The 144,179-nt window shown below is 44.8% G+C and overlaps 1 protein-coding gene across 1 annotated transcript; it reads left to right on the top strand.

Annotated features, from left to right (window-relative positions):
* Positions 1-28,103: 28,103 nt before the first annotated feature.
* Positions 28,104-96,143, top strand: LOC122921098 (C-factor-like). Its single transcript, XM_044271034.1, has 6 exons — positions 28,104-28,253; positions 33,822-33,873; positions 63,810-63,997; positions 90,476-90,637; positions 94,336-94,446; positions 96,030-96,143. Exons 1-6 carry the CDS (start codon positions 28,116-28,118, stop codon positions 96,141-96,143), a joined length of 765 nt encoding a protein of 254 aa, XP_044126969.1. The 5' UTR covers positions 28,104-28,115.
* Positions 96,144-144,179: the final 48,036 nt, after the last annotated feature.

Genomic DNA, 144,179 nt, shown 5'->3' on the forward strand with positions numbered 1-144,179 from the left:
ACTGTATGCGGCTCCCAAGGAGTCATGGCCATAAAGATGGTCGTGACACCTAGGCTGTAGAGGGAGCTAGGGAACACCCTAGTATATATAGTCAGGTCCAGTTCAGGGAGAGTCAGTGAGTGGGAGTGTGTAGTTAGAAGCCAGTGTGCACTTTAGCTAGAGAGTAGCTGAAGATCAGCTTCTAACATGCAGCTAGATAGCACAGGTTCCTAGCTTGCATCCAGGGGAAGAAGTTGCCTCCTGAAGATATCTAGCACCTTGAAAAGTACAGAGCAGAGCCACTTTTATCCAGCCAAGTAGAAAGCTGAAGGGCAGAAGGATATTTACAGCAACAGGATTTATACCAGAGGAAGGTTTCCCTACCCAAGGATAAAGCCAGCTACTGTATAGGGCATACGGGCCTTGGAGAAAGCCAGATAGGATCTGAAGAAAGTACAGCCTGATCTGTGAGTGTTATTCGCTCTGAGTATCTTGCAAGGACTTTGCCTGCCATTTATGTGAAGCCTGCCTGTTACCAAAATATTGCATATGGAACTAACTGAAGCCTGTATATAGTTGAACTGTTCAGTAAAAAAGAAGTCTGGTTCACTACAACTGTGTATACCTCAATTATTCCTACAATAAAACGGTGTGCCACCGTTACCGGCACTGGCGTCACGAACTATAAGGGATCTTGCCACCGGCGCACTAAACCTACAACACCCAGGGCACTTCACCTACCACCAGGCCTGGTCCCTATACCCAGAGAGTCCCCTAGAGGATCTATGTGCCAGCCTCTCCATCACTGCTGTACGCCTGCCCAGGGTATATTAAAAAAACTGTGAGTACCAATAGCAACCCTCGGTCTGCTAACTGTCCCCTGTGACCTCATAATCGCTCATCCTGCAGGACTGGCGTATTGCAAACTGTAGTTACAAAAGAATGGGGAGACACCAGCGGAGGAATTAACATGGTTATTAATTGCAAATTCTGCCAAAGGAAGGCATTTTAATGTTGATCACCAGAGACATATGACCTGAGAAATTATTCCACAGACTGATTAAGTTGCTCCGTCTGCCCATTACTCTCAGGATAATAGGCAGACGAGAAGGACAACGAGATTTGACACCTCTGACAGAAGGCTCTCCAAAATCTCAACACAAACTGGACACCCCTATCAGACACAATGTTCTCGGGCACACTGTGCAAGCGTACAATTTGTTCCAAAAACAGAGGCCAGGGTCTTAGCATTCGGAAGTTTAGCAAGGGGAACAAAATGTACAATCTTACTGAATCTGTACAGAGGCCAGTAATGAATGCCATACTGTAGCATGCATCACCCATAGACTATTGTAGTCTTAGTTAAACAGATACTTGGTTTACAGTGCACTGCAGGTTGGAATAACTCAGTGTAATACACTATTCCATACTGTTTTTTCAATGCACTGATCTAAACATACCAGATGGAGTTCAAAAGGGAACCTATGACCTAAGTCCACTGTATTCTTTTACAGTGGGATATGTTACAGTCTTTTGTCAGAGGTACACGTTAGGGGTCCTCCTGGCATAAAATTATGATTGAAGGCTTAAAGTGTGATATGAAAATGACCTAAATCGTGTTACATGGCCAGCCTGTGCTCGCCACTGCCCTACCATTTTTAGAGAGTATGGGCGCCACGCCACTCACTTTGTGTCTCTTCATTGAACTTCACCGCCTTCTACACTACAGCAAGGGTTAATATCATCCTTGGCTCTGTGTGCTGTTACTATGCTCTTTCCAATTTGCTAATTAGCTACTGCTATGTATGCTGTAGTGTTTCTCACTCTCATTGCCTGAGTATTAAAGTTTCTAGCTTGCTAGTTCTTTTCTAAGGTGAACCCAGCCCGTTTTCTGAATTTTTAACCTTTGCTGTATAACGCGAGCTATGCCTGTCTACCGTTGTTATCATCTGCTGCCAGCTCTGACCTTGGACCTCTTCCGTTTATACGCATGACCTCTGCTTGCCCTGACCTGAATTTTGCATGATCCTTCGTTGCTCTGACTCCCGAGGGTCAGCTGTCAACCACACCAGGACCCCAGATGAAGGTTTGCCGAAACGCGTGTCACGGTTGACGCCATCCCGGGGGAGACACATTATGGGTAACTGATTTTGTCCTTTGTATAGACTTCTGCTACTTTTTGCACTTACATTTTACTTAGGTTTTTACTTTTTGGACTATGATAAATTGCCACTGTGTCTTCCTGCAGTTGATGTCGCCATTTCCCTGCACTTATTTTTAAACATTGTATTCAGACGCAATTCGTAAATAAAGAATATTATTGATTTCATTTGGTCTGGCAGATTTCTTTAGGTGCTTGTATTGTTCTTTTGCCAGGACAGGAAATGTATAAATGTCCGGACCTAAGTGTGGGTGATTTTGTGTGGCTGTCCACATTAAATATTAAGTTGAAGGTTACTTCTTGGAAGTTGGGTCCAAGGTTTATTTGTTCATTAGATCACTGCCATTATTAATCCTGTTTCTTTTCGTCTTGAACTTCCTCAGGCTCTGAAAATTCATGTGTTTCACAAATCTTTATTGAAGAGATATGTTGGACCTTTGGAGTCGTCCGCCTTGCCGCCTGCTCCTGTCATGGTGGATGGTAGTTTGGAATTCCAGAACACCAAACCAAAATGACGATAGAAAATAGCATATGTATCATGTGTGGAACCATGCCAACAACTAAACCCAAAAAGTAGAACCACAGATGTAGTATAGAAAATTGTCTTTATTACACATATTTGTTGCACAAAAATCATACAATACAATATAAAATTTGCGGGTGAGGGATACAGAGCAAGAATCACCCCTCTCGCCCACACAGGTATAATGGGTCTATTGTACATGTATAGATGATGCATACATATCAATAAATGGCACATAATAAAGTGCTTCTACAGCAATATAGTGTAATCATCTATAGCCGGTACAACAAAAGAGAATCCAGAACTCATTTCACATAGTCAGAACATACCCAGGTTCCCCCCTAAGTATGGTCCAAATGCCATGGCTCCAACTCAGGGAAACCTCGGTAAGTGTGACTAGCAGCAGTTAGAGTGAAATGAACAATCACTGAACGACACAGACGTACAGTATACTGACCCTAGTATCCATGGGGAGGGAGGAAGGGGATGACTCCATGACGTACGTTTCACCTTAGCTTTGTCCAAGGGAATGAGAACATCGCCAAGATTATTGACTCTCGAGTTCTCCTTAGATCTCTTTAGTATCTTCCACAAAATAAAATATCAGAATGTCTCTATTACGCTGTTATGGTACTTATCGGCGCTGCAGATCCACCGTGTGATGTGGGTGAAGTTCCCTTAAATATCCAAAGTTAAAATAGAGGTGTTCGCGCTGCCAACAATTGTCAAGTCCAATCAGGAATCGGTTCTCTAGGTCAAAAGGTTCCTCACAACGCAACCACACAATCAGAATCCAGACATAGAGCGCACTTTCAAACGCCCAAATCCTGGAAAGAAGTTAGATGCACAATAGTGAAGTTCCACAAGGGATCGATTCCAAAACGTGTTTATTATACTTACAAGATGGACAATAGAAACTGCATATAAAAAGGAGCTTTTCTCATGCATCCACCCAACCTAGGTTTCACCATTCAGCTTCATCAGGGGCGATAATACTACCCCTCTCAGGTGTGGTATTTAAAGGCAAGGTGTCACATTATGCACCTCGCCCTCTTAATCTGCATGTATCGCTGTTCAAAACTAAAACATTTTCATAAAACTGTCCCTATACATAAAACCATACTTAAAAAAAAAACATATGTATATACAACATGAAACAACTTATACTGACCTTCTCCCTTATGTGCACTTTCACGCTGCGATGGTCCTACTAAATGTACCTCTTTTTCATTCATAAAATTCTCACATGACCCCAATTCCGGTCACCTGATTGACTTTCTCCAATGGCAAACTACAACTGCTTCATTCATTCATAGACTCAACTCTTTAAGTGGTATAAACAATCACATGGTGGAACTCGACCAATAGCTTTCTACAACAATTAAAACAGGTAATACTGTTACAGCTTATACAACTTTTGTTCTTCAATCAACCAGACAGGGTTTCAGATCAAAATCTATGTTGAGCCCATTCGATTTCAGTGTATCCATTTTCTATATCCACCCCACTTCTCTGCGATTGATATTCAGCGTCGGGTCTCCACCCCTCCAATTCTCCTTAACCCTTTCCAAACCACTGAACTTCAAACCAGAAGGGTTTTTGCCATGTGTTAGTTTGAAGTGGAGGGATACACTATGATCTTCCCGGCCCTTCTTAATGTTGCCAATGTGCTCCTGTATTCTGGTTTACGCAAAGTTTTCCCCACATACCTGCATAACTAGTAAAAGGGGGTCAATAGCTATTTTTCCCATGATAGTTAAACAAGTAATGTTTGGTGTGAAATACTGGACAAGAGCAGCGGTGCCCTTAATGGGGTAGGTTCAATCTCCTTGGTACAAAGTAAAAATTAAATGCGGGGACCGCGCTGTATCTTTAGCAGTTCATGAAAGTAGTTGGGATAAAGAACCATAAACGTGGAAAACTGAGTTCATATTCTGCTGTCGGAGGTGGCAATCACAAGTCCGTACTTCACATACAATGAGCCTGCTATCACAAGTCTATACTTCGCATGCAGTGAACCTGTTATCCATCTCCAGCCTGTAGTCAGATCTCGCCTTGAGCCGCCGACCGCCCACTCCAAACCGGGTCAAGATTGCCTTCACAAAAGGACAGAGAGATGGTGCAGTACCCTCAACAGTCAGAGGTAATAAAGTTTTATTTTACTCACATATTCCACAGTTTTCACATGCGTATAAGATTGCCCGACCCGGGTTTGGCAGTTAGCTTCGTCAGGGGCTGCGGTGCAAACGCCGCTATAGTCCACGGGTATATAACAACCCTTTACCCCGGAACAAGAACGGACTTCTGTTGTCCGGCGGTATATTAAACAATCGCATGCTAAAAATTGCTAAAAACATATACAGACTTACAATATCAGAAAAGCTCCATTACCTTACGCTAACACACATATCAATATTTCAGAATATCATTAAGAATTATATTAGATATAAAAATTAATAAGTATAATAAATATATATAAAAACATCCATAAAAATTACATATATAATAAAACGGTATATATTCAAGAAGATCAGACCATACAGACCGATTTTATGTCCCATTCGATATTATGTCCATGTGGCTGCAATGTATTCATTTCATAGATCCATTGAGCCTCCTTTTTATTAATCTGTGTGGCGGGATTACCTCCTCGCCAGTGGCGTTTCACAAGTTCCACGCCACAAAATTTGAGACCGACAGGGTCCTTTTGATGGAATTTCTTGTAATGTGCTGAGACGCTGTGGGTCTCCAGCCCCTTTTTAATATTCCTGATGTGTTCAGCAACTCGGACCTTCAACTTCCTCAGTGTTCTACCAATATACTGGAGTCCACACGGGCACTCCAGTATGTAAATGACCCCCATAGACTCGCATGAAATATTCCCTCTAACTTTTTTTGAGGTAGATTTGGAGGTGGACACAATTTCTTCCATTTTACTTTTTTTCTTATCCTCCCTCGAACGGTTTTTGCAGCATGGGCAGAAACCGCACCAGGTGAAGACATTGCGGGATTTGGGTGTGTTTATGTCTTCTTTCACATAACTATGCACGATGCGGTTTCTGACAGTAGGGGCTCTTTTAAATATAAAGTATTTTTTTGGGGGGGGGGATAAGATCTATAACTGGATCATTTTTTAAAACATTCCAATTCTGATAGATAATTCTCTAATTTGGGGACAATTGATAGAATAGGTAGTGGAAAACGCAAATTTAAATTTTTCCTTATTTTGTATTTTCTGTTCACCAGAATCCTTCTCTTTTGTACTCAAGTTTTCCAACTTTATTTCCTCCCTTTGATTGTATAATACTTCCTTTTTGTAGCCCTTTTCCACAAATCGGTTCACTATAATGCCACTCTGTTTTTCATAGTCCTCAATACTGGTACAATTTATTTTAATACTTTGTAACTGTCCCTCTGGCACGTTACAGATCCAAGGTTCGTGATGACAACTACTTCTTTTAATATAACCATTTTGGTCAGTCGGTTTAAAATAGGTTACAGTTTTAATTTTTCCTTCTTCTACCCTAATCTCGAGATCTAAAAAAAGGATGGTGCTTTTACTCACATCCTGGGTGAAATGGATGTTCCACATATTAGAATTGATCTGAGAGATAAATTCCATTAATCCTATCTCAGTACCATACCAGATTCCAATGCTGTCATCGATATACCTTCTCCAAAGTTGGAGACTACCGCCCTCCGTGTCTTTTTTTATGACGGGATAAATGTTTAAATGCTCCCAGTAAGCCATAAATAAATTGGCGAAACTGGGTGCGAATTTCGCACCCATCGCCACACCTGACACTTGTAAAAAATACCAGTCATCATACCAGAAGTAGTTATGTCCAAGACAATACTGTATACAGTCCAGAATAAACATTTTTTGTTCATCATCACGCATTTGGTCATCTCTATCCATATAAAATTTAATCGCCTCCATACCTATATTATTTGGTATGATTGTGTCTAATGAGGTGACATCTAAAGTCATCAAAAAGGCATTCTCAGGGATATTACTAACCTCTTTTAAAACACCCAGAATGTGACCTGTGTCCCTTAAATAAGAGGGTGTAGTGATTACATATCTTTGTAGGAAAATATCAATATATTCTGATACACGGCTGGTGATCGAATCAATCCCTGAGACTATAGGTCTCCCAGGGGGGTGCTCCGCATTCTTGTGTACCTTAGGTAAATAATAAATAGTGGGAGTCTTCGGATGTATATTGTTTAAGTATTGATACTCTTTTTGATTCAACACTTTTTGCGTCAGCCCTCTATCCAAGAGAGTTTTGAGTTCTTTTTTATATTCAATTATCGGGTCATTTTTTAATTTTTTGTATGTGGTCATGTCACTAAGGATTCTCTGCATTTCCGTGTTATAATCAACCTTGTTCAGAACAACTGCCCCTCCCCCTTATCAGCCGGTTTAATTATTATTTTTTTGTTTTGTTCAAGATTTTTCAGAACCTCTTTCTCTTTTTTAGTTAAATTGTGCTTTTTCGAACCCCCTATATCCAAATGATCTAATCCTTTCAATACCCCACGTTTGAAAGCTTCTATACACTCATTCTCTTTGTTATCTGGAAAAAAGGTGGATTTATTTCTCAAGTTAGTATATATGCTCGTGTCTTGCGTATTAGGGATTTTTAAGGGATTTTTTGTCAAATATTTACAGATATTTAACTTCCTGATGAATCGATGTACATCTAGGTAAGTTTCAAATTTATTCCCTCTGTGCGTAGGTGCAAACTTGAGGCCCTTATTAAGGACCGATAATTCTTCAGATGTTAGGGCATGAGTGCTCAGATTATAGATACCTATGGGATCCCTCTGCCTTTCTTCGCTTCTGGACTTATTGTGTCTCTTTCCTCCCCTCTTAAACCGGCTGATAAGGGGGAGGGGTAGTTGTTCTGAACAAGGTTGATTATAACACATAAACACACCCAAATCCCGCAATGTCTTCACCTGGTGCGGTTTCTGCCCATGCTGCAGAAACCGTTCGAGGGAGGATAAGAAAGAAAGTAAAATGGAAGAAATTGTGTCCACCTCCAAATCTACCTAAAAAAAAAGTTAGAGGGAATATTTCATGCGAGTCTATGGGGGTCATTTACATCCTGGAGTGCCTGTGTGGACTCCAGTATATTGGTAGAACACTGAGGAAGCTGAAGGTTTGAGTTGCTGAACACATCAGGAACATTAAAAAGGGGCTGGAGACCCACAGCGTCTTGGCACATTACAAGAAATTCCATCAAAAGGACCCTGTCGGTCTCAAATTTTGTGGCGTGGAACTTGTGAAACGCCACTGGCGAGGAGGTAATCCCGCCACACAGATTAATAAAAAGGAGGCTCAATGGATCTATGAAATGAATACATTGCAGCCACATGGACATAATATCGAATGGGACATAAAATCGGTCTGTATGGTCTGATCTTCTTGAATATATACCGTTTTATTATATATGTAATTTTTATGGATGTTTTTATATATATTTATTATACTTATTAATTTTTATATCTAATATAATTCTTAATGATATTCTGAAATATTGATATGTGTGTTAGCGTAAGGTATTGGAGCTTTTCTGATATTGTAAGTCTGTATATGTTTTTAGCAATTTTTAGCATGCGATTGTTTAATATACCGCCGGACAACAGAAGTCCGTTCTTGTTCCGGGGTAAAGGGTTGTTATATACCCGTGGATTATAGCGGCTTTTGCACCGCAGCCCCTGACGAAGCTAACTGCGAAACCCGGGTCGGGCAATCTTATACGCATGTGAAAACTGTGGAATATGTGAGTAAAATAAAACTTTATTACCTCTGACTGTTGAGGGTACTGCACCATCTCTCTGTCCTTTTGTGAAGGCAATCTTGACCCGGTTTGGAGTGGGCGGTCGGCGGCTCAAGGCGAGATCTGACTACAAGCTGGAGGTGGATAACAGGTTCACTGCATGCGAAGTATAGACTTGTGATAGCAGGCTCATTGTATGTGAAGTACGGACTTGTGATTGCCACCTCCGACAGCAGAATATGAACTCAGTTCTCCACGTTTATGGTTCTTTATCCCAACTACTTTCATGAACTGCTAAAGATACAGCGCAGTCCCCGCATTTAATTTTTATTTTTTCCCATGAGGCCATGTAGAGATTGGCGAAGCAGAGAAGTGGGGTGGAAATATAAAATGGATACACTGAAACCGAATGGGCTCAACATAGATTTTGATCTGAAACCCTGTCTGGTTGATTGAAGAGCAAAAGTTGTATAAGCTGTAACAGTATTACCTGTTTTTATTGTTGTAGAAAGCTATTGGTCCAGTTCTGCCATGTGATTATTGTTTATACCACGTGAAGAGTTGAGTCTATGAATGAATGAAGCAGTTGTAGTTTGCCAGTGGAGACAATCGATCAGGTGACCGGAATTGGGGTCATGTCAGAATTTTATGAATGAAAAAGAGGTACATTTAGTAGGACCATCGCAGTGTGAAAGCGCATATAAGGGGGAAGGTCAGTATAAGTTGTTTCATGTTGTATATACATATGTGTATGGTTTTATGTATAGGCACAGTTTTATGCAAATGTTTTAATTTTGAACAGCGATACATGCAGATTAAGAGGGCGAGGTGCATAATGTGACACCTTGCCTTTAAATACCACACCTGAGAGGGGTAGTATTATCGCCCCTGATGAAGCTGAATGGTGAAACTTAGGTCGGGTGGATGCATGAGAAAAGCTCCTTTTTATATGCAGTTTCTATTGTCCATCTTGTAAGTTTAATAAACATGTTTTGGAATCGATCCCTTGTGGAACTTCACTATTGTGCACCTAACTTCTTTCCAGGATTTGGGCGTTTGAAAGTGCGCTCTACGTCTGGATTCTGATTGTGTGCTTGCATTGTGAGGAACCTTTTGACCTAGAGAACCGATTCCTGATTGGACTTGACAATTGTTAGCAGCGCGAGCACCTCTATTTAGCTCCTTAGTATCTTGTTCACTAAAGGGGTTATGGACCAGAGAGGATGTGGGTACTGGTATCTGACTTGAATGCTAGTTGTTTGGTGAAAGCCTTTCATAGGTCTCATCCAGATAAGATTATTACAAATAGGTTACACAGAACATAGACATACACATAAACAGTAATTAAATGTACTATGTTAAATAGACCCGGAAAGAGTAAGTAAAAGGCCACTCAGTGTACATGAATACACCAACCAACAAGAATAAACTGAGATTTATCTCATCAAAATTAAATCCTTTATTAAATAAATGATACATAGACGAGACACGAGACTACATCTGAGGAGGCATATTAACATAAGTAAGACATGGGGAGGGAGGGTGGAGTATGCAATATAATAGAGGGGGTAGAAAAAAGGAGTATAGTACCTCACTGATTTCTGTATGTATTCCTGCAACCACAGGTATTCAGTAAGGGGGCAAAAAAAAAAAAAACAACTTGAAAATGCTGAAGTGCAAGTGCTAAATGGCAAAACACCATATCAATAAGTGGTTGCAGATTTACACCGCAACATGTGGGCGTGTAATGGTTCCAAAATATGGGACCATATAACAGCCAGCAAATAAGTTAAAGTGCATAGAAAGTCACCATATCAATGGTCAAATACCACAATTATAGCTGTGGTGACAGCTTAACCTCCATATACATACAAAACTGGCTCAGGTGCACAGTAAACATCCACCTGTGGATAACCCAAGTGGGTGTAGCTGAGCGCCTAGAGCCAATATACACATCCCTCAAAGTCCACAACAATATAGCATATCTACATACCCATGATATGGAGATATACACCTCAGGAGAGCCACGTAACCCCAATATGCTATATTGTTGTGGACTTTGAGGGATGTGTTTATTGGCTCTAGGCGCTCAGCTACACCCACTCGGGTTATCCACAGGTGGATGTTTACTGTGCACCTGAGACAGTTTTGTATGTTTATGTTAGGGGTCTGGTTTCTTACAGATTTTTATTGCTGCAATCTCCAGCCTGGACGGACATGGAAGAGGTGATGACCCCCTACAGGAATGTAAAGGGAAAGGTTGCCTACTCCTAACAATAATTTCTATATCTGGATCCCTCTATCACCACACCAGTCTTAATAAATGACCCCTTTGTCTCTATATAGACATTGTATTGAAGCTGGGAACACATGGACCTTGCATTTTCTACAGTTCTGTTGTATACATCTGGTGACAGCAGACAAGGCTACAGCACTAGTCCTTACACATGAAGTAGGACCACATTTAAACTGCATGTATGCATACACAATATATTTACAGTCATGTATATGAAAATGTCCAGTAAAAAATCAAACTACTGAAGAGTCCCTCAGACAGTTAATCATAATATCTAAACAGGTTATGAAACATAATAACACAAAGGATATGTCCTAAATCCATAAGCCTCCACTGTAGAGCATAAGCGCATGCTGCTAATGTCGCCTAGCTTGGGAATGGATATGATGTTGCAATAGCCTCCATATTGGCAGAAATGACTTTCCCCTGCACTGGGGATTGGTAAACACCACTAAAGCCACCTTCTGCCTGGAGCTACTGTCAATAGGTACTGACTTGGAAGTTATTTAGATGCTGGGTAGCACAGTTCTTACGCCATAGGCAGCTATTTCACTTTTGTGCTCCAATTTTTGTACAGGATGCCCAATGTTTTTGACACTTGTTAAACCTGTATTGAACGTGTTACCTGACTTAAAGGGCTTCTGTCACCCCACTAAACCTTTTTTTTTTTTTTTTGCTTATAATCCCTATACTGCGATTTATGGCTACATAATCTAATTAATCATTTTGGTCCAGTAGATTATTTTAAAAACATGCTTTTAAAATATGCTAATTACCTTGCTACCAGCAAGTAGGGCGGCTACTTGCTGGTAGCAGCCACATCCTCCGATCCTAAAGACGCCCCCTCCACATTGTGATTGACAGGGCCAGGGAACGGAATCGTTCTCTGCTGGCCCTGCCTTTTTGCATAAAAAATTTGGTGCCTGCGCCGCGGCCGTACCTGTCTTCAATCGGCGCAGGCGCACTGAGAGGTGGCCGCTCGCTCGGCCGCTCCATCCTCAATGCGCCTGCGCCGGGTGTAGATGTGACGTCATCGGCGCTGGCGCATTGAGGATGGAGCGGCCGCCTCTCAGTGCGCCTGCGCCGATTGAAGACTGGTACGGCCGCGGCGCAGGCGCCAGATTTTGAATGCAAACAGGCAGGGCCAGCAGAGAACGATTCCGTTCCCTGGCCCTGTCAATCACAATGCGGAGGGGGGCGTCTTTAGGTTCGGAGGATGCGGCTGCTACCAGCAAGTAGCCGCCCTACTTGCTGGTAGCAAGGTAATTAGCATATTAAAAAAAAATGTTTTAAACAAAATCTACTGAACCAAAATGATTAATTAGATTATGTAGCCATAAATCGCAGTGTAGGGAATATAGGTAAGCAAAAAAAAAAAAAAAAAGGTTTAGTGGGGTGACAGAAGCCCTTTAACCCTCCTATTCTTAATATGTACATACCACTGGCAGGTTGTGAGCTTATTATCAGGTGTGGCTATTTTAGATCTCCAGGCTCCACATGATTACTCACTCAGTATTTATTTACCTAAAGAAAATAATACTATCTATGTTTTAACTGTTAACATGTATATTGCAAATCAAGAAATGATACACAAACCTGAAAAAACTGTGGTCGTTTACCAAGGCTTTAGATCACGTTTTTGGCATAAAAAAAAGTTTAATAATTTAGTGCAAAGAGCATTTTGCACAAAGATTTAGTTTCCTTTTTTTATGTTTTCCACCACTTTAAAATAAGTCGGAAAAGCTTAGCAGAAGTGGCACCAGGGGAGTGGCATCAAGGCAGACAGAGTTACTATAATTTATATAATTTACTAGAAAACTGGTGTAAATTATAAGTGAAATCTACAGTATTCCAGCTCCTAGTTGGAGTAGATTTCAGTTTCTGGCACACAGACAGCAGAAGATAAACGTATCTCTTAAAAAATTTAAAAAATTCCTATAGTGTTTTTTTTTAATACTAAGAAATGGATGAGAAACACCAGTCTTTAGTAAATTACCACAATACATTATTTTCAATGAACAAGATTTGTACAAGATAATTTTTTTACTCATAACATTTGGTAGAGAAACAAACACTGAAATTATTTGAAGATAGTTAGTTACACACTGTAGTTACATAGGCTGAAAAAAGACAGAAATCCATCAAATTCAGGTAGCATATCAAAAGTATTTACATGAATTTCCAAACTTATTATTAGGAATCGTATTAAACTGTGTTTCTCAGGTCTGATTCACATCATGTTTCAGCCTCCTGACATGGAGGATTTTCTGATGTATATTTCTCTGATGGAAGACTCCCATGTATGATACTGGATAAGGTTACAGTGGCATCATCCATAGGCTGTCACAAAACCTACTGTATACTGTGCATTATACATGCTGGCTGGAGTTTGTCAAGAAATTCGATTTGTTCTGAGTCAGGCATACCCAGGCCACTTTGCCTTAGGGTACAGCCACATGGAGCGTCCGAGCTGCGGGCGGGTTGTGGCCAATTTGACCATAGCTGCCTTTCATTTAAAAATGAAGACCGCACAGTATAGTTAGTCTTCGTGTTAAAGGCCGTGCGGTACCTTTAGACAGGGGCTGTTGCTGGTATGGGATTTGGTTGGCTAGGTGGGGGGACAATATGCATATTATTGCTGTTCTGGCCTGAAATCTCCTGCAGGTTATTTGACAGTAAAAAAAAAAAAAGAATATTAACCACTTCAGCCCCGCTAGGTGAAACCCCCTTCATGACCAGAGCACTTTTTACACTTCGGCACTACACTACTTTCACCGTTTATCGCTCGGTCATGCAACTTACCACCCAAATTAATTTTGCCTCCTTTTCTTCTCACTAATAGAGCTTTCATTTGGTGGTATTTCATTGCTGCTGGCATTTTTACTTTTTTTGTTATTAATCAAAATATAACGATTTTTTAGCAAAAAAATGACATTTTTCACTTTCAGCTGTAAAATTTTGCAAAAAAAACGACATCCATATATAAATTTTTCGCCAAATTTATTGTTCTACATGTCTTTGATAAAAAAAAAATGTTTGGGCAAAAAAAAAATGGTTTGGGTAAAAGTTATAGCATTTACAAACTATGGTACAAAAATGTGAATTTCCGCTTTTTGAAACAGCTCGGACTTTCTGAGCACCTGTCATGTTTCCTGAGGTTCTACAATGCCCAAACAGTAGAAAAACCCCACAAATGACCCCATTTCGGAAAGTAGACACCCTAAGGTATTCGCTGATGGGCATAGTGAGTTCATAGAACTTTTTATTTTTTGTCACAAGTTAGCGGAAAATGATGATGATTTTATTTTTTTTATTTTTTCTTACAAAGTCTCATATTCCACTAACTTGCGACAAAAAAATAAAAAATTCTAGGAACTCACCATGCCCCTCACAGAATACCTTGGGGTGTCTTCTTTCCAAAATGGGGTCACTTGTGGCGTAGTTATACTGCCCTGGCAATTTAGGGGCCCAAATGTGTGAGAAGAACTTTGCAATCAAAATGTGTAAAAAATGACCGGTGAAATCCAAAAGGTGCACTTTGGAATATGTGCCCCTTTGCCCACCTTGGCAGCAAAAAAGTGTCACACATCTGGTATCGCCGTACTCAGGAGAAGTTGGGGAATGTGTTTTGGGGTGTCATTTTACATATACCCATGCTGGGTGAGAAAAATATCTTGGTCAAATGCCAACTTTGTATAAAAAAATGGGAAAAGTTGTCTTTTGCCAAGATATTTCTCTCATCCAGCATGGGTATATGTAAAATGACCCCCCAAAACACATTCCCCAACTTCTCCTGAGTACGGCGATACCAGATGTGTGACACTTTTTTGCTGCCAAGGTGGGCAAAGGGGCACATATTCCAAAGTGCACCTTTCGGATTTTGCAGGCCATTTTTTACACATTTTGATTGCAAGGTACTTCTCACACATTTGGGCCCCTAAATTGCCAGGGCAGTATAACTACGCCACAAGTGACCCCATTTTGGAAAGAAGACACCCCAAGGTATTCAGTGAGGGGCATGGCGAGTTCCTAGAATTTTTTATTTTTTGTCACAAGTTAGCGGAAAATGATGATTTTTTTTTTTTCTCTTTTTTCCTTACAAAGTCTCATATTCCACTAACTTGCGACAAAAAATAAAAAATTCTAGGAACTCGCCATGCCCCTCACGGAATACCTTGGGGTGTCTTCTTTCCAAAATGGGGTCACTTGTGGCGTAGTTACTGCCCTGGCAATTTAGGGGCCCATATGTGTGAGAAGAACTTTGCAATCAAAATGTGTAAAAAATGCCCTGCAAAATCCGAAAGGTGCACTTTGGAATATGTGCCCCTTTGCCCACCTTGACATCAAAAAAGTGTCACACATCTGGTATCGCCGTACTCAGGAGAAGTTGGGGAATGTGATTTGGGGTGTCATTTTACATATACCCATGCTGGGTGAGAGAAATATCTTGGCAAAAGACAACTTTTCCCATTTTTTTATACAAAGTTGGCATTTGACCAAGATATTTTTCTCACCCAGCATGGGTATATGTAAAATGACACCCCAAAACACATTGCCCAACTTCTCCTGAGTACGGCGATACCAGATGTGTCACACTTTTTTGCTGCCAAGGTGGGCAAAGGGGCACATATTCCAAAGTGCACCTTTCGGATTTTGCAGGGCATTTTTTACACATTTTGATTGCAAAGTACTTCTCACACATTTGGGCCCCTAAATTGCCAGGGCAGTATAACTACGCCACAAGTGACCCCATTTTGGAAAGAAGACACCCCAAGGTATTCCGTGAGGGGCATGGCGAGTTCCTAGAATTTTTTATTTTTTGTCGCAAGTTAGTGGAATATGAGACTTTGTAAGGAAAAAAGAAAAAAAAAGAAAAATCATCATTTTCCGCTAAATTGTGACAAAAAATAAAAAATTCTAGGAACTCGCCGTGCCCCTCACGGAATACCTTGGGGTGTCTTCTTTCCAAAATGGGGTCACTTGTGGCGTAGTTATACTGCCCTGGCAATTTAGGGGCCCAAATGTGTAAGAAGTACCTTGCAATCAAAATGTGTAAAAAATGGCCTGCAAAATCCGAAAGGTGCACTTTGGAATATGTGCCCCTTTGCCCACCTTGGCTGCAAAAAAGTGTCACACATGTGGTATCGCCGTACTCAGGAGAAGTTGGGCAATGTGTTTTGGGGGGTCATTTTACATATACCCATGATGGGTGAGAGAAATATCTTGGCAAAAGACAACTTTTCCCATTTTTTTATACAAAGTTGGCATTTGACCAAGATATTTTTCTCACCCAGCATGGGTATATGTAAAATGACACCCCAAAACACATTGCCCAACTTCTCCTGAGTACGGCGATACCACATGTGTGACACTTTTTTGCAGCCTAGATGCGCAAAGGGGCCCAAATTCCTTTTAGGAGGGCATTTTTAGACATTTGGATCCCAGACTTCTTCTCACACTTTCGGGCCCCTAAAAAGCCAGGGCAGTATAAATACCCCACATGTGACCCCACTTTGGAAAGAAGACACCCCAAGGTATTCAATGAGGGGCCTGGCGAGTTCCTAGAAAAAAAATTTTTTTGCATAAGTTAGCGGATATTGATTTTTTTTTTGTTTTTTTCTCACAAAGTCTCACTTTCCGCTAACTTAGGACAAAAATTTCAATCTTTCATGGACTCAATATGCCCCTCAGCGAATACCTTGGGGTGTCTTCTTTCCGAAATGGGGTCACATGTGGGGTATTTATACTGCCCTGGCTTTTTAGGGGCCCTAAAGCGTGAGAAGAAGTCTGGAATATAAATGTCTAAAAATGTTTACGCATTTGGATTCCGTGAGGGGTATGGTGAGTTCATGTGAGATTTTATTTTTTGACACAAGTTAGTGGAATATGAGACTTTGTAAGAAAAAACAAAAACAAAAACAAACAAAAAATTTCCACTAACTTGTGCCAAAAAAAATGTCTGAATGGAGCCTTACCAGGGGGGGGGGGGGGGGTGATCAATGACAGGGGGGTGATCAATGACAGGGGGGTGATCACCCATATAGACTCCCTGATCACCCCCCTGTCATTGATCACCCCCCCTGTAAGGCTCCATTCAGACATCCGCATGATTTTTTACGGATCCATGGATACATGGATCGGATCCACAGAACGCATGCGGACGTCTGAATGGAGCCTTACAGGGGGGTTATCAATGACAGGGGGTGATCAGGGTAATCAGGGTGATCACCCCCCTGTCACTGATCACCCCCCCTGTAAGGCTCCATTCAGACATCCGCATGATTTTTTACGGATCCATGGATACGTGGATCGGATCCACAGAACGCATGCGGACGTCTGAATGGAGCCTTACAGGGGGGTTATCAATGACAGGGGGTGATCAGGGTAATCAGGGTGATCACCCCCCTGTCACTGATCACCCCCCCTGTAAGGCTCCATTCAGACATCCGCATGATTTTTTACGGATCCATGGATACATGGATCGGATCCACAGAACGCATGCGGACGTCTGAATGGAGCCTTACAGGGGGGTTATCAATGACAGGGGGTGATCAGGGTAATCAGGGTGATCACCCCCCTGTCACTGATCACCCCCCCTGTAAGGCTCCATTCAGACATCCGCATGATTTTTTACGGATCCATGGATACATGGATCGGATCCACAGAACGCATGCGGACGTCTGAATGGAGCCTTACAGGGGGGTTATCAATGACAGGGGGTGATCAGGGTAATCAGGGTGATCACCCCCCTGTCACTGATCACCCCCCCTGTAAGGCTCCATTCAGACATCCGCATGATTTTTTACGGATCCATGGATACATGGATCGGATCCACAGAACGCATGCGGACGTCTGAATGGAGCCTTACAGGGGGGTTATCAATGACAGGGGGTGATCAGGGTAATCAGGGTGATCACCCCCCTGTCACTGATCACCCCCCCTGTAAGGCTCCATTCAGACATCCGCATGATTTTTTACGGATCCATGGATACATGGATCGGATCCACAGAACGCATGCGGACGTCTGAATGGAGCCTTACAGGGGGGTTATCAATGACAGGGGATGATCAGGGTGATCACCCCCCTGTCACTGATCACCCCCCCTGTAAGGCTCCATTCAGACATCCGCATGATTTTTTACGGATCCATGGATACATGGATCGGATCCACAGAACGCATGCGGACGTCTGAATGGAGCCTTACAGGGGGGTTATCAATAACAGGGGGTGATCAGGGTAATCAGGGTGATCACCCCCCTGTCACTGATCACCCCCCCTGTAAGGCTCCATTCAGACGTCCGCATGATTTTTACGGATCCATGGATACATGGATCGGATCCGTAAAAATCATGCGGACGTCTGAATGGAGCCTTACAGGGGGGTTATCAATGACAGGGGGTGATCAGGGTAATCAGGGTGATCACCCCCCTGTCACTGATCACCCCCCCTGTAAGGCTCCATTCAGACGTCCGCATGATTTTTACGGATCCATGGATACATGGATCGGATCCGTAAAAATCATGCGGACGTCTGAATGGAGCCTTACAGGGGGGTGATCAATGACAGGGGGGTGATCAATGACAGGGGGTGATCAGGGAGTGTATATGGGTGATCACCCGCCTGTCATTGATCACCCCCCTGTAAGGCTCCATTTAGACGTCCGTATGCTTTTTGCGGATCCGATCCATGTATCCGTGGATCCGTAAAAATCATACGGACGTCTGAACGGAGCCTGACAGGGGGGTGATCAATGACAGGGCGGTGATCAATGACAGGGGGGTGATCAGGGAGTTTATATGGGGTGATCATGGGTGATCAGGGGTTTATAAGGGGTTAATAAGTGACGGGGGGGTGGGGGGGGTGTAGTGTAGTGTAGTGTGGTGTTTGGTGGGACTGTACTGTCCTACCTGAGTCCTCTGGTGGTCGATCCTAACAAAAGGGACCACCAGAGGACCAGGTAGGAGGTATATTAGACGCTGTTATGAAAACAGCGTCTAATATACCTGTTAGGGGTTAAAAAATTCGGATCTCCAGCCTGCCAGCGAGCGATCGCCGCTGGCAGGCTGGAGATCCACTCGCTTACCTTCCGTTCCTGTGAGCGCGCGCGCACGTTCACAGGAAATCTCGCGTCTCGCGAGAAGACGCGTATATGCGTCCAGGAGGAATAAAGCAACCACCTCCCGGACGCATATACGCGTACAGCGGTCGGGAGGTGGTTAAACAGCTCTAGCATATACCTACTAGTCTTGATTGCGAATATTCTAATTGCGGATTTTTATCGCGAATATCGGCACTTCGAGATTTCACAAAGATGTAGAATATAGTGCTATATATTCATAATCGTGAATATTCTTGATATTTTTTTCATAGGTAACCTCCCTTCTTGCTTGTGGGCCAATGAGAAGGCTGCAATATCTTTGTCAGAGCTTTGTCAGCATCCCTAGCAACCAATACCCCTTTACTTTATAAGAAACTCCCCAGCAGCCATTACAACCATGTTTTTTTGCAGTTCTGAGAGAGAGAGAGAGAGAGAGAGAGAGAGAGCAGTGGTGTCGCCTACATCACACTTTGCCCCCCCCCCATGTGCTCCCCCAACTAAAATGCCTGCATGCCTGCATTCATTTTGGTGTGCATTTTGCAGGGCCAGACTGGCGGATGCAGGGGGGGAGCTACGGGGCAATTGCCCCCCTGCTCAGAAGTGGGGGGCGGCGGCTGCAGGGCACAGGGAGATGAGCGTTTCCATTGCGCTCATCTCTATAGTCATCTGGGGGGCTCTTACTGGCACATTGGGGGGCTCTTGTTACTGGCACATTGGGGGGCTCTTGTTACTGGCACATGATGGGGGGCACTTATTACTGGCACATTATGGGGGCTCTTATTATTGGCACATGATGGGGGCTCTTATTACTGGCATGTGATGGGGGCTCTTAATACTGGCACGTGATGGGGGCTCTTCTTACTGGCACATGATGGGGGGCTCTTATTACTGGCTTGTGATGGGGGCTCTTATTGCTGGCAAGTGATGGGGGGCTCTACTTACTGGCACGTGATGGGGGCTCTTATTACTGGCACATAATTGGGGGCTCTTATTACTGGCACGTGATGGGGGCTCTTTTTACTGGCACATGATGGGGGCTCTTATTACTGGCACATGATGGGGGGCCTTTTGTTACTGGCACATGATGGGGGGCTCTTGTTACTGGCAGATGATGCGGTGCTCTTATTACTGGCACATTGGTGGGCTCTTGTTACTGGCACATGATGGGGGCTCTAATTACTTGCGCGTGATGGGGGCTCTTCTTACTGGCACATGATGGGGGGCACTTATTACTGGAAAATTATGGGGGCTCTTATTATTGGCACATGATGGGGGGAGCTCTTATTACTGGCACGTGATGGGGGCTCTTATTACTGGCTCGTGATGGGGGCTCTTTTTACTGGCAAGTGATGGGGGGCCTTTTGTTACTGGCACATGATGGGGGGCTCTTGTTACTGACAGATGATGCAGTGCTCTTGTTACTGGCACATTGGGGGGCTCTTGTTACTGGCACATGATGGGGGGCTATAACTACTGGCACGTGATGGGGGCTCTTCTTACTGGCACATGATGGGGGGCTCTTATTACTGGCATATTATGGGGGGCTATTATTATTGGCAAATGATGGGGGGCTTTTATTACTGGCACATGATGGGGGCTCTTAATACTGGCACGTGATGGGGGCTCTTATTACTGGCACATGATGGGGGGCTCTTATTACTGGCACATGATGGGGGGCTCTTATTACTGGCTCGTGATGGGGGGCTCTTATTACTGGCAAGTGATGGGGGCTCTACTTACTGGCACGTGATGGGGGCCTCTTATTACTGGCACATGATTGGGGGCTCTTATTACTGGCACGTGATGGGGGCTCTTTATACTGGCACATGATGGGGGCTCTTCTTACTGGCACATGATGGGGGCCTTTTGTTACTGGCACATGATGGAGGGGCTCTTCTTACTGGCAGATGATGCATTGCTCTTGTTACTGGCACATTGGGGGGCTCTTATTACTGGCACATGATGGGGGGCTCTTGTTACTGGCACATGATGGGGGGCTCTTATTACTGGCACGTGTTGGGGGCTCTTGTTACCAGCACATGATTGGGGGCACTTCTTACTGGCACATTGTTGGGGGCACTTCTTACTGGCACATTATTGGTGGGCACTATAGGGGCATCTACTGAGGCCACAAATAAGGGGTATTTTATATGGGGGGCTCTATACAGTAGCATTTTTGGTTAGGGTAAAAAAAACCTCTCATATACTGTACATATGGAATTAGACAAGCATAAGTGACTGTCACATTTAGGCCAGAAATAAGGCTTTTTGGTTACTGGGGTGAAAAAAGCCTCTCATATACTGCACATCTGAGATTACACGTGCATAAGTAACTGTCACATTTAGGACAGAAATACAGCTTTTTGGTTAGGGTGAAAAAACCCTCTAATATACTGTACATCTGGGATTAGAGAAGCATAAGTGACTGTCACATTTAGGACAGAAATACAGCTTTTTGGTTAGGGTGAAAAAACCCTCTGATATACTGCACATCTGGGATCAGACAAGCATAAGTGACTGTCATATTTTGGCCAGAAATACGGCTTTTTGGCATACTGGGGTGAAAAAAGCCTCTCATATACTGCACATCTGGGATAAGACGTGCATAAGTGACCGCTGTCATATAGAGTAAAAAAAAAATTACATTTGAGTGCAATACCCTACATCAGGGTTTTTATTGGCGGTTAATTATTTTTAACAGACTTAACCACTTTTTACTTTGCTTTGTAAGTGCTAACTATGAGGAAAACATCTAATAAGGGACGCGGTCATGGTCATGGTGGTGGTGTTGGTGGAGCCTCTGGTGCAGGGAGAGGACATGGCCGTTCTGCCACAGCTACACGTCCTACTGCACCTCAGGTCCCAGTAGTCGCCAGAATCTACAGCGATATTTGGTCGGGCCTAATGCCATTCTAAGGATGGTAAGGCCTGAGCAAGTACAGGCTCTAGTCAATTGGGTGGCCGACAGTGGATCCAGCACATTCACATTATCTCCCACCCAGTCTTCTGCAAAAAGCGCACAGGTGGTGCCTGAAACTCATGCCCATCAGTCTGTCACATCACCCCCGTGCATAGCCTCGAGTCTGAAGGACCCTGTCTGAGCCTCAAGTCATGCAGCAGTCTCTTATGCTGTTTGAAGACTCGGCTGGCAGGGTTTCCCAAGGTCATCCACCTAGCCCTTCCCCAGAGGTGGAAGACATAGAATGCACTGACGCACAACCACTTATGTTTCCTGATGAGGCCATGGGAATACCACTTCAGCACGTCTCTGAGGATGACGAAACACAGGTGCCAACTGCTGCGTCTTTCTGCAGTGTGCAGACCGAAAAGGAGGTCAGGGAGGAAGACTGGGTGGAAGACGATGCAAGGGACGATGAGGTCCTAGACCCCACATGGAATGAAGGTCGTGCCACTGACTTTTAGAGTTCGGAGGAAGAGGCAGTGGTGAGACCGAGCCAACAGAGTAGCAAAAGCGGGAGCAGGGTGCAAAAGCAAAGCAGCCGTCGCCAAAACAGTTCGCCTGCTACTGGCCACCGTCACCAGGGACCGAGCACACCAAAGGCATCTTCAAGGAGTTCCCTGGCATGGCACTTCTTCATACAATGTGCTGACGACAAGACCCGAGTGGTTTGCACGCTGTGCCATCAGAGCCTGAAGCGAGGCATTAACGTTCTAAACCTTAGCACAACTTGCATGACCAGGCATCTACATGTGAGACACGGGCTGCAGTGGAGTAAGCACCTTCAAAACCAAGAAAGGGCTCAGACCCCTCCTGCTCCCTCTTCTGCTGCTGCCTCGGCCTCTTCCTCCGCCTCTGGAGGAACGTTGGCACCTGCCGCCCAGCAAACAGAGGATGTGCCACCAACAACACCACCTCCATCACCAAGCATCTCCACCATGTCACACAGAAGCGTTCAGCTCTCCTTCTCACAAAGCGTAAATTCCCACCTAGCCACTCTCGATCCCTGGCCCTGAATGCCAGCATTTCTAAACTGCTGGCCTTTGAAATGCTGTCATTCAGGCTGGTGGAGACGGACAGCTTCAACAGGTCATGTTGCTTGCTGTCCCACAGTATGTAGTTCCCAGCTGCCACTACTTCTCCAGGAGAGCCATGCACAACCAAGTATTGGATAAAATCAAGTGTGCACTGCGCAACGCCATCTGTGGCAAGGTCCACCTAACCACAGATACGTGGACCAGTAAGCACGGCCAGGGACGCTATATCTCCCTAACTGCACACTGGGTAAATGTAGTGGTGGCTGGGCCCCAGGCGGAGAGCTGTTTGGTGCACTTCCTTCCGCCGCCAAGGATCGCAGGGCATCATTCTTTGCCTCCTGTTGCCTCCTCTTCCTACTCAGCTTTCTCCTCCTTTTCTGCCACCTCCTCATCCGGTCAGCGACAGACCTTCACCACCAACTTCAGCACAGCCAGGGGTAAACGTCAGCAGGCCGCTCTGAAACTAATGTGTTTGGGGGACAGGCCCCACACCGCGCAGGAGTTGCGGCGGGGTATAGAACAACAGACCAACGAGTGGTTGCTGCCAGTGAGCCTCAAGCCCGGCCTGGTGGTGTGCGATAATGGGTGAAATCTCATTGCAGCTCTGGGACTAGCCGGTTTGACGCACATCCCTTGCCTAGCGCATGTGCTGAATTTGGTGGTGCAGAAATTCATTCAGAACTACCCCGACATGTCTGAGCTGCTGCATAAAGTGCGGGCCATCTGTGCGCGCTTCCAGCGTTCTCATCCTGCTGCCGCTCTGCTGTCTGGTCTACAGCGTAACTTAGGCCTTCCCACTCAACGGCTCATATGCGACGTGCCCACCAGGTGGAACTCGACCTTGCACATGCTGGAGAGACTGCGCGAGCAGCAGCAGGCCATAGTGGAGTTTCAGCTGCAGCACGCACGGGTGAGTCGCACTGCGGAACAGCACCACTTCACCACCAATGACTGTGCCTCCATGCGATACCTGTGTGCCCTGTTGTGCTGTTACGAGTACTCCACCAACATGGCCAGTTGCGATGACGCCGTTATCTGCGTTACAATACCACTTCTATGTCTCCTTGAGAAAACACTTAGGGCGATGATGGAAGAGGATGTGGCCGAGGACGAGGAGGAGGAAGAGGGGTCATTTTTAGCACTTTCAGGCCAGTCTTTTAGAAGTGGCTCAGAAAGAGGATTTTTGCAACAGCAGAGGCCAGGTACAAATTTGGCCAGCCAGGGCCCACTACTGGAGGAGGATGGGAATGAAGCATGTTCACAGCGGGGTGGCATCCAACGCAGCTCGGGCCCATCACTGGTGTGTGGCTGGGGGGATTCGGAGGACGCAGACGATACGCCTCCTACAGAGGACAGCTTGTCCTTACCTCTGGGCAGCCTGGCACACATGAGCGACTACATGCTGCAGTGCCTGCGCAACGACTGCAGAGTTGCCCACATTTTAATGTGTGCTGACTACTGGGTGGCCACCCTCTGGATCCCCGTTACAAAGACAATGTGCCGTCCTTAATTCCCTCACTGGAGTGTGATCGGAAGATGCGCTACTACAGGCGCACGCTGGTAGACCCGCTCCTGAGAACATTCCCGACTGACGCCGGGGGACAAGTGGAAGCACAAGGCGGAGGCAGGGGAGGAGGAAGAGGTCGCCAACGCAGCTGTGTCAGCGCCAGAACCTCAGAAGGCAGGGTTAGCATGGTCGACATGTGGAAAAGCTTTGTCACCTCGCCGCAACAACCGGCCCCAACTGCTGATATGGAGCGTGTTAGCAGGAGGCAGCATTTGAACAACATGGTGGAAAAGTACCTGTGCACATGCCTACACGTACTGACTGATGGTTCTGCCCCATTCAACTTCTGGGTCTCCAAATTGTCCACATGGCCAGAGCTTGCCCTTGCCTTGGAGGTGCTGGCCTGCCCTGCAGCCAGTGTACTCTCTGAACGTGTATTTAGCACGGCAGGAGGCGTCATTACGGACAGACGCAGCCGCCTGTCTACAGCCAACATGGACAAGCTCACGTTCATTAAAATGAACCAGGCTTGGATCCCACAAGACTCGTCTGTACCTTGTGCAGAATAGACATGTATACCACCATCAAACATACATTCGCGTACTCAAGTCAAGTGAAATGATTCTTTGTTTTCTTTTTTTTTTGTTGTCCCAATATTTTGGGGGCTACCTACCCCAATAAAAAAAAATAAAAAAAACATTGTTGGCTACTTCCTTCTCCTCCATTGCTGCCTCCACCTACAAAACCACATTCACTGCCTCCTCAACCTCCAACTCCATATCCACCTCCTTCTCTGAGTTGCAGGTTAATAATTTGTAATTTTTTGTTATTTTATGTTATTTTAAGTTATTTCCCTATCCACATTTGTTTGCAGAGCAGTTGCCATGCTCTTAAGCACATTTTACTGCCTTTTACATCCCTCTAGCCTTTTCAAGGACTATTTTAGAGCCATTTTAATAAAAAAAAAGTGCCAATTTTAGTGCCCTAAATTGAAAAATTCTTATTTTCAATTGTCGGGATGACATTTTACCATTTTTGGCGTATACAAACCCCTGCTATACCTGGGTGACAGGGCCTAAATCTCTAAAAATCCTCTGTTGTATTGCTGGGTGACATGAACCCCCTTTTGCCGTGAATGAACCCCTGCTGTGCCTGGGTGACATGGGCCTAAATCTCTCAAAATCCTCTGTTCTATTGCTGGGTGACATGAACCCCCCTTTTGCCGTGAATGAACCCCTGCTCTGCATTGCTGACAGGGAACTAAATTTTGTGAAAACATCTGTTACTGATCGGAAGATGCGCGACTACAAGCGCACGCTGATGATAGCATTCCCACCTGACAGCGGGGGCACAGTGGAAGCACAAGGCGAAGGCAGAGGAGGAGGAAGAGGCGCCAACGCAGCTGGGGCACCACCAGCACCTGAGAAGGCAGGGTTAGCATGGCCCAAAGGTGGAAAAGCTTTGTCAGCCTTGGAGGTGCTGACCTGCCCTGTAGCCAGTGTATAGTGTGAACGTGTGTTTAGCACGGCAGAGAGCATTATCACAGGCCGCAGCCAATGTGGACAAGCTTACGTTTATTAAAATGAACCAGGCATGGATCTCACAGGACTTGTCCGTACCTTGTGCAGAATAGACAGTTATACCAGCCTCAACCATCCATTCTTGTACTCAAGTGCACTTATTCTTTGTTTTATTTTGTTATATGTCCCATTATTTTTGGGGATACCCCAATTTAAAAAATAATAATAACATAAATCAGTGTTGGCTACCTAATCCTCCTTCCCTGCTGCTTCCACCTACACCACCACGTCAACCTACACCGCCACATCCACCCATCCACCGCCTCCTCAACCTCCTACTCCTAGATCCAGATTGTCATTTTAAATTTTTCAGTATTTTATGTTATTTTAAGTCATTTCCCTATCCACATTTGTTTGCAGAACATTTGCCATGCTCTTAAGCACATTTTGATGCCTTTTGCAGCCCTCTAGCCCTTTCCAGGACTATTTTAGAGCCATTTTAGTGCCCAAAAGTTCGGGTCCCCATTGACTTCAATGGGGTTAGGGTTCGGGATCAAGTTTGGGTCCCGAACCCGAACTTTTTTTTCAAGTTCGGCCGAACCTGCCGAACCCAAACATCCAGGTGTCCGCTCAACTCTAATAATTAATATTCTCTGGTACTTAAAATGAATTCTAGCTACATTAATTAAGATACAACTAGACTTGTGACCAGAGGAGAGGCACAGAGATGTAACTTACTCACTTATAACTAGATGCTCCCCCTAGAGCAGTGATGGCGAACCTTTTACAGACTGAGTGCCCAAGCTGCAACCCAAAACCCACTTATTTATCATAAAGTGCCAACACAGAAATTTAACCTGAATACAACAGTCCATTATAGTATCTTCCATGTACTTTCATTTAGCTATAATAGCCTGCCTACATTCAATGCACTGCCTGTGCTGTTCATAGTGCGCTGATGAATGGCAAGAAAGGTCTAAGGTATATTTGTACGCCATAGACTTTTTCCAGGGTGTTGGTGCCCACAGAGAGGGCTCTGAGTGCCGCCTCTGGCACCTGTTCCAATAGGATCGCCACCACTGCCCTAGAGGCAAGCCACATTAAGCACTCTTGGTATGACTAAGGCTAGTTTCACACTGGCATTTTTGGCTCCTCTTGTGAGATCTGTTTCAGGGCTCAAAACGGATCAGTTCAGCCCCAATGCTTTCTGAATGGATACGGATCTGTTTAGAATTCATCAGTTTGGCTCCGTTCCGCTTTTGAGGTGGACACCAAAACGCTGCTTGCAGCATTTTGGTGTCCGCCTGACGATGTGGAGCCAAACGGATCCATCCTGACTTACAATGTAAGTCAATGGGGACAGATCCGTTTTCACTGACACAATATGGTGCAATTGAAAACGGATCCGTCCCCCATTGACTTCCAATGTAAGTCACGACGGATCTGTTTTGACTTAGACTTTATATTTTTTTAAGAATAATGCAAATGGTTTCGTTCTGAACGGATACAGCATTTGCATTATCGGTGCGGATCCATCTGTGCAGATACAAGACAGATCCGCACCAAACGCAGGTGTGAAAGTAGCCTAAACCTACGGTTTACGTTATATACATCTATAGTTAACAAATAAAATGTACCTGTTTGTAGGTGGTATGCACCTGGATCTAGACGGATCAATCTGCCTAATATAATATTTTCATTTTAGATGCAGGTCTTTTTTAATAGAGTTCCAAACCCCCTGCTTGATTCAGTCATTGAGTCTGCGTACAGACAACTGGCGCCCTATAGTGCAGACCGTACATCATTTAATTCTATGTGGACAAGTGACGGTCTACACAGTGGGCGATAATAATAAAGCTTTTTAGGGCAGGAGCACTTCTGCCTTGATGTGCAGATTCTGTCTTGAAGGGTTGTGACTACAATTCTCTAATTATTTTTAGGTCCACTCATATCTGTTTGTCCAAGTGTTTGATAGCACAGAAGTCCTGGAATTGTTGTCTCCAAATTCTAAGCTCTTTTTTTACAATGAGAAATATTGTTCTACAGCGCTTGTCAAGAACCTGGCGGCGTGACATTCTTTCTTCAATGTTTGTGAACATGCATTTTACTTGATTCTACAACCACTCCTAACAAAAAAAAGTAAATATTGCTGACTCACCGTGTGTCAGTACTCCTTACAGTATAAGTAGCTAAAGCACACCTTTTCAATCACTGTCTTCTCACAGAGTACAATAAAGAGTTAACATGGTTCCTGAGAGAATTCTCATTACAGGATGCAACAGAGGAATCGGATACGAACTTGTCCGGCAGCTCATAGAGCAACGATGCCCCCCGAAACAAATCTTTGCTACTGTTCGGGATCCCAGCTCTCCTCAGAATAAGGTAAACTTATATTTAAAAGTATAGGAACAAAAAATCCATGTAAACCAAAAAATGATAATCTAATGAATAATAATATAAAGAGGACCTTTCATCTGTTTTACTTATAGAAGCTAAATACCTGTACTTGCGGGGTACCTCCCTGGCTGTGACGCTCTCCGATGTGATTGGATCGCGGCACAGCCAGTGAGAAGACGACGGCCATTGAGAAACCCTGGCGTCTCCTTCTCCCTGTTCCGATGCTCAGTATTTACATACTGTGGATGGGTACCCTGCAAGTACAGGTATTTGGCTCCTATAAGTAAAACAGATGAAAGGTCCTCTTTGAAGAATGCCAATAAAATACATTACAATACATTTTTTTGGTATTCATTTAATAAAGATCGTTGTAATTTTTTTTATAACTTATTGGTTTTTGGATTTTGTTTCTTACATGAAGCCAGAATTGATTTATGTCTAGGTGATAGATTAATCTTAGGGTACATTCACATGACTGTGTGTAATCCTTTCCGTTTTGTAATCCGCAAATAATGGAACCGTGTGTCCGCATTTTGCGGACGAATGACTTCCGTTTGTGTTCCGTATATCTACAATTTTTTACGGTCCGCAATCAACGGAAGGGAAAAGAAGAGATAAACAGATCCACAAAAACAGATGAGCTATGGAAACCATTCCATATGTCATCTGCAATCTGCCGATCCATTGACTTGAATGGGGCTGTGGACTGATCTGTGCGGACAATAGTAATACAAGCTTCATATTTATGCGGACTAGAAATGCGGAAAGACAGATGCGGACAACATACTGAACGTTGTCCACACATTTGTTTCACCCATGGGAATGAATAGATCCGCATCTATTCCGCAAAATACAGAACGGATGCTGGTCGGACGCGGATAAAATTATACGGTCGTGTGAATGTACCCTTTAGGCTACTTTCACACTTGCGTTCGGGGTTCCGCTTGTGAGTTCCTATTGAAAGTGGCTCCTGATGAGTCAAGATCCAAGATGGTCCTCTTTCTTGGAAGATACCTCTTTGCATAGTTACTTCCGATAGAGCATTGCCAATAAGTGTAGGCTCTCACAAGCGGCCCCGAACGGATCCGTACAGCCCCAATGCATTCTGAGTGGATGCGGATCCGCTCAGAATGCATCAGTATGGCTCCGTTTCGCCTCCGCTCCGCTCAGCAGGTGGACACCCGAATGCTGCTTGCAGCGTTTTTGCGTCCGTCTGGCCGTGCGGAGCCAAACGGATCCGTCCAGACTTACAATGTAAGTCAATGGGGACGGATCCGTTTGACGTTGACACAATTTGGTGCAATTTCAAAAGGATCCGTCCCCCATTGACTTTCAATGTAAAGTCTGGACGGATCCGTCTGACTAACAATTAGACTTAGACTTTTTTCTGAAATATAATGCAGACGGATCCGTTCTGAACAGATACCATCGTTTGCATTATAGGAGCGGATCCGTCTGTGCAGACACCAGACGGATCCGCTCCGAACGCAAGTGTGAAAGTAGCCTAAGAGTATGGTTTAATTGGGTTTTCCACTCAGAATTGTGTAAATAAAAGAAGTAATAATCACTTTATTCTCTCCCGTTCTGATGCTTCCTAGCCCCTCTGCTGGTCTCTGTACTTCATAGTCCATCTTCACACTTAACCTCTTCAATACCCTGCCATTTTTCACCTTAAGGACCAGGCCATTTTTTGCAAATCTGACATGTGTCACTTTATGTGGTGATAACTTTAAAACGCTTTTAACTATCCAAGCCCTTCTGAGATGGTTTTCTGGTTACATATTGTACTTCATGAAAGTAGTAAAATTGAGTCAAAATATTTCATTTTTATTTATAAAAAATAATACCAAATTTACCAAAAATTTGGAAAAATTAACAATTTCCTAAATTTCTCTGCTTTTAAAACAGATAGTCATACCCCCTAAAATAGTTATTACTTTACATTCCAATATGTCTACTTCATGTTTGGATAATTTTGTATATTGCATTTTCTTTTTTTGGGACGTTAGAAGGCTTAAAGGTTTAGAAGCAAATCTTAAAATTTTTAAGATAATTTCCAAAACCCACTTTTTAAGGACCAGTTCCCGTCTGAAGTCACTTTGTGGGGCTTACATAATAGAAACCATCCATAAATGGCCCCATTTTAGAAACTACACCCCTCAAGGTATTCAAAACCGATTTTACAAACTTTGTTAACCCTTTAGATGTTCCACAAGAATTAAAGGAAAATGGAGATGAAATTTCAGAATTTCACTTTTTTGGCAGATTTTCCATTTTAATCAATTTTTCCAGTATCAAAGCAAGGGTTAACAACACACAAAACTCAATATTTATTACCCTGATTCTTTAGTTTACAGAAACACCCCATTTGTGATTATAAACTGATGTAAGGGCACATGGCAGGGTGCAGAAGAAAAGGAATGCCATATGTTTTTTGGAAGGCAGATTTCACTTGGATAATTTTATGTTGCCATGTGACATATGCACCCCTAGAGTGACCCCATTTTGGAAAGTATGTGATAAGGTGGCAGTTTTGTTGGTACTATTTTAGGGTACATATGATTTTTGGTTGCTCTATATTACACTTTTTGTGGCAAGGTAACAAAAAATAGCTGTTTTGGCACTGATTTTATTTTTTGTTATTTACAATGGTCATCTCACAGGTTAGATCATGTGGTATTTTTATAGAGCAGGTTGTTGTGGACGTGACAATACCAAATATGATTCATTTTTTTGGTTGTTTGTTTCAGTTTTACTTAATAAAGCATTTTTTTTTTAAATAATTTTTTTAGTGTCTCCGTATTCTGAAAGCCATAGTTTTTTTTTATTTTTTGTGTGACTGTCTTATGTAGGGGCTCATTTTTTGCAGGATGAGATGACATGGTATTGCATTTTTGTGATGTAAGTTGACAAAAAAGGCTTTTTTTACACCGTTTTTATTTTTTTAAGATGTTCATCTGAAGGGGTTAGTTCATGTGATATTTTTATACAGCAGGTTCTTACAGATGTGCCAACCACCTCCCCACTCTGTCACCAGGTCACTCTGTGGTCTCCTGATGCTGCTGCCACCTCCACACTATGTCACCTTGCCACTCTGTGGTTTCTTTTGTGGCTGCCACCTCCACACTATGTCACCTTGCCACTCTGTGGTCTCCTGATGCTGCTGCTACCTCCACATTATGTCACCTTGCCACTATGTGGCCTCCTCATGCTGCTGCTGCCACCTCCACACTCTGTCATTGTGCCACTCTGTGGCCTCCTCATGCTGCTGCTGCCACCTGAACACTTTGTCATTGTGCCACTCTGTGGTCTCTTGATGCTGCTGCTACCTCCACGCTATGGCACCTTGCCACTCTGTGGTTTCCTGATGCTGCTTCCACCTCCACACTATGTCATGGTGCCACTCAGTGGACTTCTCATGCTGTTCCCACCCTCTCCGCTTCATGACTGGGCCACTATTTTGCCTTTTTGGCCTGGTTGACATCATCATTTATTTGACCCTTCTTATGATCTGTCAGAAGGAAGGAAAAATGAGACACACAACGGAATCCGGTCTGTGTAGTAGCTGTAAGGCCTGTATGGTTCCATCAGAATTGGCTTATGATTTGGTAGCCAAAAGCAGGAGTGGGTACAAAACACAGAACACATGCAAGTATTCCATTCACGTGTCATCTCTGTTTTGGATCCACTCCAGTTTTCTTTGCCAGTAGCAATACTGATGGATTACTGACTAAATGCTGACTGAGTGAAGGTGGATGCTCAACAGACAGGATCTAGGGTTAAATCTGTCTCCCGGGTATCAGTAACTTTCGTATCCGGCCATAGTGCCGGGAAACCGGGGAAGTCTCTCCCAATTATGAGTTCATACTGAGTCCACCTGCAGGCCACCATTGATAGAGAGACGAGGGTGGTGGGACAGTCCTTTAAGTCTCCATGAATACACACTACGCCGACCTTTCGGCCAGTATACTCGGCGGGCCGTACCAGGGCAGCTCTTACCAGGGACACCAGGCTCCCTGAATCCAGCAGAGCCACCGCCAGTGTCCCCCACTTCCATCGGGCACAGGTGGCTATTGTCTACAGTCTCTGAGGTTCCTGTGGCACACAACTTCCTAGCATACAATGAGTGGCGGTAGACATAGTCCATGGGTTCACCCTGATGGGGACAGTCGGCTCTTATGTGTCCAGGCTCTTGACATCGCCAGCAGACCACCGGGGCTGGGTTTACAGGGGGTACGTCCCTGCCGATGGGTCTGGGGTGGAGATTTCCGGGGTTTGACTGGCCCCCTCCCAAAATAACCCCTTTGTAGATTTCTGGTGGCCTCGTAGCTCTCCACCAGATCGACCATCTCCAACTCATTTCCCAAAGACACCTGGCCAATCCAGTACTGGAGGGGGTACGGCAAAGCCCTCCAACACACATCTGCCAAGAGACCATCCAGCATAGCAGTGGGGGTCAGTACGTCAGGGTGCAGCCATTTTTGCAAACGGTGTAACAGGTCATAATACTGCGGCCTGGTGGGTTCAGCCGGGTTCAGCCAGGTTAAATTCCCACTGATGCACTCGATGGGCCCAGACCAACACATTCACACCCAGTCTCGCCAGGATCTCACCTCTCTCTTTACCCAGGCCCAAACTCCCAGGTCCCAAACAGAGACTGACAGAGCTTCACTGTCAGAGAGGAGTAAATTCCTACCACCTGACAGTGCTGCCTGTGTTTTATAGCACAAACCAAGAGCCGGCCTGGAACGTGGGGAGCGGACACCCACCCTGCCAGTAAGAGCAGGCTTTACAGCTATACTAAATAGCAAAACCATGTCAGCCAGCACTAGCTTCTGCTGACACCTGAAATTACCGGCTCTTACCTCACCGAGGCCAGGAATCTCGGTGACACCTACCTTCCGTCAACCCTTGCGCCTTCCTACAGCAGTCTAAGGCACACCTGTGCAATATACATGCTGTCTAATCAGCACCTTGATATGCTACACCAGTGAGGTGGGATTATCTCAGAAAAGGAGATGTGCTTAATAACACAGATTTAGACAGATTTGTGAACAATATTTGAGAGTAATGGGTCTTTTGTATATGTAGAAAATGTTTCAGATCTTTGAGTTCAGCTCATGCAAAATGGGAGCAAAACCGAAAGTCTTGCGTTTATATTTTTGTTCAGTGTAGATGAGGAAAATTATCCAGCAGCCAGTGGCGTACATAAAGATGTTGTGGCCCCATAGCAAGGATTAACCAGGCTCCTACACAGGACAGAGGGGTTTCTGCCTAAACCCCTTTCAATGACCCTTGGAACATTTTTTCCACTGCCTCATTTGCTAAAAGCAAACATTTGCTGAAGATAGAAAGGGGGAAACATAAAAAGATGTAGGACTTTCTTTTATAATTGCTTACTTTCCTATACATGCAGTCCATATGATAGCTTCGAAATGTCTCTTTAAAAAATCTATAGCTTAGGAAAACACATTACATTTGGCATAATTGATATTAGTAATATTATCCAGTGCATCCATATCCATGAATAACCAAATCTCTTTATTTTCACAGAAGCTGAATGATCTTGCTGCAAAATATCCAAAGGTGGCTCTGATAAAGTTAGGTAATTATTACAAAGAGGTTTGCATACATTTGTATAGTATTATTGTACTATCTATATTATACAAATCAATGTCTGTTTGTCTGCCTGTCCTCTATAGGCATCCAAACTCCTGAACTGTTGAACACAAAATTTGGCACACAGGTGCATCGGGTGTCTGGGAAGGTCTCAGCTCTCTAGAATGCACCATTTTTAGGTTTCCCCCAAAAAGTAGAAGCTTGCAGGTTCTTCACTTATATCCTAACTTACATATACATGGTCACATGACCCTTTTTAAGCCAATAGAAGCTTGCAGGTCCTTTAGTCTTGACATACACATAGTTTTACACCAGATTTCCCCTAAGAACTCAGCCATTTTTCTTCACTGTTATAGGTCACTGTTAAGGGGGCATAGTGGTGTGGAGGTCAATTTTAATAGGGCGGGGCACTGCGGAGGTCACTTTTAAGGTGATGAAGCTCTGTGAAAGTCAATGTTAAGGGCATACGGGGATGTGGCGGTAATTGCAAAGGGGACGTGGTGGTGTGGCAATCACAGTTAACATGCAGGGAACTGTAGAGGTCACTGTTAAGGGGCGAGGGTTCTGTGGAAGTCACTATTAAGGGGGTCGAGAGAGGTGGAGGTCATTGTTAAGGGGTGGGGATCTGTGGAGGTCACTTGTAAGGGACTGGGGTACTGTGGAGGTCATTGTTAAAGGGGCGTGGTGCTGTTTATGTCACTGTTAAGGGGGTGGGATGCTGTGGAGGTCGAAATTTTAGCTCATTACTCTGTACAAAGCAGCTTCAACTTTGTTATGTTGACGGGTTTCCTTCCATGAATTGCTCCCTTCAGATTCTTCTACAATATTTCTTTTGGATTAAGGTCAGGACTTTGACTTGGATATTCCGGAACTGTAACTTTATTCCTCTTTGACCATTCTTTGGTAGAACAACATGTGTGCTTATGGTCTTTTTCTGCATGTTCTTTTGACATTCAGCCCACAGAGCGATGTCCTGGCATTTTCCTTTAGAATTTTTTGGTATAATTCAGAATGTATTGTTCCATCAATGATGGCAAGCTTTCCTGGCCTAGATGCAGAAAAATTGGCCCAAATCATGATACTACCACTGCAACACGCCAGACCTGCAGGGTATGACGAAGTGAGGTCACGGTTATGGGCAATCGAGGGTACTCACTATATTTGAAGAACCCTGGGCAGGCGCGTGACAGTGAAGGAGAGGTAGACACGGTTCCTCTGGGGCAACCCTCTGTATATAGGGACCAGGCCTGATGGTGGATGAGGTGCCCTGGATGTTACAGGTATTTTGTGTGCCTGGGGCAAGGTCCCTGTGGTATTCGTGACGCCAGTGCCTTTGGACGGTGGCACGCCGGTTGGTGGTTGGAATGATGGAGGTACACAAGTATATAGTGAACCAAACGTAACGTTACTGAACAATCCAACTTTGTACAGCAGGTAGGAGTACAGTCTTTCAAAAACAGGTCCACAAGGAGGCTTATTCACAAATTGGCAGGTAATAGTCATGCAAGATACGCAGAGGGTAAACTTCACAAGCACTCAGCAGCAGGTTGTACCTTTCCTCAGAATCAATGTACAGTATCCTTTCTAGAACTCCTGCTCTGGCTTTATCTCCCAAGGCCCGGATGCCTAAAAGGGTGGCTTAAATCCTTGGTTACTTTCTTCCTCAGGTATTAGATACTTGCTACACTTTCTAATGTCCTCTGCCCATCAGGGTTACGTAGCTTACCCTGAATCGCCTTCTCCTGTAAGGTGGATAACTGTGGGTTTCTCCCAGGAGGTTGGGTCCTGCAACTGGGGTGTCTCTACTGAGCTAATCCTAGCCTCAGGAGCTTCAGGTGGACGAAGTGACTCCTCTAGTCCCCTGGAATGAACTAACACTTCCCTGTCTGGGCCTTCCTATATATAACTAGGGCTCACTATCTCCCTCTAACGTCTGGGAGGCTAAACTACACCCTGACAGGCCTGACACCCAGATAATACAGGGAAAACAAACGCATGACATTTAATGCAATGGAACACATTAAACTGTGCAGTGCCCACCTTTACCTAGTGGGACACTACACCACCAATGTGTTTCACAGATGGGATGGTATGAGCCTTGTCTGCTTTCTCCAAACATAAAGCTTCTCATTTGAACCAAGAAGTACTATTTTTGTCTTATCCATCCATAAAACATTGTTCCAATAGCTTTTTGGCTTGTCCAGGTGATGTTTGTCAAACTGCAGATATGCAGCAATGTTCTTCTTGAAGAGCAGTTGCTTTATCCTTGCAATATTGCATAGCCTTGTGGACTATTACACACCTGCACTTGGCATGATCCTTGTTAGTCTGCCACTGCGGAGGGTAATAATGGTCTTGAATATTCCCTATTTGTACACAATTGGTCGGTGGATTAGTGAGGCCAAACTCTTTTGAGATGGTTTTGTAACCTTGTCCAGCCAGATGAGCATCATTATTCACTTCCATGAATGTGAACATAAGACTTTGACAGATCCTTGATCATTAAATAAAACTGGTCACCCACTTATTGCTGGACAGTGAGTTTCAGGTTTTGGACCCACTCCCCACTCCGGACTTATAAATAATTACTGGTGCAAAATACTGACAAAATCCTCAAGCTTTGAAATGAATTATAACAGCCCCAGTGATATAAAGATACTTATGACATACGGGCCAGTACAGATAAAACACATGGGAGGAAAGCTCTAAAAAGTAATGCAAAGGAAAAGTAGAGTAGTTGCCTATAGCAACATGTTTACCTCTGCAAGCTGCATTGTATGGTAATTCCAGTATAGTAATGAGCACTCTACGGGGCCATTTGGCAGCAAGAATACACATGCTTAAGGTGGTATTCTGGTTTCTGCACATACAACTATTTATTAATTGTATTGTACTGTATTTATTATATAATGAAAGTCAAATCATTTTCCAATATACAGATTTAGCAAGAGCCAACATCAGTGTGTTAACTCATTAACCCGACAATATTAACAAGCCAGCACAATAAACTTACTTAAACACCTGCTACATTGTATATCTTTTTTTATTGTTTTCAAGATCACTGCTTGCTGTAGATAATTCAGTGGGCACCTTCATGGCCTAGAGGTTAAAAAAACTGTCCTGCTAATGTGATGGTCATAGAGATGCCTGATATTAGTTGAAAGAGCTTTGCTAACTGAAAAACGGTACCTGTAATGACATACTTACCCATTATGCTAGCTGCAAACATCCTCAAGCAAATAACTCCCCCAAGTGGTTAGTGCATGTAGTCAGAATAGAAAAAGAAACTTTGTTATTGTAGTTATACAACAAAACTTCATTTTGGTAGCCTAGCAAGTTCCAAGCTGCTGTACCTATCAATTACCGGTACGTGACGTAATCCCCTAAGGGAAGATATATGATAAAGCAGAGGGGAAAAAAGGAAATAATCAATGAAAGAAGAAAAAGGAGGATGATCTGGGGACCACAGGGGATGCTATCCCTGTAATACCCTAATCTGTCCTCAGCCCAGGGTCACCCCCTGATGGTGGAGGTTCCCTGTCCTCGTGCCTAATCCTAGAGCATCCCTGTTAAAAACCCTATAAACAAGGGATATAACATACAAGTTAGATGAACAAAGAGATGTTTCAAAGATATATAAATATATAGATTAAGTTCGGTACACCGCAGATAATCGGATACCAACACTTATGCAAGCAAAAAAAACCTGCATGCCATAGGGGTTAAATAGAAAACATGACCTCACGCTGCAATACAATTAGGGCTACTTTCGCACCGGCGTTTCGGTGTCTGCCTGTGGGGTCCGTATCGGGGCTCTCATGGGCGGCCCCGGGCGGATCGGTTTGGCCCCAATGCATTCTGGATGGATGCGGATCCGTTCGGAGTGCATCAGTCTGGCTCCGTTCCGCCTTCATTCCGCTCTGGAGGCGGACACCGGGGCGCTGCTTGCAGAGTTTTGGTGTCCGCCTGGCCGTGCGGAGTCGGGCAGATCTGTCCTCACTTGCAGTGTGGGTCAGTGGGGGCGGATCCGTTTGACGTTGACACAATATGGTGCAATTGCGGGCGGATCCGTCCCCTGTTGACTTTCAGTGTGGGGTCGGGACGGATCCGTCTGACTAACAATTGGACTCTTTACATAGAATGCGGACGGATCCGTTCTGAACGGATGCCATCGTTTGCATTTATAGGTGCAGATCCGTCTGTGCGGATGGCAGACGGATCTGCACCTAATGCAGGTGTGAAAGTGGCTGGATCTCCTCCCCTGGACCGCTAAATGGTTCCCATTCCAGGCTCCAGGTGCGGACACTTTGCTGATTAGAGGGGGTTGGACCTTGTGCTGCATAAAAAGGAATGGTTTTAATATGTGTGTTATGTCTTGATGAAGGGCTGGATTCTGTAGCCCGAAACATGTTACGACACCTTTTTCCTGTGATTTTGCTGGATTTTATACGATGAGCCAATAAAGAACTATTTTTTACTCCACAAGAAGCAGGATTCTCTCTTTCTATTGGATATTCTATTAGGCCCAGTTCTGGCCTTTTTTCCGTGCTTTGTGGATTAAAGTCAGAGGTGAGAGCTGCAGCCATTTCTATCATTGTTTTGGACATATTTGAACAGCGTGCACTCCTTCTGTATGTCTGAGTAAAACCGATTTTAGGCTCTGAATCCACCATTTCTTTTTGTCATCTATTTTGACTGAAGCATAATGTCCACAGCTTTGCGATCCATAGAACAATGTGAGGATCGCATTAGGAAAATGGACGATATTTTCAATACAATGAATACACCCAAACAGGGTGATATGGAGTTAAAAGTCAAGATGACAGCACTGGAAAAACTTTCAACTAAGGAATTACGCGTGTGGTGGGATTGTACATCCCTGAAACTATATCTGGACAAGAATATGGTACTGAGGGGACTACGGGTATTCCGATCCTTTTGCAGCGCAATGGTACAACGCTCTAATGATTGCTCTATGAAGCTGATGCAGCTCATTATTACACAGGAGGAAGTGTGTCTGAAGGAACTCCATGAGGAGATCAAAATTTCACAAGGTGACCTTAAACAATATGAGCAAGATGACAGTTTTCTCGATATGGACATTAAATTAAAAGAAAACCTGAATAAATTGGAGGACACCATCATTGATTACAAACAAAGCAAGTATAATAGAGATCTTCTGGACTATAGTACGGACACAGTTTTCACTTGGTCTAATAGTAAAAATGGTGTTCCACGCTCAATTTTTAAGAAAATGAACCGCAACAGCTCACGTGTTTCATTTAGCTCCACAGACATGGACTCGGCGGAGTCGTCTGCTACAGATGAAACGAATGGTTTAGATACAGGGACCCTGCATAACACGCATGATGATTCCACTCACAAGGAGCAGGCAAAAAACGCAGGCCGGGGAGAAAGCACCGTAAAAAATTGGCGATATCCTACTCGCCGGAAATAGCTCATGATGACATTCAGGTAATTAACCTATCCTCAGTGCCCATCTCCCCATTCAGGAGGGGGTACTGCGGAGGGGTGTTTCTTTCTCTCCGTCCTTCAGTTTTGACCTGTATCACACGACCATTGATATCAATCGTCTTGCTAGAAATCTCACTTAAAAAAAACATTTCGCATCCAGTAAAGACGCGATGAGTGTGAATACAGGCCAAACAGGTGAAACAATAATGAATGTAAACACAGGCCAAACAGGTGATACAATAATGAATGTGAACACAGGCTCAATAAATCAAACAATGTTGCAGACGGTCCCTCCCTTAAGTGACACATCTATGTATTATCCAGTGTTTGACTTTAAAGAATTTATCCGTGTCTCATCTCTTCAGGAATCTTGTCAGAGGGCAGAGAACTCACAATTACAAAATGTCTCTGAAACCTTCAGGGTATTAAACAAGGGTTTTTACCCAATACAGTCTCGTTCTGTGGCCCCTGACAAATTCCAGGAGTTAGTAGAGAAGGATCTGTGTACTCTAAAACAGAAAAACAGGTCCAAGCAAGAATTTAACAATCTTACCAGGGAGGAAATGAATGCTTTGCAGGCTTTACATGATCTGCAGGAGATTGTGATCCATAAGGCTGATAAGGGAGGAGCGGTGGTAATCCTAGACAGCAGTGTATATAAGGAACACGTTCTAAATATGCTGAATGAGAAGAACACCTATCTGCTGTTGGATTTCAATCCGCTCCTCCCTTATCAAGAGAAGCTTCACAACATTCTGTTGGAGGGTGAAAGATTGGGAATTTTATCCAAAAAAGAAGTGGAGTATATTTATGTGGAACATGCGACCACACCAATCTGTCACGCACTTCCAAAAGTGCACATCGTCCGATTGTGGCAGGCTTCAGGTCCTATTCTGAGAGACTATCGGAATGGACTGATTCCCTGCTACAGCCACTGATACCTTTGATGCCTGGCTATTTGAAGGATAGTCGCACAGTGCTTCAAAATTTTTATAACTTTAAGTGGAGTGAAGAATATATTTGGGTTGCGGCTGATATTGCCGCACTATATACTAACATTCCTCAGGATTCAGCCATTGTGGCTCTTAAATGGTTTCTGACGCACTATAGCGACTATACTGTGGAACTGCAGGATTTCTTGTGCAGATGTGTGGATTTTCTGATGAGACATAATTTCTTTATGTTCCATAGGAAATACTATCTCCAAATGTCGGGTGTTTCAATGGGGGCCAAACACTCGCCATCTAATGCAAACATATACATGGCGTGGTGGGAGCGACATTTTCTGTTTCTTGATGAAAACCCCTTTGCTGGCCCTATTAAATGGTATGGACGTTATATAGATGATATGCTGTGGGTTTGGCAGGGGGGGGGGGGAGAATAAGGTGACCCAGTGTATCAAGTATCTTAATAACTGTACAGATTCCATCAAACTTACTTATATTAGCGATTCGGACCTCTCTGAGGGATTGGTCACTACCTGTACCTTTAGAAAAAAGACATCTGGGAACACCATTCTTCTTGCCTCCTGCCACCCACCGCATGTCATAACTAACATACCAAAGGGGGAAATGATTAGACCTAGTCGTAACTGCTCTGCAGAGGGGTTGTTTGTAAAAGAAACTGAGATTATTACACAGAGACTCCTGAGCAGAGGCTATACACTCCAGAACATTAATAAAGGCGTTGAGTTTGTCAGATTGAAACATAGGGAATCTCTGATCTTTCCCCAGACCTTGAAAAAATCCTGTAGATGTCAAAAAGTCAAAAAAGTGAAGACCTTGCTGAGGAGGACTAAAAAACCTACCATTTTGTATTACTAACTACAGTAGAGAATATCCACACATATGCAGAATTATCCATAAACATCTCCATGTCCTCAATTCCTATGAGGAGTGGAGAGATGTGGTGTCTGCGGGTATCAGATGTATATCCAAGAAGGCACCTACAGTGGGAAAAAACCGCAGCCCCAGCCTACTGATACCATTCCTCGGGCATGTTCATGGCCAAAAACTACTGGCAGTTATAAATGTGGAAGTAAGAAATGCATATGCTGCCGATACATGTGTGTCACTAAGGAGGTTACATCTACAGTGAATAACAACAGATACACTCTAAAACAATATATCAACTGTAATACAGAGTTTGTTGTGTATGTTATTACATGCAGAATTAGTAAAGTTCAATATGTTGGATGCAGTGTAAATGAGCTGAAGATACGTATCAGAAAACATCTTAGTGATATTCCTCAGACGTATCGGCAGCGACTTTCCACTTCGCCACTGTTCACAGAGGTGACGCATCTGCGTTTTGTTGGATTTTATGCAATGAGCCAATAAAAAACAATTTTTTACTCCACAAGAAGCAGGATTCTCTCTTTCTATTGGATATTCTATTAGGCCCAGTTCTGGCCTTTTTTCCGTGCTTCGTGGATTAAAGTCAGAGGTGAGAGCTGCAGCCATTTCTATCATTGTTTTTAAATAAAATAGATGCATAGTTAGCTCCCCGTTCTGATGAAGGGAAACATCAATCTTGGCTGAATTAATTATGCCCTAAAAAGATCAAGGTTAAATGTCACATAAACTGTAGCAAAAATAGCGATACCAGGTGTGGAGAGATCAATTGAAGGTGCTTACTTACATACTGCCAAGAATATGATTAATTAATGTTCCAAGGGAGCAGTCAGGATTATTCCTACCTATTTGTAATTTATTATCCCCATTGATGTCCGGACGCCGCACACTTCAGGTGCCGTGAAACGCACCAGTGGAACGCATTACGTGTCCGCACGCCACCCCTGCTACTTCCGGTGCTATGGAACGCACCATGGAGCGCATAGGGTGACTATATGCGAACCGAAGTCACAGTGAAGCGCGATTGGTGCGCATAACAAAGTCCAATAATGCGGTGCCAGACATTAGGGAAGGGGGCGCCTATCAGATTAATAGGATTGACGCTGCATAATATGCACAGTGCCTTTTTAAAAGCCTGAATTCACAAAGGGATGTATAGATTAGAAATAGAGAATTTTTAGAGTCATGTATTGCTAATATAGATTGTAGTAGCAATCATGGATTCAAAGGGGGTATAATGTTTACATACTTTGGACTAAGATAAGGTGAATCAATAAATATCGCCTATTTAAACATGATGCTTTTCGCATCAATGAGACCAGTCACGGGTCAATCGTCACAGTGACTGAGGGTAAGTCTTTGCTGACCATGAGATTTACCAGGAGAGACGCAATTGTATGTCAGTTTTTCAATTAAATAAAACAAGTGACTGTGAGTCCTTCGTTTAGACCACCGGGTGACTGGGAACAGAAACGGTAGATCCACTCCGTCTCCTTATGGAGGATTTATCTATCCCAGTCACCTTTTCTCGGAGAGGAGGGAACAGTTTCAAGGGCCGCAAAGGAGATAGATTTTAAATCTCCATTGTGATGTTCATTAATGTGTTTGCCACAGGGGTGTCGTTTAATTTGACAATGTCATTATTGTGCTCACATACTCTTCTCCTGAGCTCTCTCTTGGTTTTGCTAATGTAATCCTTTGGGCAGCTACACTGGCAAATATAAACGACACCCATGGACCTGCAGTTAATAAAATCCCTGATGGTATAACATCTTTGAGTAACTGAACATACCACAATTTTCGTTTTCTTGATATAATTGCAGGCTTTACACAAACCACACCTGAACATCACCACTGGCTTTCTATCCAACCAAATACCCTCTTTTTTGGGACCCACGTAGTGGCTGTGAACCAAACGATCCCGTAGGCTTCTGCCCTTTTGATAGGTAATCTGAGGGTATTCATTAATGGCTCCTATGAGTTCAGGGTCCATGGTAAGGATAAGCCAGTAAGTACGGAGGGTGGATAAAACTTCCTTATTAGCGGTGTCGAATGTGGATATAAGACAAATTAATTTGTTGCCTTTTCAGTCTTTTAATTTGGGGACAAGAACATTTTCCCTATTACTTGACTCCGCATGTTGGAAGGCATCCCTCAAAAGACACTGTGGGTAGCCCCTCTGTGTCAATCTGTCCGTAGGTACTGACCCCTGGGAATTCCTCTCTTGACTGCTGGTGGGTGATGACTACTCCAATGCAGTATATTGTAGGTTTCCGAAAGACTGACGTGACTAACATGTCGTCAACCTTAACCACTTCCACATCCAGAAAGGTGATTCGTTCTGACTGAATTTCAGAGGTGAAGCTCAAACCAATTTCATTATGGTTGAGTGTATTGATGACCCTACTGAAACTATCTCCATCACCATCCCATATCAGGAAAATATCATCAATATAACGGATATAGAATGTGATGTTATCATTCCACCAGCATTGTTGATCGGGGAAGACATATTTATCTTCCCACCAGCCCAGGAGGATATTAGCATACGTAGGGGCACAAGGGCTCCCCATTGCTGTCCCCCTGAGCTGGTGGTAGTATGATCCATTATAAAGAAAAAAAATTGTGAGTTAGAGTGAATTCAAGTAAACGTAAGATAAAGTTATTGTGGATATGGAATTGTGTACCTCTGGAGTTAAGGAAATAAGATGTTGCTGACAACCCTTTTTCATGGGGAATCGAGGTGTAGAGAGATTCGACGTCTATACTTGCAAAAAGGTTAGATGAATCAATGGTTATGGTGTTAATCTTGCGAAGAAAGTCTATCGTACCTCTTGCAAACGATGGTAAAGACCAGACAAAGTCTCTCAGGACTTCGTCCAGATAGATTTCACAATGGTGTGTTAACGAGTCAACCCCAGACACAATGGGGCGACCCTTTAGGGGATGTAACCCCTTTTGTACCTTGGGTAGGCAGTAAAAGGTGGCAACATGTGGATATTTGGGGAGTAAAAACTCCAACTCAGACTTGCTGATGACTCCCTGTTCAAAACCCCAGGTAAGGATTGTTTTTAATTCGGCTAAAAAGGAGATAGAATGGTCCGTGGGTATGATACTATAACTTTTCTTGTCATGTAACAAGTCACGGCACATTTTTTGGTATTTGTTATGATCCAGTACAACCAGGTTTCCACCCTTGTCAGAGGGTTTTATTATATGGTTATTTTTCTCTAGATTCTGGAGTGCTGATAATTCAACATCACTCAGATTTAGAGAAACATGTTGATTTATTCTTAAACGTTCAAGATCTGATTCAACTAAACGTATAAAGATGTCAATATGCTCCGAGTTAAGGGGTGGGGGTAATCTCGTACTCACTGGATGTAACTCAGTAAACGGTCCTTTACCTGGTGTTCTTGCTCCTTCCTCCCATAAATCCATGAGGTAACGAAGGTCAGGGAAATCTTCAGTTTCAATCCCTAAATCAATACATGTTTTCTTATTTGTGTTTTGAAAAAACTTGTGCTATTTTAATCTTCTACAAAACAAGTTACGGTAAGGTCCATAATCCAAATTTTGTGGTAGGTACAAAAGACAAGCCTCTTTTTAATAAACTGATCTCAGAATTGGTCAAAATATGATTGAATAGGTTGATAATCTGCAAACTATCTGTCAAATGTGATTGTCAGTGTTCTTTGTCCGATCCCTCAATTGATAAGAGACCGGCTTGTTGGCTAAAAAAGAAGTAGAAGGGGCAGTAGTCGGTGAGGGTGATGGTGGTGCAGACATGGGTGCAGAAACATAAGTTGGTGCCCCTGTACATGAGGCATAGGAAGAGGAGGGTGCATATGATGTTCCTCTTGTATCCCCCCTTCCTCTCTGTCTGCCCCAGTTTTGCCATCTCTGGCCTGATCGTCGCCTTCTGTTCCCTCCTCTCCGAGAAAAGGTGACTGGGATAGAAAAATCCTCCAAAAGGAGATGGAGTGGATCTACCGTTTCTGTTCCCAGTCACCCGGTGGTTTAAACGAAGGACTCACATTTACTTGTTTTATTTAATTGAAAAACTGACATACAATTGTGTCTCTCCTGGTAAATCTCATGGTCAGCAAAGACTTACCCTCAGTCTCATTGATGCAAAAAGCATCATGTTTAAATAGGCGATATTTATTGATTCACCTTATCTTAGTCCAAAGTATGTAAACATTATACCCCCTTTGAATCCATGATTAGTACTACAATCTATATTAGCAATACATGACTCAAAAAATTCTCTATTTCTAATCTATACATCCCTTTGTGAATTCAGGCTTTTAAAAAGGCACTGTGCATATTATATTAGATTAATAGTGGCTCTCCCAAATTATTCCCTTGGGATGGTGCTCTTGTCGGAAGTGGTTCACCAGCCCACTGGTAGGTATGTAAATGATAAAAGTAAGCAAAGTCGACAGGCACTCTATATCTGGTTTAAGAGGATGTTTATTGATTAATGTTGTACAAGATTTTTATTATTAAAAATATTGATATTTATTTTGAAAAAATATTGAAAGAAATGTTGAAAAGAATATAAAAAATATATATTTTGGAAATAATATAATATAAAAATATAAAAATGTTGGGATTCCTTATTTGTAATGATAGGGGAAGGGTAGTGTGATCTGGGTACCACGGTGTGACCTGAAAAATATCCCGATGGGGGAGGGGTTAGTGTGGACACCTAGGTGGAGGAGGACTCAATGGTGGAACAAAGGTTCGATTAAGTGTAGAACAAAAAATATTAAAATATTATAAATTCATACAAAGTTTGTAGTAAAAAATAATTGATTTGCAAATTGGTCTAGTGCAACGTGAAGAAATCTTCGGTATGAGAATATTTGATATGAAAGTAATGTAAAAGGATCCGATGATATTCAAAAATGTCTCCAAGATATATCCAAAAGTTAAGAATAAAATGCAGGTATATGTAATATATATATATATTGGGTTTTAATGGATAAAAAATAGATAAAAAATAGGAAAAAATAGGAAAAAATGAGAGTACAATAAAAATAAGATGGCTGAGAAATAGTCTCTGCAGGTATATCCACATGCGATGATATGGGTGGAACTTGTCTTTAGTTCAAGCCAAGAGATGGAAATGTCATATGTGCTTACAGTTAGTTGCTGGTGGCGTCCCACACAGTAATTGTACTCACCCTTTGGTTTGAGTTAGGTACCTGTTCGTAGAGCTCTAGCTGGTGCGCATTATGTGTTTCACGTCTTCTTGCGGTGAATCGGCATCTGAATAGGCAGTAGTTGATGCGCTGATAGTTTATCCGTGCACGTGGTGTGTTGCGCGCCTTTTTTCACTGAGTCGGCGTCTCATGTGCTTAGTCACGTGGTTGTTTAGCTGTTCAGTGAATGACTTTTTCTTTCTATAAGTCGCAACTGCGACTTATAGAAAGAAAAAGTCATTCACTGAACAGCTAAACAACCACGTGACTAAGCACATGAGACGCCGACTCAGTGAAAAAAGGCGCGCAACACACCACGTGCACGGATAAACTATCAGCGCATCAACTACTGCCTATTCAGATGCCGATTCACCGCAAGAAGACGTGAAACACATAATGCGCACCAGCTAGAGCTCTACCGAACAGGTACCTAACTCAAACCAAAGGGTGAGTACAATTACTGTGTGGGACGCCACCAGCAACTAACTGTAAGCACATATGACATTTCCATCTCTTGGCTTGAACTAAAGACAAGTTCCACCCATATCATCGCATGTGGATATACCTGCAGAGACTATTTCTCAGCCATCTTATTTTTATTGTACTCTCATTTTTTCCTATTTTTTCCTATTTTTTATCTATTTTTTATCCATTAAAACCCAATATATATATATATTACATATACCTGCATTTTATTCTTAACTTTTGGATATATCTTGGAGACATTTTTGAATATCATCGGATCCTTTTACATTACTTTCATATCAAATATTCTCATACCGAAGATTTCTTCACGTTGCACTAGACCAATTTGCAAATCAATTATTTTTTACTACAAACTTTGTATGAATTTATAATATTTTAATATTTTTTGTTCTACACTTAATCGAACCTTTGTTCCACCATTGAGTCCTCCTCCACCTAGGTGTCCACACTAACCCCTCCCCCATCGGGATATTTTTCAGGTCACACCGTGGTACCCAGATCACACTACCCTTCCCCTATCATTACAAATAAGGAATCCCAACATTTTTATATTTTTATATTATATTATTTCCAAAATATATATTTTTTATATTCTTTTCAACATTTCTTTCAATATTTTTTCAAAATAAATATCAATATTTTTAATAATAAAAATCTTGTACAACATTAATCAATAAACATCCTCTTAAACCAGATATAGAGTGCCTGTCGACTTTGCTTACTGTGCATATTATGCAGCGTCAATCCTATTAATCTGATAGGCGCCCCCTTCCCTAATGTCTGGCACCGCATTATTGGACTTTGTTATGCGCACCAATCGCGCTTCACTGTGACTTCGGTTCACATATAGTCACCCTATGCGCTCCATGGTGCGTTCTATAGCACTAGAAGTAGCAGGGGTGGCGTGCGGACACGTGATGCGTTCCACTGGTGCGTTTCACGGCACCTGAAGTGACGCATGCAGCGTTCGGACATCAATGTGGACGCGGGAAAAACAAATAAAAAATAGGTAGGAATAATCCTGACAGCTCCCTTGGAACATTAATTAATCATATTCTTGGCAGTATGTAAGTAAGCACCTTCAATTGATCTCTCCACACCTTGGTATCGTTATTTCTGCTACAGTTTATGTGACATTTAACCTTGATCTTTTTAGGGCATAATTAATTCAGCCAAGATTGATGTTTCCCTTCATCAGAATGGGGAGCTAAGTATACATCTATTTTATTTATATTGTGTTATATTTTTAACAGGGATGCTCAGGGGCATAACTAGAAGTGACTGGGCCCCACAGCAAATTTTTGTATGGGGCCTCCTCCCCCCATGAAAACTACTGATCGTTAAACAAAAACAAGCCCTCACATAGACCGAAATATAGAAAAGTAATTTTTTTAAGTAATTAAACCAAATAAAAACGATACAAGTTTTGTATCGTACTGAGCCGCAGAATAAAGACATTATTTTTAGTGAACACCGTGATGTCAAAACCTCAAAAACCTTGGCGGAATTGTGTGTGTTTTTTGTTTTATTTTTTTTAACCCAAAATAATTTCTTTTTTTCCTGCTTTCTCATACAAGACATGGTAAATTAAGTGGCGACATTTAAAAAATTAATCTTGTCCCACACAAAATAAGCCCTCATATGACTATGTGAATGGAAAAATAAAAAGGTTATGGCTAATGTAAAAATGAAAACGGGCCCGGTCTTTAAGGGGTAAAAGGTATCAAACTACAATGTTTTATATTGCTTGCTCTTTTTGAGAGCATCAGGGTTTTTGCACATTTTACATACACAACTCTCCTACATGCGCATATACACACACACAGCTTTGGGTGGCACATTATATATCACTGTGTTGCACATTTTACATACACCGCTCTGGGTGCCACATTATATATCACTGTGTTGCACATTTTACATACACAGCTCTGCTACACACGCAGCTCTGAGTGGCACATTATTTATCACTGTGTTACACATTTTACATACACAGCTGTGCACATTATACATTCCTCTGTCGCATACAGCTCTGCTACATACACCACACCACACACTACTGTGCTGGATTCACACTATACGCCTATCCAGGGCCGGTAGCAAATCTACATTTTGGCGCCCCCCCCCAAATTTCACATTTCTGCCCCTCGTGATTCATGTCAATTTCTTGCCCCCCATCATTTCACATTTCTGCCCCTCATGATTCATGTCCATTTCTTGTTCCCCCATCATTTCACATTTCTGCCCCTCATGATTCATGTCCATTTCTTGTTCCCCCCAAATTTCACATTTCTGTCCCTCATGATTCATAGCCATTTCTTGCCCCCCCTCCCATCATTTCACATTTCTGCCCCTCATGACTCATGTCATTTCTTGCCCTCTCATGTGCCAATATCATAGTGCCATCCTTTCCCCCCTGCCCCCTAATGTGCCAGTATCAAGTGCCTCTCTCCTCCCCCCCTCCATGTGCCAGTATCATGGCGCCAATAGCCCCCCCTCCCCGTGGCAGTAAAGTAACCGTCCGGTATTTAAAAAAAACAAAACACTTTCATACTTTCCTCCATGTCCATGATGCGATGCAGCCTCTTCCTCTTCCTGTGTTCCCAGCAGACTCTAGTGTTGAAGATTTGGTGCCCGTGCTCTTATTTAGCCTGTCTTTCAGCAAAGTTTATGCTGGGATTCGAACCCATGACCTTCTGTATCAGAGGCAAAGCACTTACCCACACAGCTATGACAGCTGTATAGCCAGCTGCTTTAAAAAAATATAAATAAATATAAGACTTCTACTGTTGTGGAATCATATATCTATATATCTAGTATCAAATGTATACTTGCTTGTATTATATCTAACAGTTTGCTTAACAAACAAGATGGCCCCTGAAGTAGCAGCCAGCTCCCTTAATAATCCCTTACTAAACACTTTATGATATTGAAATTGCTGACATAGTGCTGACATTGCTAAAGTATGGAGTGATAATGTGATACCTTGTCATGGGACTTAGTAATGTGACAATTAGATCATCAAAATTAGCCGAGTCATAAAGTTCCTCTTTTTTGCTATAAAATATCATGTAATCTCAATAAACGCAGCATCTTGCATTGACTGACTTCTCTGTGACAGTCTGTGTGTGATCTCTCTTTCAAGGCGTACGTATGCCAATTATTTTATATCATTCGGAGCAATACATCAACAATACATCACTGACTATTGGAGTCAGATCCAGAACCATATCAGTTGGCGCCAAACGACGTGGGGCCTGAGGATTGGACCTCCTGCTGGCGTACCCCCAGAGACTGGACCCAGAGAGACAAGCCAACGGACACCGGGACCGCGGCCCGTAATAAGAGGTGAGAAAATATATTCATCTTACCTATTCTGTGTCCCTTGGCTTAGTCTATCCATATTTGTTCTAGGGAGGGGTGCACCGACAGTGAGGCATCCTCAGGGGCATGAAAGTAAGAACCCCATTGTATTGATAAGCTTGATGTATTGTGTTTTATTATTTTTTTGTGTATGGTTGGTTTCTCTGGTCTCTGGGAGAAAGGAGAGGCATAGACTGACAGAACAATAGAAGTCTCCTAAAGTGCCTACATTGAGGGGTAACCCTGGTGTGTAACCCCAAGAAATAGTAGAAGGGAAGGAGACGGCTTGCTGATAACCCAGTGGTGTGTTAATCTCAAGCTCAAGGTGTTTGTTTGTCAGTGTCTGTGCTAATCCAACTATCAGAGACAGAAAGTGTTGAAGGCTCCAGAAAGTGTTGAAGGCTCCAGAAAGTGTTGAAGGCTCCAGAACGTGTTGTTTTGAAAAGATGGGTAACCGAAATAGTGTCCCGAAGGGCTATTGTTCACCTGAACAGTACGTGGCGGACCGGAGAGGAAAAGGTTATGTCAAAGGATTAAGCAAGTTAGAAAAGAATTATGGTATTGCAAAAGGAGGTGTATTGTGTTCTGCTGTGTGGCAGACATTGTTGACTGAGAAAAGAGGCAAATTGAATGATGATAAGTTGATAGATACAGTCAGGATATGGCTGGACTGTAGCAAAGAATTTGAACAGACAAAAGGAGAAGCAATGTTTGATGAAAAATCAGGACTCCATTACTATCGGCCTGGCCCAGTCTTAGTACAGGAACAGCCACCGCCCTATAACAGTGGCGCAGCTGAAAGAAAAAGGGGAAGTTGGACTTGTACACATTGTGGTCAGCAGAACCCTGCCCCCCGTGATACGTGCTTAGCCTGTGGTGCTCCACGCCCACATAATCATGCTCTTTTAGCCCCCCAGCACGTCTCACCAGTCCCAGCAGTGACGCCATCTTGTCCTCAGCCAACGCCCAAGGCTGGACTTGTAATCTCCCCAAACCCTGCTCTTTCTGTCATGCCACAAGTCACTGCTATATACCCACTTGTAAATCCTGACGGCACCTACATGCTACCCAGTCAGCCCAGAGCTCCAGCTCATATAATGGTAGGAGGAAGTGGTGCTGTAGATCAGGAAGATGAGGATGGGGAGAAACAAAAGGAAGATGCAGGGGAAGACTCACAGCAGACAGTGGACTATGCACCTGGTACTGCAGCACAAACCCCGGGATATCGCAGCCCCCCACCGCACCTTGGACAATTTTCTGATATTACCCTAAGTAGTCAGCAGGGTGCAGCAAGAGCAATGAATGAGTCTTTTCAAAACCAAATTACAGAGCTGCAAAGAGAGATCCATAACATAGGACAAGGAAATCTTGAAGCCTTAAGGGAAATATACTTGAACACTCGCCCAGTCGGGCCACCTAGGTATGTGTCCTTTACCCCCCAGCAGTTGTTCACCATAGTGAACCTCATGCCTGACCCAGATACACACCCTATGCCCTTTTATAGAAAATTGGCACAAGTTTATCAAACCTACGGGTGTACTTGGTCAGACTTGCAAAGTATTGTACAAAATAAAACTGGTGAATTTTCTTCACTTATAATGGATCACATACGCCAACCAGAACTCCCTGGAGCAAATTATGACACTCGTGATTCAGAATCTGGCCGTGATTTCATTCAGCAATTATATAAGTGGGCGAAAGACAGACTAGCAGAGCAGTCCACGACCCTGCAAGACATGGTGCAGGATAAAGCAGAGTCAGTAGAAAAGTTTGTACAAAGAGTTAAACAAAACTATAAAGATATGGGATTCAGTCCAAATGAACCTGTGCACTTAAGACTCCTAGCACGGTCATTTGTAGATGGCCTTAGGCCAGATCTGAACAAAGCTCTTGTAACCTGTCGCCCAGAATGGAAATCATTAACATTGGAAATCTTAGAACAAGTTGCAAAAGGGCTGGAGAGTAGTACAAAGAAATCCCGCATATCAGTCATGGCAGTCATGACGGGAGAAGAAAGAGAGGAAAGACCCCCGCCCCGTGTCTGTTATGGGTGCGGCAAACCAGGGCACATTAAGAGAAACTGTCGCTCCAAACATCTGTGGCCAGCAGATCAGAGCCAAAGAGGAACTCCTCCTCCATGGCCAGCTCCATCCCACTAGGACGTTGGCAAACCAGTGTTGCTGGGAGGGGACACCCCGTGTATGGCAGTCTCTGCCCCTCCTGCAGGCCCCGCCCCTCGAATCACCCTCGATGTGGCAGGGAAGGAACTCTCATTCCTTGTAGACACTGGTGCAGCCCGCAGTGTGTTATGTGAGAACGCCATACTCCCTTCCTGGCTCACAGATATGCATTTACCCTGCTCTGGTTTAGAAGGGGTCACCCAGCACAACCCTGTTACTAAGCCTCTCTTGATTACTCCCTCTACTAAATCCCAAAGCCAATCTCCACAGTTACATCTGCCCACTGGAGTAATGTCACAATTTGTTGTAAGCCAGACATGTCCTTATAACCTATTAGGCTCAGATTTTCTTCAGAAAATACGTGCCAACATCCAGTTCAAGGAAAATGGTACAGTTGTTCTAGGTACGGCATTGAGTCCTGAAGAAACCTGCCTCCTAATGGCATTAAAATCCCAGTCACTTGAATCACATGAACAAGGGGATTCGCTGCAAAGCATTTTGCACCTCATCCCTAATACCCTTTGGACCAAAGGTCCCCAAGACATTGGGCGTCTCAAAGTCCCACCAGTCACTGTAACCTTGAAGAATCCTAACTTACTGCCTTATAAAGCACAATACCCTCTCTCCATTTCCCAGAGAGATGCTATCACCCTCCAGATACAGGCTCTTCTTGCAAATGGAGCTATTAAAATTACCACCTCACCATGTAACACTCCCTTATACCCAATTAAAAAGAAGAGTGTGAAGGGACAGCCTCCTGTATATCGCATGGTACAAGACCTCAGAGCAGTTAATGAGGCTACGGTCTTTGAAACCCCCATTGTACCAAATCCCCACACTTTGCTTGCTAGCATTCCTCCTGTGGCTGCTATCTTTACTGTCATTGATCTAGCAAATGCCTTTTTCTCTGTCCCATTACATGAAGACTCCCAATTTCTCTTTGCTTTTACACATGATGGAAAACAATACACCTGGACGGTGTTGCCTCAAGGAGCTCATAATAGTCCTTCCTGCTTTAGCAAAGCAATGGCATCCATCTTACAACCATGGCAAGCAGATCACCCAGAGGTGGAACTCTTACAATATGTGGATGATTTACTCCTCTGTGCTGACTCACACCCCGTCTGCCTGAACTCATCTGCCTCACTTCTTGCCTACCTGGCGGATGCTGGGTGCAGAGTCTCACGTTCTAAATTACAGTTGTGTCTTCCAAAAGTTGTTTTCCTAGGTCACTGCATCTCACAAGGCAGTAAGCATCTTACGGATGCCAGAAAGAAAGCAGTCTCAGACATCCCACTGCCAGATACCCCTCACCAACTGCAAACCTTTCTGGGACTCATTTCATACTGTAGACCATGGATCCCTAATGCATCCGTTCTAATGCAACCACTATTTGATTGCATACCCCGTATTGCTACTGTTCCTTTCCAAATGACTGCAGAAGCCATAAAAGCATTCCAATCTCTCAAACAAATCATTGTCACTGCCCCAGCTCTTGGCATCCCTAACTATCAGCTTCCCTTTCGCCTTTATGTCATGGAACGTCAGGGTCATGCCACTGGAGTTCTCACCCAGAGCCATGGGGGTCGTAGTAGACCTCTAGGCTACTTCTCAAAACGTCTAGACCCTGTAGCCAGAGCCACCCCTTCCTGTGTCAGGGCCGTTCATGCTGCTAGTTCTGACATCGTCCGCTACAGCTGACATCGTCCTGGGACACCCACTCACCATCATGGCTCCCCATGACATCTCAGCTATCCTGCAACAAACACAACCTAAACACCTCACTGCACAACGCCACCTCAGGCTCCAGTGTAGCCTGCTTCTGCCAGATAATGTCACCATCCAGAGATGCCACATCCTCAATCCTGCTGCACTCCTTCCTCTCCCAAGGGGGGAGTATACTGCAGATGGAGATTCTGCAGATTTTATTGATCTACGTGCTGAAGAAGACCTTCAGGAAGAAGAACTATGGGCCTCAACCGACTCTCTTTACAAAGAACAAGAACATGATTGCATTACAATGATGGAAGCTGAAGTAGGAACTCCACCATCAATACAGGATACTCCTTTGCAAAACCCACACTGGACACTCTTTGTAGACGGTTCAAGGTATGCCGATGACAAAGGGAAATTCCATACAGGCATGGCAGTTACTAGTGAGTATGAAGTACTGTGTGCAAGGCAATTGCGCCCAGACCAGTCAGCACAAGAGGCTGAACTCATAGCCCTTACTGAGGCCTGCCTCATAGCAAAAGACTCCACTGCTAACATCTACACAGACTCCAGATATGCTTTTGGAGTAGTTCATGATTTCGGAATAATATGGAAGGCCAGAGATTACATTACAGCAGCAGGAACCCCAATTAAACATGCTTTAGCAGTGGAGGCTTTGATGACTGCAGTACTCCTGCCCACCAAAGTAGCAGTAATCAAAGTAAAGGCACATACCCGTGCTGACACACCAGAAGCCAAAGGAAATGCATTGGCGGACCAAGCAGCCAAACAGGCAGCAATGGAAGAGGAAAGAGCACAGCCAGATAAAATCATGTTAGCACAACCGAATGTCAAGCAACAAGAAATATCATGGGATCTACTGAAACAGATGCAGAAGCAAGCCACCCGCTCAGAAAAGGAAACCTGGTTAAAGGAGTCAGCCCTGGAAGAAGAATCCGGACTTTGGACACAAGGGAAGAAAGTGTGCTTGCCTAGAGCACTCTATCCTGTAATAGCCTCTGTGGCCCATGGGCCCACTCATCAATCTAAGACAATAATGAAAGAGCTCATCGATAAAATATGGGTAGCCCCAGGAATCACTCCTGTACTAGTGAAATATGTCCAGTCATGTTTAATCTGTGCCCAATGCAATCCAGGTAGGACTGAGCCCACGCCCAAAAAATGTCTCCCAAAAGCCTTATACCCCTTCCAGAGGATCCAGATTGATCATATCCAGATGCCAATGTGCCAAGGGTTTCAATACGTGTTAGTAGTGGTAGACATGTTCTCTGGGTGGCCAGAAGCCTACCCCGTCAGGAATCAGACAGCAACAACTACTGCTAAAAAATTGATACAGGAAACTGTCTGTAGGTACGGGGTACCTGAGGTCATTGAGAGTGATCAGGGCCCAGCATTCACTGCTAACCTAACCCAAGAGGTCTGGAAGATGGTAGGGTCACACCTGGCATTCCACACCCCTTACAGACCCCAAAGTAGCGGCAAAGTCGAGAGACTGAATGGGGTATTAAAGTCAAAAATGCTGAAAATGACTAGGGAGACAGGGCTCAATTGGGTTCAGTGTTTACCAATAGCACTCTTTGCAGTCAGACACACTCCCAAACCTCCCCATAAGCTGACTCCACATGAGATATTGTTTGGATCGGGACCCCGGATGGGGCTGTACTTCCCTCAACAGTTGCAAATGCATTATGAATCTGTTGCAAAGTATGTGATAGCTTTGAGCAAACAGTTGTCTAACATCCATGTACAAGTCTTTTCTTCCATTCCAGATCCTGACTCCCTAGAAGGCAGCCACACTCTGAAACCAGGAGAGTGGGTAGTGGTCAAGAAACACGTCAGAAGTACCCTAGAACCACGCTTCGAGGGGCCTTACCAAGTACTACTGACCACTCCAACTTCTGTAAAGCTCGAAGGGAGATCCACCTGGATCCACGCCTCTCACTGCAAAAGGATAAGGAACCCGCCAGATTCAGAAATAACAAAATGATTTTCTTTTATCTGCTAGCACTGGTGACACTCACCAGTGCATACATTCCTCCCCCGGCAGAAATGGATGATGACGGGTGGGACAATAAGTTTGTCAAACATCATCAAGTGTTGTATAAAAGCTTCCCTAATAGTAGTAGCATGGGATGGGTCCCCATGGCTAATGATAAACAGAACAGGACCCTCAGCTCAGAATAGCAATATGCCCTGGAATGACTATATGTGGAGCAATGTATCCTGCTTCCCAAATTGGACCCACTGTTACTGCCTACAGGTACAAACCCATGGTATGGTTTTCAGTTCCCATAACAGATCAGGCTGTAATGATTCCAACCCAGACAGTCCAGTACAGTGCATTGGTATATATGCTGAAGCAAGTGGTGATCTGGCCTGCGCCCGGCGCAGTGTAAAGGACTTGACAATAGGGATGACTAGTGAAACCACAGAGGGTCAAGAAAAGGGTCAAAAACTGGCAGAAGGTATCAAACTAGCCCACTTAATCACTCGTTTGTTCAATAGTACAGTGGTTTCGGTCCCAAAAAATATATACCTAGTATGTGGACACAGGGCATATAAATGGCTCCCTTCGGATTTCAAAGGTTTATGTACAATTGCTAGGCTCACACCAGCCACTTTTACACTGCCTCATGGAAAATTAAATGTCAATGCTATCCCCAAACACACCTTATATAAAAGAGCCGCAGATAACATTCCTAGACCAAATGGAAAACCCCATCTTGTGGAAATGAGTGGTGCCAACAAGTTCTTTAGTACTCTATTAATCTATCCTATGCTTACACAAACATATGACAAGCTAGTAATGGCTACCGACTACTTGGATGATCAGATTTGGGAAATTATGAAACTGATGAATACATCTAATGTTGTCCAGAATCAGCTCATCATAGTCACTAATCAACACACTTTAGTATTAGACTACTTGACTGCAAAGGATGGAGGTATGTGTCAGGTAGTAGGTACTGCATGCTGCCATTATATCGATCCACAAGGTAATCTACAAGTAAAAGCTGGTTTGGAAAAGATGAGTGAGATACGTGATGAATGGCTAGAGTCTCACAGTGCAGATAAGTCAACATGGTGGTCTGACACTTTCTCATTCCTTAATCCCAGTAACTGGTTCAAGGGAATTAGTGGATGGACGATGGGAATAATTCAGGGAATATTACAGATAGCCCTAATATTGATGGTAATCTACATATTTATCAAATTTGTTGTTTCCTGCATTAACCGTATCACCAACAGAAAGAAGCCTGCTGAGGAAGCCATACTACTTCTCTATGAACAAATGGCTAGCACCGCAATAGATGTGGATGTCGTCCCTGCATTCCCGACACCCCCTACATTCCCGACACCCCCGCCTTCTCCAACTCCCGCGGATGAAGCTCCTCCACCCAGACCTGAAGATCCAAGAGATGATGAGAATTAGGGACAAATGAATCCCAGGGTATTACCAGAAGTCCGCTCAATCGGGAACTTATTCACAAGGGATAAGTTGTCGCCACTGTGGGTGAAGAGGATACGAATGGTATGCCAGGGGATTCGCTAGGTTTAGGGAAAGTCTACAATCAAGTCTACAATCAAGTCTACAAGGGGGGACTGTTGTGGAATCATATATCTATATATCTAGTATCAAATGTATACTTGCTTGTATTATATCTAACAGTTTGCTTAACAAACAAGATGGCCCCTGAAGTAGCAGCCAGCTCCCTTAATAATCCCTTACTAAACACTTTATGATATTGAAATTGCTGACATAGTGCTGACATTGCTAAAGTATGGAGTGATAATGTGATACCTTGTCATGGGACTTAGTAATGTGACAATTAGATCATCAAAATTAGCCGAGTCATAAAGTTCCTCTTTTTTGCTATAAAATATCATGTAATCTCAATAAACGCAGCATCTTGCATTGACTGACTTCTCTGTGACAGTCTGTGTGTGATCTCTCTTTCAAGGCGTACGTATGCCAATTATTTTATATCATTCGGAGCAATACATCAACAATACATCACTGACTATTGGAGTCAGATCCAGAACCATATCACTACTGTAGATAACTTTGATACCTAGTGTACAACCATACACATGACAGTTGCCCCAACACACCCAGCTCTGCTACATCCATACACAGTGTGCTGGGGCAGCTGTCATGTGTATGTACACTAGGTATCAAAGAAGTCTATATATATATATATATATATATATATATAATTTTTTTTAAAATATTTTTTTTAAGGTACTGGTAATGCAGCTCTCATAGCTGTGTGGGTAAATGCCTTGCCTCTGATGTGAAAAGTTGCAAGTTCAAATCCCAGGAGAATCTTTTCTGAAAGACATGCTAAATTATATTTAAATACACCAGGGTCTCGTAGCATGCTGCCGGGTGCCCGAAGCAGCCACTGGGGATGCTCTAGGATTAGGCAAGGGGACAGGGAACCTCCACCATCAGGGGGTGACCCTGGGCGGAGGACAGACTAAGGTATTGCAGGGATAGCATCCCCTGATCATCCTACTTTTTCTTCCTGCATACATGAACACTATAAAAATAATTACCATTAAATACAAAAATATAAACATAAAGTAAAATACATCTAAAAAAATACACTGAGGTCATTTTTTTCATTTACTCCTAGAGGGCCCATAGCTTGAGAGCGTATAATCCACCTTGCTTCCTTTTTTAATACAGCAAGGTGTCTCCCCCTTGTGGCAGATAGGGAACTACTTCTATTCCTGAAAAGTTTAATACCTTTGGATAACCTCCATGTTCAGACCTGAAATGCTCAATCCACCGTGGGCAACCCTTCCCTGTCGTAATAGAGTTTATACGCTCTCTAAATCTCTCACATAGGTTCCTAATCATCTTTCCTATGTAAAATCTACCACATTTGCAGCTTATTAATAAGACTACATATTTACTTTTACACGTTATCAAAGACTTTACCTTATAATGTATCCCCCCGAAACTCAAATAGTTTCTCTGGGGATTATATTTACAATAAGCACAATTACCGTACCTGTGGTTACCTAAAGGTATGCAATCTTTTAGCCACATACTGTATTTGGATTCTCCTCTACAAAACGACTCCTGACCCTTAGTGTATGACTCCTCCTAAACACTACTAATGGTTTCATGCTAGTCATCTCACCCAAGCTATCATCCCTTGACAATATTTCCCAATTATTATATATCTATTTTCCTATAATATCCACCATTGGGCTATATTTAAAACAGAACACATAGGGCCAGATTTATCATTAGCTCAGGTTAGAATAATGGAGTGAAAAAGTCCCAAAAAATGTCCCAAACGCTAAAACTGCGCACAAATTTGCGACTTTTTTTTGCTCTGCACTATGCTTGCCAGTTTTCTGAAAGTGGGCGTGTTTTCTTATGTAAATGAATCTCTAGACAGATTTACTATTGGGATTATTTAAAAAGTCGCGAAAAAGTCGCAATTTCCCTCCAGTGAGGACCATGCTTATCTTATGAGACTTTTCAATAGAACATGCAACTTTTTCATAAAAACGTGCGACTTTTTCATAAAAACTTGCAACTTTTTCGTAAAGCTGCTTACTGATGGATAAACTGCTACCGTCAAACCACATTTATTACAGTCTTAAAGGGCCGATCATAAATCTGACTTGGCTAAAACTGACTTTAGCCATATGTTAAAGTGGAGTGAGCTGTAATGATAAATCTGGCCCATAGCGTTTTTGCTCTCTTTTTTTAATTTTTTTCCCTGGTGCTCGCCCCTCCGGATTTAAAGGGAACCTGTCACCGGGATTTTGTGTATAGAGCTGAGGACATGGGTTGCTAGATGGCCGCTAGCACATGCGCAATACCCAGTCCCCATAGCTCTTTGTGCTTTTATTGTGTAAAAAAAAAACATTTGATACATATGCAAATTACCCTCAGATGAGTCCTGTCCCTGACTCATCTCACGTACAGGACTCATCTCAGGTTAATTTGCATATGTATCAAATTGGTTTTTTTACACAATAAAAGCACACAGAGCTATGGGGACTGGGTATTGCGGATGTTCTAGCGGCCAACTAGCAACCCATGTCCTCAGCTCTATACACAAAATCCCAGTGACAGGTTCCCTTTAAATCAATCCGTTGGCTCATTGAACACTTCTATCTGATATTCCCTAGCTAACAATTGCTTCTTTATATCTAGGGCCTGTGTTCCAAAACTCTCCGCTGTGCCATTAATCCTCTTTAATCTAACAAATTGTGCATATGGCACTGACCTTTTTACACTTTTAGGGTGATAGCTAGAATAATGTAAGAGTGAGTTAGTCGCCGTTGGCTTTCTAAAACCCTCTGTGACTAATTCCCCATCTTTTACAAATCAGTACATTGAGAACCTCCGTACTTATAGGTGAATTTCATGTTCATCCTATTATGATTATTCAAATACTCAACAAAACCTTGAAATTGTGATTCAGTACTTCACCATACAATAAATCCATCGTCAATAAATTCAAAATACAAACTAATATGATACACAAAAGGCTTTTCTATTGAATATATGTATCTAACTTCAAATCTAGCTAAATAGATGTTTGTGAAAGTGTAGGATACAGGTGTCCCCATCGCTGTTCCGTGCTTTTGCCTGTACCACTGGTTACCGAACCTAAAAGTATTGCTTTTCTAAATCAAACTCAATGCTTCTTCTATGAACCTCCTATATTTTTCACTCTTATATGTGACCCCTATTACTTCTATCACTGCCCTGATGCCCTCATCTTGTGGGATATAGGTATATAAACTTTCTATATCCAGGGACACAAGTTAATCGGCTTGAGCACCTCCCTGTTTCTACTGGTAATTCCTCTCCCTATACACCCAAGCATTCTTCTAGCATTTCCTGCTGCTCTATGACATTGTCTGCCTACCTTTAAGTCTTCTGAAATAATGGTAGTTCCCTATCTGCCACAAGAGGGAGACAGACACCTTGCCGTATTGAAAAAGGAAGCGAGGTGGATTATACGCTCTCAAGCTATGGGCCCTTTAGGTCTAAATGAGAAAAATGACCTCAGTGTATTTTTATAGATGTAATTTACTTTATGTTTATATTTTTGTAATAGTTTTTATAGTGTTCATGTATGCAGCTAGCCGATTCTTTGGCAATGACACTTAGTGCTTCTTACTGAACCGGCGAATATATAGGACGGGACATGGTGACGTCTTGATGTTAGTGGACTGAAACGCCGTCGCCACGAGCTGCAAACTTGCTTGGTACGCTTGTCCGCCCCTGTTTGATGCAAAAATGTATCTGCCTTGAATAAAAGAATAATTCACAACTTTGGTCAGTGCAGCCTCGTTTTCTCTCTTATATGCATTATACTTGAAATCTGTTTTAAGGCTTGAACACTACTAGAGTGAAAGGAGTAAGACCTGGTTATGGAGGCGTATACTTATGGAACATTGGGGAAAATTAGCAGCGCCACCCCATCTGTGATCTATTTTCAAGTAGTCCTCCTCATCATGCTGTTCACATTTTGACGTCATGAGACCAAGACAACACCTAACAACAGGACATTAGCAAGACCTCCTGGCACATTTAAGGGAAGGGAGAGTCACCCAAGTGTCACATCAGACTATTCAACACTATTTACATCAGCGTGGTCTTTGTGCTAGACTATTATTTTGGTGTACAATCCTGCTGTAATGAGTAATAGAACTTCGTGGTTACATAATCACATAGACAGTTTTCAAGCCCAGGAAGTAAACAATAAGCCCTTCAGTACTGAGCCACTTTTCACCTTAAATCCCAGGCCGATTTTTGCAAATCTAACATGTGTCACTTTATGTGGTAAAAATGACCCCATTTTGAAAACTAAGTGATAAGGTGGCAGTTTTGATACATATTATTTTTGGTTGCTCTATATTACACTTTTTGTGAGGCAAGGCAACAAAAAATAGCTGTTTTGGAACTGTTTTTATTTTTGTTATTTGCAATGTTCATTTTACAGGTTAGATCATGTGGTATTTTATAGAGCAGGCTTTTATGGATGCAACAATACCAAATATAATTAGGGTGCATATGACTTTTTGATCGCTTGGTATTACACTTTTTGTTATGTAAGGTGACAAAAAATGGCCTTTTTGACCCTTTTTTTTTTACGGTGTTCATCTGAGAAGTTAGGTCATGTGATATTTTAAACAGCAGGTTCTTACGGATGCAGCTATACCTAATATGTATACTTTTTTTTATTTAAGTTTTACACAATAATAGCATTTTTGAAACAAAAAAATTATGTTTTAGTCTCTCCATATTCTGAGAGCCATAGTTTTTTTTATTTTTTGGGTGATTGTATTAGGTAGGATCTTATTTTTGTGGGATGAGATGATGGTTTGATTGGTACAATTTTGGGGTGCGTATGACTTTTTGATCACTTGGTATTACACTTTTTGTAATGTAAGGTGACAAAAAATGGCTTTTTTTGCACTGTTTTCATTTTTATTTTTTTACGGTGTTCACCTGAGGGGTTAGTTCATGTGACAGTCTTATACAGCAGGCTCTTCCGGAGGCGACGATACTTAATAAGTATCCTTTTTTTTTATTTATTTAAGTTTTACACAATAACAGCATTTTTGAAACAAAAAAAAATCATGTTTTAGTGTCTCCATATTTTGAGAGCCATAGTTTTTTTTTTATTTTTTGGGCGATTGTCTTAGGTAAGATCTCATTTTTTATGGGATGAGGTGATGGTTAGATTGGTACTATTTTGGGGGCATACGCCTTTTTGATCGCTTGGTGTTGCACTTTTACTGATATAAGGTGACCCAATCAGAGCGCTGTACATGTATAGCGCTGTTATCCTATGGGTTTAGGGCTCAATCACACGACCGTATGAACGGTACAAATATACTTTAACTGCATAAACTGAAAAGCAAGGGCTTCTCCAGGAATGATTAAAAATGGCCTCCAGCAACCCATCCTAGAATGTGATGGGTTGCCTTCACTTGTAGAGCTGCTTAAATAGAAAGTAATGATGCAATCCTGTGTGCAATATGATGTCATAAATGAGCAGCCTGACAGGAATGGCGAGTAGGATTACATCTCTCCTCCTGATTCCTGTCAAGCTGCTCATCCATGATGACATTTCACACATGGGATTTCACCATTGTTTATTGTAGATCAGGGTTTCTTCTGTAGAGTAGATGGATGTGGAGCCGCCATACAAGAAATATGCCATTAGGCTTAAAAGTCTGATAGCAAAGCTCAGCAATCTAAAGTGAAGACAGGCACCAGCACCGAAGTACAACGTATGCGAGTACCATCTCCCTCAGCCCTCTAAGTAAGTGGAGGAAACCCATGTTTTTTGCGGATAGGATGCAGACCCATTCATTTCAATGGATCCGCTATCCGCATCCGTATGTCCGTTCCGTAGCCCCGCCCAAAAAATAGAACATGTCCTATTCTTGTCCATTTTAGGCATTGTTACAATGAATCCGCAAAAAAACACGGATGGCATACAGATGTCATCCGGACCGCAAAACACATACGGTCGTGTGCATGTAGCCTTAAGAAAAGGAACTAATAAATTAATGGTAGTAATATAATTGTAGACTTCTAATTATTGTCCCAATTTTGCTTTGTTTTTATAGAAACCACAGATGAGAAAAGCATCAAACAGGCTGTAAAGGAGGTGGAAAAACATCTAAATGGAGCTGGTCTTAACTTACTGATCAACAACGCAGGTGTCATGCCAGACAGCAATCTTGAGACTGCAGACGCAGCTGACTTCATGAATGTTTACAACATAAATGTAGTTGGTCCATTTCTGCTGGCAAAGGTAAGAAAATAATAGCTCGTTTTTGTGAGATATTACTTTTTACTGTTTTCTGTCCACAGTAGGCAGAGACATACAATAATTAGAATCCAAATAGATATCTTTAGTGTCTTCTGAGAAGGAGACAAAATCTTGCTCTCTGAATGCCAAAATGAGACATCCTATTAAGATGCTAGGTTCTTCCACGCAGGAAGATGGCCGTGGCAAATGGATGAGGTATGTATTTTTCTTTTTAACCCTGATTAACCCCCTGAAAAGTTGTTTCCGTTTTTTGCGAACCTATTAAAGTGATTTGTTCTGCTTAGGGGCCACAAAAAAAACAGAATGGACAAGGGAAAAAAATACGTTTGTGTGCATTATCCCTTAATGTCAGATGCCGCGATCAGTGATGAATGCGGTATCTGTGGGAGTTCAATGACAGGGGAAGCAAAATCGCCATTCCCCGTAATTGCACCCGCCACATACAATGGAATGTGTTTCGTGACTGGATTGAGGACAGCCACAGTGAACTACTACCAATCCCATCCGCTCCACCTCCCTCCATTCAGTCTTTTGCCAGTGTAGGGAGAGGTTGCTGTGTGGAGTAGGGACAGACTGTTAGGAACACCAAACGCTAGCTAATAGGGCCACAAAAGTCCTTTTAAGAAATTGTATAGGTGTGCTATCGATAGGTTTGTGTGATATACTTATAAGATACTTTCTAACATAGAAAGTATATTATATTGCATTTGTATTTTGCAGCAGTTGTGTGTGTTTCTGCTGCGAAACTGCAGCTATACAGAGGGGCAAACGCTCTTAGAACAAATAATTTCAACTAGTGTGATATACCAGTTGCCCCCCAAAAAAATTCATTATAGCAGGGGTGTGATATACTATATCAATAATATACTTTCTATATAGTGCATTTGGGTAGTGCAGCATTTGTTTGCGGTTTTGCTGCGTTACCGTAGCTACACAGAGTGACAAACGCTATTGGAACAAATAATTTCAACTGTTTGATATACCAGTTGCCCCCCAAAAAAACTGATTGAGGCAAAGGTGTTATATACCAATAATATACTTTCTATATAGGGCATTTGGGTAGTGCAGCATTTGTTTGCGGTTCTGCTGCGTTACCGCAGCTACACAGAGTGACAAACGCTATTGGAACAAATAATTTCTACTGGTGTGAGATACCAGTTGCCCCCCAAAAAACTGATTGAGGCAAGGGTGTGATACACCTTATTCCACAAATACTGCTCTTCTATAGGGACTTTTGTCACAGGGTCATTTTGAAAATGACAGGCAGAGGAAGAGGCAGGCTATTCCGCAGGGGTGGTAGGGGTCGGGCAGGTGCACCAGGTCGAAGCCTAAGTGGAAAGTTGCATGCGATTACATCAAAGGATGGACCAGAGTTGGTTGAGTGGCTCACTCAGCCTTCCACTTCTGCACCCTCCTCATCCTCTCTATCTGCACCCTCTTCAGTCTCTGCTGTGTGCACCCCCAAAGACACCACCATATCCCCTCCGCTCGAGTTAGAGGAATTATTTTCCCATCCATTCCAAGACCTTACCAATGCGCAGCCATTCTCGGATCAGGAAGAGGAGGTATCAACAGTTGCCCACCCAGCAGTCTGATGACAGTACCCAGATCAGCCCAAGGAGGGTGGTCCCCGCTGTTGCTGCCTACTCCGAGATCTCTAATGTCAGTGTTGGTGAAGGTGACGATGATGACGTGTCGATGGACGTCACGTGGGTGCCCACAAGAGAGGAAGAAGAGGGGAGTTCAGAGGGAGAGATGGAGCAGCAGATAGGGAGGAGAAGGAGCAGAAGCAGGCAGAACTTATAGTGCACAGGAGGCAAAAAGCAGACTGCTAATGTATCTGGAACGAGCCATCCACCATGCACGGTCACATCTTGCGCTCCCAAGACGCGGCACATGGCTCTGCAGTGTGGGCCTTTTTTTAACGTGTCCACTGCTGACAATAGTGTTGCCATCTGCAGCCTGTGCTGTGAACGCATAAGTCGTGGTAAGCCCAACACTCACCTAGGGATGACCGCCTTAAGAAGGCACCTGGCCATCCCATCACCGAGCACATTGGGAGCAACACCGTCAGAACCCACAAAGCCACACTCCCGGCTCTCCACGTCCTGCCTCTTCTCCTCCCATTTGTCCTCCACTCCATCTTCCACCGTGCCGTAGTCGTGTTCAGCTGGCAAAAGACAGACTTCCGTGGCCCAAATGTTCAAGCGTAAAAAGATGATGACGTCGGATAACATTCTTGCCCAATGACTGACTGCCGGCTTGTCGGAACTGTTATCCCGCCAACTACTGCCGTATAAACTGGTGGACTTAGAGGCCTTTAGAAATTTTTTGCCCATTGGCACACCGCAATGGAAAGTCCCCGGAAGGAATTATCCCATCCTAGAGCTATATAGCCACGTTCAGTGGAAAGTGAATGTATCTCTGGCACACAGTGTCCGTGCTAAGATACATCTGACCACAGACACGTGGTCTAGCAAACACGGGCAGGGAAGGTACATAAGTTTTACTGCCCACTGGCTGAACCTTCTGATGGCCATCAAGCATGCAACCTGTGGCACCTGTGTGGATTTGGTGTTACCGCCTTGGATTGCATGCAGACCTGCCTCTTCTTCTCCTCCTCCTACTCCATCCTCCATCTCCTCCTTGAATGACTCCTCCTTTTCCACTGCTACTGCCTCTTCCGCTGTTCCTCCCAAGCTCCCCAGAACCTATTCGATGTGCCAGGTGAGACATTGCCATGCTGTGCTGCAGATGTTGTGCCTGGAAGCCAAGAGCCACACTGTTCCTGCACTCCTTTCAGCTTTGCGGTCACAGGCTGATCATTGGCTAACCCCGATCAATTTGACAGTTGGTAAAGTGGTGTGTGACAATGGTGCCAATCTTCTGAGCACGCTGAAACAGGGCAAAATGACACACGTGTCATGCATGTCACACGTCCTGAACTTGGTCGTGCAGTGATTCCTTGCCAAATACCCTGGGGTCCAGGACGTCTTGCGGCAGGCCAGGAAAATCTCTGGCCATTTTAGAAGATCTTACACGGCCCGTCAGATTTCTGATTTGTGACTGCCCGACACGCTGGAACTACCCCTTGTATATGCTTGATAGGCTGCTCCAGCAGAAACGTGCAGTTAACGACTACTTGTACGAACTCTGCGACAGGACAGGTTCTGGGAGCTTAATTTTTTCACCGCACCAGTGGCTGTTCATGCACGACGCATGCAGACTTCTGCGGCCGTTTGATGAGATCACCAAACTAGTCAGTCGCAGCCAGGGCGCCATCAGTGACATCGTACCTTACGCCTTCTTTCTGGAGTGTGCAATGCATCGTATCATTGATCAAGCCGCTGAGGAGCAGGAGCAGGAAGATGAGGAAGTCGCAATGATGGATGAATTCCCAGGGGGGCTACTCCATCTGAGACGAGTCAACAGTAGTCTGAAGAGGAGTCAGAGGAGGATAGTGCCAGGGCGGAGGAGGAGGAACAAGAAGAGTATGCTTTAAACTTTCTGAAATCCCTGGTGTTGTCCATGGCTGGGGGGAGGAGACCAAGGACGACATTTTCCTAGACAATGAGCAGGAGCCAGGCCACTCCACCGCTTCCAGTTTAGTGCAAATGGGGGCCTTCATGCTCCAGTGTTTGAAGAGGGACCCCCGTATAAAAAGCATAAAAGGCAAGGACCAGTACTGGGTGGCAACGTACTTAGACCCCCGATACAAACACAAAATGGCGGACATGTTACCAGCATCACAGAGGGCTGTCAGAATGCAGCACTTCCAGGCCTTGCTTCGAGAAATGCTGCATTCTGCTTTTGCGGGCGCTGAGAGAGGAATTTCCACTTACTGAGAAACAGTTGCGTATACCAATCTAACAACACATGCAAGAAGAGGGCGGTTTAAAGATGTGTTGGTCACTTCGGATATGAGATCATTCTTGCAACCAACCCATCGACAGCCGCCCTCCAGATTCGGCCTCAGGGATCGCATAGGCCGACAGGTGTCCAACTACATTGGGTTAACGACCGATGTGAAGGCTCTGAGAAGCGATGAATGCCTGGATTACGGGGTGTGTAGGCTTGACCTGTGGCCAGAGATGGCACAATTTGCCATAGAACTCTTGGCTTGCCCCTCGTCGTGTGTCCTGTCCGAAAGGACGTTCAGCGCAGCAGGGGGGATCGTGACCGATAAGCGCACTCGCCTAGCTCACGACAGTGTGGACTACCTTACATTTCTAAAAATGAATGAGGCATGGATCTCGGAGGAATTCAACACCTGTGACAACTAAGTTTAATTGAATTTCCTCATGCCATTCCACACATATTCTACAACAGCAAGAGCAAAGAATGGTCCATGTCTTATGTACATAATGAGGCATAAAAGGCCTTTTCTGTCAGTTGAATGCCTAATGTCTTGGGCCTCAGAGAAATTCAACACCTGTGATGACCACGTGTTTCAACTATTATCATTAGGGTTTTTTTTTAAGAGGGGGGATTTCGTTAGCCATGTTTTTAATCCAATTTTATATTTTTAGTTCTTTTAAATATATGTATTTGACCTGTATTTGTACTGGCCTTCAGTAAAATTGATATCCCAATTGATATCCCTATACCGTCTAATATACCTCCAGCCACATAATGATTTTTGATCTCTTGATCTTTTCTGTACGGTGAATGCATAATTTTTGGGGCCTGTAATACACTGGCCTGCAGTAAAATTGATATCCAATGACTGTATAATCTACCTCCAGCCACATACTTACTTGTTCTTTTCTGTCCGCTGAATGTATAATTTTTAGGGCCTTTAGTCCACTGGCCTGCTGTAAAATTGATATCCAATGAACGTGTAATGTACCTCAAGCCACATACTTACTCGTTCTTTTTTTTCTGCTGAATGCATAATTTTTGGGGCCTGTAGTCCATTGGCCTGCTGTAAAATTAATATCCAATGACCATGTAATCTACCTCCAGCCACATACTTACTTGTTCTTTTCTTTTAGCTGAATATCTAATTTTTGGGGCCTGTAGTCCACTGGCCTGCTGTAAAATTGATATCCAATGACTGTGTAATCTACCTCCAGCCACATACTTACTTGTTCTTTTCTGTACGGTGAATGAATAATTGTTGGGGCCTCAGAGGAATTCAACACTAGTGACGACCACGTGTTATCACATTTCTATCTATTATCATTAGGTTTTTTTTCAAGAGGGGGGATTTTGTTAGCCATGTTTTTAAACCAATTTCATATTTTTAGTTCTGTTAAACATATGTATTTGACCTGTATTTGTACTGGCCTGCAGTAAGTTTGATATCTATTGATCATGTAAAATACCTCTGTCCACATATTCACCTGATATTTTCTTTCTGGCGAATGCCTAATGTTTGGGGCCTGTAGTACATTGGCCTACAGTAAAAATGTTATCCATTGACCGCATAGTGTACCTCGAGCCACATAATCAGAATTTCTTTAATGTCAGGTGAATGCCTAGTTTTTAAGGCCCGTACTCCCGTGGCCTAAAAATTTCCCTTTAAAGGGCTTCTGTCACCCCACTAAACAGTTTTTTGTTGTTTTTGTTTACTTATAATCCCTATACTGCGCTTTATGCCTACATAATCTAATTAATCATTTTGGTCCAGTAGATTTTGTTTAAAACGTGCTTTTAAAATATGCAAATTACCTTGCTACCAGCAAGTAGGGCGGCTACTTGCTGGTAGCAGCCGCATCCTCCGATCCTAAAGACGCCCCCTCCGCATGTTGATTGACAGGGCCAGGGAACGGGATCGTTCTTTGCTGGCCCTGTCTGCATTCAAAATCTGGCGCCTGCGCCGTACCTGTCTTCAATCGGCGCAGGCGCACTGAGAGGCGGCCGCTCGCTCGGCCGCTCCATCCTCAATGCGCCTGCGCCGGGTGTAGATGTGACGTCATCGGCGCAGGCGCATTGAGGATGGAGCGGCCGAACGAGCGGCCGCCTCTCAGTGCGCCTGCGCCGACTGAATACCGTTACGGCGCAGGCGCGAGATTTTTAATGCAGAGGACGATCCCATTCCCTGGCCCTGTCAATCAACATGCGGAGGGGGCGTCTTTAGGATCGGAGGATGCGGCTGCTACCAGCAAGTAGCCGCCCTACTTGCTGGTAGCAAGGTAATTTGCATATTTTAAAAGCACGTTTTAAACAAAATCTACTGGACCAAAATGATTAATTAGATTATGTAGCCATAAATCGCAGTATAGGGATTATAAGTAAGCAAAAAATAAAAATAAAAAATGTTTAGTGGGATGACAGAAGCCCTTTAAGATGCATAAAAATGTCCCCTGATTAAGATACATATTTTTTGTTGGAATTTTTGTCATTGATCCCCCTCTAGTATGTCACTGTCTATGTTGTGGGACTATTTGTGCACTTCTACTAAGTATTTGGTGGCTGCAAATATGAGCTGAAGGTTTTTCAGGTTTGCCTGCCATTAAAGTAAATGGGGCCGGCCACGAACTTGCGGTTCACAAACATTTGATCGCATTCGCGCACCGTCGAAGTTCGTCCATCACTATTTATAATACCTGAATCTGAGTAAATAAATATTGCACAGAGCTACAGATACTATACTTAACTTCAAGCTAAATATATAGTGCTGAATAGATAAAAAATACACAGAGCCCTAGGTGCTATATTTCACCAGAGCAGTAATGCTGGTGCTGTGCTGAATACATATAGATAATAAGATATAATAATCAAATCAACTATTACGCATAATATCAGTCACGGTCAATTGACCAATTATCATCTTGCAGGGAAAGTTTATAGGGGCAGCGAATATCATATACTACAAACAGTGTGTTTGAATGAGAATTGTGTAGTTAAAGTAGACAGTATGTGAGTCCAGCTACAGTTTGAATGTCTATGCATGGGACAGGGAATCAGCTTCTTTAGTTAATACATTAACTATTATACCTTCAGTGAAAGCAGTTTTGCTACCTGAGTGGATACATTTATTACCACATTGTATCCTCAATTAACAATGTGGGGAGGAAAGTAAATAGAACTACAGAACTTACATTATTTTAGCATTGCTTTAAGCCCTATCTTGACTTTACAGGATACTGTTATATAGAAAATCTACTCCACAAGTCATTTGACACGATAAGAAAAGGCAGTGCACATAGTGTATCTGGTCAAATAATCTAATATACAGTGCTGCCCATAATTATTCATACCCCTGGCAAATTTTGACTTAAAGTTACTTTTATTCAACCAGCAAGTAATTTTTTGACAGGAAATGACATAGGTGTCTCCCAAAAGATAATAAGACGATGTACAAAAGGCATTATTGTGGGGGGGAAAAAAACATTTCCCAGCTTTTATTTGCATTTGAGCAAAAAGTGTCCAGTCCAAAATTATTCATACCCTTCTGAATAATCAATAGAAAAGCCTTAATTGGCTATTACAGCAATCAAACGCTTCCTATATTTGCAGACCAGCTTTTTGCAGGTCTCCACAGGTATTTTTGCCCATTCATCTTTAGCAATGAGCTTCAAATCTTTCAGGTTGGATGGTCTTCTTGCCATCACCCTGATCTTTAGCTCCCTCCACAAATTCTCAATTGGATTCAAGTCTGAACTCTGGCTGGGCCACTCCAAAACGTTAATGTTGTTGTCTGCTAACCATTTCTTAACCACTTTTGCTGTGTGTTTTGGGTCATTATCATGCTGAAATGTCCATTGGTGCCTAAGGCCAAGTTTCTCTGCAGACTGCCTGATGTTGTCATTGAGAATCCTCATGTATTGCTCTTTTTTCATGGTGCCGTTTACTATGATTAGGTTCCCCGGTCCATTGGCTGAAAAACACCTCCAAAGCATTAGGTTCCCACCACCATGTTTGACAGCGGGGATGGTGTTCTTTGGGTTGAAGGCTTCTCCTTTTTTACGCCAAATGAAGGAAGCATCATTGTGACCAAACAATAAAAATTTTGTTTCATCTGACCATAACACAGAAGACCAGAAGTCTTCTTCTTTGATGAGCTTTTGCAAAGGCCAAGCAAGCTTTTGTGTGCCTGGTCTGCATCTGTGGAACCAAGCAGTGTGCAGTGTCCGTTGGATTGTCTGCCTTGAGACATTGCCACCAGCAGAGCCCAGATTCACCAGGATGGCCTTGGTGGTGATCCTTGGATTCTTTTTCACCTCTCTAACTATCCTCCTGGCCAGCACAGGTGTCACTTTTGGCTTCTGACCACGTCCTCTGAGATTTTCCACAGTGCGGAACATCTTGTATTTTTTTGCTCAAATGTAAATAAAAGCTGAGAAATGTTTTTTTTTTTTTCATAATAATGCCTCTTGTACATCGTCTTATTATCTTTTGGGAGACACCTATATCATTTCCTGTCAAAAAATTACTTGCTGGTTGAATAAAAGTAACTTTAAGTCAAAATGTGCCAGTGGTATGAATAATTATGCCAGTGGTATATATATATATATATATATATATATATATATATATACAGTACAGACCAAAAGTTTGGACACACCTTCTCATTCAAAGAGTTTTCTTTATTTTCATGACTATGAAAATTGTAGATTCACACTGAAGGCATCAATGGCACGTATTAAGGCATTTGCCTGGATTTGTGGGAGGGGCTGAGGTCCGCCTCTAGCCTATTTAGGGCACCCCCCTTACCTGGCTCCTGCACCGTCTGAGGTCTGAGCTTTGTGAGAGGAAGTCGCTTGTTGGAGTTCTGAGGAATTTACCTGCGAGGCGCTGATTTTCTGAGAGCTTTTGTCGTCGCCGTCTGGTTCTGGTTTTGGATCATTGCTGTTCTTTTCCCAGCTTCACTCGGTTTCACTGTGGGTCGCGTTTGCCCGTCAAACTGTGAGTTATTTCGTACGGGTCAGCAGGGCCTCACGGTTGCCCCAGTACCGGTTCATCTCATTTCATCAAGGCGCACCAATGTCACGGTTTTCATACAAGTCACCAGCATTCATTTCTGTCACACCTGTGCATGCGTACTCATTCACAATCCGCACCACCATTCCGGTCATACACTCTGGCGGCATGCGGCAATGGTTCCTGGTAAAACCCCCCTTTTTCTGTTGGTTTTCACACACGCTGCACCCATGTCACGGCTTCTCGCAGCAGTCACCGGCAGCTCATTTCTCAGGCCTATTCTGACGTCTCCCCACAAGACCGTCACTCCGGTCAGCTCCCTGATGGTCCCAGCCCCATTCCCCGTTTGGTTCACCCCTCAAACATCCATCGTTCAGGCCCCCCCCCCTCCTCGTAGGTCATGTACACAGCACAGGGGCCAGCTGCGGTACACCCAGCACCCCCCCCCATTCATTTCAAACTTCACTGGGCTTGCCGCGGCGCGGACATCCCCTCCCCGCCGCCTCCTGCCTGTTGCCGCTCCTCCTGCCGCGCGGCCGATGGCGCCCGGCCGCGTCCTGGGGCCTGGTCTGCGCATGCGCGGCCGGGGTTCTTCGCATGCGCGGCTCATGCGCAGTGTCCCGGCGGCCGTGGGGGGGACGGACTCCGGACGCATGGGTTCACAAATAAATGGTTTATTCACATGCTCCAAATGTCACTCCTCACAGTCACAATCTTCCAAGTATGTTCCACATGACTTACTTTCACTTCACCAACTCACGTTCATGGCCCCCCCCCCGGTCATTTACGTGCGCAGTCACGGGGGCCGGTGGCGGTGCAACCTGCACCCCCCCCATTCATTTCACCTCCACTGGGCTCACCGCGGCCCTGACATCCCCTCCCCACCACCTCCTGCCTGGTCACCGCTCCTCCTGCCGCGCGGCCGATGGCGCCCGGCCGCGTCCTGGTGCCTGGTCTGCGCATGCGCGGCCGGGGTTCTGCGCATGGGCGGCGATTCCGTCGCCACGTGCGCGGTGTCCCGGCGGCCGTGCGAGCCGCATCTGTTGCGGGGTGCCGCCGTCGGACGGCAGGGGAGCCTCCCAGCACGCCCCTCCAGTCACACACTCCCCAGCAGCCCCATAAAAGGCAGGGAAACGCATCAACACCTTTGGAATATACATGGAAGATCATGAGCAGGCCCTCTTGTCCAAAATCATGTATGGTCTTATAAATGCTCTTCTGGCTGGAAGGGCATAACTTCCCATACTCACTCAGCTGCAAAGTGACTGTCTCAAAGGGGTTCTCCACCTTTTTTTTTTAACGATGTTCTACCCCGGGGGATGGGTCATCGAAAAAAAAAAAAAAAAAAAAAATCCATCATAAATTGTTGCATCATAATCAATGAATAGGTGGGAATGGCAGGGGCGCGGTCCTAAATGTTCCATTAAAATTGCAGGCACGCGCTTTCCGCCTGGGCATGGCCACACGGCACGCACTGGTCTCTTTCACACCAGGCGCAAGCTGTCATTTCATGAATAACCGCCATGATCCTCCCGGTCATGTATATGTACCACATGCTTTACACATTTCATCACACTATGTTATGTCTACCCTCCCCCTTATTTTTTAGGCGGTCAACCTATACTGTTTTACACTACCGTGTATCCGGAGAATTTTTTCTTGGTACCAGGTACGTTCACCTGCTCATTTACCAAAATCTTCCTCACATTTCGGATGGTCCCGTTAGGGTCAGCGTGCTGGCTTTAGGGGCACTATCATCCCACTAGGTACCCCCCCCTTCTTTGGCTTCGCCGGCAGTTAGTGGTCCCGCGAGGCCGACACCCCGCCTCAAACGTACGGAGGCACCTGCCCAACGCGCCACCTCGTTAGTAAGCCGCCTCGCATGTTGCATAGAGAGGGCCTCACCTGTCACTCCCTTCCCCTAGTCCTGTCTTACAGTCACCGAGAGGCCAACGCTCCTGCCGCTACCACGAGTGGCCTCATTATCCCCTCGCGCCAAATCATAGGTAGAGCCTCTCAAAGCCGCTTGGCAATTAGCAGGGCCTCATCTGTCACCATGCAAATGTAATTTTTTCGCCGTTCGGCCTAGCTAGCCAGCACGATCCTGCGTGGCCTCAAATTAATCAACTTTTTTATTGTAGTATGTCGCTGGATGGGTTAGAAAACTTCTCCCTACCTGGCATCCCTGCTAGATCTGTCACTGCTACTCCGGGAGACGATCTAGCCAGTCCAGCGTCCATCCGGTCCTGGACTATTCCACGCATCACGGCGGAGTTGAGGAAACGGCATGTCCCTTCCCCGCCACGGCAAGGAAAGCGGAGCTGTTCCGGCTGCTACGCGGATCAACCAATACTAGGGATGCGGGGGAAGGACCCAGCCAGTCCTGCACCGGGGACATCCATGCCATGCTGGCCTCTCTGATGAAATCTTTGTCAACAGTCAACGCCAGGCTGGAGAGGCTAGAATCGGTCACCACGACCCTCTCCTTGGCGGGTCCGCCACCGGCAGCATCACCAGCACCGGCCGGTTTACCGGTGATCACACCATCCACTAGCGTGGAGGACCAGGAAGTCAACCCGGCGCATATGATTCCTGAGCACTTGAAACGGGATATCCTGGAAGGTAAGGATGTAAACCTGGCCTCCCTTCTGATTGCCTCCCAGGACGTGGTTGAAAACACGACGTATGCCTATGACGAGGTGTCAGTTGTGGTCAAGTCCAGGGATGCCCGGCTCAATAGGAAATTGACCATTCCCGAATTCGTGTTGGCCTTCGGAATCTACAGAGAGGTCATCTGTGCGGTCCACCCCAACAGAAGGGAGGAATTCGACCTCTACTTACACAAACTGGTGGACTTGGGCAACAAATACGGAGGGTCAGCGTTTTATGACTATCACAGGTCTTTTTCGGCGAAGGTGGCGGGGGCTTTCTCCCAGTACGGAGTCCGCTCCAACTGGGCGAGGATCGACACGGTCATATTTTGTCGCCACTTCGCAGGCCTTAGGACCCCAGCCTGTGCGCACTGCTCCTCCACGGCCCACACCACCAATTTCTGCCCGAACACGTCGGTCAGACAGGGCCCCTCCCAGGCAGCTGGTCCCTCCGGGGTCCCGGAAAGACTGGCCCGGGACAAACTGGGTCGGCTGATCAAATTTCTAGGCAAATCCATGATTTGCAATAATTTCAATGAGGGGTCCTGTAATTATAACGGATGTAAATTGTTACATATATGCACCAAATGCTTCCGGGCACATGCCAAGTCCATGTGTCCAAATAAAATGTTTACAAAACCGTATCTAACAACCATCAACATGCCAGTTTTTACAGCGCTCATGTCGCAACACCCCTCCAGGCATCTCTCAGATTTCCTCGTCTCAGGGTTGACAGAAGGATTTCACACGGGCATCCTGTATATGCCAACGGGCACCCTGGAATGTCCCAATCTTTTATCCGCTCTACACAACCCCACCGCCATTGACGCCCTCATAGCCCAAGAGGTAACAGAGGGTTTTGTGCTAGGTCCTTTCAAGACTCCCCCATTCGCCACATGGCGCACCAACCCCATTGGCATCGTCACTGGGAAATCTTCCCAGAAACAGAGGCTCATCATCGACCTATCGGCGCCTCACGGGACAGGCAACCCCAGTCTCAACTCCCTCATTCCCTCGGAGGAATTCTCTCTGCAGTACACCACCATAGATCACGCCATCACGGCCATCAGGCAAGCAGAGGTGGGGGCGTGGCTCAGCAAAACCGACATCGCCAACGCCTTCAAATTACTACCGATTCACCCTACACTGTGGCACCTGCACGGCATCAAGTGGTCGGGGGATTATTATTTTTTCTCCCGATTGACCTTCGGGTCCAAAAGCAGCCCGGCCATCTTCGACGTGTTTGCGGAAGCATTATGCTGGTTGCTATTGAATATAGCAAGGTGCCCGCTGGTTTTACATTACCTTGATGACTTCCTATTGGTGGAAGAAAACACTTCCCCTCCTTCCAGCCTCAGAGCCACCATCAAGCTGTTCAAGGAACTGGGGGTCCCCCTCTCCACCAAGAAGACAGAGGGGCGGGACACGATCATCACCTTCCTGGGTATCCAGTTGGATTCAGCTTCAATGCAAGCCAGTTTGCCGTCCGGGAAGATCCAGGACATTCTCACCCACATAGACGGCTATCTTCAACTCGGCACCTGCAACCGCAGAGAACTACAGTCCCTGCTGGGCTCCCTGAACTTTGCCATGCGCATCATACCCCAGGGTCGCTCGTTAATTTCACGGCTTCTGCACCTCTTCCCCTTGTTCCTACACGACTCGCACAGATTGTCCCTGGATGCCCACGCTGCGGCGGATCTGGGAATGTGGAGGAGATTTCTGTCCACCTGGAATGGCAGGAGCTTGTTTCTCCCTCAGCTGTCGGACTCTTCCCCCTCTATCTGGTCAGATGCGGCATCTACCACAGGCTTTGCGGCCATATTCGGGGACGATTGGCTGTGGGGCAGCTGGCCTCCTGAGGTCCAGGGTCTGGAAGGATTCTCCACTACCTCAGCGCTTTTTGAGATCTATCCCATCGTAGCGGCTGCCGTGGCGTGGGGTCATTTATGGGCAAATCTGGCGGTCCGCTGCTACTCGGACAACCAAGCAACCTGCCAGATCATAAACAAAGGTCGTTCTAAATCCCTCACAATCATGAGGTTCATGCGAAGACTTACTTGGCTGGCCGCCTGCAATAATTTTTTCTTGCATTGTTTCCATGTCCCGGGGGTGTGCAATTCGGCCGCTGACAATTTGTCTCGCTTCAAATTCCAGGCATTTCATCAGGATCTCCCATCAGCATCACCCACTGCCTCCAGCACCCCGTCATTTCAGCAACTCATTCTGGACTAGAGGCCATCATGCGGCATAGCCAGTCTTTGTCCCACTTTTCACTATCAGTCAATACACATAGGACATACAACAGAGCGTTCACGCTTTTCAACAGATTCCTGGTAGAACACAACATCACGCACCCTTTCATCATGTCGTCTGTTTTGGGATTTGCTTCTTTCTGCCACCTCAAACTCAAAATGTCATACAACACCATCAAACTATATCTTACTGGCATTCAACATCATATGCTAATCTTGCACCCTAACTACACCAGCTTCATGGCCTCCCACCAAATCAAAACAATACTCAGAGGCATTCAGAAGACGGAACCCGCACGTCCAGCCCAAAGGCTGCCCATCAACAGTCATGTTTTCAAGGCATTATCCGACCTGCTGGACGCCACGCCTTTTGATACAAATACCAATGCTGTCATCAAAACTGCAATTTACTTAGCCTTCTACGGGTTCCTGAGGCCCGGGGAATTCACTACCACCTCCACGTCCCAAACCTCACCTTGTCTCCTTGTCTCCCACTTATCCAAACACCTGGATCACTACATCCTGACCTTACCTCACTCCAAGAGTAGTCAGCATTCACCCGTCAACATCTCATATTACCCCACGCACAACAAATGGTGTCCGGTGAGGGTGCTGGACACCTACAGTCAGCTTCACAGGTTCCTACCCTCTCAACCGCTACTCCAACTTCATGGATCGGTGCTCACCACGACCACCTTCATGATCCATGTCAGGTCATTTCTCACCCAACTGGGCCTTAACGCTGCCAACTACTCGGGGCACTCCTTTCGCATCGGAGCTGCATCCACGGCCTCCAGTGCCAACATCCCTGCCCATGTTATCAAGAAATTGGGACGCTGGAAGTCGTCCGCGTACGCACGATACATTCCCAATCCAGCGCATGAGTTAAGAGTGGCTTTCCAAAGCTTGTCGGGTTGAGCTGTTTACATGTTTTATTGGTTACAAATAAACTGGTTTATTTCCATTTTTGCCCTCTTCTTTCTTAGGCCTACCTCATCCTCGGTTTCGGCACACCACAACCGACTGCATTTCTTTCCCTGCATTCCAGGGCTCTTCTCTGTACTACCGTAAGCACCTAACACAAGTATTAAGGCATTTGCCTGGATTTGTGGGAGGGGCTGAGGTCCGCCTCCAGCCTATTTAGGGCACCCCCCTTACCTGGCTCCTGCACCGTCTGAGGTCTGAGCTTTGTCCCTCCCACCACTCCACTCATTTACAACTCATTTCTGTTATGTCTTTTCCTTGGGTGGGCCCTCTTCTTTCTTAGGCCTACCTCATCCTCGGTTTCGGCACACCACAACCGACTGCATTTCTTTCCCTGCATTCCAGGGCTCTTCTCTGTACTACCGTAAGCACCTAACACAAATGTGGAATTATATACATAACAAAAAAGTATTGAAACAACTGAAAATATGTCATATTCTAGGTTCTTCAAAGTAGCCATCTTTTGCTTTGATTACTGCTTTGCACTCTATTGATCAGCTTCAAGAGGTAGTCACCTGAAATGGTCTTCCAACAGTCTTGAAGGAGTTCCCAGAGATGCTTACCACTTGTTGGCCCTTTTGCCTTCACTCTGCGGTCCTGCTCACCCCAAACCATCTCGATTGGGTTCAGGTCCGGTGACTGTGGAGGCCAGGTCATCTGGCGCAGCACCCCATCACTCTCCTTCATGGTCAAATAGCCCTTACACAGCCTGGAGGTGTGTTTGGGGTCATTGTCCTGTTGAAAAATAAATGATGGTCCAACTAAACGCAAACCAGATGGCATAGCATGCCACTGCAAGATGCTGTGGTAGCCATGCTGGTTCAGTATGCCTTCGATTTTGAATAAATCCCCAACAGTGTCACCAGCAAAGCACCCCCACACCATCACACCTCCTCCTCCATGCTTCACGGTGGGAATCAGGCATGTAGAGTCCATCCGTTCACCTTTTCTGCGTCGCACAAAGACACGGTGGTTGGAACCAAAGATCTCAAATTTGGACTCATCAGACCAAAGCACAGATTTCCACTGGTCTAATGTCCATTCTTTGTGTTCTTTAGCACAAACAAGTCTCTTCTGCTTGTTGCCTGTCCTTAGCAGTGGTTTCCTAGCAGATATTCTACCATGAAGGCCTGATTCACACAGTCTCCTCTTAACAGTTGTTCTAGAGATGTGTCTGCTGCTAGAACTCTGTGTGGCATTGACCTGGTCTCTAATCTGAGCTGCTGTTAACCTGCGATTTCTGAAGCTGGTGACTCGGATGAACTTATCCTTCGCAGCAGAGGTGACTCTTGGTCTTCCTTTCCTGGGGCGGTCCGCATGTGAGCCAGTTTCTTTATAGCGTTTGATGGTTTTTGTGACTGCACTTGGGGACACTTTCAAAGTTTTCCCAATTTTTCAGACTGACTGACCTTAATTTCTTAAAGTAATGATGGCCACTCGTTTTTCTTTACTTAGCTGCTTTTTTCTTGCCATAATACAAATTCTAACAGTCTATTCAGTAGGACTATCAGCTGTGTATCCACCTGACTTCTCCACAACGCAACTGATGGTCCCAACCCCATTTATAAGACAAGAAATCCCACTTCTTAAACCTGACAGGGCACACCTGTGAAGTGAAAACCATTTCAGGTGACTACCTCTTGAAGCTCATCAAGAGAATGCCAAGAGTGTGCAAAGCAGTAATCAAAGCAAAAGGTGGCTACTTTGAAGAACCTAGAATATGACATATTTTCAGTTGTTTCGCACTTTTTTGTTATGTATATAATTCCACATGTGTTAATTCATAGTTTTGATGCCTTCAGTGTGAATCTACAATTTTCATAGTCATGAAAATAAAGAAAACTCTTTGAATGAGAAGGTGTGTCCAAACTTTTGGTCTGTATGGTGTGTGTGTATATATATATATATATATAAAAGAGTGTTAAAAAATGAAGAGTTGTGGATAAAATAACAACACCACGCAATTCACTTTAACAAAAAAGCGTTTATAAATAGCAGTGTGACATAAAACACTGACCCTATTACTGCTGCTATCAGTGAAATTAACAACTGTCCCCTGTTTCACCCTGACAGTTTTAGGGCTCGTTTACACAAACGTGTTTTGCGTTCTGTATATGGGCTATTTTTTGCGTTCTATATACTCATATATTCATTTCAATAGTTCCGCAAAAATAACGGAATGTACTCCATATGCATTCCGTTTCCGTATTTACATCCAGTTGAAAGATAGAACATGTCCTATTATTGCCCGCAAATCACGTTTCGTGGCTCCATTCAAGTCAATGGGTCCACAAAACAACTGGAACACATACTGAATGTACTCCGTATGTCTTCCGTATCCGTTCCGTTTTTGCAGAACCATCTATTGAAAATGTTATGCCCAGCCCAATTTTTTCTATGTAATTACTGTATACTGTATGTGCCATACGGAAAAACGGAACAGAACCGGAAACACTACTGAAAGAAAAACACTGAAAAACGAGCCCTTAATCACACGTTTGGTTCTTTTAGGTTTGAAGTTTTAAATAATTAATAATAAAGAATGTAGTTTTATTATATATACGTTATGACCACTAAAGGGATCCGGTGGTCAATTGACCGTGACTGATATTTTGGATTTATCCTGTGGGTCCCAACAAGGGCTCAAGAGTCTAGAACTATTACACATAGTACACATATATACATGCAAAAATAGCAAACTACTCAGGAGAGAGCCCATGTGCAGCTATAGCAACCTACCCACGGACATGTGTGCAATATGCTGAAGCGTCACCCCATGCACTAACACCGCAACGTCTCTACATAACTGCCAGTGCAGATCCTTATTAACCCTTTCATGACCAAGGGTCATTGATGCCCCAATGTCCAGGTCAAAATTTACAAATCTGACATGCGTCACTTTATGTGGTAATAGCTTTGAAACACTTTTACTTATCCACGCCATTCTGAGATTGTTTTCTCGTGACACATTGTACTTCATGATAGTCATATATTTGAGTCAATATATTTCACCTTTATTTATGAAAAAATCCCAAATTTACCAAAAAGTTGGAAAAATTCACAATTTTCCAAATTTCAATTTCTCTGTTTCTAAAACAGAAAGTCATACCTAATAAAATATTTATTACTTAACATTCCCCATATGTCTACTTTATGTTGGCATAATTTTTGAAATGTCATTTTATTATTTTAGGACGTTAGAAGGCTTAGAAGTTTAGAAGCAATTCTTACAATTTTTAAGAAAATTTCCAAAACCCACTTTTTAAGGACCAGTTCAGGTCTGAAGTCACTTTGTGGGGCTTACATAGTGGAAACCCCCCATAAATGACCCCATTGTAGAAACTACACCCCTCAAGTTACTCAAAACTGATTTTACAAACTTTGTTAACCCTTTAGGCGTTCCACAAGAATTAAAGGAAAATGGAGATGAAATTTCTAAATTTCACATTTTCGGCAGATTTTCCATTTTCCAATTTTTTTTTCTTTAACACATTAAGGGTTAACAGCCAAACAAAACTCAATATTTATTACCCTGATTCCGCGGTTTACAGAAACACCCCACATGTGGTCGTAAACTGCTGTACGGGCACACGGCAGGGCGCAGAATGAAAGGAATGCCATACGGTTTTTGGAAGGCAGATTGTGCTGGATTGGTTTTCTGAACGCCATATGTTTTTTATTTTTCTGCCGATCGTCTTGTGCAGGGGCTCGTTTTTTGCAGAAAGTGTGGAGGTTTATATTGGTACCATTTTTGGGTACATAGGATTTTTTGACCATTCATTATTACACTTTATGGGGCAAGGTGACCCAAAAATTGGCTGTTTTGGAACAGTTTTCATTTATTTATTTTTACAGCGTTCATCTGAGGAGTTAGGTCATGTGATAGTTTTATAGAGAAGATCGTTACGGACGTGGCAATACCTAATATGTATACTTTTTATTATTTATTTAAGTTTTACACAATAATAGAATTTCTGAAAAAAAAATGATGTTTTATAGTCTGAGAGCCATAGCTTTTTTATTTTTTTGGCGATTGTCTTAAATAGGGTATCATTTTTAGCGGGACGAGGTGACAGTTTGATTGGTACTATTTTGGGGGTCATATGCCTTTTTGATCGCTTGCTGTTGCACTTTTTGTGATGTAAGGTGACAAAAATGGCTTTTTTTTTTACACAGTTTTTATTTAATTTTTTTATGGTGTTTATCGGACAGGGTCTATCATGTGATATCTTTATAGAGACTGTCGTTACGGACGCGGTGATACCTAATATGTGTAGTTTTTAAATTTTTTATAGGAAAAGGCAATTTTTTTAATTTTACATTTTTATTTATCTATTTTTACTTTTATTATTTTTCACATTTTTTTTTTTTTTTTTATCAAGTCCCTCTTGGATCATGAAGATCCAGTGGGGCTGATGGCTGTACTATACTTTGCAATGCTCTTGCATTGCAAAGTGTAATACATTCAGATGCCCTGTAGGTGGCAACAGCGGACGCTTTTGCAAAGCGTCCGGTTGCCAGGGCAACCATCGGGGCTGCCATCGCAGCGCAGCAGCCCCGATGGTGGAGAGAGGGAGCCCCTTCCCTCTATTAACCCCATGGATGCCGCTGTCGCGGCATCTATAGGGTTGCAGAATTTACAGCAGAGTGTCAGCATAGAGCTGACACTCTGATGATGGCGGCGGCTCAGGAATGGAGCCGCCGCCATCAAACAGCAGGGGGGCAGACGGGTGTCAGCGCTGGAAGGGGGGGGGGGAGGGAGGTATGTCACGGCAGCAGGGGGCGGACTCAAGGAGGGGGCAGCGCCGCAGCACTAGGAACAGACGGACGGGGCACAGATAGGCAAGCACAGATCGGGCAGGGGGGTAAGTGCACGCACAGATCGGGGGTGGGGGATTTGGTGTCTGCACGCACAGATCGGGGGCGGGGGGGGGGCGCTGCACAGATGGGGGGGGGCTGCAAAGACACTGCTTTCAGGCTCTGATCTGCAGAGCGCAGATCAGAGCCTGAAACCGGCATTTTAACACTGCCGCGATCCGATTGGTTAGTCTGCACAGACTAACCAATCGGATCGATTGCCGGCAAGGGGCCACTCTGATCGGTCCCTTGCTGGCATTACTGCACTGTATGCTGTCCGTGACAGCATACAGGGCAGGGGCAGAAGCTTTAATCCAAGCGTTTTGCAGCGCTTGGATTAAAGAGCTGCCAGAACGTTTATATACGTGGTAGCTGCACGGGGTATGTGCAGCTATCACGTATATATACAGATTGCGGTCGGGAAGGGGTTAAGACCGGCATCTAAAACACGGGTCTTAATAAATGTGCCTCCTTGTTTTTAAGAGAACCTCTTACACCAAAAAACTGGAACAGCAGCAGAACAGTAACTTTCACAACTCAAAGTCTGTCCCATAAAATTACATAGAATGGTACATGCACACGAGGAAATGCTTCTCATCCAGGGCAACATAAACCCTACATACTGCAATAACACCTAGATAACATTGAAGGCTTTGTCCAGGTTGTTATCATAATTACAGTATATTATAAATCTGTATCAGTTATGTCACAAACATTTAGGTTGTGGAGCAAGCATTCTATGTATACATTTATAAACACCATGGATAATAGTGAGACATTTTAGAACTTTGATTCAAATTAAGTACTTGGGTATGACCTCTTCACATGCAAGAGATAAACCACATAATGCTACCCAAATATAATATGCTAATGAGGTGACGTCCAAATCTTGTATTTCATTCATTCAACATATGAACTGTGAGATGGAGCCTTAAAGTTGTTGTGCCACAAAAATATTCAGCATTTTTCGAATCCGAACCTGAATGCTTTTGTAATTGCTTGTAATTAAACATTTAGTATATTGTTATTCAATAAAATGTACCAGCCCTTTCTTCTGTTAGAAACTGTAACAGTTAGGCCTCTTTCACATGAACGTAAGGGCTTCATTGCGGTCCGCAATGCACGGACACCGACCATGGGGCAGCCGCAAGTTCTATCTTTTTGCGGAACGAAACACCACAGAAGCACTCCGTAATGCTTCCATGGGGTTCCGTGCTTCCATTCCTTTCCGCACTGCATCTCCGGATTTGCGTACCCATTCAAGTGACTAGGTCTGCATCCGCGATGCGGAATGCACATGGCTGGTGACCCGTGTATTGTAATTAATGTAGTGTAATTAAGGGCCTCTTACGTGGGGTGATAATTTCCTGAATGATCCTTCTTTAAAATAATTGTTCACAATCATTGGCCAGTGAAAACATATGTAACTATCAAACAACAAACAATATTTTGTTTGATGCTGGCACAGAAATGCTCATATGTGTTTGCGGTACGTCCATGTGTAGGCACTGGTATCTGTTTATAATGCAATGGACATGAAAGCAGAAGACAAATGAGTACTAGTTATGGGCAATTGATGTGCCCATGTGAAAGGATACTTAGATCTGGCCAAGATTCATGGTCAGTGTATAAGTTAATTGTTTACTCTATCCACTGCTCCTATGATCACAACGTGAGAATTGATTCACCGATTATTCTCATAAATTTGCCAGAATCACAAACCTGTTTTCATAGGTGATATAACAGCAAAACATGAATAATTAAACTAGTTTAAATTTTAAATCGAGCCAAAAAGTTTTACTTTATACTGAATGTTGATATTTTACTATCCATATAATAAGATTTCCCAAATAGCTTCAGTTAAGTTACAATTATTGTAAGTATTCATGTCAGTCTCACTATACACACACAGAGCCAACAGCAGCTATACACCCAGAAGAAAGTAAGGCAGAAGTTTTACTTCAAGGGTAGCAGTGCTGCAGTGAGCACTGTCCACTGCAATAATGACAGTGCAGGGTAATGTCGGCGCCAGCTGATTAGCGGGCATGTAGTGTGCCAGATCCCCAATGATCACCTTTTGATGGCCTCTCCTGAGGGTAGACCATCACTTAGAAAAGGCTGGACAACCCCTTTAAATTTTGGTACATCCTAATTGAAACTGGTACATCCTAAGACTGAAACTGCCCTTAACAAAGTTACCAATGACCTGCTAACAGCCTAAACCAAAAAACATTACTCTGTCCTCCTTCTCCTTGACCTGTCCTCTGTCTTTGACACTGTCGACCACTCCCTTCTGTTACAAACTCTCTCATTTCACATCACTGACCTGGCCCTCTCCTGGATCACATCATACCTCACAGACCGGACATTTAGAGTCTCCCACTCTCACACCACCTCCTCGTAGCATTCCCTCTCTGTTGGTGTCCCGCAAGGCTCTGTCCTAGGACCCCTGCTCTTCTCTATCTACACCCTCAGCTTGGGACAGCTCATAAAGTCCCATGGCTTTCCGTATTACTTTAATGCTGATGACACACAAATCTACCTCTCTGGTCCAGACATCTCCACCTCACTATCCAGAATCCCACAATGCCTATCTTCCATATCCTCCTTCTTCGCCTATCGTTTTCTAAAACTTAACATGGATAAAACAGAATTCATCATCTTTCCTCCATCTTGCTCAACCACCCCAACAGACCTATCTATCATGATCAATGACTGCACACTCTCCCCGGTCAACCAAGTCCACTGTCTTAGAGTGACCTTGGATTCTGCCCTCTCCTTCTGACCGCACATCCAAGCCCTTTCCACCACCTGCCGCCTCCAACTCAAAAACATCTCCCACATCTGCGCTTTCCTCAACTTTGTGTCTGCGAAAATGCTTGTACATGCCCTCATCATGACTGCCTAGACTACTGCAACATTCTCCTCTGTGGCCTTCCATCTAGCACTGTAGCACCCCTCCAATCTATCCTCAACTCTTCTGCCCGACTAATCCACCTCTCATCCTGTTACTCCTCTGCCTCTCCCATCTGCCAATCCCTTCACTGGCTCCCCATTGCCCAGTGAATTCAGTTCAAAATACTAACAAATGTATACAAGGCTGTCCACAACCGGTCCCCTCCATACATCTCTGAGCTACTTTTCCAATACTTTCCCACACATAATCTCTGATCCTCACCAGACCTTCTTCTCTCCTCTCCTCTTATCACCTCTTCCCACAATTGCCTCCAAAATTTCTCCCGTGCATCCCCCATACTCTGGAGCTCACTACCCCAACATATCAGACTCTCACCTACAGTGGAATCCTTTAAATGAAACCTGAAAACCCACCTCTTCAGACAAGCCTACAACCAATGACCCTGCTGCCTCTATTTTGCCATGACCAGCTTTACCCTCTCCTACTGTGCCCTTCCTCTATAGCATATAGATTGTAAGCCCTCACAGGCAGGGCCATTTTCCCATCGGTACCAGTTTGTAACTCGTCCTATTCATGCTTAGTACATGTCTGTATTATGTATGTATACCCCTTTTCTAGTGATGATCGAGCATGTTTGTGCGAACACCAGTTCGGCTCGAGCATCGCGATGCTCGGCACATCGCGGTGTTCGGCCGAATACCGTGTGCTCGAGCGCCATGCTCGAGTCTCCTCCCTGCATGTTTTTTGGCTGCTATACAGCCAATAGATGTGCAGGTGAGTACTGCCACTTACTGTAATGCTGTAATTGCTATGTTGGTTACTGGCATTACAGTGATTGGCTGGCCGTAACAAGTTATCAGGTGCTATAAAGCACCCAATGACACGTGGTTCGGCCAGTCTTAGTCAGGGAGAGCTGTGCTGTAGAAGGGACAGATAGTGTAGGGAATTGAATTTAATTTTTTGGTTAGGCAGGGTTGGTGTTAGAGACGCAAAATTCCTTTTAAGGACTATTGTTGTGTCTGTCAGCAATATATATTTTTAGCACAACCCGCACTAAATTGTGTGCGATTAGAGACCCAAAAGTCCTTTTAAGGATTATTGTTGTATCTGTATAATGGTAATGATAAAAGTAAAACAATAGGTAAGGGTGTCAGAATCACCTGACCTTTGCTGCTACTACTCCCAAAAAGATCTTCCACATGTCAAGTGTCACAATGTCCAAAGAATATGCATTATAAAACATGAATATCGTAAGATGGCCTACCTGTTGCTACATGCATGGGTACTTCCCTCAGTACGGGTAGATCATTATATTGAGTTCCCATTTAGGACGTGTATAAGGTGGTATTTTCGCTGACCTGCGCTGCTCTTTATACCCCCAATCATGTCTTGTGGTATGTATCGCATACAATATTTTGGCCATTTGTGGCACATTTTTGTCACATTGGTATTGGCTTTCCTGACCAGGCTGTGTGGGTGTTTTATTTTTTTGTTTTTTTTTTGGGGGGGGGGGGGGGGGGGGGTTCTTTTCTTCATTTTACTTCCCTTTTTTCTGCTTTTTTGCTTTCTTTCTTATTTTGTTTTGCTCCATTTCCCCAATCCCATAGTTTTTTCCTGGGCTCGGGCTGTACTATAGTTTTGGGGAATATTTATTAAGGAGTGTTATTATACACGTCCTAAATGTGAACTCGATATAGAGATCTACCCGTACTGAGGGATATACCCATGCATGTAGTAACAGGTAGGCCATCCTGCGATGTTCATGTTTTATAATGCATATTCTTTGGACATGGTGACACTTGACATGTGGAAGACCTTTTTGGGAGTAGTAGCAGCATAGGTCAGGTGATTCTGACACCCTTATCTGTTGTATACTTTTATTATTACCATTATATTATTAAATATTGTGTATATGAATTTTTATGCAAAAAAGTGAATATATTTTTGACTATAGTGGGTATTTTTTTATTCTTTGTGAGTGATCAACATTCTAGGTATGTTCTGGTTAATATACATCCCCTGATTTGTTGTTGTATTGAGGCCTGATTAGGGTTTGTGCTATTGTTGTATCTGGCAGAAATATATGTTATTAGCGCAACCTGCGCTAAATTGCGTGCAATTGTTAGAGACTGTTGCTGTATCTGGCAGCAATATATATTTTTAGAGCAACCTGCGCTAAATAGCTTGTAATTGTTTGGCCGCGGTAGACAACAACATTATCTGCGCTACATCTCCTGTGTAACGTGTGCGCAGCCTAAAAATATCTGTGACATCCAGTGTACGTTTCCGTAGACGATGTCCGCTACAGAAAGTTACATTACCTGAGCTACATCTCCTCTAACGTTTGCGCATCCTAAAAATATCTGTAACATCCAGTGTACTTTTTCCGTAGATGCTGCGGACAGTGACATTACCTGCGCTACATCTCCTGTATAACGTGTGCGCATACAAAAAATATCTGTGACATCCAGTGTACTTTTTCCGTAGACTGTGTCTGTCGCAGACAGTGACATTACCTGCACTACATCTCCTGTATAGCGTTTGCACATCCTAAATATCAGTGACATTCAGTCTAATTTTTTCGCTGCTGGTGGCAGTGACATTACCTGCACTACATCTCCTGTATAACGTTTGCACATCCTAAATATCAGTGACATTCAGTCTAATCTATTTGCGCATACACTTACAAAACCTGTGCTACTGTACATGTGACATATTTGTCACACTTGGTTCCTTGTAATTTTTTGCAGCCCTTTTTGTTTTATGAGTGTAGGAGTGCCACTACCTGAACAATTGTACCACAATGTGAATGAGGCCCTCCATAATGTGATATACAGGTTGTATCGGAGTGCCTCTTCCTTGTAATTTTTGGCAGCACTTGCACTTTATATACAAGTAAATATACAGGAAAGAATGTTCCTAACAATTTTTCCTCTAAAATCGATTTTATCTTCGGTTTTGTATGTATTATTGTCAGTCTGTAAAAGTGGCGCACTACTCGGACAACATCGTTCCCAGCAGCGACCTGGGAGTCCAAGATGTATCCAGACATCCTCCCCATGCTGTTCCCAAACCATTTCAGTGGTGTTTCCATCAATTTCTGACCTTTTCCTATGAACCAGGCACCCTCCCCTCTTCAGAGCAGGGGGTGCTTGGTTTAATGCTCAGGTTCTCCCATTGACTTCCATTGTGCTCAGTAGATCACACAGCTTAGAGGCAGTGCATTGTATAATGTGGGCATTTTGGGTGATAATGGGCCACACAAGGATGTTGGGCCCAGGGCTCCAATTGTGATCCACCATTGGCTGTGTCAAGCTAAGCAGAACAATAAAATGTGCCTCTGTTTATACTGTACACATATTTATGTATGTTACTTGTCTCCTTACATTTTAAATACAGAACCAGGATAAACATCATAATGCTCACTGTTAAATCTGTTAATGATTTGACAGTGATCATTTTTGTAAATATATTTGATTAACAAATTCCCACCGTTTAGGATAAAATTAATCCCCTGGTTATGGCCACCGCTCTTCTCCGGAATCCCGTTGGCTGCGCTTGTGCAGAAGACTCCTTCTTTTCACCCTGCCGGGCCGCTCGCTGTCCTGAACGCGCACGCTGCTGCGCATGCGCGATGGTGACTTTTTCCTGGCCAGGATAGTACAGAGCTGCAAATGGGTTCAGTCCAGCTTGTGGCCCGGCCGGGGCAAGACTTCAATCAAGATGAAGCCCCCCCCCCGAGCCAGATTCCAGGAAGTGAACGGCGCGCTGGCAGCAGGTAAGTATGAAAAGGCGAAGTGGGATATCCCCTTTAATGACTTGAATTCTGACCATAGTATTATTACTAGAATATAATTCTTAAGTTAGGAAAAGGTGATATCAAGTCAAGGCATAAAATTGTAAAACAGTACAATTTGATTTTTTTCAGGAATTGCTGCCATTTTTAGAAAAGGCTGCAGCAGAACATAAGGGGAAGCCATTTAGCTGCAACAAGTCTGCCATAATAAATATGTCCACACTGCTGGGATCCATTGAGAGAACACCAGACATCTTCGGTGCATACCCAGTGCTTTCCTATCGATGCAGTAAGGTAGGCTACATGCTGTAAAATACAAAAACATTTGTCATCGTTTTGTTTGTTACAACTCCAATTATATTACACTATATTATCATGTCAACATGCAATTAAATTATGTCTCTCATAATATTAATTTGCATGTCTCTTCGGTAAATTAGATATTCTTAGAATACTGACAACAAACAAAACGGTCCTCTGACCAAGAAATCCCTTTCGGGGTCCTAACTATATATGTATCTAAAACTACATCTTTTATTATATTCACTTAAAACTGGTATTATAGAAAAGAAAAATTTTGTATAATTAAAACTATCAGGACTAAGCAGAGGGTATCAGTTTTAACACCAGTATATGGTACTACTAAGATATGTGTTTTTTGTTGTGACACTGTGTTTGATAATAACAATTAGGTCTCTTTCACACGAGTGTGTCCGGATAAGGTCCGGATGCGTTGCAGAAAACCTGCGTGAGTAGGTACCCAATTGCGATTGTGTTCCGTTGTTCAGTTTTTATCGTGCGGGAGCAATGTGTTTTGCACGTGCGTGATAAAAAAACTGACTGTGGTACCCAAACCCGAACTTCTTCACAGAAGTTCATGTTTGGGTTCAAGGTTGTGTAGATTGTATTATTTTCCCTTTGATGACGTCACTACACTCATCACATGGTCCATCACATGATCCATCACCATGGTAAAAGATCATGTAATGGACTATGTGATGAGCGTAGTGACGTTATCAAAGGTCCTTTTCCTCACAGATGAAGACAGAAGAGATGCCAGCTGCGCGAACAAGTGGATTAAGGTGAGTTAAATTTTTATTTTATTTTTTTAACCCCTCCAGCCCTATTTTACTTAGCATTCTGTATTCAGAATGCTATTATTTTCCCTTATGACCATGTTATAAGGGAAAATAATAATGATCGGGTCCCCACCCCGATCGTCTCCTAGCTTGCGGATGCTTGCGATTTTCACGCAGCCCCATTCACTTCTATGGGGCCTGCGTTGCGTGAAAAACGCACAAAATAGAGCTTGCTGCGATTTTCACGCAACACACAAATGATGCGTGAAAATCACAGTTAATGTTCACCTCACGCATTGCACCCACACGGAAAACTCGCCCGTGTGAAAGGGGCCTTATTATTATGTGATATCAACACCTTCACATGTGGCCTTGTGTGTGTAGTGAACTGTGTATGTGATCAATCCGCTCAGTGCTTGAAATCACAATTCACATAGCATATGTGAATGAGCAGAGTGTACACTTAGTGCGTAAGTAATAGCATACTTAGCGGTGAATACCGCAGTAGCATTATACTGTGAGTCTCTCACCCCATAGCACACCGTGTCATACATTGCAAGTCTAAACAAGCTGCACATGTCAATACATTAAAAGGCTACATGTGGCGGTGTTGATATCACATAATAATACACTCTTCGTCCCTTGAAAACAGTGTTTATTAACAACATAGTGCTATAAAATAAAGCACTGAACGGACTACTGTTAAACTATCATAGTAGTGGATTATAAATGTGTAGCTGCCAATAACCACCCCCAGAACATATTGTTGCTGTTATCAGCAACACATTACACTATACACCGCAATACCATTTAGGGTGCAAAAGTGAATATACAAAAAGGTTATATATGGAGGTGTTGATATAATAATAATTTTAAAAAACTACACACCACTCCGTTTTCAACAAGCAGTATTTATTATCAAACACAGTGTCACAACAACAAACACATATCTTAGTACTACCATATACTGGTGTCAAAACTGATACCCTCTGCTTAGTCCTGATAGTTTTAATTATACACATTTTTACTTTTCTATAATAGCAGTTTTAAGTGAATATAGTAAAAGATGTAGTTTTAGATGCATATATAGTTAGGACCCCTACAGGGATTTCTTGGACCGTTTTGTTTGCTGTCAGTAACTATCCCGAGGGTCCTAGCAAGGGCTCAAGTGTGTGTTTATTCTTAGAATACCAACCCCAGTTGCAATCTTTAGCTGTCAACTTCTCAGAATTGCTTTCAGCAGAGTACTCCCATAAACAGTGCCAGCAAGAGAGAGGCCCTATAAACAATACCACCCAGAGTACCCCTATTAACATTGACAGCCATAAACTGTGTCAAATTGTCTCTATTTTAACACTACCCATCAGAGAATTGCCCTTATTAGCAGTGATAAAATATTGTGGCTTTGACTTGCAACAAGCGGACAAACTGTACAACCAAGCGGAGCTCCTCTGGGCAATCAACAATCTTTTAGTTTGTGTCATAAAGCATAAAAAAAACCAGATTCTACAACATCTGAACATAAACAGCCTGCACTGAAGAACGTCAAACAGCAATGCCTAGAAGAAGCGATGTGTAGGCAGCTATGAAAATGAAATCACTAAATACGGATAGAAAGTATGAAGGACACATATAACCTCCCCTTTTTTTTATTTTTGTTTGAACTCCTGCTTTTTGCTTCCAAAACTGGATCAGGAAACCTGACCATTTGGCTATACCCTAAGGCCCCTTTCACACAAGCGAGTATTGCACGGGTGCAATGCGTGATGCGAACGCACTGCGCCCGCACAGAATCCGGACCCATTCCTTTCAATAGGGCTGTGTACTTGTGCGTTGGTTTTCACGCATCACTTGTGCGTTGCGTTAAAATCGCTGAATGTTCTATATAGTGACACAGTGAAGGGTATGGTCTGGGAGGACAGGTATTCTCCTCTCAGTGTGTGCTGCTGGGCTGATTTGCAGCCAGGTGGGGTCAAACACCGGACTGGATTTTAAGTGCCGGTCCAGGTTTTGACAACACCTAGCTGTCCTTAAAAGACAGATGGGCTCAGCAGCAAAGTGTCTCTGTTTTGGGATCTGAGGCATTGTGCCGTGCTATAGAGGGCTGAGAGACGCACGCTGGGGAAACAGGCCTCCTAAAGCCTGTTGTGGGTCGCTGGAGATTGTACCGCCAACTTGGTGATTTTGTTGTTCTGTGGACTTTTCTTTGTGTGAACTAACAATAAGACTGAAAAATGTTGCTTTGTTTTTGCCTTGTGTGTGAATAAACACTGAAATTTTATTTAGCAAATTGTTTTTTTGGGCCTCTTTTCTGTGTCTGCTTACCCTGCCTACCAGTGCGAATCCCCACAAGATATATATATATATATATATATATATATATATATATATAATACAGAAAAGGTAAATTTGCTTATCTCTATTAACTAATATTAGGGTACTTTCATACTAGCATTTGTCAATGGGGACAAAACTAAACTGAACAGAACGGAGTGCTCCAAAATGCATTCCGTTCCATTTAGTTGCGTTCCCAGACCGGAGAGCAAACTGCAACATGCAGATGGTTGTATTATCAGTAACAGAAGCGCTTTTACTGGACCATGCCGGATCCAGCAAAAACGCTAGTGTGAAAGTACCCTTAACTGTATTCTCCAAAACACATACACCTTGTTGAGGGCCATGGCCATGTTGCAGTGCGACTTTAAATGGCTATGTTCTCAGGCAAGAACATTTTTTGCTAATCCCCCTCCCAGGTGTTTTACAATCTGTGAAATTTAGAGGTAATGCTGCATATGTAATCTGTGAACATTGTCTTACCATACCTGTGTGATTATAAATTTGTATTGTTTGTGTTAAACTTGTGAGTAATTAAATCCTTTTTATAGTTTGACAATTGTCATTTTTACTTTGTAGGCTGCTCTTAATATGCTCACGCGTTGCCAGTCTTTGGGTTACAAGAAAGATGGTATTTTGTGCACTGCTATCCATCCTGGATGGGTTCAAACTGACCTCGGGGGCCCTAATGTGAGTAGAATAGTTAGAATTAGTATGCAACGTTAATATTATATTGAAAACACTTTTATATTATATATTGATTATAATATATATATATATTACACTGCCTGTCCCAAAAAAAAAATCGCCACCTGGATTTAACTAAGCAAATAGGTTTGTGCCTCCTATTGGACAATTACTGCATGGGCGATTATCTGGCAACAATTTATTTAACCCCAACTGGTGCAATGAGTTGCTTCTCATTTCTTAAGCAACCATGTCGAAAGACACATCTCGTGGTTGTGGAAAAGATGTTAGTCTGTTTGAGAAGGGTCAAATCATTGGCATGCATCAAGCAGAGAAAACATCTGAGATTAAAGAAACTACTAAAATTGGGTTAAAAACTGTCCAACGCATTATTAAATACTGGGAGGATAGTGGGGACCCATCGTATTCGAGGAAGAAATGTGGCTGGAAAAAAATCCTGAATGATCATGATTAGCGATCACTTAAACATTTGGTGAAATCAAATCAAAGAAAAACAGTAGAACTCAGGTCAGTGAAAGTAAGAGCATTTCCACATGCACAATGCGAAGGGAACTCAAGGGATTGGGACTGAACAGCTGTGTAGCCGTAAAAAAAAAAACACTAATCAGTGAGGCAAACCAGAGAAAAAGGCTTCAATTTGCTAGGGAGCATAAAGATTGGACTCTGGAGCAATGTGAGAAGGTCATGTAGTCTGAGTCCAGATTTACCATGTTCCAGAGTGATGGACACATCAGGGTAAAGAAAAGAGGCAGATGAAGTGATGCCCCCATCATGCCTAGTGCCTACTGTACAAGCCTGTGGGGGCAGTGCTATGATCTGGGGTTGCTGCAGTTGGTCAAATCTAGGTTCAGCAACAGTATGTGCTCCAAGAATGAGGTCAGCTGGCTACCTTAACATACTGAATGACCAGGGTATTTCATCAATGGATTTTTTCTTCCCTGATGGCCTGGGCATATTCCAAGATGACAATGCCAGGATTCATCTGGCTCAAATTGTGAAAGAGTGGTTCAGGGAGTATGAGACACCATTTTCACACATGGATTGGCCACCACAGAGTCCAGACCTTAACCCCATTGAGAATCTTTTTTTGTTTTTTTGGTGGCGACCTTTTGTTTCTTTGCACAAGCAGTGTATAATATATATAAATCAATTATATAGATTATTATTTTTTTTACCTTGATAATGCCATTACAGTATATTTGTATGTCTGTTTAGACCTGTTAGACACTTATCTCCTATCCTGTGTTCTTTGTGGGAAAAACCATATAAAGAACAAAAAAATACTACCAATTGAAAAACCCCTACTTTTTGTACATTACAATTCTAATAAAATATTTCTACAAAAACAGTGCTATTATCTTGGTATCCCTAAGGACTGTTAAACCACCACATGCGCAATATTGCTGATAAGTGGCTTGTGTGTGAAACTGTTGTGAATAACATATTAAGAAAGACATGGACTAAAAAAATCTGCACACACATTTCATGTATGCCCAGCCTTTTAATTATAGTAATTTATAGTCCTAATGGCACCAGTTAATTATTGTGCCTGGCTTTTTTCTTAGGCTCCTCTCACAGTTGAGCAGAGTGTCTGTGGAATTCTTAAGGTCCTGGGAAGCCTTTCGGAGAAGCATTCTGGAATGCTCATGGACTGGGAGGGAAATGTAATCCCTTGGTAAAATGTTTCACCACATATTGTTAAATGCTCCTTTAATTATGTGCAGCATCTTTACCTCTGTCACTGTACTGTAATTTTTAATTCCAATAAAATCTGGCATTATTGTAAAACAGAACGAAGTCTAGAGTGACACTTGATTTATGATGTGGAAGGGTAAACACATCTACAGCTTTATAAATATTACCAAATCTTAAACTATCATGCTGGGATAGGCTCAGAGCATCCACTCCATGTGCATAATGACGGAGAAGAAAATAAATGTGCATAACGGACTTGGTTATTTACAAATGTGATATTATAATAAAGTGAAGTTTTATTTTTGCTTTACTTTTACTAAATTGTCATAAAAGAAAAAAAGATTAGGTGACTTTATAACATGTTAAAATATTTTTCTGTTATTTTCCAATCTGTTGTTCCCTCTGTTCTCTTGTGTTTGGACAGGTTAAGTCGAGGTAATATTAGGCGCTGAAATTTAGCTGATAGTCTGTACTGTCCACAACATGCAGTCTTTCAAGAGGTACATCTGGCAGAGTCAGTTCAGTGCACAAGTACAGGGTACACTTCATAAACAAAATGTTACAGTTTTAATGCTTGTGGTGGCTTTTTACAGACTCACTTTCAAGACTAGAGGACCGCTCAGACGGCTGAATACTCTCTGATACTGTACCTGTAGGAATGTATTTATTAGCTCTATGATAAGACTCGCTCTGCACTGTCCCTCTCTGCTGTGGTTGCTCCATCTTCTGCACCTTTCTCCTATGGTAAGCACTCCTTTTTTCTGAGATTTCTAATCTAAGCAAACAACTTCAATTGCTTTTCAATGGCTTTTGTTTCAAGATAATGAAATGAGTTAAGAAATTTGAGTTGACAGCGGGAGTGCTAACACTGCTACATCTGTAGGTGACACTACTTCCAAACTTTTTTATATTCCCTCAGCTAACACTCTGAAACTCAGGGCAACCAGTATTACATGCATTCGGATGCATTCAGGGAAAACTGCGCAATTTCGCAAACAAGTTCATTCAGTTTTGTTTGCGATCACGTTCAGTTTTTATCGCGCGGGTGCAATGCGTTTTGATGTGTTTTGCACACACATGGTAAAAAACTGAATGCTTACAAACAACATCTCTTAGCAACCATCCGTGAAAAACGCATTGCATCCGCACTGCGGATTTTCACGCATCTCCATTCACTTCTATGGGGCCAGTGTTGCGTAAAAATCGCAGAATATAGAACATGCTATGGTTTTCAGGCAATGCATAATTGATGCATGAAAACCAACGCACATGTACACAGCCCCATTGAAAGGAATGGGTACGGATTCCTTGCAGGCGCAATGCTTTCGCATCACGCATTGCACCCATGCGAAATACTGCCCCGATGAAAGGGGTCTTAGCAATTTCTTGATTAAAGGGGTTGTCCACATTTATGAAATTTCACTAGGATATGCAATGAATGTCACATACTGTAGGTGCAGATCTGATGACTGGGACCCTTTCCTATTTCCAGAACAGGGCACCTAAAGTGAAGGGACTAAAGAGGATGCCGCACATCCTTATCTGCTCTTCTTCACGTTGAAGGCCCCATTCTGGAATAAAATACAGTTCAACTACACAATTTGCATTAACCCCTTTCTCTCTATGAGTCTGACATACAAAGAAGTGCAGTGCAGAACACAACATACCTGCTTAAATCTGGTTATTGTCCATAACCTTTGAGGAGAAAACTGCTGAATCAACATTAACAGTTCTGGTAGTGTTGTGACTCAATACCCAGGATAAAGTGTGAAGCTCATGAAACAATATGGTTAAGGTTGTCTATTGACCAGTACTTAATCTTGATAGCTTTAAGACAATTTTCAACTCCACTGTTGAGGCTTGAATAAAGCTTCCAAGTTTATTTCTAGTCTGAATACTTGCAATTATGCACGAACAGTAGGTGAAAATCATGTTTTTTGCCAGGGTTCAACAGAAGATATGCAGCGAGCCCTTGAGTAGCAGGAACAGAAGATGGGAGTGGTGGGGGCTCTGACTATAGGATGTGTCACAGTGACTTCCCTCCCTGGGCCGGGGCAGTGGATGGAGGGCACACCATTTCTTCCCTTGGGGCACTCCTGGTTGCTGGCTGTCTAACTAACTTGGGCATCCTCTCTCCATTTTCCCCTGATATCCCCCTTCCATGTGCTGCTCAATAGTTATTTTGTTTCTGCATGAAGAGGCTGCGGCGTTCGGCGAGTGCTGCAGCTTCTTCCTAGACCATATGACATCACGTTCATCAGTCACATGACCTAGTCTCATCCAAGTGAATAGGGCTGAGCTGCAATACTAAGCACAGCTGCTATCAAATGGACAGCGCAGTGCTTGGTAAGGAGCAAACAGGCTGCGGAGCTCACTGGAGCACCATGATCTCTCATCGGCATGGCTGCCGGGAGTTGTACCCTGCCAATCTAATATTGATGATCTATCCCGAGGATGGGCCATCAATATGTAAATTCTGGAGAAACGTATGTTATCTGCAGTTTTTCATAGGACTACAAGGAACATGTACTACAATATCTGTACTGAGAGAGCTATCATTGTGTTATCTGTAGTGTTATACAGAACTACAGAGAACATCTACCACATTACTCAGAGTCTGAGAATAAATATGGTAGTAGATGTCACTTGCAGTCCTATGTAATACCACAGATAGGACAGTGCTAACTATCTGGGTACATATAATGTAGTACATGTTCCCTGCAGTCCTATGTAAAACCCCAGATAACACAGTATTATCCTTATGGGTACAGGCCCAGATGAAACAGCAATACCTCTCTGGGTACAGATAATATAGTAGATGTTCCCTGCAGTCTTATGTAACACTGCAGATACCACAGCATTGCAGGGAACATCTCTGGGTACAGATGTAGCAGATGTTAGGGTACTTTCACACTTGCGGCAGGACGGATCCGACAGGCTGTTCACCATGTCGGATCCGTCCTGCGGCTATTTCGCCGTGCCCGCGGACCGCCGCTCCGTCCCCATTGACTACAATGGGGATGGGGGCGGAGCTCCGGCGCAGCACGGCGCTGCACGGAGAAAGGCCGCCGGACTAAAATTACTGCATGTCAGGCTTTTTAGTCCGGCGGCTTTCTCCGTGCACCGCCGTGCTGCACCGGAGCTCCGCCCCCGTCCCCATTATAGTCAATGGGGACGGAGCGCCGGTCCGCGGGCACGGTGAAATAGCCGCAGGATGGATCTGACATGGTGAACAGCCTGTCGGATCCGTCCTGCCGCTAGTGTGAAACTAGCCTTACCTGCATTCTTTTCTGGCTAGGATGCAGTGGTGGCAAGAGGAGGGGGGCTGGGACTGTCAGCAGCTTAGAGCAGGCATTTAATAGAAACTGGGTGGCTGCACAGCTTAAAGAGAACCTGTCACCTCCCAAAACCATCCCAAGTCGCCAGCAGTACCTGCGTGTAGCCAGCAGCACGTTTCTGATGATTCCTTTCTTCCTAAAGGCAGATGCAGCCAAAGTACTGAAAACATTGTTTTATCCCCTGCCCGGCGCACTTCTCCACACATACTTGAAGTCACAGAGGCAGCGGCCTCCTTGCTTCAAGTCACAGTAACCAGGACCCCTTCCCTGCCCCTTCGCTGTGACTGACAGCGCTTATGCAGAGAGTTCGGCAAAGCCAGCCAAACTGCCGGCTGTCAGTCACAGCGAAGGGGCAGGGAAAGGGTCGTGGTTGACTCCTTGACTTGAAGCATGTATGGAGAAGTGCGCCGGGCAGGGGATAAAACAACGTTTTCAGTACTTTTGCTGCATCTGCCTTCAGGAAGAAACACGCTGCTGGCTACACGCAGCTACTGCTGGCGGCTTGGGATGGTTTTGGGAGGTGACAGGTGCCCTTTAAGGATACAGTGCAGCTCTTAACACTGCTGAATTCATAAGGTATTCATATGGGCCTGGGGCTTCTGTCCCAAATGCCGCTATTATACTCCCCTATTGGTTGCTGGGGTTCCTGCCTAATGGTATTTTGGGGTGCCCTTGATGTTAGGTGTTGGTTGCAAGACGTGAGAAGCAAGCAATGGCCAGTATGTGGTGACATAGGAGTCGGTAAACCAGGTCAGTTTTAAACAGAATAAACATTTATCTTTAATTCAATGCAAAGTGGGAGCTGTAGTACACCCAACAAGGAGAGATAGCATTATCTGTACATATTGCATGTGCAAGTCTTATCCCAGGTAGCAATGTATGGGATTTGACAATGCTGGAAGTTATAGCCCTCTTTATACAATATCTTGCTAAAGTCTCTTTCAGTAGATTTTCTGGCTAGTGACTGTACTCTTGTAATTATGCCTGTAATACACATTGTGGCATACAGGTTAAATGATATGACTGGCCAAGTCGTTCCTCAAGTGTGTAGGGTGTCTTACCAGTAATGCCTCCATTTAAGCAAAGTCTGAATAGCTGAAGTAGCAGGTTACCTTGCTGACTAACCCCTTGCTCAGCCATGCAGGTTATCTAATCTCTCCACTTTTTCCCTTCTCTCCGTCTTGTAGATCTTGTAGCAAGTCACAGAGATCTGGTGCCTTGGAAGAAAAGCACATGGTGTCTGATCCCACTCCCTTGCCATCTTCTGGCTAAAACTAACTAGAACACTCTAAAGCTAGGGGTATAGCCAGCCCACACCCTAGGTTACTAAGAGCATTGGGCCTAGATTTTTAACCCTGGCCATGCCTACACCATGCATAACCACATTGGGTACAATACATAGCACAGAATAAGATTAAATTGCTTAATATTACATACACCCTTTGGTTTAACTAATGCCCCAGCAGTCTTCCAGCACTTTATCAATGACATTTTTCATCATTTGGTGGGGAGGTTTATCGTTGTTTACCTCGATGACATACTGATTTACTCACCCGATATGGAGACTTATCAGGATAATTTAAGACAAGTATTATTGATCCTTTGGGAGAATAATTTGTATGCTAAGTTGGAAAAATGTGTGGTTGCTGTTCAGGAACTGCAGTTTCTGGGATACTTACTTTCTGCCTCAGGTTTTCGCATGGATCCCGAAAAGGTCCGTGCGGTACTAGAATAGGACCGGCCGGAGAATCAGAAAGCGCTGATGCAGTTTTTAGGATTTACTAATTACTACAGGAAGTTCATCCAGAATTATTTCACTATTGTCAAAATTTTCTAATTGGCCTTTGAGGAATAGCGTCATTGGCTAGAAGGAGCGATTCATCTGATTACAGTAATTACTGACCATAAGAATCTGGCTTACCTGCAATCAGCAAAGCGTCTGAACTTCGAAAGGAGACATCACCTGTGAGACACTGGATGTGACAGGCACGTGTTGCTGTATAGCTGTATAGCAAATACAGCAAAATGCAGTGTGTGGGGGAGAGGCGGGGGGACAACTTAGAGAACTGGACCATATTCATTGGGGCTTGGGCCCCGGATCATTTGAGACCCTAGCATCACCCCTGACACACAGTGTTATGGGACAAAAAAAAAAAGTGGCTTGTTGGGGATCCAAACATCCAATAATTATGCATTAACGTGGTCAGAATGCTTGCCCTTATGAATTCCACTGAACCTTCCAGGCCAGAGGCCATAACAATTCAATTTAAGCAACGGCAGCATAACTTTTGCATACTTGGTGAGGAGTTCCAAACCGACACAAGGGACAGAGCCCAGAAGAATCAAATTTAAAGGGAGTCTTTCACCTAAAATGACCATTATACACCACAAACATGATGATATCCATTACATTCCCCATATTATAATCTTACCTTTCATATTGCTGTTCGTCGCCTATTCTCTCTTAAAAACACTTTTATTCCATATGCTAATCAGGTTCTGAAGGTGCCCAGGGGCGGCGTTTATGCGGCCGGTACCCAGGCTCCACGGCGCTGTTCAAATCAAACCCCTCCCCTTTCACCCCTCTGGCCCGCCCTCGGTTCTTCAGATACCATCCTCCAGTCAATGACAAATCCGGCACCTGCGCACTCCATTACTCACTAGGGCAGAGGCAGCAGAGCGTTTAATGCGCATGCGCCGGCCCGTACATCCCGATATTTTGGCAGTTTACTTCCGCCGGCTAGATCGGGATGTACACCGGCCGCATAAACGCCGCCCCTGGGCACCTTCAGAACCTGATTAGCATATGGAATAAAAGTGTTTTTAAGAGAGAATAGGCGACGGACAGCAATATGAAAAGTAAGATTATAATATGGGGAATGTAATGGATATCATCATGTTTGTGGTGTATAATGGTCATTTTAGGTGAAAGACTCCCTTTAAGTTAACCGCCACATTTGTCAACTGACGAGAGCTACATTTCACATAGGAGCAGCAGAACCCTTGCATGCTTGTTGAGGAGTCCCACACCAACAATGCCCATGACAGAGCCCAAAGAATAAAATTGAAGCTAACTGACCCATTTGCTGAAAGAAGAGAGTTAAAATTCACATAGCAGCACTGAAAACCCTTACATGCTTAGCGAGGAGTCTCGACATTGTATGGGACAGAGCACAGAAGAATCTAATTTAAAGGGGTTGTCCGGGTTCAGAGCTGAACCTGGACATACCCAGAATTTCACCCAGGCTCTCATGTTCCGATGCTCTCCTTACCCCTGCGCTAAATTAAGCAGGGCAAAGGCATTTTGTGGAGTTCTGGTGATGTAACAGGCTCTCCTTCGGGCTTCCAGGCGGAGGCTTCCATCCAGCAGTGAGCCCGTTGACACCATCGGCACTGATGGGTGCTCTTTAGTTCTTCCCTAAAACGGCTAGGGCAGCGCTAAAGCCCACCCATAAAAGCCAGTGACGTCACCGAACACACTGCTGGGCGGAAGCCACTGCCTGGCAGTGTGTTATAGTAAATAAAAGAGCCCTTGCCCTGTGCAATCCTGTGCTGGGCAAGAGAGAGCATCAGAGCATGAACTTCTCCAATGCTCTTGTCAGGGTGGCTGCCTGGGTGAAATTCTGGGTGTGTCCGGGTTCAGCTCTTTCATTTACTGTGACACACTGCCGGACAGAGGCTTCTGCCCAGCAGTGTGTTCGTGACGTCACTGGCTCTGATAGGCAGGCTTTAGTGTTGCCTAAGCTGTTTTACAGGCTAGGGAAGAACTAAAGCCCACCTATCAGTGCCAATTAAGTCACCGGGCTCACTGCTGGACGGGTGCCTCCGCCTGGCAGCCGGAAGGAGAGCCCGTTACGTCACCGGAACTACACAAAATGCCTTTGCCCTACGTGATTTAGCGCAGAGCAAAGAAGAGCATCCAAGCGTGAAATTCTGGGTATGTTCGGGTTCGGCTCTGAACCCGGACAACCCCTTTAAGTGAACCGCCACATTTGCCGATCAGAGTTAAATTTTACATAGCAGCAGTGGAAAACTTGCATACTTGGCGAGAAGTCCCACAACGACACTGACCAGACCCCATCTGAGAAATATAATATATATTTATATACACTGAACAAAAATATAAATGCAACACTTTCGGTTTTGCTCCCATTTTGCATGAGCTGAACTCAAAGATCTGAAACATTTTCTACATACACAAAAGACCCATTACTCTCAAATATTGTTCACAAATTTGTGTAAATCTGTGTTACTGAGCACTTCTCCTTTGCAGAGATAATCTATCCCACCTCACAGGTGTGGCTTATCAAGGTGCTGATTAGACAGCATGAATATTGCGCTGGTGTGCCTTAGACTGCCCACAATAAAAGTGCACTCTGAAATGTGCACAGTTTAGCCTTACTGGGGGGGGGGGGGGGAGGGGCAAGAGTCAGAAATCCAGTCAGTATCTGGTGTGGCCACCATTTGCCTCACGCAGTGCACCACATCTCCGTCGCATAGAGTTAATCAGGTTGTTAATTGTGGCCTGTTGACTGTTGGTCCACTCCTCTTCAATAGCTGTGCGAAGTTTCAGAATATTGGCAGGAACTGGTACACGCTGTCGTATACGCCGATCCAGAGCATCCCAAACATGCTCAATCGGTGACATGTCCGGTGAGTATGCTGGCCATGCAAGAACTGGGATGTTTTCAGCTTCCAGAAATTGTGTACAGATCCTTGGAATATGGGGCCGTGCATTATTATGCTGCAACATGAGGTGATGGTTGTGGATGAATGGCACAACAATAGGCCTCAGGATCTCGTCACGGTAGCTCTGCATTCAAAATGCCATCAATAAAATGCACCTGTGTTCGTTGTCCATAACATACGCCTGCCTATACCATAACCTCACCTCCACCATAGGCCACTTGAGCCACAACGTTGACGTCAGCAAACCGCTCATCCACACGATGCCACACACGCTGTCTGCCATCTGCCCTGAACAGTGAAAACCGGGGCTCATCCATGAACAGAACGCCTCTCCAACATGCCAGATGCCATTGAATGTGAGCATTTTCCCACTCAAGTCGGTTTATGACGACGAACTGCAGTCAAGTCCAGACCCCGATGAGGATGACGAGCATGCAGATGAGCTTCCATGATATGGTTTCTGACAGTTTGTGCAGGAATTCTTTGGTTATGCAAACCGATTGTTTCTGCAGCTGTCCGGATGGCTGGTCTCAGATGATCATTGAGGTGAACATGCTGGATGTGGAGGTCCTGGGCTGGTGTGGTCTGCGGTTGTGAGGCTGGTTGGATGTACTGCCAAATTCTCTGAAACTCCTTTGGAGACGGCTTATGGTAGAGAAATGAACAGTCATTGCAAGTGCAACAGCTCTGGTAGACATTCCTGCAGTCAGCATGCCAATTGCACGCTCCCTCAAACGTTGCGATATCTGTGGCAATGTGCTGTGTGATCAAACTGCACGTTTTAGAGTGGCCTTTTATTATGGGCAGTCTAAGACACCCCTATGCAATATTCATGCTGTCTAACCAGCACCTTGATATGCCACACCTGTGAGGTGGGATGGATTATCTCGGCAAAGGAGAAGTGCTCACTAACACAGATTTAGACAGATTTGTGAACAATATTGGAAAGTAATTGGTCTTTTGTGTATGTAGAAAGTTCAGCTCATGCAAAATGGGAGCAAAACCGAGTGTTGAGTTTATATTTTTGTTAAGTGTATATATTCTGGCCAGTTATTTTTCCCCACAGGATCCGGTGATACCAACTCATGTGCTTCAGTAGAGCCCTGGGATCTGTGTTTGAGCACCCATGGCCTATTATAATCCTGCAGATTAGTGATGAGCGAACTTGTTACAGTTCGGTTTGATTCAGGTTTGCCAACATTTTCAAAAAATGTGGTTCATGAAAAACCAGAATATTTGGGAAAATATCTCTTTCCATAACATTTTTTATGAATTTTTGCTTTTTCTCTCCCTCTTCCTCCACCCTAAGCTCTTGAACGCAATGTCAGCAATAGTAAATCATGTCAGAGTGACATACATAGCTATGGGTAAACGCACTTTTGACCATGTTAACAAAAAGCGTGTTTAAAATCACACTGCACCATCACATTTGTTATGCTTTTTCATATTCCAAAGCTTCCAAAAACTGTCCTTTATTGGAGGCAGATGGTGTTTACACACGGTGTTATGGGATAAAAAATAAAAAAAACTGTGGCTTGTTGGGGAACTGTGTCCAAAAATTAGGTTCTGACGGGGTCAAAATGCCTGCCCATACAACACTCCAATTGTCAGAAGAAAAAGTTCCTTGTGTTGTTATCAGGAGCAGCAACAGTGCAGTGAGGATGCGAAAAGAGTAGGATAATAAGTGGCATGTGCCCACAATAGTAGTGGAAGCAGCATTGCATGGAACATATGAGCCATACGACACATGTTGGCAGGAATGCAGCAGCATAATGTGAGCAGCAGCAAGCTTACTGAACATGACTGTAGGCAGGCAGCAGCGGCATGATGGCGGCAGTAGCAGCAGCTGTACGGAACATGATGTTAGGCATGCAGCAGCAGCATGATGGAGGCAGCAGCAGCAGCTAAATTGAACATGTGGGTAAGCAGGCAAGCAGACAGCAGCAGTGGAATGATGGAAGAAGCATCAGCAGCTGTATAAAACATGTTGGTAGGCAGGCAGCAGCAGTTGCATGATGATGGCAGCAGCATGATCGAGCCAGCAACAGCAGCCATACGGAACATGATGCATGAAGCAGGCGATATGATGGTAGGCAGGAGGGCAAGCAGACAGAAACAGCAGCAAATGATGCACTGTCAGCAAGGGTAGGCATCTGCTGATAACTGTGTACACAGCGTTTCCTGATAATAACGTGATTTGTCCAACATTTCGGAGGGAGAAATACATTCCCCCATTTTGCTTTGATATTGAGGATCTAAAAGCATGGTGTCACGGCTTTGGTGTTCTGCATGTGACACATTTGCCGTGACACTTTTGCTGCGCATGCTGGTTGCCTGTGGCAACGTGTTGTTGTATGCATGCGTGTGTGTTTTACCTTTATTGCGGTTTCCCTTCCCATTCTGGTGTGTATGGGGTTAAGGTGTGTGTAAGGCGGAGCTGGGTGTGGTCTCTTGTCTCTATATATTGTTGCTGTGAGACTGAGATCAGTTGGATGCCTGCTTTTGTTGGGGTAGGAGCTTGCGCCTATCTCTATGTTATCTGAGGGCCATCCTAGTTGTAATTGATGTCATTCCCTTGTCTTCCCTTTGTCTCTTTGCCTTGCCTTTCCGCACTTGTCTGTGAGTTTGGTGTGTTATTTTCAGGGTGATATTTGTATGTAATTTTGTGTTCCATGTCTGGTTGGTGTGGTGTTTGTGATCAGCATGGTTGACATTTTCCCTGTTTGTCTGTTGTGTCCTCTGGAATGGGGTCTCATGGTTCCCCAGAGTGGGAACCAAAGGTCAAGTCTGTGAGCTGTTGCTGGAGTGCTGGTTCCTGTGTGTCAGTACGTACTGCATACGTTTGGCGTTTGGATTGCAGTGAGTTTGTATAGGTTCTAGTTTATCTCACTGTGTTCTTCTTTGGTGCCTTCCAGCAGCTGCGGTAAGTCACCAAGTATTCCGTTGTTCTTGGTTCAGTGGTTTTTTGCCACTGGCTACTTACCTGCCATTCCACTTGGCTTCCTCTCCTTGCTGTTGGGCCTGCAGAAACTCCTGCTTTTTAGTGTCTTAGAAGAGCAGGTCATCTCTGACCCTGACCTTACTCATCCAAAGATTGCTAGGGTCAGTAGGGCCCAGGTTACAGAGTATGATCCCCCCTACTCATACAGTTAGGAAGTCAGGGATAGGATAAGGGATGTGCTAGGAGGTGTCCCATTCCCTTATCCATGGCTTCTGGCCTGGTGGCATCCTATTTATCTCTGACATTGTACGGTGGCAGGGTTTCCCCCATTCCCCACTGTGACACATGGCTATCCAGTAATCAGGTGGCTTGATGTAAATTATACGCCTGTTATGGTAGTAAGCAAGCAAGTCTACAGGTTACCATTTTGGGCAGCAAGCCATTTCTTTCCAACTCCACCCCTCACTGAGACAATTGGGTGTCATGGCCATTATCACCGTCATAATCATCATACTCTTGCTCCTCCAACTCCTCCTCTTACAGTGGCAGCACCTCATCGTCATCCTGCTCCATGGAAGTTTCTCCTTGTGAGCCCCCAACAGCTCCAGGGCAGAGAACAAGATGCATTGGCTGTTTTTTTCCTCTATCGCCACCCTGCTGCATGAGCGTCTGTTCTAAGATACACATGAGCAAAAATGGCAAATGAAAAGAAGGTGTTCATGGGGCAAGTATGTCAAGTTTATAAGACTCTGATAGGTTTAGAACTGTTCACCTGCAAAGAGGGAGAACACTACTAGATGCATAATGTCTGATTTGATGGGTCGATGCTGCCAGTGCCTGCAAACATCCCCTCATGTGGATGCCAGAAAGGGAATTAAACGATTAGACCATAAAGGCCTAACTTAGAAGAGACATCTAACGGTATAGTGACCTAACCATTGGGTGGATGAAGAAATTTCTTTATTGGACAGCTTAAAAATTTTAAACTTCAAATAGACAGCATGCTTTGGAGCTTTAGGGCTATTTTGTTTAGGCTGATAAGGACAGGAGCACAGTCACACAATCATCTGTGAGTAACCCCTGCAAATGGACTGCAGCTCAACATTACTGCTCTCCTGTACTTATCAGACTTGAAAAAGGAGCCCTAGAGGTTCGAAATGCATTGACTGCATGACGTTTGAAATCCAATGAAGAAACCTTTTCATCTACCCAATAGTCGTGTCACTGCCCTGTTAGATGCCATTTCTGGATCAGGCATTTATGGTCTAATCATCCAGTGCCCTTTCTTAACCAGCTCAGCTCCCCTAGCTTAAACCTCCTTAATGACCAGACCACTTTTTACAATTCTGCACTACACTACTTTCACAGTTTATTGCTTGGTCATACAACTTACCACCCAAATTAATTTTACCTCCTTTTCTTCTCACTAATAGAGCTTTCATTTGGTGGTATTTCATTGCTGCTGACATTTTTACTTTTTTTGATATTAATCAAAATGAACCGAAATTTTTGCAAAAAAAACGACATTTGTCACTTTGTTGCAAAATTTTTCAATTAAAACTACATTTCTATATAAATTTTTCTCTAAATTTATTGTTCTACATGTCTTTGATTTAAAAAAAAATGCAATAAGTGTATATTTATTGGTTTGGGTAAACGTTATAGCGTTTACAATCTATGGTGCAAAAATTTTCCTGAGGTTCTACAATGCCCAGACAGTAGAAACACCCCACAAATGACTCCATTTCGGAAGGTAGACACCCTTAGGCATTCAATGATGGGCATAGTTAATTCATGGAAGTTTTTATTATTTGTCACAAGTTAGCAAAAAATGATTTTTTTTTCTTACAAAGTCTCATATTCCACTAACTTGTGACAAAAAAAATAAGATTTTACATGAACTCACTATACCCCTCACAGAATACATTGTGGTGTCTTCTTTCCAAAGAACTGCCCTGGCATTTTAGGGGACCTAAAGCGTGAGAAGTAGTTTGGAATCCAAATGCGTAAAAAATGCCCTGTGAAATCCTAAAGGTGCTCTTTTGAATTTGGGCCCCTTTGCGCACCTAGGCTGCAAAAAAATGTCACACCTGTGGTATCGCCGTACTCAGAAGAAGTAGAGCAATGTGTTTTGGGGTGTATTTTTACATATACCTATGCTGGGTGAGATAAATATCTTTCTAAAAGATATATTTATCTCACCCATCATGGGTATATGTAAAAATACACCCCAAAACACATTGCCCTACTTCTCCTGAGTACGGCGATACCACATGTGTGACACTTTTTTGCAGCTTAGGTGCGCAAAGGGACCCAAATTCCAATGAGTACCTTTTAGAAGGGCATTTTTAGGCATTTGGATTCCAGACTTCTTCTCACGCTTTAGGGCCCCTAAAATGTCAGGGCAGTATAAATACCCCACATGTAACCCCATTTTAGAAAGAAGACACCCCAAGGTATTCCGTGAGGGGCATGGCGAGTTCATAGAAGTTTTTTGTTTTTTTATTACTAGTTAGCGGAAATTGATTTTTTTTGTTTTTTTCTCACAGTCTCCCTTTCCGCTAACATGTGACAAAAAGTTCAATATTTCATGGACTCAATATGCCCCTCAGCGAATACCTTAGGGTGTCTTCTTTCCGAAATGGGGTAATTTGTGGGATGTGTTTACTGTTCTCGCATTTTGGGTGGGGCTAAATTGTGAGCAACCCTGTAAAGCCTAAAGGTACTCGTTGGACTTTCGGCCCCTTTACGCACCTAGGCTGCAAAAAAGTGTCACACATGTGGTATTGTCATACTCAGGAGAAGTAGGGCAATGTGTTTTGGGGTGTATTTTTACATATACCCATGCTGGGTGAGAGAAATATCTCTGTCAAATGACAACTTTGTATAAAAAAATTGGAAAAGTTGTCTTTTAGAGAGATATTTCTCTCACCCAGCATGGGTATATGTAAAAAGACACCCCAAAACACATTGCCCTACTTCTCCTGAGTACGGCGATACCACATGTGTGACACTTTTTTGCAGCCTAGGTGCACAAAAGGGCCCAAATTCCAATTAGTACCCTTTAAGGAGGGCATTTTTAGGCATTTGGATTCCAGACTTCTTCTCACGCTTTAGGGCTGTTTCACACGAGTGGATGCAGTGCGTGACATCCGCTCCGTGAATGACAGCCAAGACCCGATGCGGACTGCAGAAGCATGGAGCATTAACATGATTGATAATGCTAGGTGCCTCTCTGTGATCTCTTTACTACGAAATCACGGTGACAACTTTATCTCGCTGTGATTTCGTAGTAAAGAGATCACAGAGAGGCACGGAGCATTATCAATCATGTTAATGCTCCGTGCTTCTGGAGTCCGCATTGGGTCTTGGCTGTCATTCACGGAGCTGATGTCACGCACGGCATCCGCTCGTGTGAAACAGCCCTTAGGGCCCCTAAAATGCCTGGGCAGTATAAATACCCCACATGTGACCCCATTTTGGAAAGAAGACACCCCAAGTTATTCCGTAAGGGGCATGGTGAGTTCCTAGAATAAAAAATAAAAATAAAACATTTTCCGCTAACTTGTGCCCAAAAAAATAATAATATTCTAGGAACTTACCATGCCCCACACGGAATACCTTGGGGTGTCTTCTTTCCAAAATGGGGTCACTCATGGGGTATTTATACTGCCCTGGCATTTTAGGGGCCCTAAAGCGTGAGAAGAAGTCTGGAATATAAATGTCTAAAAACAACAAAAAAAATTCCGCTAACTTGTGCCAAAAAAAAGAAATCTGCTATGAACTCGCCATGCCCCTCAAAAGTGATCTTTTTTTTTTTTTTGCAGTGATCAGAAAAAGAGAAATTTCTGTCACTGCGGTGGGGCGGACTGAACGCAGGTGTGCGCACAAGATCAGGCCTATAGGCTCTACAAATAACACTGCATTTTTTGTAGAGCCTATAGAACATGTCCTATTCTTGTTCGCAATTGCGGACAAGAAAAGGCATTTTCTATATAGTTCTGGCAAAATGCGGAAAACACATTGCCGGTGTCCGTGTTTTGCAAAACACATACGGACGTCTGAATGGAGCCTTACAGGAGGGTGATCAATGACAGGGGGGTGATCAGGGGTTAATAAGGGGTTAATAAGTGACAGGGGGGGTGTAGTTGTGTTTGGTGCTACTTATTACTGAGCTGCCTGTGTCCTCTGGTGGTCGATCCAAGCAAAAGGGACCACCAGAGGACTAGGTAGCAGGTATATCAGACGCTGTTAACAAAACAGCGTCTGATATACCTTTCAAGGGTTAAAACAAATCGTATTTACAGCCTGCCAGCGAATGATCGCCGCTGGCAGGCTGTAGATGAACTTGTTTACCTTCGGTTCCTGTGAACGCCGGCGCGTCAAAGAGGAATAACCCGGCCGCCCGCAGGGCGCAATCCTGCGTTAGGCGTTCGGGTAGCGGTTAAGATACATATGATAAGGATGAGGGACAACTGCAGCATGAATGGCATGAGCTGCCACTATCCAACATGGAAAGAACACAATGCCCAATGCTGAATTGGCCTGGTGCATGACAAAATCGTTCTCGGATTTCTGCTGCTATTGCATGAGCACTGTTGAATTACAGCGAGCTGGAACTTCTCGGATTAAGCAATGTAAATGCAGACCATTATGTTGCTGCAAGTGCAGATCGTTCTGTTGGTGCAAGGAGAGTGTTCCTAGCCACGTCTCATGGACATTGCCAGCATAAGCCAGTATACTTTTTAAGAAGCCATGTGGGTAACGCATGTTATTTCCTCCAGGTCCAGATTAGCCACGATGCTGTGGCCATTGTGACTGACCACTTTTCCTAGTTGGAGTCGACAGGGTTACAGCCAGCAGGATGTTTGCGATTTGATTTATTTTAGTAACTGCTCACCTGTGTGGCCTAGGCCAGTCAGCTCATACACTGCATGACAATGTTTCACACGTGATCGGAAGGGGGGGGGAGTGGGAGCGACTCTGTGGCACTGTGCACTGCTGCTGGGGACGAGAGTCTGTCCATGGACGAGGAGGCGAATAAGTGCCTGCCGTGGGAGCCAGCATGATACAATCATGGGGGAAGGGTGTGGGGACAAAAGACCCTGGCCTTGTTGCTGGGGTGCTGCCTCTCCCCTGACACAAAAAGAGCAGCCTGTGTTCTCTTCCATTTAAGAGTCATTACTAAATGGTACGGCAGTGACTGCACTGCCTACATCTTGGCCAGGAGGGGTTCAGCTTGTAGTGAAACTAATTGCTGGTCGAGAAAAGTGTTTTAATGGCCAAACATTCTATTATACAGTAGATGTCTCATGATGGAGCCGAGCACAAGGGGGAAGGTAGAGTCTTAGCAGGAGAAAAAGAAACTGATTATGATGATGACGGACACTGTATTGCTTGGGGAAGTTGGTTGGCTGCCACAAGTGGGACCAGGAGAAGTAGGACAGACTTGTTCTAATTGGGAATTTCCTCAAGGATCTAGTGATGCTGCCTCATGTGCCACAGTTCTGGTACCTATGTTTGTGTTTGAATGCCCACAAATTATTTTAATCCTGCGCTTCTTGCACATTGCTGTGTTTTTGTGTGCTGGAGTTGTTGAGAAAAAACACCATATGGGAGAGAGTTGCGCAGATCTAGAGGCAGCAGGGCTTGGCTTAGCTTTGGCACATTTTGGGCCTAACGCACCCAGTGTCAGCGGTATTACCACATAACAAAGCAGACACGGCCCTGGCTGTTCTTTGGGAGGTACGTCGCCTCTGCTCTTTATTGCTGCTCTTCTGCAACTGTCCTCCTTCAGATGTTGCCTTTTCGTTAGCACCCTGAACAAGCTCCCAGGTCCTGTCCAATTCACAATCATCAGAGTCTTCAACCTCCCTATCAAATTTATCAGACAGTGAGATATTATGGTGGGCTTCTTGCTTTCCCCCTGCAATTGCCCCGACTGCCACTGTCGCTGCCCCACTGCCAATGCTGTGGCTATGGGTCCCACTATTACCATCACAGCTATGGTATGAATGGGGTCAGGGCCGGCTCCAGGTTCATGTGGGCCCTTGGGCGATAAATCCCAGTGGGCCCCTATAAGGGATTTTTTTACATTGACATGTCCCCTGTGGCTCCCACACGGTATAATGACCCCCAGTGGCCCCTATACAGTATAATGACTACTAGTGGCCCTTCACACAGTAAAATGACTACTAGTGGCCCTTCACACAGTAAAATGAACCCCCAATTCCCCCCCCCCCACTGTATTATGACCACCTGTGGCCCTGCATTCAGAATAATAACCCCCAGTCGCCCCCATTCAGAATAATTACCCCCAGTAGCCCCCACACTGGGGGAATACTGTATGGAGGGGGCTCTGGGGGTCATTATACTAAATGGGGGACACTGGTGGTCATTATACTATGTAAAGGGCCCTCACAGTATAATGACCCCACAGTGACCCTCCATTCAGAATAATGACCCCTAATCGCCCCACACTGGGGGTTATACTGTATGGAGGGGGCACGAGGGGTTATCATATTTAATGGGGGCTCTGGTGGTCATTATGCTAAATGGAGGGTCAATGGGGATCATTATACTAAATGGGGGGCACTGGGAGTCATTATACTGTGTAAGGGGCCCTCACAGTGTGATGAATGACCCCCCAGTGGCCCCCTCACATACCTATCATTGCAGGGGAGCTAGTGGTCCTGTCATTCGCTAACCGCAGCTCCCTGCGCTCCTTCTCTCCGGCGGCCCGCTGCAGCAGTGAGCCAGGCCTGGAGGAGAGGAGGAGATGTGCAGTGATGTAGCTAGAACTGACTGGGCCCCACAGCAAATTTTAGTACGCCCCCCTCCCCCCCAATGTGTGTTCACATCACGTTTTTCCTATCGGTTTGATGTATACAAATGTGCAGCACTCCACGTTTTTGTATCCTGCAGAGTCAAGTAAAAAATGCATACGTTAACGTATATGTTTTTTTACAATGGAACTGTATGGTGAATGGACGCCACTGTACGGCATCAGTCTGAGGCATCTGTTAACGCATACATTTTTGGTATACATTAAATGGATGGCACAAATGGGATGTGAACCCAGCCCCAGTGTCAGAATAAGCACCAGTACACAGCGGAGCAGCGTGGCAGAGAGGGGAGGCCGCCATGTACTGACAGAGCGCTGCCTGGTCCTGGTGGTCAGTGGTGAGGACTGTGTTTCCCAAGGATCATTTTCTACTGGGAAATACAGGGCACAGTATAATACACTAGAATCTATATAATATAAAGATATTAGCCCTACCCCCGAATAATAATACAATTAGGGGGTCATTTATTATAGAGAAATACGTCTGTTAGGCTACTTTCACACTAGCGTTCGGGGCTCCGCTTGTGAGTTCCGTTTGAAAGCTCTCACAAGCGGCCCCGAACGGATCCGTCCAGCCCTAATGCATTCTAAGTGGATACGGATCCGCTCAGAATGCATCAGTCTGGCACCGTCTGTCTTCCGCTCCGCTCAGCAGGCGGACACCTGAACCCTGCTTGCAGCATTCGGGTGCCCGCCTGGCCGTGCGGAGGCAAACGGAACCGTCCAGACTTACAATGTAAGTCAATGGGGACGGATCCGTTTGAAGTTGACACAATATGGCTCAATTTTCAAACGGATCCGTCCCCCATTGACTTTCAATGTAAAGTCTAAACGGATCCGTTTGCATTATCATGTACGGATGTAAGCGTTTGCATTATCAGTGCGGATCCGTCTGTGCAGACACCAGACGGATCCGCACCTAAACGCAGGTGTGAAAGTAGCCTTAGGCGTATTTCTGACTCAGATTGTGGCACAAAGGTCCTTAGCACCGCAATCTGTATCTTTTCCCGCTCATGCCAGGTCTAAAAAAGGATGGCGTGGGCAGGGAAGGGGATACAGTTATGGCCATGCAGTTATTGGATACCACCGCCATATAGTGATAAAACCACCATACAGTGACCGGATAAAAGGGTATAAGAGGGCACAGTACAGGGAATGACTATGGGCACTGCACAGGGTGTGGTAAGAGGGCACAATGCAGAGTATAAGTGGGCACAGTACGGGGTGGGGGGCACAGTCACATGACCCTGTGACGTTAGAAGGTCCTTATGGACAGGAGGGGTGGACACAGCAAGTAGGTTGAAGGGGCTCTGAGGGGGATTCATAGAAGAAGTAGGGGCAGGAGGTCTGTGCAGGGCAGCAACAGGAGATAGGGGGGTGAAACAGGAGCTCTGGATACATGAGGGAGGAAAGGAGACAGCAGGGGCCCCATGAGGATGAGATAGGACAGGATATGGGGGGGGGGGGCAGATGTGGGGGGGGGCAGGTATCATGGAGGCAAACTGCTTAATGAAACAGTAATACAACTAAATAGAATGAAGCAGCAGCAGATCGGAGAGTCCCCCCCCTTCTGTCCCACAGACAAGAGACAGTCACAGTGCAGACTCACTCACAGCTCCAGCCCTCTGTTCTCTCTCCTCAGGCAGCATGTGTCCTGTGTAGAGGGGGCGTGTTCTGTGTAGAGGGGGCGTGTCTGAGTCTCTGCAGCTCAGAGGGCCCCACCAAAGGGGTACTGCGTAAGTGAAGTGACAGCAGTGAGAGCTCCCATCTGTATTGATGGAAGTGCTCATAGCAGCTCAGTGGGGCCCCCCCAGGAGCATTGGGCCCCGGCACTTGCCCGGGGATGCCGGGTTATGACGCCGGCCCTGAATGGGGTACCCATCCTCCCCCTGAAACTCCTTCTCAGGACATCCCAAAAGGTGACTGCTCTCACACAAGTCGTCAACTCTCTTGACCATATGCCGTAGGGTGTGGTGAGGTTTTATTACAATTTCTTAGGAAAAATAAAGGCTCTGTACTAAGAACGGGCAGTGAAGACAGAGAGGACTCCAATAAAAGCCTTTTCTGGGGCTGCAAGGAGCAGAAGCAGGAGGAATGCTGTCATCAGTCTAAGGCCTCATGCACACAACCGTTTTTTTTTTTAAGGTCCGCAAAAACGGGGTCCGTAGGTCAGTGATCCGTGACCTTTTATTCATCCGCGGGTCTTTCTTGATTTTTGGAGGATCCACAGACATGAAAAAAAGTCGTTTTGGTGTCCGCCTGGCCGTGCGGAGCCAAATGGATCCGTCCTGAATTACAATGCAAGTCAATGGGGACGGACCCGTTTGACGTTGACACAATATGGTGCAATTGCAAACGGATCCGTCCCCCATTGACTTTCAATGTAAAGTCAGGAGTCCCTTTTATACCATCGGATCAGAGTTTTTTCCAATCCGATGGTATATTTTAACTTGAAGCGTCCCCATCACCATGGGAATGCCTCTATGTTAGAATATACCATCGGATTTGAGTTAGATCATGAAACTCAGATCCGACAGTATATTCTAACACAGAGGCGTTCCCATGGTGATGGGGACGCTTCAAGTTAGAATATACTAAAAGAACAGTACATGACTGCCCCCTGTATTTAACTCATTGCTGGACAGAGCGGCCCCCCACCCTCCCCTGTAGTTGACACATTGGTGGCCAGTGTGGCCGCTCCCCCTCCCTCCCCTGTAGTTAACACATTGGTGGCCAGTGCGGCCGTCCCCCCCCCTCCCTCCCCTGTAGTACTGTAGATTTATTGGTGGCCTGTGGGCCCCCCCTCCCTCCCCCTCCTAATTAAAATCTCCCCCCCTATCATTGGTGGCAGCGTAGAGTACCGATCGGAGTCCCAGTTTAATCGCTGGGGCTCCAATCGGTAACCATGGCAACCAGGCCGCTACTGCAGTCCTGGTTGCCATGGTTACTTAGCAATTTTTAGAAGCATTATACTTACCTGCGAGCTGCGATGTCTGTGACCGGCCGGGAGCTCCTCCTACTGGTAAGTGACAGGTCTGTGTGGCGCATTGCTTAATGATCTGTCACTTACCAGTAGGAGGAGCTCCCGGCCGGTCACAAACATCTCAGCTCGCAGGTAAGTATAATGCTTCTAAAAATTGCTAAGTAACCATGGCAACCAGGACTGCAGTAGCATCTGTGAGAGGTGGTCCCTTTGGAGATAAAGGCCCACAATAGGGATCTTTCCCATGTGGAAGATTCTTGTCCCCCAGGGGGGTTGTTTTTTCCTGATGGACTGCGATATAAGGTATTCAAGGAACATCACGATACTGTCCTTGCTGGACATCCTGGAGGTAAGTCCACCTTTGATGTTGTGTCCCGGAGGTTTTGGTGGCCCGGGTTACGTAAGAGCGTTGAGGATTACGTGGCAGCTTGTGAAACCTGTGCATGGTCAAAGGTTGCTCATACTAAACCTGCTGGTTCACTTCTTCCTTTTTCCATTCCGTCTCGTCCTTGGACGCACTTGTCTATGGACTTTATTACGGATCTGCCGAGTTCCTCCGGGAAAACAGTAATTTTGGTGGTTGTTGACCGTTTTAGTAAAATGGCTCACTTTCTATCGTTAGCTAGTCTGCCCAATGCCAAGACTCTTGCGCGGATTTTTGTTGATAATATCGTGAAATTGCATGGCATTCCTTCGGATGTGGTCTCTGATAGGGGCACACAATTTGTCTCCAGGTTTTGGAGGGCATTCTGCTCTCGGCTTGGTATTCAAATTTCGTTCTCTTCGGCTTTTCATCCGCAGTCGAATGGGCAGACAGAGCGTACTAATCAAAACCTGGAGACCTACTTGAGGTGCTTTGTGGCTGAGAATCAGGAGGACTGGTCCTCATTCCTGTCCCTAGCAGAGTTTGCTTTGAATAACCGTAGGCAGGAGTCCACGGGTAAGTCGCCATTTTTTGGTGCATACGGTTTTCATCCTCAGTTTGGTACCTTTTCTGGGACTAGTTCCTCTGAGATGCCAGAGGAGGAGAGATTTTCTTCTGCCTTGTCTTCTATCTGGCGGAGGATCCAAGTGAATTTGGAGAAGATGGGTGAGAGGTATAAGCGAATGGCTGACAAGAGACGTGTGACTGGTCCGGACCTGTGTGTGGGTTATCGGGTGTGGTTGTCCACTAAAAATATTAAACTGAGAGTGCCATCTTGGAAACTGGGTCCAAGATTTATTGGACCGTACAAAATATCTGCGGTCGTCAATCCAGTAGCGTTTTGGCTGGATCTTCTGCAGACTTGGAGGATCCATGATGTGTTCCACAGGTCTTTACAGAAAAAATATTGTGAAACCGGTGGAACCTTCGCCATTGCCTCCTCCTCCTGTGCTGGTTGATAGAAATTTAGAGTTCGAGATCTCCAGGGTTCTTGACTCTAGAGTTCTTCGGGGTTTACTTCAGTACCTGGTACACTGGAAGGGATACGGCCCTGAGGAAAGGATGTGGGTTCTGGTGTTGGATGTCAGTGCCAGCTGACTGGTGAGGGCTTGTCACAGATCCCACCCGGATAAGGTTGGTCCGGGCTGTCCGGAGGTCACCCGTAGAAGGGGGGGGTCCTGTCATGCCCTGCTCGGGCTACGTGCAGAGGTCTGCCAGATTAGCAGCACGTGTCTAGTCTTTTGTTTTGTCAAAGTCTAGCTAGATCCGCCTCCCTTCAGGTGCACTGGGTGGGGTCATTGGTTTAAATTACACCCACTCCCAGTGGAGCTGACCCTCTAAAAAGATTGTAGGCGAGGGCCTGCTGGTGAGCTGACCCTTTAACCCCTTAAGGACACAGGGCGTACCGGTACGCCCTATTTCCCGAGTCCTTAAGGACCAAGGGCGTACCGGTACGTCCTGACTTAAAATCGGCATTCCGGCGCCGCGGGGGTTAATCGGAACGGGATTTCGGCTGAAATCATTCAGCCGGCATCCCGTAACAACGCAGGGGGGGGTCATTTGACCCCCCCGTATCGGCGATCGCAGAAAACCGCAGGTCAATTCAGACCTGCGGTTTTCTGCGTTTCCGGTCCATTCGGGTGTCCGGTGACCCGATGAACCGGAAAAAGACTGCGATCGGTGGCGTAATTATACACCACCAATCGCAGTCCGAGGATTTGAGGAGGCGGTGCTGGCCCTGGTGCTGAACACTGCTGTCCAGGGTGCTGATTGGTGCAGGGGAGAGAGGCGCGAGATTCAAACTTCCTGCGCTCCTCTCTCCCCTCCTCTTCCTGTTCTGCACGAGCACCCGGCAGCATCGTCCAGCACCAGCTCCTGTGTCCCCCTAATCGCCATCCATCACCCTCCTGCACCCATCGCCACCCAGGTAGGTTAGGGTCAGTGAGGGAGAGGCATCGTTAGGCAGGGAAAGAAGGGAAAAGTTAGTTAGGAAAAAAAAAAAAAAAAAAAACTTTTAACTTTTACACAAAACGTTTTTTGATCCATCTATCAGACCCCAGACCCCCCCCTGCCACTTGCCCCCCCCTACCAGCCCCCCACCACCACCAGCCCCCCCACCCCCTCCACCCATCCCCCCACCACTCCCCCCAACCCCCCCCCCCCCCACCACCACCACTAGCCCCCTCACCACCACTTTTTTTTCTGCGTTCGCTGACTGGTCGGCACTTTTTAGCGTCCGTCCACTGTTAGCGCATCGCCTGCCCCACCGCTGATCAGCGTTGTACCGCTAATCAGCAACTTTTTTTTTTTCCTAACACTTGCCCTTTTTTCCTTTTTTTAGTACGCGAACACCCGTTGCCCCCACACACACGCACATATAATAAAGTTTTACACACACGCACACCTACACGCACACACACCCATGGCCCGCCGGGTGTTCTCGGCCGAGGAGGCATATGCCCAGATTGCCTCCGACTCCGAGAGCCCCAGTGAGGATGAGGATGACCCCACATTCCTCTTATCATCAGCATCCTCCTCATCATCATCGGATGACGATGAGCCACCAAGGCGGCGGAGACGCCGCCAGGCGGAGCCAGGGGCCGCACATGCTAGGGATCCTGTGGCCCACCCTAGTACGAGCCGCCCTGGGGTTCGTACTGGTTTCCCGGCCCACCAAATAAGTTCACCGGAGACCCCTGCCGATGAACTTAGCTGGTGTCCCCCAGTGGACTTTGAGCCTGAGATTCCGGATTTCGCTGGCAATCCTGGAATCCAGATTCCCACAGTGGGGTTTACTGAAATTGACTATTTTAGTTTTTTTTTCAGTAACCCACTGGTGAATTTGATGGTGGAGCAGACGAATCTGTACGCCCAACAGTTCGTCGCTCAAAACCCAGGCTCAGTTTTGGCTAGACCCGGTGGCTGGACGCCGGTCAGTGCAGCCGAAATGAGGACATTTTGGGGCCTCGTGCTGCATATGGGTCTAGTCCAAAAACCCAGTGTCAGGCAATACTGGAGTGGGGACGTCCTGTACCAGACCCCACTGTACAGTATGGTCGTGACACGCTCCCGGTTTAAGGCCATCCGGAAATGTCTGCATTATTCCGATAATGCAGCATGTCCACCCCGAGGTGATCCTGCCTATGACCGGCTGTATAAGATACGGCCTGTCATCGATCACTTTGGGGCCACATTTCAGCAGGCCTACGTACCTGGAAGGGAGGTCGCGGTTGATGAGTCGCTCATTGCGTTCAAGGGGAGACTCAGTTTCCGCCAATATATTCCCACAAAGCGAGCGAGGTATGGCGTGAAGCTATACAAAATTTGTGAGAGTACCTCAGGGTACACTTACAAATTTCGTGTGTACGAGGGGCGAGATTCCCGTATTCAACCCCCAGAATGTCCCCCCACTCTGGGTGTTAGCGGGAAACTCGTGTGGGACCTTATGTACCCACTGCTGGATAATGGTTACCACTTGTACGTGGATAACTTTTATACCAGCATTCCCTTGTTCAGGTCCCTTGCCGCCAGATCTACGTTCGCTTGTGGGACCGTGCGGAAAAATCAGCGCGGCCTCCCTGCCTACCCCCTCCAGGTACCTATCCCCAGGGGTGCGACCCGTGCACTTACCAGTGGAAACCTGTTGCTGGTCAGGTATAAGGACAAGAGGGATGTCCTTATGCTGTCCACAATCCACGGTAACGGCACCACCCCAGTCCCTGTGCGAGGTACCGCGGCAACGGTCCTCAAGCCCGATTGTATCGTCGACTACAATCGGTATATGGGAGGAGTTGATCTCTCGGATCAAGTCCTCACGCCATATAACGCCATGCGCAAAACCCGGGCATGGTACAAAAAAGTTGCGGTCTACTTGGTGCAGGTTGCCATGTACAACTCTTTTGTACTATCCCGAAGCGCTGGCAGCACAGGGACATTCCTCCAATTCTATGAGGCAGTCCTCAAGGACCTGATCTTTTCGGACCGGGAAAGAGCAGGCCGGAGTACCTCGGGAACTGGAGGCGCCCGGATCGTCCCTGGCCAACACTTTCCAGGTGTGGTCCCCCATACTGGAAAGAAGGGACGAACCCAAAAAAAGTGCAGAGTGTGTCGCAGGAGGGGGATACGGAAGGACACCACCACTCAGTGCGACACGTGCCCCGATCATCCGGGCCTCTGCGTTATCGATTGCTTCAGGGAGTATCACACTTCCATGGAGTACTAAATTTTTATAATCCCCAACAGTTCACTAGAGAACATAAAACACTATGGCTCTCAGACTTTGGAGACACGAAAACTATTTTTCTTTCCCCCAAAAATATTAGTTTTAGTGCAGGCATCCTCAAACTGCGGCCCTCCAGATGTTGTAAAACTATAACTCCCAGCATGCCCAGACAACCTACAGCCATCAGCAGGGCATGGTGGGAATTGTAGTTTTACAACATCTGGAGGGCCGCAGTTTTAGGATGCCTGCTTAGTGTCTCCAAAGTCTGAGAGCCATACATATTGGGCATCGTCGCGTGCGTAAAAGTCGTCGCTATAAAAATAACTTTTGACCAAACGCCTCGGATGAACGGTGTTAAAAATATAAAATAAAAACGGTGCCAAAACACCTATTTTTGGGCAAAATTTCAATTTAAATCCATTTTGCCGGTAATAAAGCAAGGGTTAACAGCCAAACAAAACTAAATATTTATTGCCCCGATTCTGTCGTTTGCAGAAACACCCCATATGTGGTCGTAAATGGCTATATAGCCGCACGGCAGGGCATAGAACGAAGGGAACGCCATACGGTTTCTGGAAGGCAGATTTTGATGGACAGTTTTTTTTTTTACACCATGTCCCATTAGAAGCCCCCCCTGATGTAGCCCAGACTAGAAACTCCAAAAAAGTGACCCCATCTAAGAAACTACACCCCTCAAGGTATTCAAAAGTTACTTTACAAACTATGTTAACCCTTTAGGTGTTCCACAAAACTAAATAGCGAATGTAGAAACAATTTTAGATTTTAATTTTTTTGTTACATTGCCTCAAAAAAGAGTAATATAGAGCAACCAAATATCAAATTTACCCCAAAAATAGTCCCAAAACAACAACCACCTTATCCCGTAGTTTCCTAGATGGGGTCACTTTTATGGAGTTTCTACTCTAGGGGTGCATCAGGGGGCTTGAAAGGGTACATGGTGTAAATAAACCAGTCCAGCAAAATCTGCCTTCCAAAAACCATATGGCGTTCCCCTTCTTCTATGTCCTGCCGTTTAGCCAAATACTAGTTTACCACCACATATGGGGTGTTTCTGCAAACTACAGAATCAGGGCAACCCATTTTGAGTGTTGTTTGGCAGTTAACCCTTGTTTTACTCCTAGAAAAAATTGATTATATTGGAAAATTTTCCAAAAAATTGAAATTTCATAATTGTTTCTCCATCTGCCATTAACTCTTGTGGAACACCTAAAGGGTTAACAAAGTTTGTAAACCCAGTTTTGAATACCTTGAGGGGTGTACTTTCTTAGATGGAGTCACTTTTTTGAAATTTCTATTCTAGGGGTGCAACAGGGGGCTTCAAATGGGACATGGTATAAACAAAACCAGTCCTGCAAAATCTGCCTTCCAAAACCCATATGGTGTTCCCCTCCTTCTATGTGCTACCGTTCGGCCAAACAGTAGTTTACGACCACATATGGGGTGTTTTTGCAAACTACAGAATCAGGGCAACCCATTTTGAGTGTTGTTTGGCAGTTAACCCTTGTTTTACTCCTAGAAAAAATTGATTATATTGGAAAATTTTCCAAAAAATTGAAATTTCATAATTGTTTCTCCATCTGCCATTAACTCTTGTGGAACACCTAAAGGGTTAACAAAGTTTGTAAACCCAGTTTTGAATACCTTGAGGGGTGTACTTTCTTAGATGGAGTCACTTTTTTGAAATTTCTATTCTAGGGGTGCAACAGGGGGCTTCAAATGGGACATGGTATAAACAAAACCAGTCCTGCAAAATCTGCCTTCCAAAACCCATATGGTGTTCCCCTCCTTCTATGTGCTACCGTTCGGCCAAACAGTAGTTTACGACCACATATGGGGTGTTTTTGCAAACTACAGAATCAGGGCAACCCATTTTGAGTGTTGTTTGGCAGTTAACCCTTGTTTTACTCCTAGAAAAAATTGATTATATTGGAAAATTTTCCAAAAAATTGAAATTTCATAATTGTTTCTCCATCTGCCATTAACTCTTGTGGAACACCTAAAGGGTTAACAAAGTTTGTAAACCCAGTTTTGAATACCTTGAGGGGTGTACTTTCTTAGATGGAGTCACTTTTTTGAAATTTCTATTCTAGGGGTGCAACAGGGGGCTTCAAATGGGACATGGTATAAACAAAACCAGTCCTGCAAAATCTGCCTTCCAAAACCCATATGGTGTTCCCCTCCTTCTATGTGCTACCGTTCGGCCAAACAGTAGTTTACGACCACATATGGGGTGTTTTTGCAAACTACAGAATCAGGGCAACCCATTTTGAGTGTTGTTTGGCAGTTAACCCTTATTTTACTCCTGGAAAAAATTTATTATATTGGAAAATTTTCCAAAAAATAGAAATTTCAAAATTGTTTCTCCATCTGCCATTAACTCTTGTGGAACACCTAAAGGGTTAATAAAGTTTGAAAAAACAGTTTTGAATACCTTGAGGGGTGTAGTTTCTAGAATGGGGTCATTTTTGGGAGGTTTCTATTATCTAAGCCTCACAATATGACTTCAAACCTGAACTGGTCCATAAAAAGTGGGATTTTGAAGATTTCTCAAAAATTTCAAAATTTGCTTCTAAACTTCTAAGCCTTGTAACATCCCCAAAAAATAAAATATCATTCCCAAAATGCTACAAACATGAAGTAGACATATGGGGAATGTAAAGTCATCACAATTTTTGGGGGTATTACTATGTATTACAGAAGTAGAGAAACTGAAACTTTGAAATTTGCTAATTTTTCAAAATTTTTGGTAAAAAATGTATTTTTTTATGCAAAAAAAATAACTTTTTTGACCCAATTTTAGCAGTGTCATGAAGTACAATATGTGACGAAAAAACAATCTCAGAACGGCCTGGGTAAGTCAAAGCGTTTGAAAGTTATGAGCACTTAAAGTGACACTGGTCAGATTTGCAAAAAATGGCCCGGTCCTTAAGGTGAAAATGAGCCCGGTCCTTAAGGGGTTAAAACATTATATGCAAGGGTCTGCAGGTGAGCTGACCTTCTACAACATTAGGAGCGAGGGTAGACTAATAAGCATGTTGATATGATGGAAAAGGAGGAGGAGGAGAAAAGGAAGATTGAATCATATACCCTTCTTTGTGATGGAAGTACATTATAAAAAACACATTTAAAGTGCCTTATGTTCAGCCGCTTTCCTTTAGTGGAGTAGAGAAGTCAGGGGCAATCCAGGTCTTGTTAATTTTTATAAGAGTCAACCTGTCAGCATTTTCATTTGACAGGCGGATGCGCTTATCAGTTATTATGCCCCCAGCATCACTAAATACCCGCTCTGACAAAACGCTGGCGACACCTCAAAGGCGTAGAGCTCCAAAACTTTTCTCTCCTTGTGACACTAGGCCGTGCATCAGGGTGAGAGTGCTGGCAGGGTGTCATGAAACTGTCCAAGGCCTTGGAGAGTGTTGACTTGCCCCCGTTGGAACTGCTGTGTGTTCCCATTGTCTCTCCTCCTCGGTTGCCTAAGGAACTACGTACTCTGCTGCCAGCGTTGTCAGCTGGAAATTTTTGGAGCAATTTTTTCCACAAGGACCTTCCGGTATTGCACCATTTTGCCAGTCCTTTCCACCACAGGAATGAGAGATGAGAAGTTCTCTTTGTAGCGGGGGTTGAGAAGGGTGAACAACCAGTAATCGGTGTTGTCCAAAATGCATAAAACGCGTGGGTCACGGGAAAGGCAGCTTAACATAAAGTAAGCCATGTGTGCCAGAGTCCCAACAGGCAAGACTTCACTGTCGTCATCAGGAGGATGACTCTCAATCTCCTCATCCTCCTCTTCTTCCCATCAATGCTGAACCAATGGAATTAAACTTCCATTGGTACTGCCCTCTGTAGCCGTGGCAACCATCTCCTGCTCCTCCTTCTCTAATTTGCGCTGAGAAGACGAACTGAGGGTGGGCTGGCTGTCACCCTGTGTAATGTCTTCCCCCATTTCCACCTCTTCCACATGCAAAGCGTCAGCCTTAATTGTAAGCAGCGAGAGTTTAAATAGACACAGAAGTGGGATGGTGACGCGGATAATAGCATTATCGCAGCTCACCATCTGTGTTGATTCCTCAAAGTTTCTTAAAACCTCACAGATGTCAGACATCCAAGCCCACTGCTCGCTTGTGAAGAACGGAAGCTGATGTCACCACCAGACATCTGAGAAGCTCTGACAGACGTCCTTCAGAACTTCCTCCTTGAGGTTCCTTTTGTTTTGCTTTCATTTTCTCATCTCGTTAGCCTCTCTCAGCTGTCGTGTAGTTGCACTGATTGCATCCCTTTAAATCCCTCCCCATACTGCATCACTTTGCGGTTTATATTCCTTCCTGGAGTGTGTGCATGCTGATCCTACTTCTGAGTCTTCTACAGATAAGTTTTGTTCGTTCATTTGTGTTTTCCTGTTTGCTGGATCCCAGGTGACCCTGACTCCCTCCGTATCAAGTGTAGGGAGCCGGTGGTCATGTCCCCTCACTATTATAGGGTGTTCAGGTGTTATACAGTCGAGGTACGAGGATATGCGTTCATCTATCATTGGGATTTTCGCATAGGCTGAGCAGTTAGGGAGAGAGCCAGGTCTGATGCAGGGCTCTCCCTTTTGTTCCTTAGTTTTGGATCCAGTCAGTCGGATCTTCATTTTGTGTCTTCTAGTTTCCTGTACACCTTCCGTGACATTATAAACCGCCAAAACCGTCTCGAGCATGGATCCGGTTTCACTTTTGACTGAACGCATGCAGGGTCTTTCATTGGAGGTAGCAGATCTCCGTAAGACTCTTTCTCAGTTTCTAGTGACCAGTTCAGCTTGCGTTCATGGAGTTTGTTCTGAGCCTAAGATCTCGCTCCCGGATACGTTCTCTGGGGGTAGTGAGAATTTTGTTCGTTTTTGAGCGGCTTGCAAACTCCATTTTCGCCTACTTCCCCATTCCTCTGGTGATGAGGAACGGAGGGTGGGGATCATCATCTCGCTGCTCAGGGATAACGCTCAGTCCTGGGCCTTTTTTTGCTGCCGGTGGGGGCTTGGCCCCTCCGTTCAGTGGATGAATTCTTTTTAGCCCTGGGTCAGATATATGATGATCCGGATCGTATTGCTCTGGCTGAGTCTAGACTACGTCTTTTATGTCAGGGTAAACAATCCGCAGAGATATACTGCTCAGAATTTCGCAGATGGGCAGCTGATACTGGTTGGAATGATGCTGCACTCCGAAGTCAATTTTGCCATGGTCTTTCAGAGGGATTGAAAGATGCATTTGCCTTTCATGAGAGACCTACCTCCTTGGACTCTGCCATGTCTCGGGCCGTTCGTATTGACAGGCGTCTTAGAGAGAGAGGAGAGATCACTCCTTCCTGTCATACTCAGTCCAAGGACAGTGTGGCGGTCTCATTCAGTGCACAGGGGTCTCAGTCGGTCTCAATCCCTTCTGAGCAGGGGCCCATGCAGCTGGGTTTGCTTGCCTCTGACAATAGAGGATTCAGCTCTCATGGGAAGGTTTGTTTCTGTTGTGGAGGTATAAATCATTTGGCAAATGTTTGTCCCTCTAGGAGATTCGGGCAGTTTTTTTTTTGAGTAATAAAGAAACAAAAAGAAAAAAATCGTCTAAAAACGTTCCATCTGTTACTATTGGCAAGGTTGATGCGGAAATTGAAGGTTTTCCGTTTGCTTGTAGTTCCCGTTTTGTCCTACCTGCCAGGGTGGCGCTAGAGAGCAAGAACATTTTTTGTGAGATTTTTGTAGATAGTGGAGCAGCTGTCAATCTCATTGATAGTCAATTTGCTATAACTCATGGTTTCCAGGTATGCACTTTGGAAAAGGATATACCTGTTTTTGCTATTGATTCCGTTCCACTTTCTCAGAAATCGTTAAAGGGCATAGTTCACAATACCCGTTTGATTGTGAGGGATACTCATGTTGAGGATGTGTCATGTTTCGTCCTAAGCGGGTTGCCTACTCCTCTAGTGTTGGGGTTACCCTGGCTCACTAAACATAACCCCACCATTGATTGGCAAGCGAGGCAAATAAATTGTTGGAGTGACTTTTGCAGAGAGAATTGCCTCACGACATCTGTTTCTGAGGGTTCTACTAAGACTGTACCATCTTTTCTCTCAGAATTTTCGGATGTGTTCTCTGAGAGTGGTGTTCAGGACTTGCCCCCGCACAGGGAGTACGATTGCCCTATTAATCTCACCCCAGGCGCCAAGCTGCCTAAATCTCGTTTATACAATCTTTCCCAACCTGAAAGGATCGCTATGCATGCTTATATCTCTGAGAGTCTGAGAAAGGGACACATACGACTCTTGAAGTCACCTGTTGCCGCTGGTTTTTTCTTTGTTAAGAAAAAAGATGGTTCTTTAAGACCATGTCTGGATTTCAGGGAGCTGAACAGTATCACAATTCGCGACCCTTATCCGCTTCATCTGATCCCGGACCTGTTTAACCAGATTTTGGGGCTAAAGTTTTTTCCAAGTTGGATCTAAGAGGGGCATACAACCTGGTCAGGGTCAGAGAAGGAGACGAATGGAAGACGGCAGACCCCTGAGGGCCATTTTGAGAATTTGGTTATGCCTTTTGGTTTGATGAATGCTTCAGCCGTCTTTCAGCATTTTGTGAACAGCATTTTTTATCATTTAATGGGGAAATTTGTATTAGTGTATCTAGATGACATTTTGATTTTTTTCTCCTGATTTCAAAACTCATAAGGAACACTTACGTCAGGTCTTGCTCATCCTGCGGGAGAATAGATTGTACGCTAAACTGGAAAAATGGGTGTTTGCGGTTCCAGAAATTCAATTTCTGGGGTTTCTTCTCTCCGCTTCTGGTTTTCGCATGGACCCCGAGAAGGTCCGCGCTGTGCTTGAGTGGGAGCTTCCTGATAATCAGAAGGCGCTAATGCGTTTTTTGGGTTTTGCCAATTATTACAGGAAGTTTATTTTGAATTATTCCTCTGTTGTTAAACCACTCACTGATATGACTAGAAAGGGGGTAGATTTTTCCTCCTGGTCGGTAGAGGCGCGTAAGGCCTTTTCTAATATCAAGGAGAGTTTTGCTTCCGCTCCCATCTTGGTACAACCTGATATTTCTCTACCCTTCATAGTTGAGGTTAATGCTTCTGAGGTGGGTGTGGGTGCGGTCTTGTCTCAGGGTCCCTCTCCTGCCAAATGGCGACCGTGTGCCTTTTTCTCGAAGAAACTCTCCTCCGCAGAGAGAAATTACGATGTGGGAGATAGGGAGTTGTTGGCCATCAAGTTGGCTTTTGAGGAATGGCGCCATTGGCTAGAGGGAGCCAGAGACCCTATTACCGTGTTTACTGACCATAAGAATCTGGCCTACTTGGAGTCAGCCAAGCGTCTGAACCCGAGACAGGCCAGATGGTCTTTGTTCTTTTCAAGGTTTAATTTTGTTGTCACGTTCCGCCCTGGGGTTAAGAATGTGAAGGCGGATGCCCTGTCACGTTGTTTTCCGGGAGGTGGGAATTTTGAAGACCCGGGTCCCATTTTGGCTGAAGGTGTGGTGGTTTCTGCTCTTTATCCTGAATTGGAGGCAGAGGTTCAGGTAGCCCAGTCAGAGGCTCCTGATCTTTGTCCTCCTGGGAGGTTGTTTGTGCCTCTCGCTTTAAGACACAAGATTTTTAAGGAACACCACGATACTGTCCTTGCTGGGCACCCGGGGGCAAGAGCCACAGTGGAACTCATCGCTCGGAGATTCTGGTGGCCGGCGCTTCGTAAGTCGGTTGAGGGTTTTGTGGCAGCCTGCGAGACCTGCGCTCGTGCCAAAGTCCCTCATTCACGGCCATCAGGTCCTCTCCTTCCCTTACCCATTCCTTCCCGTCCTTGGACACATCTGTCCATGGACTTCATTAAGGGCCTGCCTCGTACCTCGGGGAAGACTGTGATTCTGGTGGTGCCGTTTTAGCAAAATGGTGCATTTCATTCCTTTTCCTGGTTTGCCCAATGCTAAGACGCTGGCGCAGGCATTTATTGATCACAATGTCAAATTGCATGGTATTCCTTCAGACATAGTCTCTGATAGGGGCACACAGTTTGCTTCCAGATTCTGGAAGACTTTCTGTTCTCGCTTGGGGGTTCGGTTGTCATTCTCTTCTGCTTTCCACCCGCAGTCAGACAGAGCGCGTCAATCAGAATCTGGAGACATATCTGCGCTGTTTTGTGGCGGAGAATCAGGAGGATTGGTGTTCTTTTTTGTCCCTTGCTGAGTTTGCTTTAAATAACCGTCGTCAGGAGTCCTCTGATAAGTCACTATTTTTTGGTGCATATGGGTTTCATCCGCAGTTTGGGACATTCTCTGGAGAGGGGTCTTCTGGTTTACCTGATGAGGACAGATTCTCCTCGTCTTTGTCATCTGTTTGGCAAAAAATTCAGGATAATCTAAAGAGCATGAGTGAGAGATATAAGCGTGTAGCGGATAAGAGACGTGTGCCTGGTCCGGACCTGAATGTTGGTGATCTGGTGTGATTGTCTACTAAGAATATCAAATTGAAGGTTCCCTCCTGGAAGTTGGGTCCTAAGTTTATTGGGCCTTACAAAATCTTGTCCGTCATCAATCCTGTTGCCTACCGTCTTGATCTTCCTCAGACTTGGAAGATCTATAATGTTTTTCATAAGTCCTTATTAAAACCTTATGTCCAACCCATTGTACCCTCGTCTTTGCCTCCTCCTCCGATTGTGGTTGATGGTAATCTTGAATTTCAGGTCTCTAGGATTGTGGATTCTCGTGTTGTTCGCGGTTCTCTCCAGTACCTCGTTCAATGGGAGGGTTATGGTCCTGAGGAGAGGATGTGGGTCCCATTGACGGACATTAAGGCCACTCGTCTCATCAGGGCTTTCCATAGGTCCCATCCTGAGAAGGTGGGCTCTGAGTGTCCGGAGTCCACTCATAGAAGGAGGGGTACTGTCACCACCAGACATCTGAGAAGCTCTGACAGACGTCCTTCAGAACCTCCTCCTTGAGGTTCCTTTTGTTTTGCTTTCATTTTCTCATCTCATTAGCCTCTCTCAGCTGTCGTGTAGTTGCATTGATTGCATCCCTTTAAATCCCTCCCCATACTGCATCACTTTGCGGTTTATATTCCTTCCTGGAGTGTGTGCATGCTGATCCTACTTCTGAGTCTTCTACAGATAAGTTTTGTTCGTTCATTTGTGTTTTCCTGTTTGCTGGATCCCAGGTGACCCTGACTCCCTCTGTATCAAGTGTAGGGAGCCGGTGGTCGTGTCCCCTCACTATTATAGGGTGTTCAGGTGTTATACAGTCGAGGTACAAGGATATGCAATCATCTACCATTGGGAATTTCGCATAGGCTGAGCAGTTAGGGAGAGAGCCAGGTCTGATGCAGAGCTCTCCCTTTTGTTCCTTAGTTTTGGATCCAGTCAGTCGGATCTTCATTTTGTGTCTTCTAGTTTCCTGTACACCTTCCGTGACAGCTGACTGGAAAGGCGACAACCATGTTGCAGCTGGTATTCCACTATTGCCCTCAGCTGCTCACAAAGCCTGGCCAACATGTGGAACGTTGAGTTCCAATGTGCTCACGTTGCACAACAGTCAGTGAGCTGGCAATTGTAAGCGCTGCTGCAATGTTGACAGACCGTCTGAAGCTGTCGATGACTTGCAGAAATGGGCGCACATGTGACACACCTTCACCAGTAGCTCAGGCAAATTGGGGTAGGTTTTGAGAAACCACTGAACCACTAAGTTGAAGATGTGGAATGTGTGTGAGCTTCCCGAGCTCCAAAGCCACCACCTTGTTACAGCTATTATCAGACGCAACCATGCCTGGTTCTAGGTTGAGTGGAGAGAGCCACAGCTCAGTCCGGTCTCTTATCCCCTGCCACAGCTGTGCGGTGGTGTACTGTTTGTCACCTAAGCAGATCAGCTTAAGCACGGCCTGTTGACGCTTCCCCACTGCAGTGCTAAAATGTTTCCAGCAACTGACTAATGGCTGACTGGTGCTGCAAGAGGATAATTCTGAGGTGGAAGTGGAGGAGGAGAAGTGGGGGTTGGAGTGACTAACGTATGTAATGGCGGAACCCATGATTGAATTAAGGTCCACAATCATTGGCGTCAGTAGCACCTGTGCGATCCCAGAGTACTACTCGCTCCCGGCCTCCCAGTGTGCTTCATGCAAATGTAGCGTCCCTGGCCACAAGCACTTCTCCATGTGTCAGTGGTTAAGTGGACCTTCCCAGTAACTGTGTTGGTCAGGGCACTGTTGATGTTACGGGACACATGCTGGTGTAAAGCGGGCATGGCAGACCGTGAAAAATTGGGGCGGCTGGGGACAGCGTAACGAAGGACGGCCACCGACATCAGGCTGCGGAAGGCCTCAGTGTCCACAAAAGGCAACATTTCCAGGACCAGTAATTTAGAAAGTTGCGCATTTAGTGCTATGGCTTGTGGGTGGGTGGGTGGCTGGGTATTAAATGCCCATTTGTAAGCTGCGCTGGGACATGGAAGTGGATATGGTCGCTGATGGTGCTTGAATAGGTACAGGTGAAGGGCAGGAGGCATCCGGGCCTGCGCCTTTGACAGGGGATTGGCTAGCACGTAACACAGGGGAAGAGGAGGCAGTGGTGTGACCCATAGACACAGATTGTGGACCCAGGCGTTCCGTCCACCTATTACGGTGCTTTGATGCCATGTGGCGGATCATGCTGGTGGTGAGGTTGCTAGTGTTCACGCCCCTGCTCATTTTGTATGGCACAGGTTGCAAACTACTATTCTTTTGTCATCTGCACTTTCCTAAAACAAAGCGCCAGACTGCTGAACACCTACCCCTTGGCAAGGGAGATTTCCGAAAGGATGTGCTCCATGGAACAGTTGTGGACTGTTTGCTGTGGTCTGCCTTCTCCCTTTTGCCACCCCACTGCCTCTTCCAGCCTGTTGCAGTCCTGCGAATCCCTCCCCCTCTGTACTGCTGTCCTCCCTCAGCTTGCCACCTTCCTAGGTTGGGTCAGTGACATCATCGTCCACCACCTCCTCTTCAACTTCCTCACTCTGCTCATCCTCCTGACTTTCTGACCTATCTTAGTTATTGACAACTGTGTCTCATCCTCATCATCAACCTCTTGAGACACTAATTGCTGTTGACTTATTGGCAACTATGTCTCATCATCATCATCATCCACCTCGTGAAACACTAAATTGCCGTTCCCCACCGTCATCTTCTTGTGACTGTGGATGCTCAAGAGTTTGGGAATCAGGGCACAAGAACTCATGTCCCTCTTCCGGCCCATATGAAGGAATGGCGCTGAAAAGAGCTCCTCGGAATATCCAAGTGTGGGATCAATTGTTTGCCAAGACTCTACATGGTGGGAGGAAGGAGGATCAGGGTGAGGATTGTTTTGACCAGACTCTTGGCTACTGAGATGGGACTTGGTGGAAGACAGGGTGGTGCTTAACCGACTGGAAGCATTATCTGCTGCAATCCAACTGACCACCTGGTCGCACTGCTCTGACTTCAATTGCGTTGTCCTGTGTTGCCCTGCAAACTGGAACATGAAACTAGGTATCGTGGATGATTGTTTTTCTTGTGGCCTGGCAGCAGGCACAGTTTCAACAGCTGTGAGAGCCATCAACATCACGGCCACTTCCCCGTCCCTTACTGCTCGCCTTCTTCATATTAAATGTTATATATGCTTGAAAGTATGTCACGCGTACAGTAGCATAGGATTTGGAAGTGTATGCGTAAATTTTTAAAAAAAGGCATTTGGGATGCGCACACGTTACACAGGAGAAATACCGCAGATAATGTCGCTGATGTCACCAGCGGCTAATATAAAGGTACACTGGATGTCACTGATATTTTTTGGATGTGCACACGTTACACAGGAAATGTAGTGCAGCTAATGGCACTGTCCGCAGTGGACACTATCTACGGAAAAAGTACGCTGGATGTCACTGATATTTTTGGGATGCGCACACGTTACACAGGGGAAATACTGCAGATAATGTCGCTGATGTCAGCAGCTGCTAATATAAAATTACAGGGAATGTCACAGGAATTTTGGATGTGAAAACGTTACACAGGAGCCGTACCCCAGGTAATGTCACTGTCCGCAGCGGACACAGTCTATGGAAAAAGTACACTGGATGTCACTGAAATATTTGGGATGCGCACACGTTACACAGGAGATGTAACTCAGCCATTGTCACTGTCTGCAGTGGACACCATCTACGGAAAAAGTACACTGGATGTCACCGATATTTTGGGGATGCTCACACATTACACAGGAGATGTGGCGCAAATAATGTCGCGGTCTGCAGCGGCCTATCTATTGCCCGCTATTTAGGATGCTCTAAAAACCGGTATTGCTGCCACACAATAGTCCTTTAAAGGACTTTTGGGTCTGTAAAGTTTTAGCAATTTTGAACAGTTTGCGCTAAAAATATATCTTGCTGCTGCCACACACAACAATAGTCTTAAAAGGACTTTTCCTCAGCACAGCTCTCCCTGACTAACACTGAGCCGAACACGTGTCATCAGATGCTATATAGCACCTGATGACGCATTCCGGCCAGCCAATCACTGTAATGCCAGTAACCAACATGGTTATGGCATTACAGTGAAGGGCAGTACTGGCATGTTTATTGGCTGTGTAGCAGCCAACAAATGTGCTGGGAGGAGACTCGAGCATTGCGCTAAAGCACGTGCAGTATTCAGCCGAGAATGCTCAATCAACACTAATATTCATTCCTCAGTCCTGAGGATAGCCATACAGATGGCTGTGCTGCGGTGCGGCAGGGGAGGGAGAGGAGTCTCCCTTCCTTGTTCTTCTGATAGGCTGTAGGAACTAGTGCCTGCAGCCTATCAGAGGCTGGCTCAGGCGGTGCAATTACGTAATTATCATTGCACCACCTGAGCCGGAAAGCATACAGCACAGGACACAGGCCGGAAGAGGCCTGCATCGCATCGCTGCCAGTCTCATGAAGGTAAGTGTTAGTGTTTTGTTTTTTTATATAGATGGCACATTATAAAGGGGCACCTGGTGACACTAGGGGGGCATTTGCTACTGGCCCATTGGGGGGGATGGATCTGGGTGCATTTCATACTGGCCCACTTTTTGGGGGGCACTATGGGGGCATTTCTTACTGGCTCATTATGGGAGGGGGCACCATGGGGGAGAGGCGCACTATGAGGGCATCTGGGGGCTCTAAAGGGGCATTTTTTTATTGGAACATTATGGGGGGCACTATGGTATCTGGGGGCACTAAGGGGGCATTTCTTACTGGCACATTATTGGAGGCACTATGGGGCATCTGTTGGCACTATAGGGGCATTATTTGGGGGAACTATGGGGGGAGTGGAGCACTATGGGTGCATGTAGTGGCTCTAAAGGGGCATTTTATTATTGGCATGGTATAGGCACTATGGCATCTGGCACTAAGGGGGCATTTTTAACTGGCACATTATGGGGGCATCTGCTGGCACTAAGAAGGGGGATTTTTACTGGAACATTATGGGGGCATCTGGTGGTACTAAGAAGGGGCATTTTTTACTGGCATATTATGGGGTGCACTATAGGGGAGAGGAGAATTATGGGGGCATCTGGTTTTCAGCTTTACTACTACAAGTGTGCTATGGGGAACATGAATGATTACTAGTATGTGTACTATGGGGGCATTATTACTACTAAGTGTGCTCTGGCAGATAATTATTTCTATTGGTGGGATCTTGGGAAGCACTGTTACTTTGGTGGGCACCCTGGCACAGTATCAGCTTAGCACAATTATTTTGAGGGGGCATTATGTTTATACTATTAGTGTCCTGGACACTATTTACTGGGCGCAGTTATCTTTTTTTAGAGCACTGTGTACCAATAATTGTTGAAGGGGGCACTATGTTTGTGTGTGGTTCTAGTATTTTGGGGGGAGTTTCTGCAGAATTGTATTGGTGAGCACAATATTGAGGGTGGCAGTAAAGAGTGTTCAGAAGATGTGAAGATGATGGAAAAGTGGGAAACTAATGTCTGTTTGTCAATCGCTGCAGAGACGAGAGATGGCTCAAAAACTATCATGGCGGTCTGGTAGTGATGTCCTGAACTATTTGCCGGCGAACAGTTCATGGCGAACATGGCTTGTTCGCGTTCGCCGCGGCGGGCGAAAATATGCGATGTTCGGTCCGCCCCCTATACATCATCATTGAGCAAACTTTGACAGGGTGTCACAATACCTTGCAGATAAAACTAAAGTCAATTTATTTTTTCTCTGTAATAAATATAATCGCAGTTGCAAGCCAGTGTGTGTCAGGCCCACAGACTGTACTGTGGCCACTGGCCAGGCCACCACTCATACCGTTACAGGGTGTCACAATACCTTGCAGATAAAAAAAGTTATATTTATTACAGAGAAAAAATAAATTGATCACTGTTTCAAGCCAGTGTGTGTCAGGCCCACACAGACTGTACTGTGCCCACTGCCCACCACTTATATAGGGTGGCACAGTACCTTGCACGCATAGTACCACTTATCTAAAAAAATAAAAATGACAGGCAGAGGCAGGCCACCCCGCAGGGGCCGTCGTGGTCGTGGTGCTGTGATTTCCACTGGCCCTGGAATAATGCCCAGTGTTCAGAGGCCACGTACCCTGAAACCCCAAAAATTCGGAGGACATAGTTGACTGGCTTACACAGGACATACAATCTTTAACAGCTTCCGCTAAGAATCTTGACGCACCATCCTCCTCCAGCTCAGCTTCGGTCACCTGCTCTCAAGTTACTACTCTCCAGCCCGCCGCCACCACCACCACCACAGCCGCTTCACTTGATCCCTCAGAGGAGTTATTACACATCAGTTGGATGAAATTAGTGATGCGCAACAATTATTGCCAGAGGATGTAGATAACAGGGATATGTCTCAATCAGGCAGGATTACACACATGGACATACAGTGTGATGATGATGATGTTGTACACGCTGCTGCTTGTCAGAGATGTCAGATACAAGTGAAGTGGTTGATGATGACGATGTGTCCGTGGATGCCACGTGGGTGCCTGCTCGAAGAGAAGAAGAGGGGGAAAGTTCAGAAGGGGAGACAGAGAGAAGAAGGAGACAAGTTGGAAGCAGGGGGAGGTCGTCGCAAGGAGCTAGTGGCACAGTCAGACAGCATGTATCGGTACCCGGGGTCAGCCAGACAGCGCGCCAATCAACGCATGCTGTTGCCACCACTAGAATGCCGTCATTGCAAAGCTCAGCAGTGTGGAATTTTTGTGTGCGTCTGCCTCTGATAACAGCAATGCCATTTGCAACCTGTGCCAACAGAAACTGAGTCGTGGGAAGTCCAACACCCACCTCGGTACAACTGCTTTGCGAAGGCACATGATCTTACATCACAAACACCAATGGGATCAACACATGAGTAAAAGCAGCACACAAACTCAAAGCCACCATCCTCCTCCTGGTCCAGCATCTTCAGCCACTTCAACCACTGCTATCCTCCTTGCCCCCTCTAAACCACCCGCCACTCCGCCTCTCACCTTCAGCAGTTCCATCTAATCTGCCCACAGTCAGGTGTCTGTCAAGGAAATGTTTGAGCGTAAGAAGCCAATGTCACAGAGTTACCCCCTTGCCCGGCGTCTGACAGCTGGCTTGACGGAACTCTTAGCTCGCCAGCTTTTACCATACCAGCTGGTGGAGTCTGAGGCCTTCAAAAAATCTGTCGCTATTGGGACACCACAGTGGAAGGTACCCGGACCACATTTGTTTTAAAAAAAAGGCAATCCCAAACCTCTACTCTGTTATTGAAAAGGAAGTCATGGCATCTCTGGCATACAGTGTTGGGGCAAGGGTCCATCTGACCACTGATACCTGGTCTGCAAAGCACGGTCAGGGCAGGGATATCACCTACACTGCGCATCGGGTCAACCTGCTGACAAGCATGGCATGCATGGCTCTGCAGCGGAGTTGGTGACACCGCCACGACTTGCAGGCAGGCCTACTGCCACCTCCTCTACTCCTCCTACTCCATCCTCTTCCATAAGCTCCTCGGCTGAGTCCTCTTCTGCTGCGGCGTCTGGCTGCACATCAACTGAATCCCCCCAGCTCCCCAGGGGCTATTCCACATCCCAGATACGACAGTGTCACGCTGTCTTGGGGTTGACTTGCCTGAAAGCAGAGAGCCACACCAGACCAGCACTCCTGTCAGCGCTGAACGCACAGGTGGATCAGTGGCTGACCCTGCACGAACTGGAGATTTGCAAAGTGGTGTGTGACAATGGAAGCAATTTGTTGGCGGCCTTGAATTTGGGTAAGTTGTCACATGTGCCGTGCATGGCACATGTGTTGAATCTCATTATACAATGCTTTGTGTCTAAGTAACCAGGCTTACAGGACGTCCTCAAGCAGGCCAGGAAGGTGTGTGGCCATTTCAGTCGTTCCTACACGGCCATGGCGCACTTTTTAGACATTCAGCGCCGAAACAACATGCCAGTAAGGCGCTTGATTTGCGACAGCCCAACACGTTGGAATTCAACACTCCTAATGTTCGACCGCCTGCTCCAACAAGAAAAAGCCGCCAACGAGTATTTGTATGACCGGGTGCTAGGACAGCCTCTGCGGAGCTGGGAATTTTTTTGCCACATCACTGGATGCTCATGCGCAATGCCTGTAGGCTCATGCGTCCTTTTGAGGAGGTGACAAACCTAGTCAGTCGCACCGATAGCACCATCAGCGACCTCATCCCATTTGTTTTCTTCCTGGAGCGTGCCCTGCGAAGAGTGCTGGATCAGGCTGTAGATGAGCGTGAAGAGGAAGAGTTGTGGTCACCATCACCACCAGAAACAGCCTTGTCATCATCGCTTGCCGGACCTGCGGCAACGCTGGAAGAGGAGTATGAGGAAGAGGCGTCAGAGGAGGAATGTGACTTTGAGGAGGACGACGAAAACCAACCACAGCAGGCATCCCAGGGTGCTCGTTGTTGTCACCTATCTGGGACCCGTGGTCTTGTACGTGGCTGGGGGGAAGAACAGACCGTCAATGACATCAGTGAGGACGAGGAACGGGAAATGAGTAGCTCGGCATCCAACCTTGTGCAAATGGGGTCTTTCATGCTGTCATGTCTGTTGAGGGACCCTTGTATAAAAAGGATGAAGGAGAACGACCTGTACTGGGTGGACACGCTACTAGACCCCCGGTATAAGCAGAAAGTGGCGGAAATGTTACCAAATTACCGGAAGTCAGAAAGGATGCAGCAGTTCAAATCCAAACTAAAAAATATGCTTTACACAGGTTATAAGGGGGATGTCACAGCACAACGGGAATCTAACAGGGGAAGAGGTGAACGTAATCCTCCTCCTACCATGACCACGGCGGCAAGGACAGGACGCTTTACAGATGTGTTGCTGATGGAGGACATGCAGAGCTTTTTCAGTCCTACACATCGCCACAGCCCTTCGGGATCCAGCCTTAGAGAACGACTCGACCAACAGGTAGCAGACTACCTCGCCTTAACTGCAGATATCGACACTCTGAGGAGCGATGAACCCCTTGACTACTGCGTGTGCAGGCTTGACCTGTGGCCTGAACTATCCCAGTTTGCGATAGAACTTCTGGTCTGCCCCGCTTCAAGTGTCCTGTCAGAAAGGACCTTCAGTGCAGCAGGAGGCATTGTCACTGACAAAAGAAGTCGCCTCGGTCAAAAAAGTGTTGATTACCTCACCTTCATTAAGATGAATGAGGCATGGATCCCGAAGGGACTGACAGTGGGGGATACGTTTGACTAACAAAAGGCCTGATGACATGCCTTGGCCTTAAAATGGTCCCCACGCTGCTGTATTTAATGTCTGCATACTGGATGACTTTCGTGAATTCTCCGCCACCAACTAGGGTTCAAGCCGCAATGTTTTAGTCACCTTTCTGCCTGGAAAACAAATTTTTCCAGCCGGCTGCAACAATACCTAATTTTTCAGGCCTCTAGTGCTGCACTGTGGCTGAAAAAAGCAAAACAAAAAAAGGCACATACATGTGTCAATTCCCCTTCGTGATCGGTACCTTGTTGTGGTGAAGGGGCTTGCGTATCACAATGAAGCGATCATCACCTCTATGAGTGTGTTGGCAATGTTGCCACACCCCAGATAAGGCCGTTGCTTCATTATTATCAGACTAAAAGCGATCAGCTGGATAATTTTTCATAGAAAAAAAACATTATTTATCTTTTTTTTTTTTTTTGTTGTATGGGTTTTTAATACATAAAATAAACTATTAAGAGACTATATTATGATTTTTTTATTAGAAATAATGCAGACAATTTAAAAAATCCCCATCAATTCCAATACAAAGCAAGTACAGAGCTCAGAACAAAATTATTTCAGGATGTCGTTAATTCGACAATGATTAATCAATTCGACACACTTCCCCAGATAGGGGACGTAACAGGGATTAAACTAATGAGAATAGTACTACAGAAAATACCACTCATATCGGGTGTGACAGTAAATTGCACGGCGCAGACGCAGCGACCGTGGTGTGGATTCAAACAAAGGGGAGGGAGCCAGCGTTTTTTTAACCGTCTCCCCGTTCGAAAAATCTATTTAATAAATGGACCCTAGATTAGGGACATCACGTAACAGGGATTAAACTGATCAGAATAGTACTACAGAAAATACCACTCATATCGGTGTGACAGTAAATTGCACGGCGCAGATGCAGTGACCGTGGCGTGGATTCAAACAAAGGGGAGGGAGCAAGCGTTTTTTTAACCATCTCCCCGTTCGAAAAATCAATTCAATTCACCTTTCCAGGAACCTTGGTGTTGTACGTGGCTGGGTGGAGGAAGAAACCTTCAATGAAATCAACGGGACATGGCTAGCTTGGTATCCAACCTTGTGCAAATGGGAAGTTTGCGGTTGGGCAAATGGACTGTTTGCGGTGCATTAAAAGGGGAGTTTGGTCTGTCAATGTCTGTTAAGTGGGCGTGACCCTTACACTACCTGATCGATACAACATCATACCTGATCATATACACACACTGGATGTTTTAAACCATGTTGTTCAAAAAAAAATTGGATTGTTAGGTGATTTATGCCCTTTATGGATTAAAATCCAACTCTGCATCAACTATGTAATTTTCCATGGGAGTTTTGCCATGGATCCCCCTCTGGCATGCCACACTCCAGGTGTTAGTCCCCTTGAAACAACTTTTCCATCACTACTGTGGCTAGAAAGAGTCCATGTGGGTTTTAAAATTCGCCTGCCTATTGAAGTCAATGGCGGTTCGCCCGGTTCGCCCTTTTGCGAACATTTGCAGAAATTCACATTCACCGTAAAGAATAAAGAAAAAAAAATTGACACAGGCCACATCTTCCAGAGGGCATGGTATGATGTGGAGAAATGCTCAGACCTCTGGTCTGGAGAAGAGGGGGGGGATATGTGGTAAGGCTACTTTCACACTAGCGTTCGGGCGGATCCGTTCTGAACGGATCCGCTCATAATAATGCAGACGGAGGCTCCGTTCAGAACGGATCCGTCTGCATTATTTTTAGCATAGAACAGCTAAGTGTGAAAATAGCCTAGTACGGATCCGTCCAGACTTTCAATGTAAAGTCAATGGGGGACGGATCCGCTTGAAGATTGAGCCACATTGTGGCATCTTCAAACGGATCCGTCCCCATTGACTTACATTGAAAGTCTGGACGGATCCGCACGGATCCGCACGCCTCCGCACGGCCAGGCGGACACCCGAACGCTGCAAGCAGCGTTCAGCTGTCCGCCTGTCCGTGCGGAGGCGAGCGGAGCGGAGGCTGAACGCCGCCAGACTGATGCAGTCTGAGCGGATCCGCTCCATTCAGACTGCATCAGGGCTGGACGGCTGCGTTCGGGTCCGCTCGTGAGCTCCTTCAAACGGAGCTCACGAGCGGACCAGCGAACGCTAGTGTGAAAGCAGCCTAATGTGTACAGTGCTGGAAGGCGTGTCTATCCCACTCAGATGCCTCAGCTGGATGAGATAACTAAAATCAAGAAAGCTGCTGTGGTTTCAGCAAAGCGTAGTTTGATGAGACAGTTTTAGAGTCAATATTTTTTTATTGAGATATTTCAACAAATGACTATTAATGCTGTTGTCACAGAATCGCAGGTGATTACAATCAAATGAGAGTCATAGGTGTACATGAAATCTCCCAGACAAGGGAGTTAAAATATAGGTCAATACAATTGACACAGAATAACAACAAATAAAACAGAATATCAACAATTCCTCAGGGTGTACCAATAGGGGGAGAGGAAGGGGGGGGGGGAAGCATATGAATGAAGGGTTTCATCATTACTCAGCAGGGAAAGTTAGGAGGGGGTCATATATCTTGAGGACTTCCATACTCGCCACATTTTCTCAAATTTCGTTGTGTTACAAGTTACGGAGACCATAATCTGTTCAAAAAGACAGGTCTTATTAACCCTTTGGGTTACTTCGAGTATTGTGGGGGGTATAGAGATTTCCACTTTGAAGTAATAACTAATTTAGCTGAAAGGAGGATATGACAGACTAATCCCCTGTAGGCTATTGGTATATCTGTGATACCAATCAACAACAATGCTAACGAGGGAGAGGGGGTACGCAGAGTTGACCTAGAATCTGAGATATGGGAAATCAGAGAAAAGACCTCATCCCAAAAAGGCTTAACTATCGGGCAGTTCCATAATATATGAACCAACGTGCCTTTATGTCCACAGTTCCGCCAGCATAGGAGGGAGACAGACGGATATATTATGTGAAGCCTTTCAGGGGTGAAGTACCACCTTAGGGCGGTTTTGATAAACGACTCATATTGGGTCACACAGGTAATGTTCTTCGAGACATATTTAAAAGCTGATTGCCATTGTAAATTGATGAGACAGTTTTGTCTGCATTTTGTTCTGGGCTGGATTTTATTTGGACTGGTGGATAGGTTTTGTAGTGGAATCTGCCAGTCCACTCCCTTCCAGTACGTGTTTTGCCTTTAGCTGAGGAGATCGCAGGTGAGGCCAGATGGGTTAATCAAGGAGAGATACAAAAACCCTCAGTGTATGAGTCTTGGTGAAGAGGAAGTAACCCTACCAAGTGGTAAGCCTGGGAGGCTTGTGTGGTCAAAGCTAGGTGGGCTGCTAGACCATGAGGCTTAGAGAAGCTGGCTCTCTCCCCTGGACTTATGTTTCATGAGCTGACCTGCTAAGGGTTGGAGACTGAGACCTTGTGTGTAATCTCTGCTTAGAGGTGAGTCATGGAGAAGAACTTTGTATTGGAAAGTGCCTAGACGGGCAGCTATTTGTTTAGATGTTTAAGTTTGTGCGGTTGCTGTAGTGCCAAAATAAAGCACCAGTTCGGACATTAAATCCGGTTGTCTGCGAAGAAGTCTGTGAATGTGATCCCCTGAGAGAGAGCGATCTCTTACATCTGACTGACCTGAAGAATCTCGCTAGTTCACCATCAAGGACATAGGGATCAGTAGGTGGGAACCCCAAGCCTATATTTAGTGCCGCAGACTCGTCACCAGTGAGAACTATATTAGACAAATTTATTACCAGATTGTCAGGAGGCTTGTTTCTTGTTTCCGAGGATTTGATAACACATAGGGTTGGGTCCTGTAAGGTCAAATGGAAGGGGAGCAGTTACATGGTAAAACTTAACTTTTAATGTATTCAAATAATACTCCCATAACCAGGAGTTAAAATACCCCTTACAAACATATATAGATAAACAGGTGCAGGACCTAAATTTGTGTGCCACCTAGAAAGCAGCAAAACACCAGGCTAGGTGCATACCACCCAGGGCTGAACACACACCAAACTAGGCGCATGCAGCCCAGGGCATAAGGTCTCTGAATTCAAGTCCCATAAATAGATGCCGGGATGGTAGGGACATGCTGTAAAAAACACAGAATGGTCTTACCGGTTTAGTTGAGAACCTCACTATTCACAAGGTATAGAATGTCGGTAGAAAAAATGGTCACACCCTATGGGCTTCTCAATACCAGACATCCAGTTCGTAGGTCAATCGTAGCAGTGGTAAGGCCTCGAAAAAGAGATAAACTGTCCCTATTACACCCTACTTTAACTATTTAGCCCTAGTGACCAAACACAGGGTCCGTGCCCCGCAAAGGGGTGGCCCTGTCCAGAACCTCACCCTGATCAAGGATCCCTATCAGGCCCTCCACATAGTGTCCAGAGGCTAAACTGTGTGCCCGATCAGGATAATTGTCACAGGGTAGAGTCGCGGGTATAAGATAGAGCAGAGGTGCACCCCCTGAGCTGCCACACGTTCCCCTGTCCCTGCCTACTTGCACCACCCGCCCTAGGTGACGGGGCGCAACTGGGCGACAGTCCCTGACGTGAGTAAGTGCAAGCAGAGAGATAGAGACAGCAGGGAAGCGGACAGCCAATGAGAGGTAGCACTAGAGCGGACAGAGAGGTGGAACAATCAAGGTACCACAAAAAACGGAAGGGCGAAGCGAGTCAACTAGCCGGGGTCAGTCCAGGAGGTCACATCAGTACAAGAGAAGAGGCAAAGACAAAATCCAAAAGCAAGCCGAGGTCAAAATCCGAGAGGTAGCGTCAAGGTTCAGGGAGCAGGCAGAAGAGTTGTCAGGAAGCAGAT

Source organism: Bufo gargarizans, chromosome 10 (genome assembly GCF_014858855.1).
Source record: "Bufo gargarizans isolate SCDJY-AF-19 chromosome 10, ASM1485885v1, whole genome shotgun sequence".
Taxonomy (NCBI): domain Eukaryota; kingdom Metazoa; phylum Chordata; class Amphibia; order Anura; family Bufonidae; genus Bufo; species Bufo gargarizans.

What these genes read in the sequence shown, in the direction of transcription:
- LOC122921098 (XM_044271034.1), top strand. Translation starts at nt 28,116, where the DNA reads ATGGTTCCTGAGAGAATTCTCATTACAGGATGCAACAGAGGAATCGGA. An exon ending in CCAGCTCTCCTCAGAATAAG is followed by an intron (nt 28,254 to 33,821) that starts GTAAACTTATAT and finishes TTATTTTCACAG; the next exon opens with AAGCTGAATGATCTTGCTGC. An exon ending in GGTGGCTCTGATAAAGTTAG is followed by an intron (nt 33,874 to 63,809) that starts GTAATTATTACA and finishes TTGTTTTTATAG; the next exon opens with AAACCACAGATGAGAAAAGC.